The sequence below is a fragment of the Bradysia coprophila genome, unplaced genomic scaffold (genome assembly GCF_014529535.1).
Source record: "Bradysia coprophila strain Holo2 unplaced genomic scaffold, BU_Bcop_v1 contig_87, whole genome shotgun sequence".
NCBI classification, from domain to species: domain Eukaryota; kingdom Metazoa; phylum Arthropoda; class Insecta; order Diptera; family Sciaridae; genus Bradysia; species Bradysia coprophila.
In genome coordinates, this window is record NW_023504014.1 from 828,610 (window position 1) to 946,266 (window position 117,657).

Here is a 117,657-nt window from a genome sequence, read left to right on the forward strand (position 1 = left end):
AACATTTTTGGTAGTGGACTTGCGTCACGCCCGCTAACTAACGTGCGGGCATGATGCGTCTTTCATGCAAAAAATTTTGGAGCCTTTTGGGACCGGCTAACGATGTACTATAGACAGCAACGACAAAGCAAATTAAGCAAAAGATTTTGTATAAAACAGTAGGTGATGGTTCGAACAACAGAAGTAAAAGATTCATTGATTACCATAGCTATACTTGCCGTTCCTATGAGGTTAACTAAAAATGTGTAGTTGCAGGTGAATCGGTAATATCCAAGTAATATTTGACTGTGGTACTAGAATGGTCACATTGACCATCCTTTTTTCATGTTCTCATCATTACTGAAACCCCACACAACCTTTTACGTTTGAAGGACCTGGAGATTGCATTTGCAGGGTGATAGGAATTTTAATAGCTTTCTATTTCATTCCATTTTCTAGAGTTAGACTAATATTTTTAAAACAAACGCTACGAAGAGCATGTCTTTTAAATATTTCCATGAACTTTGAGGCGTTTTCGTCCTATCCACCATTCAATACTCCAAAGGTATAAAACTTTATTTTACACGGAAAACGGACTAATTCCAGTGGTGGCGTTATCTAACATGCAATAATTCGTCAAATGATGTAAAACTGTTAAACAAAGAAGAACAGATTTTCCCACAATGGTCGCGTGAAGCGAATAAGTAGACTATATTTCTGTTTCGACCTCGAGCACTAACGGTGGTCAAAGACTAGAGTCTATCCCTTCATCAGTCATTTCCGTTAGGCTCTTCCCAATACAGCAGTAGATTTTCTTTGTGAACTAGTGTGCAGAAATTTACGTTGACAGGAGTATTGAATGACTATTGATTAATTCTAACGTAGGATTACAAATTGACAATTTTTTTTTATTGCTACCTGTAGCAGTTACCAAATAAATGTCCTGAGTTTGTCTTCAATGTCCGACGAAATTTTAAAATTGGTTCTACCTTATTTCGGGCACAGTAGACATGTACTAAATTGGGAAACGGTACATTTTAGTAATTAGCTGAAGTTGTATATTTGTCGTGAATGTACTCATGCCAATCAAACGTCCTTAATTAGTCCTAGTTTTCAGACAATGCAAACTTAGTATTATGACAGTTTAGTAAGTTTAGTAGTACAAAGTCGAAATACTAATTTTTTGATAAGGACGCTGCAAATACTTATTCAGCCTAATTACATGTCCTCAATTGTCCTATCATAATCCACTTCGATATTAAATGTAACTAGCTTTTATAGAATAACTTATGCAAATCAACTTGAACTGAATACACGATTTCTGAAAGCTTGGAAAATCATGTTTTTTCCTCAATTTGTCCTAACAGGATCTTACACTATTACTGGAGATAAAAGGCGTAGAATGTAAATTTGAACTAAGAGCGCGACATCTGAGTTCTAAAAAAAGGGCTGTGTTAATTTGTTCATAAAAGTTATCTTGAAGAAATGTCCTCAATAAGTCCGTTACTAAAATCAATCAAAGAAAAATCGCGTCTAAAGGTTAGCAACCGACTCATGACCACAGCATAGTTTTATGATAATTTGGGATAATCCAACAATTTGGAACAAGAAACATCGCGTCTAAAGGTTAGCAACCGACTCATGACCACAGCATAGTTTTATGATAAATTGGGATAATCCAACAAGTTGGAACAAGAAACATCGCGTCTAAAGGTTAGCAACCGACTCATGACCACAGCATAGTTTTATGATAAATTGAAATTGTCCAACAATTTGGAACAAGAAACATCGCGTCTAAAGGGTGGCAACCGACTCATGACCACAGCATAGTTTTATGATAAATTGGGATAATCCAACAATTTGGAACAAGAAACATCGCGTCTAAAGGTTAGCAACCGACTCATGACCACAGCAAGGTTTTATGATAAATTGGAAAAATCCAACAATTTGGAACAAGAAACATCGCGTCTAAAGGTTAGCAACCGACTCATGAGCACAGCAAGGTTTTATGATAAATTGGAAAAATCCAACAATTTGAAATAAGAAACATCGCGTCTAAAGGGCGGCAACCGACTCATGACCACAGCATAGTTTTATGATAAATTGGGATAATCCAACAATTTGGAACAAGAAACATCGCGTCTGAAGGGCGGCAACCGACTCATGACCACAGCAAGGTTTTATGATAACTTGGAAAAATCCAACAATTTGGAACAAGAAACATCGCATCTAAAGGTTAGCAACCGACTCATGACCACAGCATAGTTTTATGATAAATTGGGATAATCCAACAATTTGGAACAAGAAACATCGCATCTAAAGGTTAGCAACCGACTCATAACCACAGCATAGTTTTATGATAAATTGGGATAATCCAACAATTTGGAACAAGAAACATCGCGTCTAAAGGTTAGCAACCGACTCATGACCACAGCATAGTTTTATGATAAATTGGAATTATACAACAATTTGGAATAAGAAACATCGCGTCTAAAGGTTAGCAACCGACTCATGACCACAGCATAGATTTATGATAAATTGGGATAATCCAACAATTTGGAACAAGAAACATCGCGTCTAAAGGTTAGCAACCGACTCATGACCACAGCATAGATTTATGATAAATTGGAATTATACAACAATTTGGAATAAGAAACATCGCGTCTAAAGGGCGGCAACCGACTCATGACCACAGCATAGTTTTATGATAAATTGGGATAATCCAACAATTTGGAACAAGAAACATCGCGTCTAAAGGTTAGCAACCGACTCATGACCACAGCATAGTTTTATGATAAATTGGGATAATCCAACAATTTGGAACAAGAAACATCGCGTCTAAAGGGCGGCAACCGACTCATGACCACAGCATAGTTTTATGATAAATTGGGATAATCCAACAATTTGGAACAAGAAACATCGCGTCTAAAGGTTAGCAACCGACTCATGACCACAGCAAGGTTTTATGATAAATTGGAAAAATCCAACAATTTGGAACAAGAAACATCGCGTCTAAAGGTTAGCAACCGACTCATGAGCACAGCAAGGTTTTATGATAAATTGGAAAAATCCAACAATTTGAAATAAGAAACATCGCGTCTAAAGGGCGGCAACCGACTCATGACCACAGCATAGTTTTATGATAAATTGGGATAATCCAACAATTTGGAACAAGAAACATCGCGTCTGAAGGGCGGCAACCGACTCATGACCACAGCAAGGTTTTATGATAACTTGGAAAAATCCAACAATTTGGAACAAGAAACATCGCATCTAAAGGTTAGCAACCGACTCATGACCACAGCATAGTTTTATGATAAATTGGGATAATCCAACAATTTGGAACAAGAAACATCGCATCTAAAGGTTAGCAACCGACTCATAACCACAGCATAGTTTTATGATAAATTGGGATAATCCAACAATTTGGAACAAGAAACATCGCGTCTAAAGGTTAGCAACCGACTCATGACCACAGCATAGTTTTATGATAAATTGGAATTATACAACAATTTGGAATAAGAAACATCGCGTCTAAAGGTTAGCAACCGACTCATGACCACAGCATAGATTTATGATAAATTGGGATAATCCAACAATTTGGAACAAGAAACATCGCGTCTAAAGGTTAGCAACCGACTCATGACCACAGCATAGATTTATGATAAATTGGAATTATACAACAATTTGGAATAAGAAACATCGCGTCTAAAGGGCGGCAACCGACTCATGACCACAGCATAGTTTTATGATAAATTGGGATAATCCAACAATTTGGAACAAGAAACATCGCGTCTAAAGGTTAGCAACCGACTCATGACCACAGCATAGTTTTATGATAAATTGGGATAATCCAACAATTTGGAACAAGAAACATCGCGTCTAAAGGGCGGCAACCGACTCATGACCACAGCATAGTTTTATGATAAATTGGGATAATCCAACAATTTGGAACAAGAAACATCGCGTCTAAAGGTTAGCAACCGACTCATGACCACAGCATAGTTTTATGATAAATTGGGATAATCCAACAATTTGGAATAAGAAACATCGCGTCTAAAGGTTAGCAACCGACTCATGACCACAGCATAGTTTTATGATAAATTGGGATAATCCAACAATTTGGAACAAGAAACATCGCGTCTAAAGGGCGGCAACCGACTCATGACCACAGCATAGTTTTATGATAAATTGGAAAAATCCAACAATTTGGAACAAGAAACATCGCGTCTAAAGGTTAGCAACCGACTCATGACCACAGCATAGATTTATGATAAATTGGAAAAATCCAACAATTTGGAACAAGAAACATCGCGTCTAAAGGGCGGCAACCGACTCATGACCACAGCATAGTTTTATGATAAATTGGAAAAATCCAACAATTTGGAACAAGAAACATCGCGTCTAAAGGTTAGCAACCGACTCATGACCACAGCATAGTTTTATGATAAATTGGGATAATCCAACAATTTGGAATTTCGCGTGCAAAGGGTGACTCATGACCACAGTAGCATAGTTTTATGATAAATAGGAATGGATGGATAATATAATAACAAATTTTTTAATAATAACACGAAAAGCACAGAAAATGAAAGTGTCATCGAAACCAATTTGAAGAGATCAGATGATGACCTAAGTACATTTTCTTCGTTTGGGGGATTTACTAGAGTAAATTTGTCAAATCTGCACGCCTTCCTCCGAATAGGCTGAATTTTTACTTAAAACAAAGTTTTTTTTTATTCCAAAGTAATACGATTTCGGGTGTTAGGTATGTTTGTCTTACTTTTTCAAAAGGTTTTGGTTCAAAGAAATCATCGAAAAACGAATCCTCTTGCGCACAAATGCTTTGCTAAGTGTCCATTCCTGTTAATAATCGTTTATGAATTTGATCGTTAGAACCGTTTTCTAACACCTTTTCATCATTATTATTTAGAGATGAAAATACACTGGAAATTGTAATTGTCCATCGACAATTACAGTCGTGATTTATGAAAAAACGTAGAAGAGTTTTATGTTAACTGAAAGTTACTTAACACCTTCAGTCATCATTTAGATTTTGAGCTAGAGATCACGCAACGAACAAATTCGGTGTTTCATTGGTATAAATAATTAGCATTGTTGGATGGGCCATGCGTTTTCGATAATTTAAGTTTTTAAATTTGTTTCAGTCATTCAAAAAACTGAGCAACAATGGGAAGAGTTATCCGTGCACAACGTAAAGGTGCTGGATCTGTTTTCAAAGCCAGTGTAACACATCGAAAGGGGGCGGCCAAATTTCGTCCATTGGATTTTGCTGAACGGGAAGGTTACATCAAAGGTGTGGTTAAGGTTGTATGAAAAGTCACGTGATCAATTTCAAATGTTATACAAAGGCATCCAATTCCTTTTCAATTAGGATATCGTACACGATCCAGGACGTGGAGCTCCATTAGCATGTGTTCATTTCCGTGACGCGTACAGGTACAAAACGCACAGGCAACTGTTTATCGCCGCAGAGGGTATGTACACCGGCCAATTCGTGTACTGTGGACGCAAAGCCAACTTACAAGTCGGCAATGTTTTGCCATTGTCAGCCATGCCGGAAGGAACGATACTATGTAACTTGGAAGAAAGAACAGGCGATCGTGGCGCTTTGGCACGTACCTCTGGAAATTATGCAACAGTGGTTGCCCACAATCCAGAAACGAAAAGGACCAGAGTAAGGTTACCGTCTGGTGCAAAGAAAAATCTTCCGTCGGTTAATCGTGGAATGGTTGGTATCGTTGCTGGTGGTGGACGTATTGATAAGCCGATTTTGAAAGCGGGTCGAGCGTACCACAAATATAAGGCGAAACGCAATTGCTGGCCAAAAGTACGAGGTGTTGCTATGAACCCCGTCGAACATCCTCACGGTGGTGGCAATCATCAACACATTGGCAAAGCATCGACCGTGTCACGTCATGCACCTGCTGGCCGTAAAGTTAGTCTGAAGAAATGGTGTTATGTGTGATGTGTATTAATGCTAATGTGTTTTGCATTGTCTATTAAGGTTGGTCTAATTGCTGCTCGAAGAACTGGACGAATTCGTGGTGGCAAGGTCGTAACGAAGAAAGAGGTGGCCTAGTAATGCTCGATTGATATGACAGAGAATCATCTTAGCTGTTGTTTGTGTATCAAGCAATACGCCATTTTGTTACGTTAGGCAAATATTATTTCCCTAGAGCGATAATTTTAGTTGTAAATTTGTTATTTACTTCAACAATATTCGGTCACGTGCTGTCCCATCATCAGTTGATGTATTTTTTGTTGTTGTCGCACAGATTTGTTTTTTTATATGCTGGGCTGCGTTTCGTAGGACAAGACTTACGACTAGAGTGAATTTTAATTATGCTGCGACCACACCACGATCATAATAAGACAACAACAAAAAAAACGTAACTTTGCATCAGTCATTTTGTTAGACTCACTATTCTGTTCTTGAAGATCTCAGCGTCGCAACTACGTATTTCATGGCATGGTGCTCTCCTCCTCTGCAACTTCGATACTATTTGTTCAATCGTCCTTCTTCAGAGTTTACATTTTATGACCATTTCGCTTCGGGGGCATCACAATCATTGGTGGCAACATATATACCGAAAAGATGGTATATTATTCCCTTGCCACTTTTTGACGCAAATTTTTTTTGTTATAATTTTCTTCCTAAAATTTTTCGGGTAAAATTTTTGTTGATAAAACTTTCACATGCTTTCCTCATCAGCTGCCATTTGTGACGCATATCTTTTTGCTTGTCGAATCTGTAAGCGTCACCTACACCGATATCAGTTCTTTTGTAAGTGGATAACAGGACTTGCGTCACACCTCCACTGTAAGTGGTTTTGGGCGATATCAGCTCTTTTGTAAGTTTAGATTTTTTAGAATTTGGTCGCAGATAATAGACAATTATATCTACTATGCAGTTTGAACGAAAATATTCTTCTTAGAAAACTGTATAACTTTCTCTTTCATCTCTACCTTCCAGCTTTCATTTGACGAAAATCGAAAATATTACTAAATTCAAAAATTTGACGAAAATCGAAAATTTTGAGAAAAAATGAAAATTTGAGGCACTTAAAACGCTCATAGCTCCCAAATAGACGACTTTTTAGGAAAACCATGAAACACGTGTCGAATGAAATCTGAAACTCTATAAATTTAAATTTCTCTTTTAAACAAACTTTCTATCTGCCATATTTTCCGAGTTATGGATGACATAGATCGCACTTAAAACGCTCAAGGCTCCCAAATAGACGACTTTTTAGTGAAACCATGAAACACGTATCGACTAGAATCTAAAACTCTATAACTTTGTCTTTTACAGGAGGTTTCCATCTGACGTATTTTCCGAGTTATGACTGACATAGCTCGCACTTAAAACGCTCGTAGCTCCCAAATAGACGCCTTTTTATTAAAACCATGAAACACGTGTCGAATAAAATCTGAAACTCTATAAATTTGTCTTTTAAACGAACTTTCTATCTTTTATATTTCCTGAGTTATGGGTCATATAGCTCAATGGCTCAAAACGCTCGTAGCTCCGTAATTATAAAGTTTCTTAAAATTACGTCCTTAACATACCCTAAAAATTTCAGCCAAATTCACCGGTAAATTCAAAAGTTTCGTTGTAACAGAGTGACAAAGTAACAAAGGTTGGTAAAATTCATCAATTTCAAAATGTATGAAAACGAATTTCTTCATACAAATTTCTGCAAATTTCCAAGTTTTGAAATTTAATATCTCGGCCAAATCTTAACCTAATGAGGCGTGTGATAGCTCGCTGAACTCATATGGACGAATAATGGATTACGAATAAAATACTTTGGGGGTAGTAGGAGCAAAGGGGGAAAAGTCAAAAAGTCCGTGTATATATGTTCCTCAGTCCTGCGGAAATTTTTTTTTTGTCAAATTTTTCAGTGTGAACGGACCTGCGTCACGGCCCTTCACTAACGTAGGGCCATGATAAAGTAGGTAGTTTTTTACTCCCTTTACAACCACATCTTACGCCAGCAAAATACCTGTTATCAAATTAGCACACTTTGATTAGAAAGTGTAAGAAATTTTAATAAAAAAGTTAACATTTTGCAGGCAATATAAGATGAATTATCTCAACTAATTTCTGAAGATTTTTATTAAATAAATGGATTTAATTGATTCAAAGAGAATATTGTAAAAAAATTTACGAGTGTGAAGTTTGCGGCTAGAGCGAAGCGAGGGCCGTAATTCACACGAGTCGTGACATTTTATTCACGATTGAAGGTTTTGTGAATGGGAAATCGAGGGATTATTTTTTCTAGGTCTACCAATAAATCTCTCCTTTTACAAATATTTTTAATCCCTTTACCATTATAGAGTCAAAATTGGTACCAATGTACCGAAAATATTGGTAAACTGAGTTATTTTTAACGATGAACCAAAAACTAATAAAGTTCATTTATTACCATGTCACCATGTGAAGGGAACTTCCTTTTTTTACGCAAAAGTGTAAGAGACGAACATCTATCGCACTCTTTTATTTTGTGAAAAAGTCCTCGTTCCACATTCACAAAACAAAAGTCACATCGACTCTGATGTAACAAAAAGGCAATCAAACAGAATAATAGACAGCTCATACGAGCGGGAAGTTTACAGTCAGAGCGAAGCGAGGGCCGTAATCTACACGAGTCATATTTCATTTATGATTTGAGGTTGATTGAAAATCTTGAAAATTGAAAATTTATAAGAAAATTGAGAGCTCAAAAAGTGGTCAAAAATCATTCCACCTTACCCTCGATGGTTTCCAAGAAAAAATTTTTTGTCAAATTTTACTGCGTTGAGTCATTAATATAGTAAATATATTACAGTGAACGACATCTCAAATGTCTCACTGTCATATTTTTCAAAGAATGTCATTGTGAATTTGCAATGACACAATAAAATTCTCGGAAAAATTCGACAGTGAGACATTTGAAATGTTAAAGCCTGTATGAATACGTTAAAAATACATTTACAAAAGTGTCAGTCAAAGGAACCTGACCCGCCCAAAAGGTGGGACCTAGTAAAAGTATATGGTGTCATTTGGACTGCTAGTACCGGAGTTACAAGGAAATGAAGTTAGCCGTTCGGGTTCCTGTTGGTTCGGAAATCGCAATTGTACATGGAACAGCACTCAAGGCTCTCGGTTTTCCAATCGTGCTGCTCAAACCAGCAAAACTTTCCATTAAATTTTATTCGGTGCCGCTGACAACTTCGTCGCAAGAGGATGAAATAAAAGTTCCAAGGAATAGTTAACAACTGCCATTTAATTCCGCGGATCAATGAAAAGACTGACTCAATAGAATTTTAATTTTTAGAAAATAGTAAAAGAAAACGAAACAGAAAAACATGTCGTGGATGGATATTTCAGACCGTAGAATAATATCAAAATCAATCCAATCCACTATCATGAAAGCCTTCAATGGCTGTAAAGACAACAGTTGCCTCATTTCGCATTTAAAGACCAGTGGATGCAAAGAACAACAAGAAAATTAGCAAACATATTGGCAAAACACAAAAGCAGCAGCACATAGTGTCTACCATTAAACATGTATTACAGCTGTGTCTTTCGAATTGTCGCGGCGGTGGTTCATGCAATGTTGGAAAATTCCCGTCTCTTCGGTATTGATACGGCATTCGTTGCGCGTGTGGATAATCCGATATTTCTTCATGATACTGCAAACTTTCCTGTTGAGGATACTGCAACCGTTGCTGCTGAAGATACTGCACATTTTGATGTTGCGGAAAGTGCAGTACTTGCTGGGGATACGGTGTCGGTTGAATATTATTCTGACTGGGCATCGGATAGAAATCGTAGGGTGGTGGAGGCGAATAGCGAAAGTTGGAACACGCTTCATATTCTCGAGAAAGTAGCGCCGTTTGCGCACCACCATTTGTGTGGAATGCGTTCGGTTCGTTGTACGATGGACGGATGATTTGATGTAATTGTCTCTCGTGTGTTAGCACAGCATTATGATTTGGGGATCGTGGAAGCGATGTTGAAACATCGGACTCTAAATCGATCAGCGTTTCGGTGTCACAATGTCCATTATTCGGATTGGTTGCGAGGCACTGACTCACAGCGATTGGTGAGATTGAACTCGGATCTGAAAGGAAGGCGAAATGTTGAATTTGAAGGGTCGGTTAAGCATTTACGCATGCGATTTGAAGGCCCTTGCATTTTTAACAAAACAAACTATCGCTTGACATGATGCAAAAAATATCCGGCAATTACAACTATAATGGCTCCACTTTCACTCGACTTGCCGGGAAGATATTTCGTTAGATCAGCATATCTTCCACCAACAACTGCACACAACAACATTCTTATTCCCCAAAATTATTTCGCTAACCAGTCCCTTCTCATGTACTTACTAAGAACAATCCTATTATCGTGATTATTATTCATAGTACAACGACGCGTGGTGTATCACAACAATATCCGTTACCAACTGAGTAATGTATTCCTTTGCCAACAAAAACAAATGAAATATCTAAGCTCGAAGAACGGTTGTAATGAAGGTGACTGTACACGATACGCCCACATTATTCATATCAGACACAGACATGAACCTCTCTGAAACCTTAAGCGAAGTAAACAAAAATTGAGAGGTTGTAACCTCTTTTGCTGTTTTGCGGCCAGAAAATGCGTCATTACTGTCTCGCTCAAAACCGGTTTTTTTTGCATTTTCTGGCGGCAAGACAACCTAATAGCAAAACGCCTTTTTTGTAAGGATAAATGCATAGAGTTATACTGGAGAGGTGGCATGGTGGCGCTGTCGATCAAAGGAAACCACAAAAATATATGAAAAACCAGACATGTTTAAATAATGACAGCGCCACCTTGGCACCTCTCGAGTGTAACTCTATGGATAAATGACTTGTTTTGGTTGTATGAGTTAAAACAATTTGAGAATACACACAATCCTAAGCGAGAGCTCTTATCACTAAAGCCTCCAAATTTGACACTTGCCGATTCAATATTCATGCTAGGAGCAGTGCTGTGACTCATCTCTAACTTGAATATTCTTTAGTTTGAATTCATGACTTTAATAAGACATTTAGAAATTCTCTTTGCATTTCAGAGCGTCCTTTACACCTAGATTAAAGATCTTAAAAGAAATATCCCTCCTAGACCTCACTATGCCAGTATTATTCTTTATTGAGTCTACGTTTTCCTGGCTCAACTGAATCTTTTCAAGCGGTCATTGCATCCGAATTCGTTTTCATATTTCTTTAGTCAATATCCATTCAAAAATGTTTGAGTTTGTGAATCGAATTCAGAAAATGTTAAGTACACTGACATAAGTAACAAAAGACTATGCGTCTATCGCCCGCTCTATTACATCACTGTGGAAATTTTAAATCGAGGCCGTACGTCAAACGTCAAAAAAACTATCAATTTTGATGCATGTATGCGTTTATTCTACCTCACACGAAGAAAGCATCAAGGCTGTATACTTTGGGGAGGTCACGCAGGTTACGCGGGTTACACACCACAGTTGATGATAAAATGGCCGATTTCATACAAAAATTCACCTACTCTGATGATTCTCGTCGTCTTGATGATGTGGTGAATTTTTTGTATATTTAAAGTCATCAGAAGTGGTGTGTTCCCGCGTATCTAATAAAATGGCCCCAAAGTATACAGCCTTGGAAAGCATGATGCTTGTCTAAGAGAATGAATTGCAAAGCGGCAAACCCATGAACCCATGAACTGTAGCTTTACAGATAGCGCACTCAGATTTCTAAATCAACGATGCAACCAATTGACGAAGATCTAGATCCTAGAGTCTTCTTCCGAAAATTCATTTCCACAGCACTGCTTCTAGCATTAGCATAGAAAAAATTGTGGAGGCTGATGAAATCAAAATAGGCGCAGCATTTATCTCTTGTTACGACAGTAGTCAAGCATTCTTGGTGTGAGTTAAAACCAAGGCAGAGTAAAATAAACCAGGCAAAAGCGGTTTATTTTTGAAACGTCAAATAAGTGACCTAATACACTGTATGAAAATGAACTCAAATGAACACTGACATGGCACACGCATGGCACACATTCATTGTATCAAAAATTCAAATTTTTTTGACGTTTGACTTACGAGTGTTAATGCTAGGAACAGTGCTATGCTGTGAAAAAATTTGGTCGATCAAGTGACATGTAATTCTTTGAGATCGGCAATTTTTATTTAAAACTAAAAACGAATGTTAAGCCGAACGTACCGGGATCTAAAGCATTTTCAATCTGAAGTGAGCACTTCTTGACATTTATATTCGATTGATTACACAACACAACTTGTTGCTGGCTATAAAAACATCAATTTGTCTTATCTAAAGAACAACATCGAAATATATCATTGAGTTGAACCGGAAACCATTGCAAGAAGGAGTAGTTTATCGGTCGAAGAAGTTGATTCACAAAATTGCCACCTTTTTCTTGTGAAAATGTCGCCTGTACCTACAGTGAAACTGAACAATGGATACGAGATTCCGGTCCTCGGTCTGGGCACTTATAAAGTAGAATTGTGATTCAATTTGTGTATCATTTTGAGTGAACTAACATTTTGTTGCTCAGGCACTCGGCGGAGAAGTGGAACAAGCGGTTAAAGACGCAATCGATTGTAATTACCGGCATATAGATACAGCCTATCTGTACGGAAACGAAACGGAAGTGGGGAATGCAGTTCGGGCCAAGATTGCCGAGAATGTGATCAAACGTGAAGACATGTTCATTGTTACGAAGGCAAATTTAACGTTCAAATGAATGAGAATTTGACGAAATTAATTTTTCGTTTGAATTTAGTTGTGGTCCAATTTTCATGAACCGGACAAAGTTGAGTACGCGTGCCGGCTATCGCTGAACAATTTGAATTTGGATTACATTGATTTGTATCTGATTCACTGGCCATTCAGTTTTCCGTACATCAGTGATAAGGATTCGATGCCGTTGGATGAGCATGGTGTCGTTCTAGTGAAGTATGGCCGTGCCGTGCCATCTGCCAAGTTATTTTTCTAGTTAATTTATCCTCCACAGTGACGACCTCGATATATTGGATACGTACAAGGCGATGGAAAAACTCGTCGAGAAGGGATTGGTGCGAAGCATTGGTCTCTCCAATTTCAATAGTGAACAAATTGCTCACATCCTGAATGGATGCACCATCAAACCGGTGATGAATCAAGTCGAATTCTCTCCGGCACTGAACCAGAAAAAGTTGATCGAATTTTGTAAAGACCGTGACATTATCGTCACAGCATTTTCACCGTTGGGCAGACCGAATCCGCAGCTCAAGACTCCGAGTTTCATTTTCGATGAAAAGGTCATTGCCATTGGAACAAAGTACAATAAAACGCCGGCTCAGGTGGTTCTACGGTATTTGGTATGTTTGCAGCCCATTCTTTCTTCGATTATTTGAAAAAGTTTTGATTTTCAATCGTTTACGTGCAGATTCAATACGGAGCGGTTCCGGTGCCAAAGTCACAGACAAAAGGTCGAATTCAGCAGAATATAGACGTTTTCGATTTCGAACTTACGCCGGAGGAGATCAGTATTTTAGACGGATTCAATACTGGCCACCGAATTGCTCTTCTACCGGCGCTGAAGCACTCCAAATATTATCCATTCAGCATCGAGTTTTGATTTAATAAAAAAACAAATCCGGGAAACATTTTCGATCTTTTCTATTCGCTGTACTAGTACCTGTCTCTGAAACTACTTATGTCTATGCTCCAGAAATTAGCCTCCCGAAATAAGGTTCGCTTCCAGCTATCTTGATACAAACTTTGTTCTATTATAGCCGAAAATCGCTTTCCGATTTCTCTCTGCCACTTATGAAGCCTTTGGGTGTAGAGGAAGAACAGCCTGAGTCTCTGGAAAAACGCAGTATGATGGTCTCAAAGGTGGCGGGACATTTCCACACCGTCAATATCGTCAGGAACGATATTATCGTTTTTTTGGACGATACTATCGTCTCAAAGTCGATATTATCATTTTTTAGACGATACTATCGTCCGAAAAACGATATTATCGCCCAAAAAATTTTCATCCAAAATAACGATCCAGCGGATATTTTCATTCAGGACGATTTTATCGTCAAAAAAACGATATTTTCGTTTTTTGAACGATAATATCGTTTTTTAGACGATAGTATCATCCAAAAAACGATAGTATCGTCAAAAAAAACGATATTATCGTTTAAAAACGATATTATCGTTTTTTTAAACGATAATATCGTCCTGAAAATATTTTAAAATTTATAATTTTAGACGATATTATCGTCCTGGATCAAATTTTTTTGGACGACAATATCGTTTTTAGACGATAGTATCGTCTAAAAAACGATAATATCGTTCCTGACGATATTGACCGTGTAGTTATGTCGCCTCATCGTCTCAAAGAAAAGTGAGTGAGAACACAGTAAAAAATGAGGTAGATCGGGAAGTAGGATCCATTCATATTTTATGTTAGCCCCGAGGTTAATTGTCTTATTTATACACATTTACTGGTGAGTCATTATTTTCATATGTTCTTGGCACTATCTCGTGTTTTCACTAAACATTTGCTCTTTTATTATTTACTTGGAGCCTGTGTCATTATTTACCCGAGTGAGTTTCTCAGGCTTGATTTCCACTTACCAAAAAAGTACTCCGTGTGAGAGACAAAATTGAATTTTTCAATTTTTGCTTTGTTTAGAGCTACTTGACAGCTCGCTCTCTCACGGCTCTCTCACGAAGTCCTTTTTTACTTAACCACTGTCCAAATAGTCAGTATGTAGACATGACACTGTGTAAGTAAATTTCTTGTATAGACCTCAAGCGCATCATTCCATACCTCATCTATTGACCCTAGTCTTTTTAACAGTGTGCTACCAAATCTTTTACTTCAATTTGTCAATCCGAAGCACCAAGCACAGTAACAACGCACTGCAAGCAGTACTGTCACTTTCAGTACTCTATTTAGAGTACCACTCGTGCTTGAAGTGCTAGTAAGCATGGTTCAGTGTCCCATTTAACTTCACATTTTTACACTGTTTCAAGGTCATGCGATTAGAGAAAATACTACCTATTGACATAGGCAATGTTCTACTACCACGCTAGGTGCTTTCGTTTAATCCTTGTTTAACAGCGTTGATATTGTCGTTCGTAACAGACTAACATGAGTATCGGTATGTAGCTCAACTATTTCAGCAGTTCTTCTACATGAGATTAGATCAATTTTCTCTCGTTATATATACAAGCGACGATGCCGCTTTAGTGATAAAACATTGACGATAAGATAAGTCACTTCAATTTCATTTTTCGCATGAATATGTAAGGTGTGTACGGACGCGCATACTTTCATTAAAATTTATTGCTCCATATATGTGTCTAATGTAGACCGTGTACAGGTGTAGGTTAGTGAAAAATCTAGTCAATGGCATTCCTATAAATAGATCCAAAGATCCAGCCATGAATTGTTCAAAGTGTTTACTCATTTTCTTGAATGTTTTGTATTTGGTAAAAAGATTTGTTTTTTTTTATTATTTTAACGATTTCCCTTCCAATCTCATAAAATCGATTGTTTCGTTTGATTTATAGTGTTCGTCAGTACTGATTGTAACAGCTGGTATCATTGCTAAAATATTTGTCGGAAATTATGATTTCCTAAGCGAAGGTATTTCGATATTTTCCACACTATGGATTGCGGCGGGGTGTTGCCTGTTGGTGATATCCATATTTGGAATAACCGTTTCGTTTGGTAGCAGTACGATCCTTATCAATGGGGTAAGCAAAGTATTTGGGAGAGTCGGTGATTTGTATGCATTTGTAGTATATACAAGTCGGAAGGGACTTTGTATACCAAGAAATTATGCAACAGAGGAACGATGTTAGCGTAGCACTGTTCGACATAATAGATTAGATGAAGCGATTAGAAATGTGCGGGCTAACGTATTTTCAAGGTCCGATCCAGCCATGCTCAGTCTAATATTTAAGACCGAGCCCGACCTGAGAATCTATCGAACGCGATAGCTGACTTTAAAAGCTCACGCTCGCGAGCTGTGTTGAAGTTGAGGTCTTCCAAACAGAATATTTGTTTTTGAAACCCGAGCCCGAATAATTTTTAAAGTCCGGAATTTAAGTGGCCCGCACATCTCCAGAAGCGATACGTGATTTGATTTGATTGATTTCTCTTCGATAACATTTTTCTTCATAATACCATTGGTCTGTTAAGTATGCCATTCTATTGGCTGCAATTGTGGTTCTACAAATATCAGCAGCCGTAGCAGGCTTTTCGGTCAGTGCATGCAGATCAAAGGAAATTATATCCGATACCATGACATCACTCATTCAATCATACGATCATCAAAATGACACCACCACATCTAGGGAGACAATTGATTGGATTCAGTCGAAGGTAAGAAATTCTTACTAAGAATGACAATCAAAGACCACTCTCGCCAAAACAGTCCATCATTAATGCTGGCTTTGGCTTTTGCCAGTTACTTTGATTGCTGAGACATTTTATCATTCCTTCTGCTCAATCCTACACAGTTTCATTGCTGCGGAAACAAGAGTCCCGATGATTGGACGGCGCTAAAACCAGCTGAAGACGGAAGTAAAAATTATCCATTTTCGTGTTGTGTTCACGAAGTAGATGGCGGTAATGCTCAGTGTACGGATCACTTCAAAAATGGATGTTTGAACGATGTGCATGGAATTGTATCCGACCATGTCGCTATGATTAGTTTAATCGCTTTGGTTGTAGCTGCCGTTCAGGTAGACTTAACGTTAAATAGCCTCGATAAATCGGCCATTGAAAATGGTTTCCTTTTTGAACAATGTTTAGATCATCGGAATCTTTGCAGCATACTTGCGCAACAAAGCAATCCGAAATAGTCGGAAGCTTGATGATACTGACTACACGAAGCTGGACACCAAAGGTCATAGTTTTTACTAGGTTAAATTCGATGGATTGTGACAGGTCCAAGGATTAGTGGCTAAGATGTGTGAGAAATTAGACGAATAAATTCTGAAGTAAAGAGAATCATCGTCGGAGTACACAGAGTAATTGTTGTTGTGTCAGTGCTTTCATTACGTGTCTAAATTTTCAGTCGTCCAGTCCAGCAAAGTCTGTATCCCAACAAAAATCCCTTCGAGAAAAGTGTGACGCAGTCTTTGAAGTACAATTTCTAAAATAAATGATATCGCTAGAGTTGAAAATTAAATTTTACACTCAATTTTAGTTCAAACAAGCTGGCTTAGTTTTTCTCATCATCTGCCAAATAATTTTGACAAAAAAAAAATTTGACTGGAAACGACCAAAATTTTACCAAAAAAATCTGCGTCGCAAAGTGGCAGATGTTCAGGAACAGACCAGCAAGAAAATTTATCTGCCACGCAGATTTTTTTGGTAAAATTTTGGTTGTTTCCAGTCAAAATTTTTTTTGGTAAAAATTATTTGGCAGATGATGAGAAAAACTAAGCCAGCTTGTTTGAACTAATTGGGTGTAAAATTTAATTTTTGAGTAACGAAGCTGAAAGCGTCAACTCTAGCGATATCATTCATTTTAGAAATTGTACTTCAAAGACTGCGTCACACTTTTCTCGAAGAGATTTTTGTTGGGATATCAGTCGTTTTAGAAGTGTAGTCAACACTGCTTTTTATAACAGTTTACAGTTTTAATTCGAAAATTCGAAAATTTGACGAAATTTGAAAATTTGACGAAATTTGAAAATTTGACGAAATTTGAAAATTTGACGAAATTCGAAAATTTGACGAAATTTGACGAAATTCGAAAATTTGACGAAATTTGACGAAATTCGAAAATTTGACGAAAATAATTCTCTATCTGCCACCATACAAGAAATATCTCCAAAACCCCAATTGACCCACCCATTTCCAACTTTCGACATTTTTCACATATGCCCATCTGTTCTACTCGTAAAACTCTGAGACTTTGCCGAAGAAAGTAACTCTCTATCTTTCATAACCCAAAAAAGTATTAGTCCTTTCATCCTACGCTCGAGTAGCTCAAAATTTAGTCACTCTAATCACTCTAGCTCAAACGAATCTGCCTCGATTTTTTAAATTATTTTATTGTTCGAATCGTGTTACAAATACCTTTCATTTGATGGGTCGCACGCCTCTGTAGGTTTCAATACAGCTAAGCTACAGCCGAAAACGCGTTCCCGACCCTCGAAAACCACACTCAGAAACCACTTCGAGGCCAATAAAACAAAATTCTGGTTTTTCCTGGGGTAATGGCGTATCACATTTTCATTTTTATGCCCACCCTGAGGTTCCTGCAAAATTTCAAGGAGATTGGCTGACTAGTTTCCGAGATCGACCGTCGATAGATAGACAGATAGACAGATAGATAGACAGATAGATAGAAACATACAGAGTAAGTTGAAAGATTTTGATTGTTTGGAAAACGTTATTTTGGTGCATTTTCTATCAAAATGACCAACTTCAAAACGATGTATCTCCGGTAATTTTAAAGCTACATAGTCGAGTGATAGCTCGTTTTGCTCGTATTTGAAGCGAGAATAAGATAGGATTTGTGGTGATACAGGCCAAAGAAAAGAAACTTAAATTCTCGCCTATATATAGTTACCGCGTCTCAAAAAAAATTCTTCGTTCTTTTTTTGGAAGTTAGACTGCGTCAAGTCCTCCGCTATCGCTCCGGACATGATATCTTTCCTCTAGCATCATTGATGTAATACATAGTATGGAATGGGGATCATAAACTGTAGAACCTACCTTTCTCCCACCGACAAAATCCGAACGCCTTAATCAAAACTTCACACCGGATTCAATAGTCGGAATGTTATTTTCCAAACACTTTCCAAATAAATAATTTACAAAAAAGAAAACTAACTCGCCACTTTAGACTCCGTACAAAAAACTACGATCTCGATAGGTACGACAACGGAAACCAGCTGACTAATTCATCTCTCAAATCGACCGTTGCCAATTCCAATTCGACACCGCCATAAAACTCATTCTCTTGCAACGAATCGTGCGACCAAATGGTGCACTGAAGTGTTTTGCTCTGAATGAATTCGATTGGCATCCGGTATTCGAGCTGTAAAATAAAGTGGAAATTATTGTTGGGGTTCGTTGACGAAAGCATTCTTTCGATGGAGCTTACCGTTTCCATAAAGCTTGGGAAGCAATTCTTTCGCACAACTTTCGTCTTCCGTTTCGTTGATTTGGTAGGATCTGGCTTGAGATAGACTTTAACATAAGTGTTCGGCTCTTGGCCATTCAAACTTGTCGGTAACGATCGGGCATGGTGAACCTGACAAAATTATTTCATTTTTTAGTGAAAGCAGTTCCAAATCTCAAACTAAGTTCAATCGTCTTACCATGACAGTCAAAGCACCTCTGTGATATTGCAACGATAATTTTATTTCACCACAAACTCTCTCTGTCGAACTGTTTGGTTTCGGTTCTAAAGAAAGACGTGACTTTAGTAGCATCCACGTTGCAGTCAAACTATTAACTGAATGCATACCTTTAACTTTAGCTACATGAATGTCCTGTTCCTGCTGATCTCTGAGCAGCGGATGAAAGAATGTATAGACCAGATCGGAATGTGCAATTTCGTCCGCAGAACGAAACAGTGACGTGAGAAAGGAACGAATTTCCGGCAATCGTCGTTCGGCCACTGTTTTTATATTTGATCGACCAACATACATTCCACTCGGCAAGCTAAAGGAAATTAAAATGTTTTTTGTTAATTCTTAATTCGATGTAGAGATTGACATGCTAAGCTAACGCTAAAAGTTTGCTAAAATTACCCGACACGTATTAAATTGATGCGCCAATGTAAGTTTCTTTTGTAATCTTAATTGCTCAGACATATAACAATCCCAATAAGAATGATAACGCATTTTAGACAGAGGATGATCTTGGCTTCAGGCCAGCAATAGTCGTAAATAGCAATTAAGTTCGTCAGAATGTTATGAATGCTGATATAGCATTCAAGTTATCGCGTGAATTTACAGGTAGATAATCACTCTTCAGATTTGTACGACAGAGGAAGCATTTATTCCATTGATAATTTAGAAACTTGCCGTCGAGACAAACGCCTGTTTTTCAATAGTTCTTCAAACAAATATCTCTGGACATTTTGGCTCAAAAATCGGGGTTGTACAACAGTAGCTATTGGCTAGAAAGCAAGCAAAACTGCGTATTTTCCTTATTTTCTGTTTTTCCGCACCTCCTTGATGAGCAAAAACTTGTGTGGCTCTGAGTTGATTTGTTAAATCTGTGTTTCCTTCTGTGCAGAATAGAATTCTTCAGGTCTACAGGTGGACAAATGGCTGATTATTAGTATCCAAAAACAACAGTCTGCTAATGCCTGTGAACCATATGCTTATTTCCGCTTAATTTCGTTGACTGTATCTCAGGGTTTGCACAAGAAAATAACTCTCGAAAGTGTTTTTTCACCAAATGTTCACTATGATCAACGCACTACAAGCATAAGTGATCGTAGTGACAGCTGTCAAAGAGAGCACCATTTTGTATGAAAAATGTTTTACATTGTCAGAATACACAGTCCAGTTTCAGCGCGTGTGGAAATTTGGTTTTCTTCCCGGTATCTGAGTCAAATTTCCCGGTATCTAAAATCGTAAATTTGATTTTTCGCCACATATTTTTCTCAATTTTTTCGATTTTCCGGTATCTAAAGAATTTTTCTGAAAACTTCCTGGTATCCAGGATACCGCGGATTGCGCGAATTTCACACGCGAGTTTCCGTACTCTATGTCAAGTACTACTCATGCATGGAGTGCGTCGCTATGATTGAATATGCATGAATTTAGGAACCAAAAAGTTAAATGCATGGAAATGTTCCTTTATAACACGAAAAAATTGTAATTAAGAATATTTTGTAAAACAACTGTAAAACGAAATAAATACAATCGAAGGACTAGATTGGGAGATAAGGAAGTGGGAAAACATTCGTAAATAATCTGTATTTTTGGAAGTACAACTTCTACATTGTGCCTACCCAACTGATGCAAATTTATTGACTTATTGTCTTAAGCCACAGCACTGCTCCTAGCATGAACACTGAATTGACAGGTGTCAAATTTGGAGGCTTTAGCGATAAGAGCTACCACTCAAGCACAAACGCGCTGAAATTAGTTGAAAATGACTAGAGAAGAAACAGTACAATCAGGCATAGATTGGGAGATAATGTCGCAGGAAGTGGTTAAACACAGATGAATGAACCGAAAGAACCTCTCGTCAGTTAAGGTACCTGCACTGATATTTCCATTAGTTAGCAATGCTGCAGGAGCCATTTTTGCTAAGAAATTTAACGAATTTCTTTTGAAAACTGAATCGAATTCCGTACCTGCTTTATAGCTTTATGTAGTGGTCAAAGTTCTACTAAGTCGACTGTACTGAGTCAGTTCAGCTATATTGCAAAAGTCTCTCGAAACGCCACCCAAAAAAATCATAAAAACCATTATTTTCAGCGTCGTCGTTCGGAATTGTGATAACGAAATTCCTGGTCGATTGGTTTCTTATCTGAGCAATTGTTTTAGTATTAGATTGATGTTTCAAATTGAAACATTATTAACTTGTTCATAAAACAGTAAGCCCATTAATACGGAGCATTCTAAAAAAAATATAATTTTTTCACTTAACTTGTCGTTTCGAATATAATGGCTGTTATCAGAGATGTCAATTTGGGTTAGAGAGAAAAAAATGTTTTTTTTTTCGAATTAATTGAAAAAATGCGTTGATGATGATGGAAACATTTTAAGATACAACCAGCGACAATGTCATTTTCATTGCAACCATTGGCGGCATTTGCTTAATTGTTGCTGTGCTCGGAATCAAATTAAGATGGTTCAAGCATCGTATGACATTCAACGAACTGCCAACAACATCCGCACCCACAGCCACCAGCAATGGAATGGAACCGCAAATTATTCGAGCAACATTTCGGCCAAGCTCAGACTTTGATAATTACGTGGAAATAACACCGCCAAAGGTATTGCCGCGTAAGTACAAAACATTTGATTTCTTGTTATCGCATCTGTTATCTCTTCAATAAGCGATACATTGTAAAATTTACACATAAAAATGCTTTGCATGATATGCTTTGGATCGATTGGTACCGGACACAGCCGTTCGAATTCATAAATCGGCCAGAAATGCAATATCGTTGCCACCACGAAAGCGACAAGCCCCCGAAATACCAACACTTCGAATATCCGAAACGCATGACACGAATGACTCCCAAGAAATCGAACCACTTCAGGCTCGTTCGTCAGCTGTACAGCTGGCGGACAATTTATTTGTTCAAGAGAGACGAACGTCAACACCACCACCACCATTACCCCATTCGCCTCCACCAAACGATCATCAAGAAAGTGAGGAATGATTTCCATTCATCGAATTTGTTGCAAGTCGTTGACCTTGAATGAATTTTCCCTTTTTTCCTAATTCTTTCAGGATTACTACTCGCATTAGAAGCCGATTATCCTTACACAGAAAGCGAAACAATTAAAATAAAGGAAGTGCACAGCAACGAGACTATTTTACCGTCGCCTCCTCCGTATCAAGAAAGCGATCCTTTAGCCCATATCCACTTTAAGAAGTTTACCAAGAAAAAACATTCATCTACACCAGTTCCGCCAATAGAAACTGCTGCAACTAGTTCTCTGGAACACACTGATTCACCCATACTAAGGAAGAGGTCGGTTGACTTATCACCATCACCACGAGAAATTAAACTGAGCAAGAGACACTCCTTCCTGAATCAAGTGCCAACACCAACGGATATTCCCAAATTAGCATTCGACTTTCCATCCGTATCGACACCGAATTTAAGTGGCGCTTTGGAATCTAATCAACCATCGGTGAAGGACCAACCAAAGTCACCAAAGTTGAATGAGAAGAAGAGCTTATTGGAATACTTTGGTTTCAAAACGGGAAGCAAAGCTGAAAATGACGTTGGAAAAGCGAAAACGGAGAAGAGTGTGGTGCCATCCATGCCGAAAAGTGAGAAGACATTGGAGGCTGTTGCACCGAAAAATGAGAAGAAAGTCGAGGCCGTTGCAATGAAAAACGAGAAGAAAGTCGAGGCCGTTGTACCAAAAAATGATCAAAAGGCTGTGCCAAATGCACCGATCGTCAAGCAGAAAGTGAAAAAAATCCGGGTCTTGAAGAGCGACAAAAAGGAAAATGTGCGAAAAAGTGAAACCGTCAAAAATGAACGACTTGCCACCGGCAACAATGTTATGAAATCAACTGATAATACTCGCTCAGACGATAAAAACGTTCTGGTAGCACAGCATATTGATCCGAATGAGGAAATCTTGGAAAATCGAATGGAAATCGATTATTTCCAGAAAGTAAAGAAGTCGAAGGCGAATCGTGTGCCAATCATTGTAAAAAGTCCGAAACCGGAACCGAAATTCGAAGAGAAACAGCCAAAGAGCGAAGTGTTTCGTCACGAAGAAACATTTTCGGCGGCCAATGGACCGCTCAAAGTGAAAAAGAAGAAAATTAAGTCGATGCCACAAGACACTCCCGTTTCGAATGGAGTCAAACCAGTCGAAATTACCAACAAGGATGTTAATCAAAACACTTCGTCGACTTCCAATCCAGTTGATGCGGCTCCGATTCCAAAACCGCGGGCTATTCTCAAATTGGACGGATTCGATGCCGACAATCGCGATATGGAACTGAAGCCGAAGAAAAAGGTTGTACTTCCGGTTGTATCGTCACCATCTTCCCCGAGCGACACAGAAGACGCGTGGAATATGGTGGCAAAACATCGACTAAACACGCGAGCCATCACGGCGACGGCTATTTCTGTTAGACAGAAATCGGAATCAGACGATGCCAACGGGCATCCTTTGACACTTCAAACGAAACAGTTGGAAATGTTGAACAAACCGAAAACTATGCGAGAAATGAAACGGGAACAGGAACAACGGCAGGATCAAATATTAAATTTCGGTGGGAAGGATGATAAGGAATCTGATACGGAGGCCTAGTATCACTGGTGAGCAATGTGTAGCGCGTACTGTAACCTATTTATTGAACGTAGAACATTCAGGACAGAAGGGCAAGGACACAATTCATTTATGTTAGCCACCTTGCCAGCTATGTATGTACAACGTCAAAGTAAATCGAATAAAGGAAATGAAATCAGAAATCAGAAATTGTTTCAATTTTGTGTTCTGCCATGGCGGACTGGAATCTAATGTCGCAAGAGAACTCTCACTCACCTGTGAAGCTTAGCCAGCGGATAATGTACGCAGAGTTTCTGATGAAATTCTGTAAATTCCTTGTACGACCGGAACAGATATGCTGGATCCGGTTGATTCTGTCGAGTCACAATCAAAATGAACGTGTAATACTTCTCCAAATCGTACCGTTTCTGGAAGCCATGAACAGTAACCGACTTTAAACGTCCGTCCTGCGCCATTCTGTACGAAAATGACCGATTATCAAAATGCCATGCGAACTCTTCTCGTCCGACATTCTACTTACGTATAAGTTCTCGGTACAAAGCTCAGCAACTCTCCGTTACCTTCATCACCAGAGAACCTCAGCTGGGCCAAATTGTGCAGGAAAAAATTGAATTGGGTGAACCAAGACTTCAACGAAATGTGAATCATTTTAGCAAACGATGCGGCCGCTTCGGGATTCGATTGTCCCGGTAAAAGTGCGTTGCGTACATAGTTGACTGCTTCAGCATTAACACCAGTTATACCGCTCGTTGCCATTAGAGCCAGCATGTGTAGTATTAGATCTCCGTGCTTGCGAACAATGTTGAAAGCCTTGCAGCACAAATCGACGAAATGATGGAATTTGGTTGATGGTCGATCTCCACCATTGATTACGTAAGCCTGTGGGGATAGATGTGATTGACTTTCGATTCAATTTACTCCATCACCAATTAACGAACCATGTCCGATGTCAGTACAAACGGTGTTCGGTCTCGTTTGAAATTTCCAAACATTTGAGCGTCTCCCAGGAACTTGCCGAAATCAATGTGAAACAAATGACCCGACGTTTTTAGCATAATGTTGTCGTTGTGTCGATCACAGATGCCCAAAATGTAGGTGACAACGCTGTAGCCAGCACACGAAACTGTAGGTCAAAGAAACGTATTTGGATGGTTGATTCGGATGTTCGACATCGACAAAATTACCTGTAAAGTTATCGACGGCTCGTTGATACTCTAATTGACTAGGATTTTGACGGGCCAACCATTCGGCAATGCTGAAATCAAGAGAATTTTGTGTTACTTCAAACGTTGTTGAAGCAAACTGTTCCACGAACTTACGGTTTATCCTTAAACGAGCCAGTCAATCCCCACTCGACCTGGATCTTGCGCAACGTTTCAGCGTCGGTTATCATCTCGATCATTCCTTTCTTTAAACCCGTCGGGACGCAGTTGAATGTCACCATTTTCAAGTCTAATCCCTCTTGCAACCACAATTTGTCCATTAATCGAACTAATTGGATTGTGAGCATATCCTGCTGAAGATCGTCACCCGCCTTGAATATAGCCGGCAGCAGTATCTTATCCGGTCCGTAAAAGTTTATTTTCAACGGCAGCGTATTGGAATTGAAATACGTGCACGTTCTAGCACTGATGCCAGTCACTTCCAGTCCCGGTCCCAGCGGCAACGTTGTTGGACTATCCGACAAGATTTGATTGACCACTTCCATGCCTTGCACCAGAGTCTTCTGTCGCAAAGATTCTTTCGATTGTTTCACATTCAGTGCCGCTTCGGCCAAACTCCGGCACATCATATTTTGTGCCAAAAATCGAGCCGACAGCTTTTCACCGCAAATTGCCAACAAAGCTCTCAGCAGCATTTGATTGCGACGATTGTAACGGGCCTGATTTATCGACAATTCATCAATGTCCAAATCAATGGAATTTTGTGGCGAATCGCCCGGAAGACTGTGAACCAATAACCAGTACAGGTGGTGTGCAATACGCGGCGATTCCAATGAGCGTCTCAATAAAAATTCGGCCATCGGTGAACCGTCGTAGGTATCGTGTTTTAATGCTTGAAGTAATTGTGGGAGATAATCGACCAGTTGATCGTTTGGCATTGCCGATATCCAACGGACTGCATGGTAACGAATTTGCATGTCCGGATATCGTGGTAACAGTAGCTCCAACGCTTGCAGTGGACTTAAAGCGTCCCATGACGCTATTAAAGCATGTAGTTCAATAAGGCTAGCAAAGTCATGCACCTGAGACGCATGCAGTACTTTAGGTAGGGCGTATGGAATTGATTGTAAATAGTAACGTTTCTCCCAAAGCACCTCTCGCTTGTCCACGGCACTCGAATAACCCTCCTCGGCAGTGTCTATCAATTCCAGCTGGAGATTTCTGTCTAAACTATTAAAGTCCAAGCGATTCGCAGCGTGGTGACTTTGCGGTGATTCGGGAAACATGATCTGGCCGCCGTAGTGTGGAACTTCTATTGACAACACCGGACAATGGCAACCATGCGGATGCGTACCTATTGCTGGTGCTGGTCCCAGAAATTTATCGCTAGTTGGAGGCCACAGTGAGAGGAGATATGTCCCTTGAATCATCTTTCTGCGATAGGAAACGTGTCGTTAGTCCTGAGAATAGGGGTTCGTGTCACCGTCACTCACCTTTCAAAGTCGAAGAACTGAATGGAAGACCAGCCCAATTCGATTTTTGTCACCTTCCGATCACCTACCTGTTCACTCGAATTGTTTTCGTTCTCTGCTGGCTCTGTCGTACATCCATAGAGAACAAAGATTAACCTGGCCTCTCGCGGCAATGTGCAAATCGGAAGATTTTCAAAATGCAACCTGAAAGACGACAACGGGCCTCGTTTGAGTAATCCTTCAGCGATTGAATGTGCGCCTCTGATACATACCATGAGTTGAATTTCAATCTGGGAAATATTCCACTTATCTCATTCGTGCACTGTGACACCACCGCATCGCCAATATATTTAGTTCCGTAGTAGATCTGAGCACCCAGCATGTAGTCATCGTGTTTCCAATTAGGCGGAGGACGATGCAGACACATCAAATGCACCATCACAGGCTCGGATACTTTCGTTATGGATATCAGATTCGGTACATATTCCGGTGTGTTCACACAAAAGTCGACGCGGAATGCGTTGCAGTAGGTTTCCAGTAAATTCTGTACTGAATTCCGTATGTCGTTGCAGCGTCGAGTTATTTGTTCGGCCGTGGTCTTTGGTCTTAAACTAACTTCCGCATAATCGCCAGTTTCCGATAAAATATTCAGCTTAGAGCCACTATAATCACCGTACGTATAGATCGTTTGACCGCTGGCACAAACCGATTTTAAGTCGTCAATGACATCGGTTAGCGACAGTGTGTCCAACGAGCCTAATAAAGCGCATATCATTTTCACAGCCTGTGTTACGCCCGAACACGACAGAATCGTATGAGGACTCGAATCTGACGCAGACAGTTCCAGTTTTACGATTTCATCTTCCAAGGTTTCTGGGAAATTCGGACGAGAAATTTGAATTTCAATCGGAAAATTAACTTGACCGTCGCGCCTGACTTACCCAATAAAATCATCAAATTATCATAGTTGATTGTGTCGACCGGTTCGTGTGGTAGAATGTCTTCAATTTTCAATTCCGCATCTCTGATATCATCTTGTGACGTTCGGCCAATCGAATTGATCTTAGCGTGGGATATCGGACACAATCCCAGTTGAACATCCATCTCCAATTTCAGACTATCGTGCACACATTCCAGTTGACTTAGTTTCGAATTGGGAGACAACCATTCAGACATTCCTATCGGTTTCAAAATGTAGTCGTTTCCGCTTCCAGAAATTGAGCCTTCCAGTCGATAAAATGCCTGTAGTTTGACATGCTCAACGGTTGTGTTAACTGGAAAGTGAGGCGACTGTAAAAGAAAATCTTGGAGAATCATGGCCTTGACTTACTATCACAAGTGAATGGAACTGGCGCACCGTATCCCACATGTTGTCCCTTGCCATTGTTCAACGAACTGGCCTCCGAATTACTTCTACTTAGTCTATTTCCGACATCACCAGTCAGACATTCCAGAGCTGGATGAACCAGAAGCTTAATGCTAGTGCCTTCCTGACATAAATTACTAAATTCTGCTGCGGTCACGTAACCTAAATTTGTTGTGCTATCGTTGTATTTGTATTGTTGACGCAATGCTTTGGCCATATTGTAGAAGGCAACCAATTCGGGATCGTATTTCTTACGAATTATGACATTTTCGTACAGTTTCGTTGACACTTTTCGACGATCCAGCGACTGGAATTGTGACTGATCTGGCTTCTGGAACGAATCCGTTACCGAAGGTGGGATAATTGTTGGCGATGATTGACTGTTGCGAGGTGGTAGAGGTGGCGGTCTTAAAGGCAGATCGCTTGCAGCTGCTAAATGGGTTGGAATGTTCCAGCCAGGTGCTGGAGCTATTCGAACAGATTGTTTTGTTAATAAAGTAAATTTGGGTAACAATTTTGAATGGAATGAAAGGATGAGACTCAAATAGTGTCCGAAATATTATGACAGTGAATTCCCAGATGTTACTCGAAAAAAATGAGCTCGACTACCGTTTGAATCGATCAAATGCTCAATCTGTTGTTCATCGAATGTAAAAATCAGTCAAAAACACTCAAAAGAGTAAAAGTGACGCAAGTCCCTGTGCATACTTCCAAAACAACTGATATCGCTGAAGGTGACGCATTCTGCGCTTGTACGCAAAAACTGTAACAGCAAAAATTTGACCAAAGAAATTCTAGAAACAAAATTTTACCAAAAAAAGTTTGAGTCACAAAGTGGCAGATGATTCGGACGTATTAGGACATATTCTTGCCTATTTTAAAAAATTTCTTAACAGTACTTTCCTCAACATCTGCCACTTGTTTTTGAAAATTTTGAAAAATTTAAAAAATTTAAAAAAATTTAAAAAATTTGAAAAATTTGAAAAAATTTGAAAATTTTTTGAAAATTTTTTGAAAATTTTATAAAATTTAAAAAAATTTAAAAAAATTTGAAAAAATTTGAAAACTTTAAAAAAATTGAAAAATTTGAAAAATTTAAAAAAAATTTGAAAAATTTGAAAAATTAAAAAAAAAATTGAAAAATTTAAAAAAATTTGAAAAATTTAAAAAAATTTGAAAAATTTGAAAAATTTGAAAAATTTGAAAAATTTGAAAAATTTGAAAAATTTGAAAAATTTGAAAAATTTGAAAATTTTTTAAAAATACTAAATTTAGGAAAAAAATTGAGGCGAGCAGAGCTTACCAAATACCAAAAGCGAACAAATTTGTTCTACCATACCCATCCACACACACACACTTAAAGGTGTTCTTATATGGGGCCTATATGGGAACTTCGAGGAGCCCTAGCTCCGAAACGAGGCCGGTTCCCCCAAATTTCTTTTTCTGGAATGTCTTAGAATGACGACTAGAATCCAAAATTTCAACAAAATCTAAAGAAGACTTTAGAAGATAGGAAACACGGACGGACGGACGGACTAACAAAGTAACGTAGGATTTTTTCATTTCGTTTAAAGTACTGAAATTGACCAAAATGTATGGAAATAGGGCTTCTTGGAAGATTTTTTGCGTGGCCAAATTTTAAGCTGCAAGAACGTGTGATAGCTCGTTGAACTCGTACGGACGCCTAGTTTTTTTTAATGGTAATTTGGAGTCATTTGTCTTTGAATTGTAGAACTTCAATATTTGCTGTATATATGGTTCTGCAGTCTACGACAAAAAAATTTTTTTGAAATTTTTTCTAGTAATAGGACTTGCGTCACGGGCGCTATGCTAACGCGCGCCCATGATGAAATAATTCTACTGATGCGTCGAAGCAACGCACCAGCAATTGTACTGCACTTGACAATGACATGAAAAGTGTCTTAGTTGTATGAACTTGCGTAGTTCAGATAATGGTGGTATCCTGGTAACGTTGGTTACTGGGAAATCGAAAGGATCAACGAGAAATGGAAGTTGATTCCTTTCTGTTACCAAGAAGGAAACATTATTTGCCAACGAACGTGCTTTTATATAGAACTCGGAACAGGTCAGCTGTCATGCTGGTGCTTTGGTCGAAGTCATGAAACTAACACCCGGAACATCCCGAAGTGCTGTAACATCATAAATGGAAAACAACTTACCTGGTGATATTGGTGTGCGATCAATTTTATTCACAGCTTCATAGACCGGATCTGAATACTGTGTGCCACCACTGTACAGGTAATCGAATGGATCATACTCGGAGTAATACGATGTGGTGCAATCGGACGCATTTTCTCCTGGAAAACAACAAGATTTAGGAATTTTTTGTTTAGTCTCGCGGCTCTTTACTCTCGGTATACAACTATGAACGAAAATAAATTTCACAAAAAAAATATTCTTAAATGTACTGACTGCGAATGGTTACCATTATTCGATGCGAATTTGCAACGACAACGCTACGATAATAAGTGGATTGATGGTTGTTTAAATTAGCACAGTCGTGTAACATTCGATGAAAGTTGGCAACGAACGATTGTTTACACACACAAAAAAAAGTTATTTGGCTATGGGAACGACAACAAGTGTTTTCGAAAAGAAATTCATCAATTGCACCACCACTGAATCAAATGACATTGGCCATCAAGTGATTAAAACGCCGGGTTTTTTTTTATCAATTTAATTTGAATTTTATTTAACTTTGTTCGTTTAAAAAATTGTCAATAAAACATTTTGAACGCTAGGTTTACATGGTACATATTCTCTTCTGTTTTCAGTTTTAAAGCACATTGAATTACATAATATAAATTTGGTCGGAACTGCTAAACAAATACTTTCTATGTGTTCTAGGCATACAATTGTCGATAACAGACAAATATTATATCAAAGATAAGACGAACTATAAAAGCCGGCTTAACAGATACGATAATTCGTTTTAAACACCCATACACACCGACAACCAATGCCTCCATTTGTGAGTACATTTTCAAAAGTTTTCAGAAAGACGTTTGCCAAGAAAATAATGAAAATGTTGTCACAAAATGGTTAGCCTAGTTAACCTAAGGTGGGTCGAATTTTAGATTTTATTTTAATTTACTAGGCCTCAACCCTGGTAGCATTCAGGATGGCCCAGAGAATCTTATGTGGAAGAAACTTTTCTTAAAATATGTATTTCCAATGCAATCATCCGAGAATTTTTAAAGCCATTTCAAAAGGTTTTCCTGTCCTAGATTCTCTATGAAATTTTCTATTCAGGAATACCCCACACGCCTTCATATCTCATGATTTGTCTGTTTGATACGCAAGTGAAGTCGAAATTTGTTGAGTCGTGGTCGAGACAATTTACTGACTATAATGGCCGAATGGAGACCTCGACCTCCAACGTGCTAGTGCCATTTTAAAGTCATATTATTCAGCTATTAAGAGGAATCTACACATGGCTAAATTATTGCCTACATTTCGGGGCAAAATTATTATTATTTTGATGACAGTTTTAGACTCGCATTCTTTTTGGAAAAAGTACGAAGAAGATTCGTCTTAAGTGCGCTCTACCCTTGGCAAATTTCTAGCCTACATTTCTGCGCAAAAATATTCGTTTTTTGATGATTTCTCTGAACGAAAATATTTTTTTGAAAAAGTAAAACCATCAAAGCATGCAAAAATGTGTTACTTTTAACGGAATAATTGGTTTGTGAGTCATAACTTATCCCACTTGCAGAAACCTGTGCAGATTACATAAATTTACACAATCGTTGCAAAGGTTTCTCCAAGTGGGTAAACTTATGACTCACAAACCAATTTTTCCCTTAAAAGTAACACATTTTTACATGCTTTTAATGGTTTTACTTTTTCAAAAAACAATTTTGTTTCAGAGAAATCATAAAAAACCGAATATTTTTGCGCAGAAATGTAGGCTAGAATATTGCCAAGGGGTGAGCGCTCTTAAGTTCAATCAATAGTAATAATTGTTACAACTCATGAGTATCAGAGAAATCATTTAGCGATTTGTGGGACTCACTAAACTAATCCGAAAATCAAAATGGCTCTTGAAGCATGGGAAAAACATACTTTTAAAAGTTTCTTCCGTTAAAGATTGTCTAAATCATCGCAACCTTTTAAGAGCGCTCACCCCTTGGAAAATTTTTAGCCTACATTTGTGCGCAAAAATATTCGTTTTTTGATGATTTCTCTGAACGAAAATCTTTTTTTTTTGAGAAGCATGCAAAAATGTGTTACTTTTAAAGGAAAAATTGGTTTGTGGTTGATAACTTATCCCACTTGGAGAAATATTTGCAAAATGTGTAAATTGCACATTTGCAATGTTTTCTCGCAGTAGGTAAAGTTTTGACTCACAAACCAAATTTTCCCTTAGAAGTAACGCATTTTTGCATGCTTTAATGGTTTTACTTTTGCAAAAAATGATTTTGATTCAGAGAAATCTTCAAAAAACGAATATTTTTGCGCACAAATGTAGGTTAGAAATTTGCCAAGGGGTGAGCGCTGTTAAGTTCAAATAAAATAAAATGTAAAATTCAACCCACCCTAGTTGACACCCTAAATTATACTAAAAAATGGAATTTCGGACGCACTGTCTATAAGTCACATTCACTAAATATTCTAATTTTCCGTTTCACTTAATTAAAATGAGGCCATAGAAGTGGGGGTCTCGTGGCCAAAGATACAAAGAAAGAATACAGAGGAGGACGTAGAGAGAAGGCACCAGAAGACTAAAATAAGGATTTTTTTTGGCGGTCTAAGTTTTTGTGGGGATATTTATCATACCATTGAACCGTTGTTGACTCTCGCGTAATTTAATACAAATTTCGTACAGGTACGTACGTCAGTAAAATTTAGCCAATTTATCAGCTGGTTTTCAGTTACACAAATGTGTCTGATATTTACTTGTTAGTACGGGGAGAATAGTTACACACAAGCCAGTGCAGAGCCTTTTTTGGACAAAATTTGGTGAAATTGGACTGACTTAGCTTAATGCACATGGAAGATAGTATGAGGAGATGGAGGAGATCCGATAACGATTACTGCGATTGTTTCACTGACCGCAACTCTGGTCCGTGAATAATTTGTTGAGACATTGACTACGTCCCAGATGAATTTTTTTGGTTGTGACCGATTTAGGGAGATTGTTTTTATAACACGGAAAGCATGAATGTCTCTGAGACTTGGCATCCAAAGGAGATGGAGGAGTCATTAGGTCTTCCCATATTTTTGAAACTGTTGCCCATGGAAAAATTTTCCCTCTGAAGCTCCAGTGAATCTAAATTGTTCCTTATTTTAGTCCCTGGACGAAAGTATTTAGAATGTAAGACAGACCCTTAGGTATTGTCGTTGTCCCACCCACTTTTATTCAATGAAACAAATGTTTCAAATCCATTTCGTATGCTCAAAAAAGCTTCGTGCACTAAATTATACCTATCGAATACTGACTTCGGTTGCTACAGTTGCTAGTACGGATCTGACTAATCTAATTCCTTTGGCACATTTATAACTAAGATCGTGCCAATGACTATGGAAATCGCTAGTACGATAACGGGAGGCTTTTCTTTCAATTGTTTTCGCAATTATCAAAGTTGTCCCAATTTTCCTCTCAGAGTAATTAAACGAAGCGGCTTCCTATTCTAAATGGGATCCCATTAACAACAAACAACTAATTAATTTTGATCAAGAAGGGCATGAACGATAATTTTTCACCGGGAACTGACTCTAAGCCTCTTAGAGAGACTTTGAAACATTTTTTTTCTAACGAACTAACGTGTGTACATCGACCGGACATACTGTCTATACATCTAAGGCACGTTGTTTACTATTTCTACAATAAAATTACAATTTACCTTGGTCGTCGTTTTGAGCCAACAACGGATCGAACGCTTCAAGCACGCTGACACGAGAACTGTAAAGAATCGAAACCAAAATGATCAGTTCGATCGAAACGACTTAAAACAGTCAACTAACTCACCTCTCACCACCAATGTCCAAGTCAATCAAATCGTCACCGAGCCTCTTCGGACGATGAGTAACGCTGTTGCTCTTAGGCAATGTGTACGGATTTGTTGAAATTGAATTTTGTTTCGGTTGCAACTGTAACAAACAAACGAAAAATAATTCCAGGAACAAAGGGACAGAACCATTTCACTTGGACAAACCTTTGGTACATGAACTAGTGCAGATTGAGGATTGATCACATTTGGATTGAAATACTGTTGCGATGCATTCGAAGTGGAAGCATAGCCTGTGCTACCCATTGACTGACCATAGCTGACTGTGTTCATCGGTTCGATTGGTTTTTGTTGTGGTTGCTGCTGCTGCTGCTGCTGTAATTGTTGTTGTTGGATGACCGGAGGTCCTGGAGTGAATCCAACCGGTGAACTTATGCCAGGATAGAACATTGATGGTGGCGCCACTGGACGTGGCATATTATACGGATAAACATTCGGATTGGCAATGCCAGCATACGGCTGGACTGCGTAGTTCATTTTATACAAATTATCCAGCTGTTCGGCTGTGAGTGGAATCTTTTGATTGGTTGTCGATTCCGGTTGTGTGTACGGCACTATTTGCAGACCAGCTGCATTATTTGGTGGCAATAAATTTGGTTTGAATCCGTAGCCAAACGGTTGGGCTTGGTACGATGCGTTTAATCTGAGCGGATGAAGAAATTTCAGTTGCGCCACATCAACAACAGCGAACGAAAACAATACTTACTTGTGCATGTCATCAACCAACTTTATGAAACTCGAGTGAGGATCATTGGCTGTTGGTTTGTTCGGCATCGATGCTTGTTCATCCGATGCACTTGCAAAGTTAATCAAATCGGGTTCATCTTTGTTCTTACTTTGATACTGTAACTCTCTTGATTCACTGTGCCGACGTGGTGGCACTGCTGGTGGCCCGGCTAAGGAGCCTGTACTAGCTGAGTTTTGCAGACTTTGATTGGGATTGTAGGAATCAGGACGACGATGAGACTTAGCTGTTAATCAAACGTTGAACTTTAAAACGGCACAAAGTGCGACGATTGAGTTAAAATACGTACATGCGGAACCATACAACGAATTACTGTGCTGTTCCGATATCGAATCACTTCTATACAATTTGTTTCGCCTAAACTGATCAAGTGCCAACGTTTCCATACTCAAAGCAGTCGCTTTCTCTAAGTCCTCACGAAATTGTCGTTCATATTCGGATTCGTTTGGATTAGCCATTTTGTTCTACTGAGTAAACAAACCGAACAATCGTAATCGTTAACATGGAAATATGTTATCGGAACCAACAAAAACAGTAAAACGGAAAAGTGAACTGCCAAAAACGTCCGCAAATAACAAAAAATTATCTTCAATTAAACTGCTTTGTTGACGCCCGACACAAACAATAAAAATTTGCTCGTTCGAATTGAGTCTTGTTTACAAGTCATCAGTCGCAGACAAATGAATAATTTTGATTTACGTACCCTTATCGGTGTGCGGCTGCAAATTACATTAGTGCAACGAATATGAAAAACACTTGGAAATGAAAAACCATTAAAAATAAAACACAAATATCTAACGAAAAAGAACACACTGTGTCAGTAGATGAGTCGTGTATGACAGACCATAATGACAGTTTTGTGTCACTCATTGTCATTGACATTTTGTCAACACTGAAAAATATTTCAAACATTTTAGCGCAATTTTTTGAATTTGGAACATTTCTTCTGTGAATTTCAAATCATGTCATAACATTTCGTAATAAAACGAGAAGTTGAAATTTACTCAGCATCGTCACAGAATTAGCTGCAAAATTGCCGAATTGAACAATCGAGTTTTATGAACCTGTTGAAAATCTAACGAATTTTTGTACGCAGATTTTTTTGGTAAAATTTTGGTTGTTTCCAGTCAAATTTTTTTTAAAAATAATTTTGGCAGATGATGAGAAAAACTAAGTCAGCTTGTTTGAACTAAAATTGGGTGTAAAATTTAATTTTTGCGTAACGAAGCTGAAAGCGTCAACTCTAGCGATATCATTCATTTTGGAAATTGTACTTCAAAGACTGCGTCACACTTTTCTCGAAGAGATTTTTGTTGGGATATCAGTCGTTTTAGAAGTTTTAGAACACTGCTTTTTATACCAGTTTATAACAGAAATTCGGAAATTTGGCAAAATTTGAAAATTTGGCGAAAATCGAAAATTTGACGAAATTCGAAAATTTGACTAAATTCGAAAATTTGACGAAATTCGAAAATTCGACGAAATTCGACGAAATTCGAAAATTCGACGAAATTCGAAAATTTGACGAAAATTGAAAATTTAACGAAAATTTGACGAAATTCAAAATTTTGACGACAATCGAAAATTTGACGAAAATCGAAAATTCGACGAAAATCGAAAATTTGACGAAAATCGAAAATTTGACGAAAATCGAAAATTTGACGAAATTTAACGAAAATCGAAAATTTGACGAAATTCGAAAATTTGACGAAGAAAGTAATTCTCTATCTGCCACCATTCAAGAAATATCTCCAAAACCCCAATTGACCCACCCATTTCCAACTTTCGTCATTTTTCGCAAATGCCCTTCTTTTCTACTCGTAAAACTCTGAGACTTTGCCGAAGAAAGTAATGCTCTATCTTTCATAACCCAAAAAAATATTAGTCCTTTCATCCTACGCTCGAGTAGCTCAAAATTTGGTCATTCTAATCACTCTAGCTCAAACGAATCTGCCCCGATTTTTTTAATTCTTTTTTTGTTCGAATCGTGTTACGAATACCTTTCATTTGATGGGTCGCACGCCTCTGTAGGTTTCAACACAGCTAAGCTACAGCCGAAAACGCGTTCCCGACCCTCGAAAACCACACTCAGAAACCACTTCGAGGCCAATAAAACAAAATTCTGGTTTTTCCTGGGGTAATGGCGTATCACATTTTCATTTTTATGCTCACCCTGAGGTTCCTGCAAAATTTCATGGAGATTGGCTGACTAGTTTCCGAGATCGTCCGTCGATAGATAGATAGACAGATAGACAGATAGAAACATACAGAGTAAGTTGAAAGATTTTGATTGTTTGGAAAACGTTAATTTGGTGCATTTTCTATCAAAATGACCAACTTCAAAACGATGTATCTCCGGTAATTTTAAAGCTACATAGTCGAGTGATAGCTCGTTTTGCTCGTATTTGAAGCGCGCATAAGATGTGTGGTGATACAGGCCAAAGGAAAGAAACTTAAATTCTCGCCTATATATAGTTGCCGCGTCTCAAAAAATTTTCTTCGTTCTTTTTTTGGAAGTTAGACTGCGTCAAGTCCTCCGCTAACGCTCCGGACATGATGTCTGAAAGTAGTAATTCGGAATATGTTGAATCTTTGGCATCATTCTTTGCATTTCATTGAGTCTGCATTTCCGAAATAGCCCATAAATCATCAGAAGTGGTATGTTCCCGCGTATCTATTAAAATGTCGATCTGCGTGACCTTCCCAATGTTCACAGAGCCTTGGTAAAACTGTTATTCGATAGATTTATGTCAACACTGACTATCTAATGACATGTTGTGTTTCAGTAGTACTGATTTAAAATTCGCATTCGGTAGAATATTTTATCACTTTTTTCCGATATGAAAATTGCCGTCGTCGGATAACATTGATAAAAATATCCACGTAAAAGAGAAGCTGCAATTAAAATTCCTTGTAAATAAAATGGATCTTCATAAGCCCGTGCCGAACAAGGTAATCACAGATTTTCAATTGAAATTCAATGCATTCCCTGCTGCAAATTGTATCGCGCCTAGAATTGATTCGATATTTCTCTTATATTCAGACCTACGAAGAGATGACTCGTGAAGAACGACTGAGGTAAGAACGATTCAGTTTGATTTTTAGATTTAAAAAAACCAAAATCAACGAAAATGAATAACAGAACGATCATTCCACGTCATATGTTTGCTCTTCCCAGTTGTTACATGCGCAAGGATTGTCGATTATTGTTATTGTGTCGGGGATTTGGGTCATATTCTATTCGCTCAAGGTCCCCGAACAGCAAAAGGAAAAACTGAAGTCGATGGTTCCGTTGACTAACAAAATGTCATTTTCATCGTAGAATTGAATGGCTCTGATAATAGCGTTATAATCTGATTACGCTGTTTGTGAAGCAATCGATACCGTCGGTTTCTGTACGTATGTTACGTATGTTGCATAGTTGTTGTAACAGGTGTACATTTAAACCTACAACGTCACACACTCAAATTCATACCTTTTCTATTTCCAATCACTGATTACTCATACCTTCGATTGGAAATCGTATTGTCTCATTACATCATGGCAATGTTTGCCCATTATAGCCATACTATGACAGTAACTGACTTCCAACATTACTTGGCCTGTTTGATTGGTACAGACTCATGCTCCTTCTGTCTTCTGCCAGTCTTACTCCTTGTGAAACGCAAGAAACGACAAGCATTCTGTTCTACGCCAGAATGCTGGAAGTATTCAAATAATTTACCTCAAACCATCAGTTCTAGAGTTTTTTGATTGTATGTGTGGATCAGCTGAAAAACAGCTGAAGCGAACTGATGCTGATATTTCACTGTCTCTAATTGTAAAACTAGAAACACATAGAACTGAGATGTAGAATGTAAAGATCTTTTGACGCCAAGGCAAGACTATGCAGTCATTGTTCCAGAAGAACCTGCTTGATTGTTCCGAAAGACGAAACACCGGTCACGTATTCTCTCAATCGATTTTGTAGCAACAGGTCAGACTTCTCCAACCTTGAATATGATTCGATAAATTTTACCGCATGTCCCTCGGCTTCCACACGATTATATTGAGTGTTCGTCAAGGACACCCAATGTTTTTGCTTCCGATGATATTTCATCAATTGATTTTTCTGACAAACTTTTGTTTCAGATTCGACCACCAAAAGATGCACGAGAAACATAAAGGACATGATGCGATGCACTTAGAGATGATATTAATATTGTTAGTGACATTAATCATAGCCCAAATCTTACTAGTCCAATGGAAGCAACGGCACTATCGGTCGTATTCGGTAAGTTGGAATCGAATTACTTATTTCAATGTCAGTTCTACGTCAGCAAAATGCAAATTATGATCAAACAAAGATGGTCTCGATTGTTCTGCTCGGTACACTTTTCAGTTCTCGATTCGAACGAAAATGTTTTATTAGAAATTGATTGGAAGTCATTTACGTCAGACAGGAACGTAAAGCTTACATGAATCTACGAAACAAATAAACCAACGATGCTACGAGTACGTTAACGTTGCTCAAAATTTTCGTCGCGTCACTGGGAAAACCATGGTCGACAAAGATCTGTTTCAGCGACAGTGCCGACTTTTTCGGTATACGTGTTCGCTCCGGATCAGTAAAATTTACCCACGTAACACCAAATCTCTGCGAATATCCCGGAGTCCATTCAAAATTGTCCAACAAGCTCCATGCCGTGTAGCTCTTAACATTGCAACCATCCAATTTGATTGCCTTCAGCACTTCATTTATGTACTCGCGATAAAATCGGATCCGTGTCGTATCATCCGTAGTGCCGTTCTCCGGATCGGCATACCCATTTTCAGTGATGTACAGGTCGGGATTACCATAAGTTTCCTTGATCCAATTTAGTAGTCTTCGCATACCCCACGGAACGATGTGTTTTCCCGATATGCTTCCCTCCCAAGAATCGCTGACTGAAGCGCGTACATCTCTGTCTCCCCACCAATCCGGTCGGTCTTCAAAACCCGGTTCAAGCAAATCGGTTGAATAGTGATTCAGGCCCAAAAAGTCCAACGAGCCTGCGAAAAATCTTTTTTGTCAGCTCAGCTTTCTACAGATCGTCTGCACGGCTGTACCTTTGATTCTATTGATCCAGTAGTTGTCAAAGGTTGGCAGTCTTGATGGCACACCGTCTTCCTCACTTTTTCTGTCCACTTTATCTCTCATCAGTTGCGGATAGTCACCATGATACAATGGACTTCCCATCCATGCATGCTAAATGAGCGCAAACCTCAGTGTTGTAAGCATTCTTGAAGGGGAAATATTTAATTTAATTTACCGAAAACTTAATTTGTATGTCCGCAGCGGCAACATCTTCGGGATTCGATGCATTTTTCGGCTCTGGCCAATTGGTGTCCAATGTTATACCACACTTTCCATTTTGAGTCGGCTTGAATTCATCATTGTAAATGTGATAAGCATTTGCGTGCGCTTTAAGAACATTGTGAATGCAGTCATAATGTGAATGCAATGGTTCAAGCAAACCAGGAGCTAGTTCCGGATTTCCATAGCCTAGAATGCAAAACACCCACGGTTCGTTAAAAGTCAACCAAAGTTTGACCCTGTCGCCGAAGTGATCGAAAGCGACTCTGGCAAAGTCGGCAAAATAGTCGGCCATCGTTTCGTTTCTCCAGCCACCAATGTCTTCCAATGCTTGCGGCAGGTCCCAATGATAGAGCGTTGCCATTGCTTTGATTCCGTTGGCTTCCAATTCATCAATAAGATTGTTATAGTAGTCTATACCGCCATGTTCTATGCGATTTGTCGTTCCGTCCGGTAGAATTCTTGCCCATGATATTGAAAAACGATAGAAATCTGCCTGAAAATGTTGGAAGAAAAACAACTCGTTGATATCGAAAGCAGTTGATTATCGTCGAGAATGTTCAAAGTTTACTCCGTATAGCTTAAGCAGTTGAACGTCTTCTTTGTATTTATGATAGCTGTCGCAAGCGATATCGCCGGTATCTTTATTGTTCACACGACTATCTTCTCTGTGAACGAATGTATCCCAAATACTTAACCCTTTTCCTGTCAACGATAAAATTGAAAAATTATTTTTGCTCCGGACGAACCCTTGGGCACCCTTTTTCACCAACCACTTTCGTTCCATCCGCCTTCGATCTGATAGGAAGACGTTGCAAAGCCCCATAGGAAATCGTCCGGAAATGTGTCGTACAAAAATTCATTTTCCATTTCCCATGTTCGATTGTAGTCGAACGCTTTTGATTCTATGAAAAGTCCTGATGATATTACCGCAAAGACACAAATTGAAAGCAAAAACATTTTTTTTCGTTTTGCTTATTATTAATGAAAAATAACGCGGCCGTTACGCAATGAATGGTTTCGATTGAATGTTGTCTCAATTTCAGATAATTTCAAAATTCAATCGATTATCTTAGTCGATCCTAGTGGTGCTTCTTTGAAGTGTCTCTTATCTCCTTTAACTTTACACTGTTAGGTTTACAGCTTAATTTACAAATCGAATCGAAGTCAATTCGCTCAATTAAACTGCTCTTCCAGGCCCGGACTGGCCTTGTTTTTAGCCCCGTACGAAGTACAAAGGGGCTTATAGGATTACGATGCCGTGTGTAATTGATGGAATTCGAAGCAGACGGTAAGGGCAAAGTGTTTGCCTATGTTCATAGATGACGAATCCGCAATAAAAATTTTGTCTGTCCGTCTGTCCTTCTGTCCGTCTGTCCGTCACGTCGATATCTTGAGTAAATCAAATCCGATTTCAAATTTTTTTTTCCCTGAAAGATAGTCAAAATAGTGAGGCTAAGTTCGAAGATGGGCATATTTGGGTCTGCCCTTCGTGAGTTAGGGCCGCCTAAGTGCTTTAAGGTCTTTTGGGGATATTTACGGCAAAAAAAACGTTGGAAATGTAAATGAAACGGCAAAAGATAGGTAATGTCGATACCGATCTAAGAAAAAAAAGTGTATTAAAATCGGGTGAATGACCCGTGAGTTAGGGCCCTAGAAGTGAAAGGCTACTCGGCCCTAAGTGTATTTTGCATATAACTCGAGTAAATTTCATCCTTTTTTCGTGATTTTTGTTTCATTTGAAAGGTAATCGAAGGCCGAATATAATGTGGCGAAGAACGTTTTAAATTTGGGTCCTTGGACTAAGGCCGCTACTAGGGCCCTATGTGTATTTTACATTGAACTCGAGTAAATTTCATTCGTTTTTCGTAATTTTTGTGTCATTTGGAAGGTAATCGAACACCGAATAGAATGTTGTTGAAAAAAAAATTAAATTTGGGTCCTTGGACTAAGGCCGCTACTCGGCCCTAAGTGTATTTTGCATATATCTCGAGTAAATTTCATCCGTTTTTCCTAATTTTTGTTTCATTTAAAAGGTAATTGAACATCGAATAGAATGTTGTTGAAAAAAAAATTAAAATTTGGGTCCTTGGACTAAGGCCTCTCCACGGCCCTAAGTGTGTTTTGCATATAACTCGAGTAAATTTGATCCGATTTTCCTACATTTTGTTTCATTTGAAAGGTAATCGAACACCAAATAGAATGTTGTTGGGAAAAAAAAAATTTGGGTCCTTGGACTAAGCCCGCTACTCGGCCCTAAGTGTATTTTGCATATATCTCGAGTAAATTTCGTCCGATTTTCCTAATTTTTGTTTCATTTGGAAGGTAATCAAAGGCGGAATATAATGATGTTGAAAAAAAAATATTAAATTTGGGTCGTTGGACTAAGGCCGTAACTAGGCCTTAGGCCTCTCAATAAATTAAAATTTTAGGTCAACTTGAAATTTGTGTTACATTTGAAAGGAACGTCGTACGAAGCTTCGTAATTGCGCCATGCGCAATTTGTGAGATGTACACATTTCATAAAAATTTGACTTCAACTAGGGTGACAGACGCACTAGGGTCACGTGCGCAATAGATGTACGGGTTCGTACGGGGCTCAGTCGCAGCAAACGCTCCGACTGTTCTGACGGCTCGTTTTTTTTGGAAATCTCGAATTATTTTAAGATCCTAAAAAACTTCAGACTTTCTCCGTTGATTTGGCGTTGGCATCACTAGGATCTACGACCTACGTGGCCTCTGCAGTAACAACTTCAAACGGATGCAAATGTCTCCTTTTCTCAGATCTCCTAACCTTTTTACTCTCCTCATTAATGTTTGATCATGGTCCAGATCCAGAATTTCCACTTTTGTACCAAAATGCACAAAGATGCCACTAGTGAACAAGTATTAACAAGTGCAAATGAGGACACTCGAAGAATCTGGTACGATGGACGAATTTGATCCAGGAATTCCATTTTGAAGCAATAACAGCTGGTGACTTACTTTCTCGCAGTTCGCAGTCAGCGTGCCAAAACTAATCCAAAATATAAAATTGCTTTTGAGGCTCAGTGGTTACGTACTAGGCTTCCACTAGATTCGATTCCAGGGTCAGACAATTCAACAAAGAATTTTTCTAGCGATTGTAACGTCCTAAAGTTCACTCGAGCTTCGTCATTTGGGTAGTGTATTCGGAGGCTTCAACTATGTACATACTGAATGACTCGTATAACGTATCCCAAATACGATAAATTCGTGTTCATAATGTCTAGCCTACATTTGGGCGAGATATCAATTGGCACCTAACCTCAGGAGTATTTTGCATACTTCGAGGCGTGGTTCAGAAGGCACATTAAGCCAGTGGTCCAGACTCCAATTGTTATTGGCCGTAAAAGGCTGTTAGTGAGGTCTCTAAATGAAAACAAATCAAAAATTAACTCTGTAGTCTCCGTATGGCGTTTTCGAGCCAATTCGGCCAAACGTTCTGCTGACCAATGTTTGTCTAAAATTGAATTTTTAGCCCCGTACGAAGTACAAAGGGGCTTATAGGATTACGATGCCGTGTGTAATTGATGGAATTCGAAGCAGACGGTAAGGGCAAAGTGTTTGCCTATGTTCATAGATAACGAATCCGCAATAAAAATTTTGTCTGTCCGTCTGTCCGTCTGTCTGTCCGTCACGTCGATATCTTGAGTAAATCAAATCCGATTTAAAAATATTTTTTTTCCCTGAAAGATAGTCAAAATAGTGAGGCTAAGTTCGAAGATGGGCATATTTGGGTCGGCCCTTCGTGAGTTAGGGCCGCCTAAGTGCTTTAAGGTCTTTTGGGGATATTTACGGTAAAGAAAACGTTGGAAATGTAAATGAAACGGCAAAAGATAGGTAATGTCGATACCGATCCAGGAAAAAAAAGTGTATTAAAATCGGGTGAATGACCCGTGAGTTAGGGCCCTAGAAGTGAAAGGCTACTCGGCCCTAAGTGTATTTTGCATATAACTCGAGTAAATTTCATCCTTTTTTCGTGATTTTTGTTTCATTTGAAAGGTAATCGAAGGCCGAATATAATGTGGCGAAGAGCGTTTTAAATTTTTGTCCTTGGACTAAGGCCGCTACTAGGGCCCTATGTGTATTTTACATATAACTCGAGTAAATATCATCCAATTTGGTAGTTTTTGTCTTATATGAAAGGTAATTTAACACCGAATAGAATAGAATGTGAGAAAAATGTTTGAAATTTGGGTCTTGGACTGAGGCCGCTCCTCGGCCCTAAGTGTATTTTGCATATAACTCGAGTAAATTTGATCCGATTTTCCTAATTTTTGTTTCATTTGAAAGGTAATCGAACACCGAATAGAATGTTGTTGAAAAAAAAATTAAATTTGGGTCCTTGGATTAAGGCCGCTACTCGGCCCTAAGTGTGTTTTGCATATAACTCGAGTAAATTTGATCCGATTTTCCTAATTTATTTTTCATTTGAAAGGTAATCAAAGGCCGAATAGAATGTTGTTGAAAAAAATCAAAATTTGGGTCGTTGGACTAAGCCCGCTACTCGGCCCTAAGTGTATTTTGCATATAACTCGAGTAAATTTGATCCGATTTTCCTAATTTTTGTTTCATTTGGAAGGTAATCGAAGGCCGAATAGAATACTGTTGGAAAAAAAATAAATTTGGGTCGTTGGACTAAGGCCGTAACTTGGCCTTAGGCCTCTCAATAAATTAAAATTTTAGGTCAACTTGAAATTTGTGTAACATTTGAAAGGAACGTCGTACGGGGCTTCGTAATTGCGCTATGCGCAATTTCTAAGATGTACACATTTCATAATAATTTGACTTCAACTACGTTTACGGGTGCAATAGGTCTACGGTCAAAGTAGGGTGACAGACGCACTAGGGTCACGTACGCAATAGATATACGGGTTCGTACGGGGCTCAGTCGCAGCAAACGCTCCGACTGTTCTGATGGCTCGTTTAATTTTGGAAACGATGGATTTTCGGGCTGCCGGTGTTCTAATGCTACATGTTGTGTGTACCATAGAACAATATCATGAGAACGTTGACCACTTTGAATTTTGTATTGTGCCAGTCGAATGAAGTCTTTTTTTAATCTTTTAAATCATCGACGACAGATTGGCTCATCTGAAAGATTCGAAGAAAAATTTTCCAAAACATATTTCTCTTGTTATTCCAGCTGACGACACTCATAGCACTGTGGCTTATTCCGATTGTGGTTTGTCTGAAAAATTTCTGGTGGCGATTTACGATATCATGGGTTGTGTTCACTCTTATTAGCTTGATAGTGATGCGAAAGGCTAACACCAAACCAGTATCGGGTAGCACACCCAGGTAATAAACAATTCATTTCAAAATTTCATGCAAGCCTTACCAAAAAATTGTGAAGAACATCCAAATGTTCCACAAGCACGCACATATGTTCTGCTTCATTAAATGAACAGAACATTCCTATTCGACATCCAAAGAATTCATAAAATTGATTTTCAGATTAGTGTACAAGTGGTTCAATTTCATCTACAAATTAAGCTATGGGCTCGGCATCATCGGATATTCGTGAGTATCAGCAATATACAAGACGAATCATCGTCGATTCTAAGTTAATAAAATTTCGTCCGATAATTAGGATCATGTTGATGGCATTTTTCGGTATAAATTTGATATTTGGCCAGCCACCACAATCGTGGATGGATGTGGGTTTGATGTTCGCGTATTATGGACTGTATTTCGGTGTGCTTGGACGCGATTTATCGGAAATTTGTACAGATAAATTAGCCTGTAACATTGGGGTATGTTTGAATCATTCGGGGGCAGACGTTTCCTTTCTAATTTCTCATCTATCACTTCCAGTATTACCACCCAAAGGGTCTGCCCACCCGACAATTGGAAGAAAATATTTGTGCCGTTTGTGGACATGAGTTGGTTGTTAAGGCTGAGGAAGAGGGTTTACTGGAAAACAGTTACAAATTGCCTTGCAATCATGTTTTCCACGAATTCTGTATACGAGGCTGGTGTATTATTGGAAAGAAGCAGACGTGTCCTTATTGTAAAGAAAAAGTTGACTTAGCGAGACTCTTCAAAAATCCGTATCCTTTTCAGAGAACAAAAAATAAGAAAATTTTGATTTTGTTACGTCCTTAGGTACCATGCATATGATTGTTTTATAGCTGAGAGAAAGTTAAGAGGCATCGGTGCTTAGCTAAAATTGTATACTATATTTTGAAAAAGGATCTTGATGGAACACGGTTGGTTTGAAACGAGATTAAATAGGGAACGCCAACCACCAATAATTTTTTTTCATATTATTAATCAGTGATGGACAAGAACATCACACAGGAAAAAATCAAACCGATCGGCTGGGCCGTTTCTGAGAACCAGCAGCTGTGTCGTCCACGGCCTGTAGAGTAGCGGTTAGTTCTGACTTATATTGGGATCGGTAGCAGAAAAATCAGTCATGTTTGACTTCTTCGACACTCACCTGTTGTCTATTACCACGAAAAAATCATTCAAGAACAAAGGACACGAAGTAGCTGTGTTACAATTTCGAAATTTAAGATTCGTTCGTAAATTTCGTCGTAGAGCGACCTCGCTACAAAAAATTTAACAAAAACGGTACGCGTCGCGACCGATGAGTATCATGCTTGGTATTGTTACAAAGCTTAAGCTTAGGGCTAACCAACTGTACATATTTTGATTAAAAAAAGTACGTTGGAAGCGTTCCAGCAGTGTTCAAAGTTCGCCGATGGTAGCAAAAAAAGATGGTCGAAAATGGGCCATTATAGACAACATCTAAAAAATCAGTTACTAGTGGTGGATAGGGCTTGTAACCCTCTATCCATATCAACAATCCGAAACTTCCACGGTTGCTTCCTTTCGAAGATATCGCCCATTGAAAATCGTGATTTTTCGACTACTTGGGGCTACAGCTGCCCAACCAGATGTTCCAATGTGATTTTTTTTATGAAAAGTATTAGAATTAGTCCTGCTACCGATCCCAATATAAGTCACAACTAACCGCTACTCTACAGGCCGTGGACGACACAGCCGCTGGTTCTCAGAAACGGCCCAGCCGATCGGTTCGATTTTTTCCTGTGTGATGTTCTTGTCCATCACTGATTAATAATATGAAAAAAATTTATTGGTGGTTGGCGTTCCCTATTTAATCTCGTTTCAAACCAACCGTGGGAAAGATATCATCAAAACTGAACTAAAACTTAGTATTTAAACAATGCACACATGCCTCTTAAAAGCAATGGACTATTTGCCAATTTGTAGCCTACATTTAGGCGGAAAAACATTTGTTTTTGATGAAAATTAAACCAAAAGCAAGCAAAAATGTGTAACTTTTAAAAAAAGGCAAAATTGATTTGTGTATGACAACTTATCCCACTTGGAGAAACCTTTGCAGATTGTGTAAATTTGTCTAATCTGCACATATTTCTGCAAGTGAGTTATGACTGATTTTAGTTCAGGGAAATCATCAAAAAACGAATATTTTTCCGCCTAAATGTAGGCTACAAATTTGCAAAGGGTACATTTCTCTTAAGATTATTGAAAGGTTTAAACACCTTTCTTATCATTCCTACGACCAACTTTATATAGGTCCCTTCAACCATAAATCATTCACTAGGGGTAAACCATTATGGTTCGTAAAGTTCGTAAATAAGTCAATTTCGTAAACTTTTGACATTTAATGTATGGAAGAAATGTAGAAGAAGAAGTTTACGAAATTGACTTACTTACGAAATTTACGGACCATTATGGTCTACCCCTATTGTGTGTTTAATACCAATATGTACATTTATGCCACTCAGCATCATAATATGCAAAATTTGCAAACTTTAGATACCTCTGTGGCATAAAACGTTGTATGAATAATCACTGTGCAAAGCAGGCATGAGCGCCGCCGAAAATAAGCCGCCGATCAAGCCGCCGCCAAAAACACGGCTCAAGCCGGCTTGAAACGGCTGGAAAATGAAATAAAGATTTCGAAAGATGAATGGGTGAAATAATTTTGAAAACCGAGATTCCTGTTGATCCTAAGCAAATCAAGTACTTTTTGAATTTTTTTTTTCAAAATTAAGAAAATTTTGAAAATTTTCTTGAATTTTCATGAATTTTCCAGAATGGTATATTACGTCCTCGCTTCTAAGTTTGTTGTTTTGGCAAGTATGACCTTTGCGGAACGAGCCGAAGGCGCACAATCAGTTAATTCACAAATTTGAGAAAACTTTATCGATCTTTGCGAATTTTCTCGATTTTTTTTTCTTTTCAATTTTTACTTGATTTTCGTGAGCTTTCGATTTCTTATCGAAAACCATTTTCTTAGTGAGTCAAATGAGTGTACCGGAGCATGATTTTCCATTTATTTCAAGTTTTGAGGCAATAAAACTTGACGTGTTAGTGAACCTTAGACTTAGAGACTTGCTTGTAACAAGAAAAGTTCCACTTGCACTTTGAACAACCTAATCTACCTACATTTTCGCTTTCCGTACAATTTCATTTTCATGCCTACTAGTTCATTTTCCATGAATTTATCGAAACGTTTTTATTTTGAAAAAAAGTTAAAAGGAACCTCCAGCCGAGCCGTTTTAAGCCGGCTTAAGCCGACTTTTTCGCCGCCGCCGAGAAATTTTTTTCGGCTAGCCGCCGCCGAGGTTTCTCCGTCGGCGCTCATGCCTGGTGCAAAGTACGTTATTAGGCTCACGATGTGTATTGTGACTCGAGACCGCAGGTATAAAGTACTTTGCACTGGATGTCATAAATAACTATTTCACTTCCAGGGCTGCAATGATTCACAAAAACGTTTGTTTTGTGAATCAAACTGTTGGACTTTCTTCAACGATCAATTAATTGCATTATTCCAAACATTTCCTTAACCAAAACATTCTAAAACAGTTGGGAACGACCGCATCTACTCTACGGACAACTACTAGATTGGGTGCGCTATTTGGTTGCATGGCAGCCACTCATTTTGGGCTTGGTGCAGGGCATTAATTATGTCCTCGGTTTAGAGTAGGTTTTTCTGTTTTTTGTATTTTTGTAAATTTGATTATTCGATTTGTACAAAGCCAGCATAATGTTCAAGTGAGAGATAATGAAAAATCTTTATAAAAAAAAGCAAGAACAATCGAAACACCGAATTGAAAAATTGAATAAAAAAAATCATTTCTTTTTGTAGAACCATCGTTACTCAGAACCTTCATGAAGTGACAGAAATTGATGTTCAATTTGATTGAACGTAGAGAAAAGAATATGAAAACACGGTTGATCCATAAGCGAATGGATTTGACGATTTTGTTGCAGTGATTGTGTCGACATTCAAATTAAATTTATTTTTTGGCGGAATTTTTTTTAACTTTTTGAGTTTAAAGTAAAAACAAAAAAAAATATTTTTTTTTCAAAAAATTTGACTTCTTTTTGGCTTTAACATTTGTTTTTGTGTTTTATCGTAACTAATTTTTTTGTTCTACTCGATAAGCTGCCACACAATCATCAATCAATAACCGTTCAATTAACAAACACTTTTTTTTTGTTTTGGTAACAATCGATCATTTTGTGTATTTTCAGGTCTTTGTTTGAATGAGACTGATACTTTTTTATGTAGTAAATTCCGGTCATTTATTACCATTGATCTGCATCCAATGTTCCAGGAAAAGATAATTTTGAAATTTTTATTTATTAAAAATGTTAGACGAGGAAATGAAAAGAGCATTTTCGGGTGTGTTTAATTCATGACTGTAATTGATTTTTGTGTATATGAAACCTATTGTTGAGCGACAAAGAGAAACGGAATCGTGTTAAAATGTAATTTGTATAAATGTTTCAGTATTTGGTCACTAATACATGGAATGCAAAAGAGTTGTGTTCACAAAGAACTACCCCCAAAAATTGGTTTCAGTTTACACTTCCAATGAATCCATTAAAAGAAATATTTTTCATGTTGAGACAATATCTTACCACTGACTGAATCCTACATACTGACACTTCTGTGATTTCGTCACCCGCCAGTGTTTTATACCGTCGGTTTTATACCGAATCTATTACTTCACTACTTTTAACATAACATTTTGCAAGGGCAAGGGGACACTAGCCGGAACTGATCGCCTATTTTTGCCCTAATCGTTGTTAATAAGAGTCTAGTGATGTCTGAAAAGTAATTGTCTGCTGAAGCTCTGAAAGAATCTTCCTGTATATTTCCTGGCGTAAGTTAACAGTGATTTGTTGGAGTAATTTTAAAGGTCGAGAAGTGTGACTGCTAAAAAGGATCGCGAAGACATTTACAAACGAGCCGTCAGAACAGTCGGAGCGTTTGCTGCGACTGAGCCCCGTACGAACCCGTACATCTATTGCGCACGTGTTCCTAGTGCGTCTGTCACCCTAGTTGAAGTCAAATTATTATGAAATGTGTACATCTTACAAATTGCGCATAACGCAATTACGAAGCCCCGTACGACGTTCCTTTCAAATGTAACAAAAATTTCAAGTTGACCTAAAATTTTAATTTATTGAGAGGCCTAAGGCCTAGTTACGGCCTTAGTCCAACGACCCAAATTTAATTTTTTTTTCAACATCATTATATTCGGCCTTCGATTACCTTCCAAATGAAACAAAAATTAGGAAAATCGGACGAAATTTACTCGAGATATATGCAAAATACACTTAGGGCCGTGTAGCGGGGTTAGTCCAAGGACCCACAATTTTTTTCCAACAACATTCTATTTGGTGTTCGATTACCTTTCAAATGAAACAAAAATTAGGAAAAACGGATGAAATTTACTCGAGTTATATGCAAAATACACTTAGGGCCGAGTAGCGGCCTTAGTCCAAGGACCCAAATTTTTTTTTTTCAACAACATTCTATTCCTCGTTCGATTACTTTTCAAATGAAACAAAAATTAGGAAAAACGGATGAAATTTACTCGAGTTATATGCAAAATACACTTGGGGCCGAGGAGCGGCCTCAGTCCAAGGACCCAAATTTAAAACATTTTTCTCACCACATTCTATTCGGTATTCAATTACCTTTCATATAAGACAAAAACTAGCAAAATTGGATGAGATTTACTCGATTTATATGCAAAATACACTTATAGGACCGAGGAGCGGCCTCAGTCCAAGGACCCAAATTTCAAACATTTTTCTCACCACATTCTATTCGGTATTCAATTACCTTTCATATAAGACAAAAACTAGCAAAATTGGATGATATTTACTCGATCTATACGCAAAATACACTTAGGGCCGAGGAGCGGCCTCAGTCCAAGGACCCAAATTTAAAACGTTTTTCGCCACATTATATTCGGGCTTCGATTACCTTTCAAATGAAACAAAAATTACGAAAAAAGGATGAAATTTACTCGAGTTATATGCAAAATACACTTAGGGCCGAGTAGCCTTTCACTTCTAGGGCCCTAACTCACGGGCCATTCACCCGATTTTAATAAACTTTTTTTTCCTGGATCGGTATCAACATTACCTATCTTTTGCCGTTTCATTTGCATTTCCAACGTTTTTTTTGCTGTAAATATCCCCAAAAGACCTTAAAGCACTTAGGTGGCCCTAACTCACGAAGGGAAAAAAAAAATTTTGAAATAGGATTTGATTTACTCAAGATATCGACGTGACGGACAGACAGACAGACGGACAGACGGACAGACGGACAGAAGGACAGACGGACAGACAAAATTTTTATTGCGGATTCGTCATCTATGAACATAGGCAAACACTTTGTCCTTACCGTCTGCTTCGAATTCCATCAATTACACACGGCATCGTAATCCTATAAGCCCCTTTGTACTTCGTACGGGGCTAATGAAGTATTGGAAAAGGGTATAAAGAGAAGGACGGTGTGATCCAAGCAATATTGGATGCAACGAGCCATTTATACGCACCCTGTAACTAACGAATATAGCTCCGAATCAACGCACCAAAATTTGATAGTGACAGGGCAAAGTAAAGTGTAATTTGAAACCAAGGAAGGTGAATTTAAGAATTGGGCATACGATTCCAAAACAAATAATTTTTGGCAATGTAGAAAGAGAACTCGTATCCTACTCCTCCTTCGGAAATTTCGTATAAGGACAAATTAAGTACAGCACATTTATCTCCCCAACACCTTCAGTACTTCGGTCTAGCGCTCTACTCCAGGGCCTATTATTTGGGAATATTTGGGAATATTTGTGAATTTTGGGAATATTTGGGAATATTTGTGAATTTTGGGAATATTTGTGAATTTTGGGAATATTTGGGAATATTTGAGAATTTTTGTGAATATTTGGGGATTAATTCCCAAATAATTACTTCTTTTGAATATATTATCCCAAAATGTTTGGTTTCTATTTTGTACTGTTATCAATAAAGCTTTATAAATCGTGTTTAAATACCATTGACATTTAATCTCATCCATCAGAAGTTTATTTTCGATGTTCACAAATGACTTAGAAATAACCAGTGGCATTACAGCAGGTATTTTCTATAGTTAAAACTTTTACACATCGTCTACTTCCCAAATATTCACAAATGTTCCCAAATATTCACAAATATTCCCAAATATTCACAAATATTCCCAAAATTCCCAAATATTCCCAAATATTCCCAAAATTCACAAATATTCCCAAAATTCACCAATATTCACAAATATCCCCAAATATTCACAAATATTAACAATATTGATTCCCAAACCATGAGGCTGATGAAATCACAGTAGGCACTGCGTTTCTGTTATACAGATAGATGACTTGTTTTTGTTGTATGAGTTAAAACATAATCCTAAGCGGTAGCTCGTATCACTAAAGCCTCCAAATTTGACACTTGTCAATTCAGTGTTCATGCTAGTAGCAGGGCTGTGCCGTAACACATACATTTTTTGGGGTACCTCCAACGCCGCTGGCTTAAAACACTTTATTATGTATCACAAATTTTATAAGCATGATATCCACTGAATCGTTCAAATTTTATTTAAGTCTATGTCTACCTGGTCTTAAATTTTTGTGAATATTTGGGAATATGTGGTACCCCTCATGCCGAATGGCTGAAAATACGTTCCGCAAGTTGCTAGATCAGCGACATTCCGCGACGCTGAAATATTCGGAATCGTATGTCGTGGGAAATGTATGAAACGTCCACGAAATCGGAATCGAGGTTGGACGGATGTGAAGTGCAATTGCACTCGCATCAATTTGCTGATAACGCAAAATAGAAAAATTGTGGAATATCAATCGTACCGAACGGTCGATTGCAATGAACATAGAAAGTCAGAAGTATTTTGTCCATCGGCTGGAAAGGTTGAATAGTTGAGAGAGATATTCTGAACAAGTATATATATTGGACAAACAGGTGTTTGAAAAGTGATTTCGGGTCGTGCATAGAAGTGTTTACTGAATTTTACTAAATAAAATAAATATTTTGTGTCAACCACAAAGCATCGCATTCTTATTCCACCTATCAGGATTCGAATAATTGGATAGAGGAAAAGAAGGATACGACAATGGCGCCCAACGTGAAAACCCCACGGTTAAATAATTTTGACATTCGCACATAACGCATATGTGATAAAGCCTATAAATATGCAGAATTCAATGAAGATATGTACAAATACCGGACAATTCTTATTTCGGTGACAGGTTATCGTTGAAAGATGGAAATTGTGTATATGTGCAATAATGTGCAATTCTTGATGTGCATATAAAAACAAAATATGAGAACGTTACGTGTATTACGTGTAATGTTACGTGTAAAGTAACCAGAAAGACAGTACACATAAACATGAATTCGCGCTTGAATTTGTTACCGTATGCATATTTCTATATGACATTAATCATGAATAAAGCTTGCATATGACGGGCAGTGTGTTGTTTATTTAAATGTGAAGGTCGGAAAACTAAAGCGGTGAAGAAATCTTAATAATAAAAAGGAAAATTTAACTCGGAGACTCAGTGAACTTTGACAGAAACGTTTGTGAATTTTATGGGGACTCGTCTCACAAGAATTTTAAATTGAAACTAGAATGAAAATGAGAACGGTGATGAATATACGTGTGTGAACCAACGATTATAAGAAGTCAATTGATGAAATTTTGAAATTCTTGACAAGTTTTGCGTTATATAGATACGATAGACATAAGTGGGAAAAAACTTAGAAGATGGTTAAATTGTAACGTGTTGAACTTTGAGGAGGTGGCTAGAAGATGAATGCAGCATGCACAAACGACGTGTAAGTTGTGAGACGAAACAATAAGATGTATCTGATAAACATGTGAAATTCAGAAGTGTTCGGGTCGATGAAACGAATTAGGGTATAAGCATAAATGCCTAAAACAATATTGTAAGAATGAGAAGTATTGTTGAGTTGATTGGAATAACTGACAAAATCATACCAACGTTCCCTGGTGAAAAATATACAGAGGCGGACTTACACAAGTTTTTAAAAGGATGTGAAATTGCGTTGGAGATAGGAAGACCCGAAGAGCAAGGAAACATCCTGGAATGTATTAAAAGGAAACTGACTGGAGAAGCTTATCTAGAAGTGAAGTATGAGAAGTGTGTGACGTATGGACAAATAAAAAAGCTGCTGATTTCGAAATACAAAAAACCATACTCATTCAAAGACTGTCAAAAAGATCTATGGAATTGCAAACAGGCACAGAATGAGAGCTTGGAATGCTTTTTACTGAAAGTGCAAACTCTTTATAGATTGGGTTGTGAAGCAGTCGAATCAGAATACCAAAATCAGCTTGAAATTGAATTCTACGACAAAATGTTGGAGAAAGAAGCCGTTTATGCAATGAAAATGGGTTTGTTGAGGACAGATATTACCGAGCACATGGTTTTACACTGTAGACCAGCACCTGACAACATCAAAGATACGATGAAACTTGCCCTGGAATATGAAAAAGATTTTGCGGAAATAATACCAAATGGGGTCAACGAAAAAGAACGGGCAGAAGCGGCGCCAAATACAGTCAACTGGAAGAACATGGGTCACACACAGGACTACTTGGAAGAATTATCGCGTTTGCGTCACGATTTGAAGTCAATGCTAGCTGAAATATACTCGTTGCGCAATGGGAACAAATTGAATGTTGTTAAGGAAGGATCATGCGAAAGCGAGACTACACGTGAAACTATGAAAATCGCGAAAGAATGCTATATTTGCAACGAAAAGGGGCATGTTGCTAGAACATGTCCGAGGAGACTTCTATGTCGTCGCTGTGGGGGAGAGAAACACAACTTCAGAGGGTGCAAACGTAAAATAACTGACGATCAAAAATTGTGAGTGACGGGCCTGAGCTTATATAAATTGACTCGGATGAAAATGAAGGGTGAGTGTGAAAAAGACGGTGAGTTAGTATGTTGTCGTTCAAAATTTGTTTTCTCACTCATTCGTTGAAACGGTTTTGGTTTTGGTTGCTAGTAAAATAGAAATGAAACATCAGAGACAATAGCGCTCTGGGTACAAATTGATATTGTTCGAAGGATCGGTTAACGTACCTACGATAGCAAGGTGAAAACGTACTTGTTGCCGTAGGGTAATGATCCATAATGAAAATTGTTGGTGGAAGGATCGGTTAACGTACCTACGATAGCAAGGTGAAAACGTACTTGTTGCCGTAGGGTAATGATCCATAATGAAAATTGTTGGTGGAAGGATCGGTTAACGTACCTACGATAGCAAGGTGAAAACGTACTTGTTGCCGTAGGGTAATGATCCATAATGAAAATTGTTGGTGGAAGGATCGGTTAACGTACCTACGATAGCAAGATGAAAACGTACTTGTTGCCGTAGGGTAATGATCCATAATGAAAATTGTTGGTGGAAGGATCGGTTAACGTACCTACGATAGCAAAGTAAAAAGGTACTCGCTGCCGCAGGATAATGATCCATGATAAAAATTGTTGAAACGGTCGATGAACGTACTTACGATAGCAAGTTAAAAACGTACTTGCTAAGTAAGGTAATGATCGATGATGAAAATTGTTGAAAGGGTCGATGAACGTACTTACGTATGGACGTATGGCAAATATGAACTGTAAACGTTGGACACGAATGAGCATTGGAAAACAAATGTTGGTAAAACGACGAAAAAGTAGAAGTGGAAGAAATGGAGTTTGAATTTAATTGGGTTAACCCGCTGAGCTGAACTGGCAAAGGTATGAAAATGATGAAACTGTTGTCAGAACACATGAGACTGGGCTGAGAATAGTGGCGCGAAGAAACATGACATGATAGCCGTTACTAAATATGAGAATATGACAAATTCAAGGATGTTCCGTTGATACGAACAGCTTGTGGAAAAGGCCGTTGGGAAAATAATGTTGATACATCGGGTTCATTGTGGTCGAAATTCATGTTTAGTTGTATTTTTCAAGTTGTTGATTTTATATGTTTGAATTTGATTTAGTTAGATTCGAGTTTTGATTTTACTTTTTGTTCCCTCAGTAATTGCAAGATGAAATTGCTTTTTGTTATTTTGGATTGAAAAAGTTTATGTTTGGCAGAATTTTATCTTGCCATGTTTTGGCGTTGAGGTTGTTGATCCGACTTTCATTTTTGCAGATTTCGATTTGAAGTTCTGTTTTGTCTCGTATCGGGTTGAAATTTGTTGAGCTCGATATTATTTGTTGTAAATGATGAATGGATGGACGATTGAATCATATATGAAATCTTTGATTTGGGCATAGGAAAATGCATTTGTTTGGGAAAATGAATATTTGCGTTTAGATAAATTTTATGAATGAATGAATTACGCGGGTTGAATGATGATTGAAGTTGATGATATGAAGGCATTTTTTTATGAAAGGTGAGACCTATAGCATACTGTGAATGAATGTGGCCAGGCCACGAGTGAGAAAAAGACGAATGCTTAAAACCTCAATGATGATGACGTGATTTTAGAGATAGTTACTTTATCTTTACGCTTGGGTGAAAATGCATTGGGTATCCGATTAATTACAATGGGGAAATGATAATGTAAATGATATATTTCGTAGTTACAGCAAAACGGCCACTCGCTGTCGCAGTGTCACTATAATTTTTTTTTGAAAATTCTTGCTTTATATATTTTTGATTTTATTTTAGAAACATTGACAATCTTTGAACAACATGGTCAATCACTGACTTACACAGTCACAAACATCGACAGTTTTAACCATGGACAGTCACCAACACCGACAGTCAATGGACAGTCACTAACATCGACGGTCGTAACCATGGACAGTCACTGTTTCGGCAGGCCTTGTATAAACTGGATGAGCGGGTAGACGAAACTGTTGCTCCTGAGACGGATTGAAACGCACGAGAAATGAGTCGAGACAACGAACACTATGAATATTGCACCAAGACAGCCCTAGCGGAATGAGCAATGGCTGTTGGACGGACCTGGGTCGAACCGATAAATTGACAAGTTGAGGATCGAAGACGACTGGAAGAGAGAGCAAGTAGTGAGACAAAACAAGATACAGTTCAACAAAATCGAGAGTCATGGTTGGTCAATTTGGTCGTTGATGGCCATCGTTTCAGTCATTTTCATTATGGGGGCGGGTATCGTATGGTACATACGATGCCGAAGCACAATATTCCGGAGTGCCACGGAGGGAATACAGCGGATGCACAAATTGGCACGATCCAGGGACAACGTCGAAATGAATGAAGTAAATGTATGAATGAGTAAAATATCTGGGAGTCTTTCGATGGTTGAGGATTTTAGAGTAGGGTTGGGGGTGAAAATTTCTGATTTTTATAGTCATTTAAAATGTTTTTGATTTTTATAGTCACTTAGACTGTTACAATTATATTTGGGGTTTCATTTGGGGTCGTAGTTAGGGCCTGTTTGGTCATTTCAAGTTTCTTTTTGATTGTTTAGGTTAAGAATTAATGTGAAAACGCGAAATCACTTTTCCAAAGGCTTGGTCGTATGAGCAAATGGCTCAGAACGGTGTGACAAAGGTTAAAAAGTTTGAAGAGAGGGTTTGCGAGAGAAAGCTTTTTTCCGACTTGAACGATGATCTTATTTTTCTTTTTCTGAGGAGGGAGTATTGTGGTACCCCTCATGCCGAATGGCTGAAAATACGTTCCGCAAGTTGCTAGATCAGCGACATTCCGCGACGCTGAAATATTCGGAATCGTATGTCGTGGGAAATGTATGAAACGTCCACGAAATCGGAATCGAGGTTGGACGGATGTGAAGTGCAATTGCACTCGCATCAATTTGCTGATAACGCAAAATAGAAAAATTGTGGAATATCAATCGTACCGAACGGTCGATTGCAATGAACATAGAAAGTCAGAAGTATTTTGTCCATCGGCTGGAAAGGTTGAATAGTTGAGAGAGATATTCTGAACAAGTATATATATTGGACAAACAGGTGTTTGAAAAGTGATTTCGGGTCGTGCATAGAAGTGTTTACTGAATTTTACTAAATAAAATAAATATTTTGTGTCAACCACAAAGCATCGCATTCTTATTCCACCTATCAGGATTCGAATAATTGGATAGAGGAAAAGAAGGATACGACAATGGCGCCCAACGTGAAAACCCCACGGTTAAATAATTTTGACATTCGCACATAACGCATATGTGATAAAGCCTATAAATATGCAGAATTCAATGAAGATATGTACAAATACCGGACAATTCTTATTTCGGTGACAGGTTATCGTTGAAAGATGGAAATTGTGTATATGTGCAATAATGTGCAATTCTTGATGTGCATATAAAAACAAAATATGAGAACGTTACGTGTATTACGTGTAATGTTACGTGTAAAGTAACCAGAAAGACAGTACACATAAACATGAATTCGCGCTTGAATTTGTTACCGTATGCATATTTCTATATGACATTAATCATGAATAAAGCTTGCATATGACGGGCAGTGTGTTGTTTATTTAAATGTGAAGGTCGGAAAACTAAAGCGGTGAAGAAATCTTAATAATAAAAAGGAAAATTTAACTCGGAGACTCAGTGAACTTTGACAGAAACGTTTGTGAATTTTATGGGGACTCGTCTCACAAGAATTTTAAATTGAAACTAGAATGAAAATGAGAACGGTGATGAATATACGTGTGTGAACCAACGATTATAAGAAGTCAATTGATGAAATTTTGAAATTCTTGACAAGTTTTGCGTTATATAGATACGATAGACATAAGTGGGAAAAAACTTAGAAGATGGTTAAATTGTAACGTGTTGAACTTTGAGGAGGTGGCTAGAAGATGAATGCAGCATGCACAAACGACGTGTAAGTTGTGAGACGAAACAATAAGATGTATCTGATAAACATGTGAAATTCAGAAGTGTTCGGGTCGATGAAACGAATTAGGGTATAAGCATAAATGCCTAAAACAATATTGTAAGAATGAGAAGTATTGTTGAGTTGATTGGAATAACTGACAAAATCATACCAACGTTCCCTGGTGAAAAATATACAGAGGCGGACTTACACAAGTTTTTAAAAGGATGTGAAATTGCGTTGGAGATAGGAAGACCCGAAGAGCAAGGAAACATCCTGGAATGTATTAAAAGGAAACTGACTGGAGAAGCTTATCTAGAAGTGAAGTATGAGAAGTGTGTGACGTATGGACAAATAAAAAAGCTGCTGATTTCGAAATACAAAAAACCATACTCATTCAAAGACTGTCAAAAAGATCTATGGAATTGCAAACAGGCACAGAATGAGAGCTTGGAATGCTTTTTACTGAAAGTGCAAACTCTTTATAGATTGGGTTGTGAAGCAGTCGAATCAGAATACCAAAATCAGCTTGAAATTGAATTCTACGACAAAATGTTGGAGAAAGAAGCCGTTTATGCAATGAAAATGGGTTTGTTGAGGACAGATATTACCGAGCACATGGTTTTACACTGTAGACCAGCACCTGACAACATCAAAGATACGATGAAACTTGCCCTGGAATATGAAAAAGATTTTGCGGAAATAATACCAAATGGGGTCAACGAAAAAGAACGGGCAGAAGCGGCGCCAAATACAGTCAACTGGAAGAACATGGGTCACACACAGGACTACTTGGAAGAATTATCGCGTTTGCGTCACGATTTGAAGTCAATGCTAGCTGAAATATACTCGTTGCGCAATGGGAACAAATTGAATGTTGTTAAGGAAGGATCATGCGAAAGCGAGACTACACGTGAAACTATGAAAATCGCGAAAGAATGCTATATTTGCAACGAAAAGGGGCATGTTGCTAGAACATGTCCGAGGAGACTTCTATGTCGTCGCTGTGGGGGAGAGAAACACAACTTCAGAGGGTGCAAACGTAAAATAACTGACGATCAAAAATTGTGAGTGACGGGCCTGAGCTTATATAAATTGACTCGGATGAAAATGAAGGGTGAGTGTGAAAAAGACGGTGAGTTAGTATGTTGTCGTTCAAAATTTGTTTTCTCACTCATTCGTTGAAACGGTTTTGGTTTTGGTTGCTAGTAAAATAGAAATGAAACATCAGAGACAATAGCGCTCTGGGTACAAATTGATATTGTTCGAAGGATCGGTTAACGTACCTACGATAGCAAGGTGAAAACGTACTTGTTGCCGTAGGGTAATGATCCATAATGAAAATTGTTGGTGGAAGGATCGGTTAACGTACCTACGATAGCAAGGTGAAAACGTACTTGTTGCCGTAGGGTAATGATCCATAATGAAAATTGTTGGTGGAAGGATCGGTTAACGTACCTACGATAGCAAGGTGAAAACGTACTTGTTGCCGTAGGGTAATGATCCATAATGAAAATTGTTGGTGGAAGGATCGGTTAACGTACCTACGATAGCAAGATGAAAACGTACTTGTTGCCGTAGGGTAATGATCCATAATGAAAATTGTTGGTGGAAGGATCGGTTAACGTACCTACGATAGCAAAGTAAAAAGGTACTCGCTGCCGCAGGATAATGATCCATGATAAAAATTGTTGAAACGGTCGATGAACGTACTTACGATAGCAAGTTAAAAACGTACTTGCTAAGTAAGGTAATGATCGATGATGAAAATTGTTGAAAGGGTCGATGAACGTACTTACGTATGGACGTATGGCAAATATGAACTGTAAACGTTGGACACGAATGAGCATTGGAAAACAAATGTTGGTAAAACGACGAAAAAGTAGAAGTGGAAGAAATGGAGTTTGAATTTAATTGGGTTAACCCGCTGAGCTGAACTGGCAAAGGTATGAAAATGATGAAACTGTTGTCAGAACACATGAGACTGGGCTGAGAATAGTGGCGCGAAGAAACATGACATGATAGCCGTTACTAAATATGAGAATATGACAAATTCAAGGATGTTCCGTTGATACGAACAGCTTGTGGAAAAGGCCGTTGGGAAAATAATGTTGATACATCGGGTTCATTGTGGTCGAAATTCATGTTTAGTTGTATTTTTCAAGTTGTTGATTTTATATGTTTGAATTTGATTTAGTTAGATTCGAGTTTTGATTTTACTTTTTGTTCCCTCAGTAATTGCAAGATGAAATTGCTTTTTGTTATTTTGGATTGAAAAAGTTTATGTTTGGCAGAATTTTATCTTGCCATGTTTTGGCGTTGAGGTTGTTGATCCGACTTTCATTTTTGCAGATTTCGATTTGAAGTTCTGTTTTGTCTCGTATCGGGTTGAAATTTGTTGAGCTCGATATTATTTGTTGTAAATGATGAATGGATGGACGATTGAATCATATATGAAATCTTTGATTTGGGCATAGGAAAATGCATTTGTTTGGGAAAATGAATATTTGCGTTTAGATAAATTTTATGAATGAATGAATTACGCGGGTTGAATGATGATTGAAGTTGATGATATGAAGGCATTTTTTTATGAAAGGTGAGACCTATAGCATACTGTGAATGAATGTGGCCAGGCCACGAGTGAGAAAAAGACGAATGCTTAAAACCTCAATGATGATGACGTGATTTTAGAGATAGTTACTTTATCTTTACGCTTGGGTGAAAATGCATTGGGTATCCGATTAATTACAATGGGGAAATGATAATGTAAATGATATATTTCGTAGTTACAGCAAAACGGCCACTCGCTGTCGCAGTGTCACTATAATTTTTTTTTGAAAATTCTTGCTTTATATATTTTTGATTTTATTTTAGAAACATTGACAATCTTTGAACAACATGGTCAATCACTGACTTACACAGTCACAAACATCGACAGTTTTAACCATGGACAGTCACCAACACCGACAGTCAATGGACAGTCACTAACATCGACGGTCGTAACCATGGACAGTCACTGTTTCGGCAGGCCTTGTATAAACTGGATGAGCGGGTAGACGAAACTGTTGCTCCTGAGACGGATTGAAACGCACGAGAAATGAGTCGAGACAACGAACACTATGAATATTGCACCAAGACAGCCCTAGCGGAATGAGCAATGGCTGTTGGACGGACCTGGGTCGAACCGATAAATTGACAAGTTGAGGATCGAAGACGACTGGAAGAGAGAGCAAGTAGTGAGACAAAACAAGATACAGTTCAACAAAATCGAGAGTCATGGTTGGTCAATTTGGTCGTTGATGGCCATCGTTTCAGTCATTTTCATTATGGGGGCGGGTATCGTATGGTACATACGATGCCGAAGCACAATATTCCGGAGTGCCACGGAGGGAATACAGCGGATGCACAAATTGGCACGATCCAGGGACAACGTCGAAATGAATGAAGTAAATGTATGAATGAGTAAAATATCTGGGAGTCTTTCGATGGTTGAGGATTTTAGAGTAGGGTTGGGGGTGAAAATTTCTGATTTTTATAGTCATTTAAAATGTTTTTGATTTTTATAGTCACTTAGACTGTTACAATTATATTTGGGGTTTCATTTGGGGTCGTAGTTAGGGCCTGTTTGGTCATTTCAAGTTTCTTTTTGATTGTTTAGGTTAAGAATTAATGTGAAAACGCGAAATCACTTTTCCAAAGGCTTGGTCGTATGAGCAAATGGCTCAGAACGGTGTGACAAAGGTTAAAAAGTTTGAAGAGAGGGTTTGCGAGAGAAAGCTTTTTTCCGACTTGAACGATGATCTTATTTTTCTTTTTCTGAGGAGGGAGTATTGTGGTACCCCTCATGCCGAATGGCTGAAAATACGTTCCGCAAGTTGCTAGATCAGCGACATTCCGCGACGCTGAAATATTCGGAATCGTATGTCGTGGGAAATGTATGAAACGTCCACGAAATCGGAATCGAGGTTGGACGGATGTGAAGTGCAATTGCACTCGCATCAATTTGCTGATAACGCAAAATAGAAAAATTGTGGAATATCAATCGTACCGAACGGTCGATTGCAATGAACATAGAAAGTCAGAAGTATTTTGTCCATCGGCTGGAAAGGTTGAATAGTTGAGAGAGATATTCTGAACAAGTATATATATTGGACAAACAGGTGTTTGAAAAGTGATTTCGGGTCGTGCATAGAAGTGTTTACTGAATTTTACTAAATAAAATAAATATTTTGTGTCAACCACAAAGCATCGCATTCTTATTCCACCTATCAGGATTCGAATAATTGGATAGAGGAAAAGAAGGATACGACAAATATTTGGGAATATTTGGGAATTTTGGGAATTAATTCCCAAATAATAGGCCCTGCTACTCTTAACTCTAAAAGTTTCCAATGTCTTGAATCACCAAAACAGCTCCAATATCCTCGCCAAGCAAACTACCTGATACTGATGTAGATCTTAGGGATCAAGTGGGAGGCCTTCTCAATTCTCCTATTGGTGAAACAAACACTCAAAACCTGCACCTCAGCAGACCAATTTTTTCATCAATGAACATAATTTCGACGATTGAATGTTTACTGCAATGTCTTTAATGGAAAATCTTTAAGGTAAGATCGTCCGATAGTGTAACGATGCATGCCTGATAAATTTGGGAGACGAATACCGTTACTGCACCTGCCACGTTTTTATTGGATATACATTAAAGTCCGTGCTTTCAATTTGTTTTTATGAGTGGAAAGGTTCCAGTCTAACCTGAGGACGTGCCAGGGCATTTATTAGAAATTTTACTTACTGAAATAACTGAAAATTGCCGAAATTTACCAAAAATCTACTAAATTTACCAAAATTTACCGAAAATATTTGTCGGTAAATTTTCGGTTAACTAGGAAAATTTCATCAATTTTTAGTAATTTTTTAAATATTTAAATAAAATTCGCTAAAATGAGCCCAACGATGTGTGACAGGCATATATTCCTCGCCTTCGGCTCGATATACAAAGTTTCCACACGCCTCAACAAAAAGTGTACCAGAAGAGGACAGTTTTATTATGTGATTAAGCAATGTAAGTGCAATATATAATGCGCAACGAGACATTTACATATCTGTCGCTGGTACATATTTAACACGTAGATGCAATTTAGCGCAAAAGAATTGAAATCAGCGAATCTGTTGCACTCCAACAAAACGCAGTTCATATGTACCACAAACTTCTAAATCTTATCGGGACATAAAATTGCGCAAAAGAAAACTCTTCTTCAGCTACGCACGAAAAGTAAAAAATTTACCTCAACATCGATATCGACCGTATCATTTTCAGTCTATTTTTCGTCTTTTAAATCGGTAAAAATTGCTGTCCCCACAAAATGATTGCATTGTTTCGCACGAAGAGTGTGCCGGTAACAAAACAATGCGTGCGGTACGCATTGCCAATAGGTAAATTGAATGAAACATTGACCGGAGGTTATGTTTATTGTTGTGATGTTACCGAGTCGGATTGGAAAATTGAGGAATTTGAATTACGTTTCAGCATCTCAAACAAGGAGCTTGTCAGTGAGGTTGGTCAACATCACAGGAGCTACGGTAAATATTAGAGAAATTATGCAAGTTATTGCTGGTGCTTATCTCCTGTTCGCGTGTGGATTTCATGACCCCAAGAAAAATTTCGTTATCGTGACAGTTCGATTAGACAACCAACCGGTGTATAGCCGGTGCTCAAACGAATTTATTTTTTGTCGCGATCTTCGTGTTTTTATAGGTTGATCGCCTTAATCTGTCACAGACGGCAAGCATATTAACAGTTTTACTGGTAGTCTACCTCTGTGGTTTTACTGATCTATTACTTCATTTGATCAAAGATTTTCAAAGATTGTTTTCACAAATCTTTTACTTCATTTGTTGTGACCACGCTTTTTGCTATATAAGACCTCATTTGTCGATACTTGTCGTTTATTATTGCTGTCGTAGTCGATAGCAGCTGAAAGCCGTCTGTAACAGGTTAAACTTGTCGTCCCGATAAAAATGTCCTTCTACCATTAGCTGACAACTGGCATGTCTTTGCCTTTACATCATGATCTAGACTCTAGACTCTCCTATCTCCTCTAGCAATCATCAATCATTCCCACCGGAAACGTTTTGCAACGCTGCAGCACCACAGCTTTCACACATGATTGGTCTCACCGAAATGTAATACAAAACTCCAGATTTTCATCGAATGCCACTGCTCAGAAGCAGAAACAATCCCCTACACCACCGTCGAGTAATAATTATTTGTGGATTGCGCTTGCAGCTGCTATCGGTGGAATTGGGCTGGTAAGACAGACTCTTTTTGAATCCGATGAATGCGATGCTAAAATTCGTCCAATTCCATTTCCAGGCATACATTGTGTATGGTTCCGGCGACGAAGACAGTACAAAAAGTAAACCGTCGAAGAAAGTTGTCGGTGAGTGGGAACAATCGATTCGCGTTGATCGATCGCCCGTTTTTATTGTGATTGTTTTGCAGTGAACGTTCCGCCGACTTCGAAAGAAATTCCCAGCAAAGTGCCGTATCTACTGATAGGCGGTGGTACGGCCAGTTTTGCAGCATTTAGAGCAATCAAATCTCACGATCCCAAGGCAAAGGTAATGCGGACCGAAATGATGATCGAACTTAGTTGACATTACAAAGTTGTTCCTCCTTACGAACCGTAGGTCATGGTCATCACCAGAGAAAATCAAATGCCTTACATGCGTCCGCCACTGTCTAAAGAAATTTGGAGAAATTCGGGATCCGATTTGAAGTTCAAACAGTGGAATGGTGCCGAACGGAGTTTATTCTTCGAGCCGGAGGATTTTTACATCGATCCGACTCAGCTCTTAGAGTCGCCGAACGGTGGTGTGGCTATTGTACGTGGTTATACGGTCAAATCCATCGACGTAGCGGCGAAAAAGGCAATTCTATCCGATGGCACCGAGATCGAATACGACGAATGTCTACTAGCCACTGGTTCGGAACCGGAAAATTTACCGATTTTCAGATTGGCTCCGCCTGCGATCCAGAAAAAGGTGAGCGTCTTCAAGACCATCGACGACTTTGTGCAGATGAAGGAAGTTCTGGATAAATCTGATTCGGTGGCAATTATCGGTGGTGGTTTTCTGGGCAGTGAATTGGCGTGTGCGTTGGCCAAGTATCGCGATTCGAAAAAGTTGACCGTTCACCAAGTGTTCAACGAGAATGGAAATATGGGAAAAATCCTGCCGCAGTATCTCAGTGAATGGTCCACCGAACGCGTTAAAGAGGAGGGCGTCAATGTAATACCGAATACGCAAGTCAAGAATGTGGAACTGGTCAACGCTAAAGTTAAGCTGGATCTTCTGAACAATAAATCGTTGCTGGTTGATCATGTTATTGTGGCGGTTGGCTCGAGGCCGGACGTTCAATTAGCGGAAGATTCTGGATTGGAGGTGGATGGTAAACACGGTGGATATCTGGTCAATGCTGAATTGGAAGCAAGGAGACATTTATTTGTGGTAAGTGTTCTAACGACCGGTAGTGATGCCGTTCTCTTTTAACATTTCTCTCCCAAAATTTTCGATTCCAGGCTGGTGACGCTGCGTGCTTTTTTGACATAAAATTAGGTCGACGAAGAGTTGAACATCATGATCATGCCGTTGTTTCAGGACGATTAGCTGGTGAAAATATGGTCGGCAAAAGTAAGCAAAATTTTCCGTTCATTTCTGCTGTTCGCTTAACCCATCTTCTCATCTTCAGAAAAACCATTCACCCATCAGAGCATGTTTTGGTCGGACTTGGGTCCAAATGTTGGCTACGAAGCGATCGGCTTAGTCGATGCCACACTGCCAACAATCGGAGTCTTTGCTAAGCATCCGGAAAACGACACAAACGCAGTGCCGGTAGAAAATGTGAAAACATCCGAAGGTGCGGACGCTACACCCAATGCTGACCAAGTTCCTTCGACGGCAACGATAGTCGTTCCACCGAAGACAGCATCCGACATGGATAACTACAGCAAAGGCGTTGTTTTTTACATGAAAGATGAGAAAGTGGTCGGAATCGTTTTGTGGAACATTTTCAACCGAATCAATGTCGCCAGATCGATCATTGCCGAAGGTCGGAAGTATGATGATTTGAACGAGGTGGCAAAACTGTTTGAAATTCATGCGTAGCAAATGTGATTAAAATATTCTAAAACAAAGTAAATAACCGAAATAACTCTGTCCTAAGTGTTGCCGCACCCTTCGGTAAAATGTGAGAAAGGTCAACAAGGATGTAAAGGATGACACGGGGTTTGTTAGTGATGAGTGCATGTAGTTGGGAGTTATTATGTGTAAATAAACCTTGTCAACACTCTGTAAAAGTGATTTTTTTCCGAGTTTTCTTTCAAGGCAAGAAGCAACGATCATTTGTTTAGAGTATCGAAATAATACAAAGTCCATTCCAAGGAAGTTGTACAGTATGTATAAATGGTTCTGAACCAAAAATAAACGTCACAAAGTGTCAAAATATCATTTGAATCAACTTCTGTGTGTCAAACAACCTACTACCACCTCAATAATCCCAAAATTCCACCTAGGAACCAACCAAAAATTGGGAAGTGGCCATTCTTCCTTATTCGACCTCTTTCCTTTGGCCCTTTTCCTCATTGAACTCTTAACCGCTCGTGCCCAACCAAGGCCAATTTCAGCCTTTGCTTCCAGACATATTTCTTTGTTTCTATCGGTGACATACTTCTCTCATTCAGCCTGAGTGGAGTGTTTAGAAAACTGAGATGATAGGCTCGGATATACTTGCCCGAACATTTAAAATCGTTGAACATTCAGAGGTGTCAAAAGGATGTTGAAATTTTGTTTCTTCTTTTGCATAGACCCATGAATAGAGTTCGCAGAAAGGAATCATATAGGTCGGTTGGAATTTTATTACGCCCGAGTACCGCTACTGTCGTTCACTTCAAATTCTCTAACCGCATAAGAAATTCGTAAAAAGATCCTCAACTTTAAAGCCGCAGAGAAAGATCATGTCCGGAGCGATAGCGGAGGACTTGACGCAGTCTACCTTCCAAAAAAAGAACGAAGAATTTTTTTTGAGACGCGGCATCATGTCCGGAGCGATAGCGGAGGACTTGACGCAGTCTACCTTCCAAAAAAAGAACGAAGAAATTTTTTTGAGACGCGGCAACTATATATAGGCGAGAATTTAAGATTCTTTCCTTTGGCCTGTATCACCACAAATCCTATTCTATCTTATTCGCGCTTCAAATACGAGCAAAACGAGCTATCACTCGACTATGTAACTTTAAAATTGCCGGAGATACATCGTTTTGAAGTTGGTCATTTTGATAGAAAATGCACCAAATTAACGTTTTCCAAACAATCAAAATCTTTCAACTTACTCTGTATGTTTCTATCTGTCTATCTGTCTATCTATCGACGGTCGATCTCGGAAACTAGTCAGCCAATCTCCATGAAATTTTGCAGGAACCTCAGGGTGGGCATAAAAATGAAAATGTGATACGCCATTACCCCAGGAAAAACCAGAATTTTGTTTTATTGGCCTCGAAGTGGTTTCTGAGTGTGGTTCTCGAGGGTCGGGAACGCGTTTTCGGCTGTAGCTTAGCTGTATTGAAACCTACAGAGGCGTGCGACCCATCAAATGAAAGGTATTCGTAACACGATTCGAACAAAAAAATAATTTAAAAAATCGGGCCAGATTCGTTTGAGCTAGAGTGATTAGAGTGACCAAATTTTGAGCTACTCGAGCGTAGGATGAAAGGACTAATATTTTTTTGGGTTATGAGAGATAGAGAATTACTTTCTTCGGCAAAGTCTCAGAGTTTTACGATTCTTGAATGGTGGCAGATTGAGAATTACTTTCGTCAAATTTTCGAATTTCGTCAAATTTTCAAATTTCGTCAAATTTTCGAATTTCGTCAAATTTTCAAATTTCGTCAAATTTTCGAATTTTGTCAAATTTTGTCAAATTTCGTCAAATTTTCGAATTTCGTCAAATTTCGTCAAATTTTTGAATTTCGTCAAATTTCGTCAAATTTTCGAATTTCGTCAAATTTCGTCAAATTTTCGAATTTCGTCAAATTTTCGATTTTCTTAAAATTTTTGAATTTCGTCAAATTTCGTCAAATTTTCGAATTTCGTTAAATTTTCGAATTTCGTCAAATTTCGTCAAATTTCGTCAAATTTTCGAATTTCGTCAAATTTCGTCAAATTTTCGAATTTCGTCAAATTTCGTCAAATTTCCGAGTTTCGTCAAATTTTCGAATTTCGTAAAAACTGGAAACTGTTATAAAAAGCAGTGTTGACTACACTTCTAAAACGACTGATATCCCAACAAAAATCTCTTCGAGAAAAGTGTGACGCAGTCTTTGAAATACAATTTCTAAAATGAATGATATCGCTAGAGTTGACGCTTTCAGCTTCGTTACGCAAAAATTAAATTTTACACCCAATTTAAGTTCAAACAAGCTGGCTTAGTTTTTCTCATCATCTGCCAAATAATTTTTACCAAAAAAAATTTGACTGGAAACAACCAAAATTTTACCAAAAAAATCTGCGTCGCATGTGGCAGATAAATTTTCTTGCTGATCTGTTCCTGAACATTTGCCACTTTGCGACGCAGATTTTTTTGGTAAAATTTTGGTTGTTTCCAGTCAAATTTTTTTTGGGTAAAATTATTTGGCAGATGATGAGGAAAACTAAGCCAGCTTGTTTGAACTAAAATTTGGTGTAAAATTTAATTTTTGAGTAACGAAGCTGAAAGCGTCAACTCTAGCGATATCATTCATTTTAGAAATTGTACTTCAAAGACTGCGTCACACTTTTCTCGAAGAGATTTTTGTTGGGATTGTTAATTAGAACAGTTTTCCTTACCTCTGAACTTGAACCGACAATTTTTAAAGTGCCTTAACCGTTATGGACGGCAAGCATATGACCATATCGGCTCTTTTACTTCCATCGATCAAAGATATTTTAATCTGTTGATTTCAAATCTTGTACTTCAATGTTTTTAACATGAATTTTACTGTATAAAGGACCATATTAACCAAAGCTTGTCATTTTTTTTCCTCGTTATCGATAACAGATGAACAGATGAAATCACAACATTGTAAGTTAAACGACTAACTCGTCGTCTTTTACATGAACTCTGAATTCGTCTGGATACATGTTTGACAAAAGGCCGGACACCGGGAAAAATGGAGATTCAAAGAATCGTTTCAGGTTCACGCAGTTCAATAATATCCAGACGTCACAGCTGAAATATGAAGGAAAATCTTCTGTTGGCATTTCATCGCTTTTAAATCAATCAAAAAACGCTCGGTTACCTATCGCCACACAAATTCTTTTTCGTTCCGTCATCAGGATTCTATGAAATCTGAGCATACCTTCGAAAGCCTTTGCTCCGGTCTGTAAGTGGTACGCTTCGGTCCATACATTGCAGCACACCTATCTTGTGGCCGTAGCTGTTGGACCACTAGTTCATCGATTACTGCGAAAATCCCGGCTTTTGTTTCACTCAGTTCTTAGAAGCTTTATGACCAACTTCATATATGTTGTCACACCAAGGCCATCATCAGTTATCTGGATGCAATACAGTCATTCGTTGAAACGTTATTGTGAAACATGTTTGAATAACGGCACTGACCACGCCCATTCGGCGCGTTCGGCTTTTGTGAGGAAATTCCGCGTCGGGACGTTTCGGCGAAAATAAATCCAAACGTCGATAATCCGGCACAGACTAAATGGAGTACTGGAGTAAATGTTTGATGAAAGGATTACAAATCAAAATGACTGATTGATATAATCACTCTACGTATTAGGATCTCTTTACTAACGCTGCTAGTCGTCGTTTTAAACCCTCCATCATATGATAGTTATGAATTTTCACTTAGGAGCCGCATCGCCAGTAGTTCACCAGCAAATGACCGAAGTTCATACACTGCAAGAAACACAATGTGCAAATAAAGCAAATTGGACAAACAACATCGACCGTCCACATTCGAATACTTTCGCGGAATATGGCTGATCAATACTCTTTAGAATTGCTGCCAAATTTGACGATACATTTGACGCTTTTCAATTAGTGTAAATGCTAGTAGCAGTGTATGGACGAAATTCCATCAGTGATTAAGCGGTCAGTGATTTCTCATATTTTTCTACGCTCACCAGCAGACTCCTCCCGCACTCCTCCTGCACGTGAAATCATTTTTGACGTTGGAAAAATGAGTGTTCGTGTTAGAAGCAGTGCCATAGGTTTCTCCCAAGGCCGTTCAAAATGTCAATCGTCATCAACAGAGAAGCCAACACAACCTCACTTTGAAGTTTTAACGAACAAATTTGTTTAAGTTGCGGTTATGTTTGCTTCTGTGGTGAAAATTCGTTTTAACCGTACGATGGAAGAAACCAATTTGTTAATCGAAGTCTAAGGTGGCGCAAGGTTCTGAAAGAACAGGTTAAGACCCTTACGAAGGCGGGTGAAACACAAATCTTGACAATTCAGACATGTATATTGTTTGAAAAGTCAACTTGAAAACAATTTTTTTTTTGTTAAGTTGAAATCGTCATATAAAATTTTCCAAACCAAGTTGGCGCTACAGGAAAATTTTGATCACACCATCTTCGTGATCAACTCGAAAGTGTCTTAACCTGTTCTTTCAGAACCTTGGGGTTCTTGGGGCGCACCAAGCACTTTTTGAAACAATAATTATTTATGTGACTGAATTGAATACGAACGAAAGGAAGTAATCCCTTACGAATTGTATCGAATAGGCGTTCACTAATAGGGAATTTACATAATTGCAATTACCCTGAACACACGGCCCTACTTGTTTCTACGAACCATCCACTGCTTGAGAGCAATATCCTCATGAACGGAATACTGAGTTATTCTGATTCCCTTTAATAAACAACGGAAATGTCAGAAAATGTCAGACAGTAGATCATCATGTTCTGGCCACACAGAATACAATTATTAGGAGCATCGCCACCCAAAATGCTGGTTTCCTCTTGGAACTAACATTTTCATAGAAAAGCGATATTCTGCCAAACTCTCGAGTATAACTCTATGGATAGTCAGTCTATATGGTTGCTAGGAATCTCGCGCCGCGTCATTCACAATAATTTACATTTTGACACATTTTGTATAAGGAAGATGTCACTTTGTAAGTTATTGTGAATGACGCGGGGCGAGATTCCCTAACACCGTCTATATAAGGTCGTTATTTCCATTGTGGGCACTTGACGACAAGCATGCCAAATGTTGACTTGTATGACAGACGGTAGTTTAAATGCATTTTTTAAACAAAGTTTTTAGAGCCAAAGACAAGGTAGGACTTTCCAATGAATGCTTAAAATCGTCGAGAGCACGTACCTTTATTCAAACCACGATGTTGTACATACCTTTCAGCTAGCAGCGACACAAATTGCGAACTAAAAATTGACAGTGTAATAGAAACGTCACATTCGATAATTTGACAGCTGATGATGGTAGAGAAGCATATCTTTCAGTTGATGTAAATAATAGCAAACAGTGAAACTAAAAACGGTTAGCGGAAACCATTAATTCGTATTGACAATGCCCCCAATGGGCGATCCACTCCAAGTGAACAATATGCTGAAATTAGCCACAATTTGTCTGAACAGTGAATCGAAATATGTTTACGTTTGTTATCACTGCGACAGTTCATTTACAGAAATCACAGACACTTTGTGTCATGTCGAAATGCATTACGATACCAAAGTGAATATACCCAAACAATTCGTGATGGATGAAACGGTTGGCATTGGTGTTTTCGGTACGAGCGAAAAAATGCCGGCCGATCGGTCTATGGACGATGGACAAGCGCTGAGTGATGGAATCAAACTGGAACCGATTGAAGTTGATTTTATTGCTCAAACAATTAAGTCTGAGGATGAAGCAAACGAATACGAGATGGAGCCAGTGTTTCCTGAGGTTGTTTACGGCGAACCATCAACCCAGTGTCGATTATGTGACCAGCAGTTTCCCCATCCATCGACCCTAATCGTTCATTTGATGGAAAGTCATGCAAAGGCAACGAAATTCAAATGTCCCGCATGCTCGCAGAGTTATTCCAATGAGTCAACGTTCCTGAATCATCTGTTCATTGGGCATATCCAGTGCAATGAGACAACTTACGATGCTGTGATCGACCATATAATCTCTACGTGTGACACCGCCGCCGGGAATCGTCCATTCACCAAATATCAGATGCGATTCCTGAAAACCTGCGACATATGCTCCGAACAATTCTCGAACACCAAACATATTCGCAGACATATGAGAGAAGTGCACGTCAAGACGCGCATTATCGATCACCATACTCGAAAGGATCTTACTACGGGGCGTGTCCTCGATTGCAACAAGTGTAATCTTCAATTCTTCAAGAGATTCAACTTTTACGCCCATCTATACGGTCATTTGACGTACGACGACCGAGTCAGTGACATGGACGACAGAGTTTTAAGACGACAGCTGCGACAATTCCTGGACGACAATATCTTTCAAGACGAGTCATCGCCGGATAAACCAATGTTTCAGTGTAAACTGTGCAGGAAAGAACCGACACAAGGGCGAAAGAGTGCAGAATACCATATTCTACAGCGACACATCCACTACATGAGACCAAAAACACTGCCCAAAGAATTCACTTGCGATCAATGCAACAAAAAATTCGTCAACGCATCGAATCTGGAAAGTCACAAGAAAATATTGCATGCACCGTTAACGTCAACCGTTCAGTGTACGGTGTGCAATAAATCTTTTCCGCACAAATCGTACTTGAAATCTCACATGTTCGTGCATTCCGAAACGCGACGCCACCAATGCCCAGAATGCGGTAAAACGTTCAAAATATTGCATCAAATGAGAAAACACAGTCGCACCCATTCGGAGGAAACGGTGCAGTGCCCGATTTGCAACAAAGAACTGAAAACATACCGTTTGCAGGATCACATTAAAGACGTTCACGAGAGTGAACATCGACCCTACAGTTGTCCGGTGTGTTCGCTGGCATTCAAAACGAAAAAAACGCTGACCAATCACTCCTACCGACACACTGGCGAGCGGAAATTTGCCTGTCGTTTCAATTCCGGACTCGATTGCAAGGAAAGGTTCATTTCAACAGCTGCACGGCGAGCACATGAGCGTTCGAAACATGAAAGTCGGTAAGTTTCGCTGCATTAATTCACTGAATTACGAATTTAATTTTGAAAATAAATGAAATTTTTGTGAATCAATAAGAAACCAAAGCTTTTTCTTTCAATTCAAAGCAAAACGCATCCTTGAGAAATGAAACCTCTAAAATGTCAAATTCCATCAGAAAATGTGAAACAGAATTTTATTCACGCCAAGCTGCAGTGTTGCGTCTAGGGTACTCAGCGCCTTGGACCTTTCTTAAATAAGCGCTTTTTGTTTGTTTTGTTTTTTTTTTAAGATAAGCGAAAAAAAGACTGCTCAAATTGCACAGCCAGTCCAAACCAAAATTTTACCAAAAAAATCTGTGTCGCATGGGGCAGATAAATTTTCTTGCTGGTCTGTTCCTGAACATCTGCCACTTTGCGACGCAGATTTTTTTGGTAAAATTTTGGTTGTTTCCAGTCTAATTTTTTTTTTGTCAAAATTATTTGGCAGATGATGAGAAAACCTAAGCCAGCTTGTTTGAACTAATTGGGTGTAAAATTTAATTTTTGCGTAACGAAGCTGAAAGCGTCAACTCTAGCGATATCATTCATTTTAGAAATTGTATTTCAAAGACTGCGTCACACTTTTCTCGAAGAGATTTTTGTTAGGATATCAGTCGTTTTAGAAGTGTATTCAACACTGCTTTTTATAACAGTTTCCAGTTTTTACGAAATTCGAAAATTTGACGAAATTCGGAAATTTGACGAAATTTGACGAAATTCGAAAATTTGACGAAATTTGACGAAATTTGACGAAATTCGAAAATTTGACGAAATTCGAAATTCGAAATTTCACGAAATTCGAAAATTTCACGAAATTCGAAAATTTAACGAAATTCGAAAATTTGACGAAATTTGACGAAATTCGAAAATTTGACGAAAATCGAAAATTTGACGAAATTCCAAAATTTGACGAAATTCAGAAAATTTTACGAAATTTGACGAAATTCGAAAATTTGACGAAAATCGAAAATCGAAAATTTGACGAAATTCGAAATTTGACGAAGAAAGTAATTCTCTATCTGCCACCATTCAAGAAATATCTCCAAAACCCCAATTGACCCACCCATTTCCAACTTTCGACATTTTTCACAAATTCCCTTCTTTTCTACTCGTAAAACTCTGAGACTTTGCCGAAGAAAGTAACTCTCTATCTGCCACCATTCAAGAAATACCTCTAAAAACATAATTGACCCACCCATTTCCAACTTTCGACATTTTTCACATATGCCCCTCTGTTCTACTCGTAAAACTCTGAGACTTTGCCGAAGAAAGTAATTCTCTATCTTTCATAACCCAAAAAAATATTAGTCCTTTCATCCTACGCTCGAGTAGCTCAAAATTTGGTCACTCTAATCACTCTAGCTCAAAAGTTCGAATCGTGTTACAAATACCTTTCATTTGATGGGTCGCACGCCTCTGTAGGTTTCAATACAGCTAAGCTACAGCCGAAAACGCGTTCCCGACCCTCGAAAACCACACTCAGAAACCACTTCGAGGTCAATAAAACAAAATTCTGGTTTTTCCTGGGGTAATGGCGTATCACAATTTCATTTTTATGCCCACCCTGAGGTTCCTGCAAAATTTCATGGAGATTGGCTGACTAGTTTCCGAGATCGACCGTCGATAGATAGACAGATAGACAGATAGAAACATACAGAGTAAGTTGAAAGATTTTGATTGTTTGGAAAACGTTAATTTGGTGCATTTTCTATCAAAATGACCAACTTCAAAACGATGTATCTCCGGCAATTTTAAAGTTACATAGTCGAGTGATAGCTCGTTTTGCTCGTATTTAAAGCGCGAATAAGATAAAATAGGATTTGTGGTGATACAGGCCAAAGGAAAGAAACTTAAATTCTCGCCTATATATAGTTGCCGCGTCTCAAAAAAATTTCTTCTTTCTTTTTTTGGAAGTTAGACTGCGTCAAGTCCTCCGCTAACGCTCCGGACATGATCCTAAACGCAGACCAAAACGCAATTCTCGCAGCATTGTTATCTAATAACAAACCTAGCTGACTCGACGGGACAACTTGCAGCCACTTTGAAGATTCTTTAGTAGATGACGCAAGCAGTCTCGCACGATCAACAGATTCACCAGATTCAAACATCCCACTAAACTTGCTATTGACCAACGGATTGTCCCAATTCCTCTGTACCTTCCTCTCATCATCACTACCTGGAACAAATTCACTAGGAATCGAACTTACTAATCCCAAAGTACTATCATCGACCACCTTAATATTAAACCTACTCAAAATCTCATCAGACAGACTGGACGTCGAATATACAGACGACAGATACGCAGGAAGCGCCAATTCCTCAACTTTCCGAATACCTAATCTACCGTGAGCTAACGGCAGGGTAGCCTGATCCCAAGAAAAATCTAACAGCCTAACATTAGCAATCGCCTCAAGCGTCGAACGAAAAACTTCATCTACATTCTTCAAACAAGCACTCAGAGAAAATGCCTTAGAAGTACGCAACAAATAGTTAAACCTACAGCTTCCTAAAGACTTCCTAAAAACGCACAAAGCCGGATGGACATCCATCAACTTCAAACGTTCGCACATCACCTTTATTTCTTCAATCTTGGAAGAAAACATCCTCTCTAACCCTGACTCAAAAATCGGCGAACCTAAAATCTCAAGGGAAGACTCATCAACTTCCTTTATCCCTGGCAACAAAGCTGATATCTCAGCATACATATTAGCCTTATCCCCTTCAGAAGCGTTTGTAATTTGTTTAAGAAAGTGTTTTGACGGATTCTTTTGAAAAAACCGACTGAATTTCCAATTAATATGTACCCAGAAAGGTATTCAACCCAAGAAGCCAAGGGGACATTCAAAAAAATTCGTCGAAGTTTGGCTAGTGTGAGGTGTTCAAAAATCGAAAACCTGCACTGTTCTTACAGAAGATTCTTCAGTTACACAAGCCGGACAGGGTCGTGTGAGGTGTCATTAGAAAGGTAATTGCATGTACTTCCGGGCAAAGAGTGTCTTGTTGGTTTAAAAATTCATCCACACTGGGATATGTGCAGTTGAAGTTTTCAACCGAAAAAGGACTGAAAACTTAAATTTTTCTTACAGAAATTTCTCGAGGTACACGAAACGTACATGGTCGTGTGAAGTGTCGTTAGAAAGGTAATTCCATGTGTTGTTTGGGGTTTGGGGTTTGGAAACATCTACGATGAAATGCAAAAAGTTTAAATGTTTAAGTGCTTATGTATCGTCGACGATGCTACCAAACTTCCGTAAGACTCTACCTTGGCACATACCATTCGCAGTCATCTGTAAATAGTCAATATTAACGTTATTCGCAGTCAACTGTGAATAGTCAATATTAATGATATTCTTCGCAGGGAACAATAGAACAAACTGACAAATTAAAATGAAAAATCATAATATTTAAATGTGTGTTTGGGCAGTCCATCCTACACAGAGGTCTTCAGTCTGCTAACTTTCCTTCGAAACTAGAACCACCACTTCTTAGATAAAGTGGAAAAGGGGCAGACGGAGTTACTATAATCCCATGGTAAGTCGGAGTAACAGGAAAATGCTAGTATGGGACGCAACGATCCGTAATACACTGGCTCCTTCATATGTTCATTCTTCTTCGTTAAGAACTGGCAGTTTAGCAGGCCGTGCAGAGTCCGAAAAAACAAAAGATTATGAGAAGATAATAGCTGATAACTACATCTTTCTGCCCTTCGCTTGCGAGACGTTGGGACCATGTTGTGAGGAAGCTGTCAAATTCATCGATAAATTAGGAAAACCGAAGCACCTAGCAGGGTAATAGGAAAATATAAAGTAGAACTTTAATCGAAGCCTGCGAATGTTTCCATACCTTTTTTTTCTTAATGTCATTGCAAAATTACCATTAAGGCTGCTTATGGCATTATTGGTATCAAAGAACTACTCTATTTGACGTGGTAAAACATCTATTACTCTGCTGGGTGCTTTGGGAAAACTCATTCAAAGGTCAAAACACTAGTGCGCAAAAGTGACGTTTGGAAAAATGAAGATCCCACTGCTGTACATAAAATTTTGTTGCTAACTTGTGTCTAAACTGGAATTTTACGATGTGTAAAACGATGTATTTACACTGATAAAAAAGATTTTGACGGTTTACTTTGGATATGGATGATAAACTCCAGATAAGTATGATATACTTCTGTTATGCATAGTATGCGTCGGGTATGTATGGGAAACATGTCGTATGTAAAGTTTACGTACAATATGTGCACCATACATCTCACACATGCAGTAGACGTAGGACATGTGTAAAATTGTGGTATGCAAATTTCATCGCAAAGTCACCTCATACGCCCAACACGTTTGAGAAAAGAATACGTGTAGGATGTTTGTATACGCATGGTAAGTATGATGTCAAGAGATCACGCTTGTCGTGCGTTAACATACGTACACTGTGTATTTTATATGATTGACAACTATGCCAAGTCCCTTACATGAGATGAACGTATTAGGATTTTAGGATTCACTAAAAACAGAAATATTAAATGATTTTCAGTCGTTTAAATTTCAAAACATTTTATTCCCTGAGTTCAATTAATCTCATATTATTAAAATATCGAAATATTACGCAAAAAATAAGAAGGAATTACAATTACGATGTTCGATATTAGGTCATTGTCATACCATAATTCTAATTAGAATAAAATAGCACATTTCACACCTAGGACTACAAGTATCTTCTTTAGCGTGCGAGAGGTTTCCAGAGTTTCAAAGTTTCATAATGTATGTCATTTAAGCAAACGTACAGCATGTATAAGCACTTTGTGTGCAAACGTGCTCCAAATTTACCTTCTTCTACCATCACTCCACAATACAACTATCAATGCAGTATGTCTTAATAGCAACATTGGTTGAAGTGCCGCTCCGAGATCAAGAGGTCCCCAGTTCAAACCCAGCAACAAACATGAAGAAAATTTTTATCTAAGAAAAGGTTACCATATAAATGAATAAAAACCGAAAAATTAAAAAAAAAAAATTAAAAAGAACGAAACCTGACCAAATAATGTACATCAAAATTTCATTTTATTTCGGATACCAGAGTAAACGTACGTGACGTTTACTGACGGAGTGCACGTGTACTAAACGTACCCGAAGTACGACCGAAAATAGCTGTCTGCCAGCCAATTTACACGTCCACTACGTACAGTATACGTCCAGCGCGCTAACTTTTCTATCAGTGTACGAGGCTTCGCCTCGGGTTGACAATTTTCACATCTATTGCGCAAAATTTCCATTTAGGCACATGTTAGCAAATAACTATTTTTGAACTTGCAAGTATAAATTTAATGAGAGCCTCTAAAGTGGCAAAATTTTTTAATAGATATTTATATATATTCGCACAAATAATTCTCAAATATAGATCAAGTCCGAGTAACTGTGAATCCGAACACTGACAGCTGCACCGTCATCCATAGAGAACCCTAACCTCAACTCGATGAAAAAAATTGAAATTATTGAGATGCCGTTTAATTTTACGTTTTGTACGGATCTACAAGAACACGGCAGAGTAAAAGTAACCCAGGCAGGAGCGCTTATTATCATAGTAGCCTTATTTATTTTGCGAATTAAATTTAATAGATTTCCAATTTATAAAAGGTGAAATTATGATTTTTTCTTTAAAGGCGTAAGTGTTTAAGCCCAATATTTTACAAGAAAACCATGAAAACCATTCAAACATTTGTTTCTATTTTCAAACATGAGCAAAGTGACTGCTCATTTTCACTGTACATACGTTGAGGTTAGGTTCTCTGTGGATGATTTTTGACATTTCGAATAACCCTGGACTTGATCTATATCCACAGAGAAGAACGTAACCTAAACGTCAACAAATTTATTTGTGGATGAAATTTGACATTTCAAAATGACCTTGGAGCAAACCAACGCACTTCAAGCAAAAGTGGTACTCTAAATAGGGTACTGAAACTTGACAGTGCTCCATACAAAATTTTACACTGTAAAAAGAGTGGGGATAAAATTTCATACAAAATAGTACTCTACTTGGCAGCTGTCATTAATAACACTTTTGCTTGAAGTGCGTTGAGCAAACCTATTGTCTCTACAAATTATGCAATAATTGAGTGCATAGATTCAGAGCTACAGATGACGTTGTTACACGCACACAAAAAAGTCAATCAGTTCCTTGAAACAACAGAATTTCTGTGGTAAAAACAACAGAATTTCTGTGGTAAAAACAACAGAATTTCTGTGGTAAAAACAACAGAATTTCTGTGGTAAAAACAACAGAATTTCTGTGGTAAAAACAACAGAATTTCTGTGGTAAAAACAACAGAATTTCTGTAGTAAAAACAACGGAATTTCTGTAGTAAAAACAACGGAATTTCTGTAGTAAAAACAACAGAATTTCTGTGGTAAAAACAACAGAATTTCTGTAGTCAAGACAACAGAATTTGTGTAGTCAAAATAACAGAATTTCTGTAATAAAAACAACGGAATTTCTACAGTAAAATCAACAGAATTTCTGTTTACTTTTTTATATATAAAGAAGTTTCTGTATCAAAATTAACGCGAAAAAGAACCAGATACATAATTACATATAAAGTATTAATAAAAACAAACAGCCCGAAGTGAGTTTTGCGCGTATTTTATACCTGAACTGTTTCTACTCGGCTCCATCTATACGCATGGGATCAAAACATTTTGACAAAAGTCATGAGGATGACAAAAATATTTACACTGCTTGGAACCTACTCAATAGAAATGAACAGGCAAAACGTTTTCAGTGAAAGTTGTTTTATTTAAAATTATTTATTCAAGATCAAATGAATTGATTACTGTTGTTAATGGCGGAGAAGTTGGCTTACTTTGTGTACCATAAAAAACCGCCTCGATAAATTCCCAAAATTTTTGTGATTCTTTCGCAAACTCGATGTTGAATACTTTATAACATTTGAACGAGGCATCCAAAGCAGCAATGAAAGAATCGAATTCGTAGAGTACATCTCCTAATGCCACATAGAACAATTCAATTTCATCGAGTTGCTCACCTATACCGTAAACAACAGGATGCTCGGCAATGTCTCTCATCATGCGTTCAGCAGTTCTTTCACGAACCGCTTTCGGTATTGAATCCTTAGAGTAGACTCTTTTGAATACAGATAGCTTTGAACGCTTGATTGAGGGCCTCCATCTTTTGGAGCCAAATCCACGTGATACAGGAATGTTAACGGGTATGTAGTGCAAGGCCATACAAAAAATCATATTTTTTTCTTGTAAACCTGTACAAGAATCAACGTTGAGGTTCCAAAGAAATTGTTCGATTGTCAAAAAGTTGCAACTTCAGTCGCTTATAACTTTTTCATAATCCGTTTCTTAGCAGGCTAAGGTGGGAGTCTCTTTCCTTATATGATAAAGATAAAGGGCTCTCACGTTAGCTTGCAAGGAAATGGGTTATAAGCAAGTTATAAGCGATTGAAGTTGTAACTTTTTGACGTTGCTATCTAGACCAGTAGTTTAATTTTTAAGCACAATGAAAAATATGTGGCTGTACTTTCATCGTTTACCTTGGTCAATATTCAGCGTTAGCAACGAATTTCTCGCAAATGGATCATCAATCATTTCAGCGATTGCCTTAAGATTTGTTTCAACAAAATCGAACCATTTATCAAAAAGTGTGTTTTCTACAGAGAACAATTTTCGGAAATCATTTTCAATCTGAGAAAAATTGTTGTTAGACTCTCGAAGCTTTAATAATTCATCAAATGAGAGATATGCATGAACCGAAAATTTTTTATATGGGAAATGTCTTTTTGTGACGGTTAGTGCATAACTCTCCTTATTGTGGCTGAAGACCGACACTTACAAAAGAGAACCCATTTCTTCGAGTATAGCATGGCCATTCTTCACATATTTCACTAAAATTTTTGTAATGAGGCATTTTTGCCATTCGAAATTGAAAACATTTGTCCCACTCCACCAATTCATTTTCCTTGTTCAACACATTTTTCTGCATATTGAGTATGCTGGCCTGCATGTCATCTACGAGTAATAAGATAAACGAGACCTATAGTAACGTTCTCTTTGAAGGTAATTAACCGCTTAGCTACCACAGAAATGTATACATGCATAGATAAGTATTAGGACTTTACAAATTGGGATTTTTAAAACTTTATACTTGAAACTCTCAAGGAAGTATGGGGGAGTTTCAGGGCGTTCAACACGATCATTGATAACAATTTCATTTGAAAAATATGAAAATTGGTCGTCAAATGGTCGCAAAACAGTCCCGTCACAACCTTGATATTATTTTGAAGATTTACCGTTAAATAAGTCTGTAAAGCTGCGAGACTTATCGAATGAATCATTACGAGCATTCTTCGACTTTGCATTTTTTTCTTTCGGAACTTTAGTCCGCCGGTGGTTGTACGCCGCTTCAAAAATACCGACATACTTATGCCCACGATTCTTTATTTCCTTACGCATGTAATCAGACTAAAAGCGGAGAGATTAGAAAGGTGTTTGATGTCCTTAATTATTTAATTTACAATTTGTTCCTTGTGAAATAGGAGACCAATTTGCTTCACTATTTCTTCTCTCTCTGCGATTGTAAGTTTTGTTTTCATCGAAAAGACCTTGTTTAAAATCAGCCTATTTAACAATCTCCGGTGTCGTGGTAAGATTGAGCCATTCCGCTCGTAGTATGTTAAAATAGCTTTTCCTTTACTTGTGTCGTTCAAAACTTCTGACAAATTAAACCACTGACTACCTTGCAGTGGTATTTCACCTGCCGGCTCATTTTTCTGTGTAGGCATATTTTCAACGGCTATAGCTTCCTGCATTAAATCAAAATAAAATTAATCCTCGAAGCCATTCAAATAGTGCGCAAGCTAAAGAAGACGATTTTTAGACCCTCTTAGTATGAAGTGCACGCTTTAACATAGCTTAACCCCCGAGACAGCGTGAGCACTATTTGAATGACCAATAACAAGTCATTTTAAATCATTTGTACGCAAAAAAAACTCTACAAGAATTCTAGCCACATTATAATCAATCGCACGTTATTATACACACAGAAGATTGAAAAAACTGTGACAAAATCCAACCACATTTTTCTTTAAATTCAACAAACATTTGCGTGTGCCTGGCTGTAAAGAGGCCAAGCACACAAAAAAATATCAAAATATAAAAAAACAATAAAATTTTTGGTTTTTTTATACTCCTATTGGAGACTGAATATGTGACACATAAAAATGCACTTAATGGTCGTTATACACATGTAAATGTATAGTGAATCAAGTGTTTAATGTATAAGGCGAGGACCGTAGATTGTGTGTTGTTTGTAAGGAAGGTATTTAGGCGAATTGTTATAATTGTTATCAATGCTATGCAGAGCCTATTTAAAGGAAATTAAAGTCTTAAAAATTCCTAAATTTATCTAAAAAGCCAAGATAAATTTAAGAAATTAAATTCCCTAAAACGGGTCCTGATGTTACGGTATGTTTGACGTTTTGTGAGAAGAAACTTTGATCTTTCAATTCATTTGATATGCAATAATTCCTTCAAAAATAACTTACTTCTTCTAAGCATTCTGGTGAACTCTCGGATTGTACAATAGGGATTTCGATCGCAGTTTCTCTCTCGGAACGGTTCTTCATTATGAAAATAAAATAGTTGAGCTCGTTTCAACAGATAAATGTCCATACAAATTCAGTGTTTGTATTGCCAACATTTCGGTTATGTTTTTAGTGGCATATTGAAAAAGAAACTGTGAAGGTTCACGATATTTCAAGATGAGTTTCGCTTTTCATAAGACGCTTTGAAGTGCAGAAATTGACTATACATTCAAATTACATTTTGTTCAAACAACTTTGCTCATTACATATCACATGTGTTATTTGTTGATTGATCAAACTGTGATTTGAATGTTTAGTCATCGAACTATTATGTTACCGGTTTAAGTTACTTAAAGAATCTAGTTCGAAACACAGCTTGAAACAATGCACGAACCTGAATGGCTTCTGCTTCAACAAGCCACCGCCAACCAACATATGCATTGTCAATAGTATAATCAGTATGCAGTATGATTTAGAGTCGCGAAACTAACGGCGAAAACTTACTGTTTGACTTATCAATTTCAACGTTGGTGCATCAACCAATTCACTGCATAAAACGTCTACAGATTTTATACTGTGACTCCGTGTTATTTTGATTCGCTGATGGATATTGACACATGAAGCACATATGAAAGCAGCACATTCAAGACACCATGAAGTTATTAAACTGCCATCGGAGCAATTCGTGCATTCGTTTTTGGCTAGTTCTCCCTTCAACCAAATTTTATGGTTTCTCATGGTTTTTATTTTTCGATGGGCATCAACACATCCAGCACATATCAATTGTGAACACGCTACACACCATGCTGCAGCTGAATCGGTTGAGCATTCGCTGCATTCGATATACACATTGTTTGATGACTAGTAGTTAAACATTTTCAAGAAATTATAAATTTGGCAGAAAAATGTTAAAATAGGAAAAATATCAATTTCAAGAAATGTCGATCAAAAGACAACAGGTAATTAATTCAACTTTAGTAAAGGAAATACTTTACTTTTGCCGTTTCCATTATTTCCGTCGGTTTCAAAATAATTGTCTTGATTTCTTGAAGATGACTAGAAAAACTTTTTCACTACTGACTGTAAATTATTAATGAAACAAAGCTCACTCAGCACACTTAAATTTGCTTTGAAAACGAGTAACGTTGATGATACGAGCACGGATATCTTTAAGTTAATTCAAGCAAATATGCAAAGCAAGGTATGGTCATATTTCCAGTACTCAACAACTCTGATTGTTATCTAATACTTGTTGTGTAGTGTGTAGTCAATTAGTCAATACACTTCCGTAAACTTACGAATTAAACCATGAAAATGTGGGAACTAGGAAAATGTGTTGCAAATGTTCGTCACAGTGGTACATATTTGTAGAGTTGTTTTCTGATTTAATAAGTGTTCTGGTATGTAAATAATTCAGCACACAGTTTGTCTAGCAACTAAAATCTTGATTTTTTTATTATCTATCAAAAATTCTGAAAAATCTATATTTTGATTCTGGAATCATTTAAGAACCACAACAACTCCCAACTTAAAAAAAAAAACTTGTCTAATTTCACTTTTATCTCGCTGTCCATTTAAAACAATGGATCAACTCATAGTGCCTGAGTAATCACAAGTCATACGGGTACATTTCTTAAGTTTAGCTAGGTTCACTTTTTGTTCGTTTATCTGCTAAAATCGTCGTGCACCTGGCCTATTAGACTCAAGTTAATGCATGACGAAAAATTTGTTAACCAAAGGTTCCTGTCTGTTAAATTACCGTGATAATGTTAAAAGTGTGATATCGGGCTACTGTAAGTACGTACCTAGTTAGTACGGCTGCTAGGACTTTCGCGCCGCGTCATTCACAATAATTGACAAAATGACACATTTTGTATAAGGAAGATGTCACTTTGTGGGCTATTATGAATGACACGGCGCGAAATTCCTCAACACCATATCGATACATATCGAAGCAGATCGATACATATCGAAGCAGATCGATACATATCGAAGCAGATCGATACATATCGAAGCAGATCGATACATATCGAAGCAGATCGATACATATCGAAGCAGATCGATACATATCGAAGCAGATCGATACATATCGAAGCAGATCGATACATATCGAACCAGATCGATACATACATCGAACCAGTACATTTCAATACGTACCAGTACGTGTGTACAATGAAGTGTTAAATTTATTTTGTTCATCGACTCGCTCACTTGAAATTCAAATTTTAGGTACATTTATGGCGTGAATTATTTTTAATGAGCCCATTCAAGTTTGAATCCAAACAGTGCTTAATTTGATTCAAATTTGAATCAAACAATGGCCTAATTCTGCGAGGAATCGCAGCCTATTCTGAGTGGAACCGCAGTTGGAATCATTTTTGACTACAATTTCAATCTGATTATGCCCTGCTTTGAATCATTTTTGACTATAATTTCAATCTGATTATGCCCTGCTTTGAATCATTTTTGCTATAATTTACATCTGATTAGGCCCTGCTTTGAATCATTTTTGCCTACAATTTAAATCTGATTAAGCCCTGTTTTGAATTATTTTTGCCTACAATTTAAATATAATTAGGCCCTGCTTTGAATCATTTTTGACTAGAATTTAAATATGATTAAGCCCTGTTTTGAATTATTTTTGCCTACAATTTAAAGCTGATTAAGCCCTGTTTTGGATCATTTTTGACTATAATTTAAATATGATTAGGCCCTGCTTTGAATCATTTTTGACTACAATTTAAATATGATTAAGCCCTGCTTTGAATCATTTTTGACTACAATTTAAATCTGATTAAGTCCTGTTTTGAATTATTTTTGCCTACAAATTAAATCTGATTAGGCCCTCCTTTGAATCATTTTTGCCTACAATTTACATCTGATTAGGCCCTGCTTTGAATCATTTTTGCCTACAATTTAAATCTGACTAGGCCCTGTTTTGGATCATTTTTACCTACAATTTAAATCTGATTAGGCCCTGCTTTGAATCATTTTTGACTACAATTCAAATCTGATTAGGCCCTGCTTTGAATCATTTTTGGCTACAATTTAAATCTGATTAGGCCCTGCTTTGAATCATTTTTGCCTACAAATTAAATCTGATTAAGCCCTGTTTTGGATCATTTTTGACTACAATTTAAATCTGATTAGGCACTGTTTTGAATTATTTTTGCCTACAATTTACATCTGATTAGGCCTTGCTTTGAATCACTTTTGACTACAATTTAAATCTGATTAGGCCCTGCTTTGAATCATTTTTGACTACAATTTAAATCTGATTAGGCCCTGCTTTGAATCATTTTTGACTACAATTTAAATCTGATTAGGCCCTGCTTTGAATCATTTTTGCCTACAAATTAAATCTGATTAAGCCCTGCTTTGAATCATTTTTGCCTACAATTTAAATCTGACTAAGCCCTGTTTTGGATCATTTTTACCTACAATTTAAATCTGATTAGGCCCTCCTTTGAATCATTTTTGACTACAATTCAAATCTGATTAGGCCCTGCTTTGAATCATTTTTGACTACAATTTAAATCTGATTAGGCCCTGCTTTGAATCATTTTTGACTACAATTTAAATCTGATTAGGCCCTGCTTTGAATCATTTTTGCCTACAATTTACATCTGATTAGGCCCTGCTTTGAATCATTTTTGACTACAATTTAAATCTCATTAGGCCCTGCTTTGAATCATTTTTGACTACAATTTAAATCTGATTAAGCCCTGTTTTGAATTATTTTTGCCTACAAATTAAATGTGATTAGGCCCTCCTTTGAATCATTTTTGCCTACAATTTACATCTGATTAGGCCCTGCTTTGAATCATTTTTGCCTACAATTTAAATCTGACTAAGCCCTGTTTTGGATCATTTTTGCTTACAATTTAAATCTGATTAGGCACTGTTTTGAATTATTTTTGCCTACAATTTACATCTGATTAGGCCCTGCTTTGAATCATTTTTGCCTACAATTTAAATATGATTAAGCCCTGTTTTGGATCATTTTTGACTATAATTTAAATATGATTAGGCCCTGCTTTGAATCATTTTTGACTACAATTTAAATCTGATTAGGCACTGTTTTGAATTATTTTTGCCCTCAAATTAAATTTGATTAGGCCCTCCTTTGAATTATTTTTGCCTACAATTTACATCTGATTAAGCACTGTTTTGGATCATTTTTGACTACAATTTAAATCTGATTAGGCACTGTTTTGAATTATTTTTGCCTACAATTTACATCTGATTAGGCCCTGCTTTGAATCATTTTTGACTACAATTTAAATATGATTAAGCCCTGTTTTGGATCATTTTTGACTATAATTTAAATATGATTAGGCCCTGCTTTGAATCATTTTTGACTACAATTTAAATCTGATTAGGCACTGTTTTGAATTATTTTTGCCCTCAAATTAAATTTGATTAGGCCCTCCTTTGAATTATTTTTGCCTACAATTTACATCTGATTAAGCACTGTTTTGGATCATTTTTGACTACAATTTAAATCTGATTAGGCACTGTTTTGAATTATTTTTGCCTACAATTTACATCTGATTAGGCCCTGCTTTGAATCATTTTTGACTACAATTTAAATCTGATTAAGCCCTGTTTTGAATTATTTTTCCCTACAAATTAAATTTGATTAGGCCCTCCTTTGAATCATTTTTGCCTACAATTTAAATCTGATTAAGCCCTGTTTTGGATCATTTTTGACTACAATTTAAATCTGATTAGGCACTGTTTTGGATCATTTTTGACTACAATTTAAATCTGATTAGGCACTGTTTTGAATTATTTTTGCCTACAATTTACATCTACTTAGGCCCTGCTTTGAATCATTTTTGACTACAATTTAAATCTGATTAAGCCCTGTTTTGAATTATTTTTCCCTACAAATTAAATTTGATTAGGCCCTCCTTTGAATCATTTTTGCCTACAATTTAAATCTGATTAAGCCCTGTTTTGGATCATTTTTGACTACAATTTAAATCTGATTAGGCACTGTTTTGGATCATTTTTGACTACAATTTAAATCTGATTAGGCACTGTTTTGAATTATTTTTGCCTACAATTTACATCTACTTAGGCCCTGCTTTGAATCATTTTTGACTACAATTTAAATCTGATTAAGCCCTGTTTTGGATCATTTTTGACTACAATTTAAATCTGATTAGGCACTGTTTTGAATTATTTTTGCCTACAATTTACATCTGATTAGGCCCTGCTTTGAATCATTTTTGCCTACAATTTAAGTCTGACGAAGCCCTGTTTTGGATCATTTTTACCTACAATTTAAATATGATTAAGCCCTGTTTTGGATCATTTTTACCTACAATTTAAATCTGATTAGACATTGTTTTGAATTATTTTTGCCTACAATTTACATCTGATTAGGCCCTGCTTTGAATTATTTTTGACTACAATTTAAATATGACTAAGCCCTGTTTTGGATCATTTTTACCTACAATTTAAATCTGATTAGGCCCTCCTTTGAATCATTTTTGACTACAATTCAAATCTGATTAGGCCCTGCTTTGAATCATTTTTGACTACAATTTAAATCTGATTAGGCCCTGCTTTGAATCATTTTTGACTACAATTCAAATCTGATTAGGCCCTGCTTTGAATCATTTTTGACTACAATTCAAATCTGATTAGGCCCTGCTTTGAATCATTTTTGACTACAATTTAAATCTGATTAGGCCCTGCTTTGAATCATTTTTGCCTACAATTTACATCTGATTAGGCCCTGCTTTGAATCATTTTTGCCTACAATTTACATCTGATTAGGCCCTGCTTTGAATTATTTTTGACTACAATTTAAATATGACTAAGCCCTGTTTTGGATCATTTTTACCTACAATTTAAATCTGATTAGGCCCTCCTTTGAATCATTTTTGACTACAATTCAAATCTGATTAGGCCCTGCTTTGAATCATTTTTGACTACAATTTAAATCTGATTAGGCCCTGCTTTGAATCATTTTTGACTACAATTTAAATCTGATTAGGCCCTGCTTTGAATCATTTTTGCCTACAATTTACATCTGATTAGGCCCTGCTTTGAATCATTTTTGACTACAATTTAAATCTCATTAGGCCCTGCTTTGAATCATTTTTGACTACAATTTAAATCTGATTAAGCCCTGTTTTGAATTATTTTTGCCTACAAATTAAATGTGATTAGGCCCTCCTTTGAATCATTTTTGCCTACAATTTACATCTGATTAGGCCCTGCTTTGAATCATTTTTGCCTACAATTTAAATCTGACTAAGCCCTGTTTTGGATCATTTTTGCTTACAATTTAAATCTGATTAGACATTGTTTTGAATTATTTTTGCCTACAATTTACATCTGATTAGGCCCTGCTTTGAATCATTTTTGACTACAATTTAAATATGATTAAGCCCTGTTTTGGATCATTTTTGACTATAATTTAAATATGATTAGGCCCTGCTTTGAATCATTTTTGACTACAATTTAAATCTGATTAGGCACTGTTTTGAATTATTTTTGCCTACAATTTACATCTGATTAGGCCCTGCTTTGAATCATTTTTGACTACAATTTAAATCTGATTAAGCCCTGTTTTGAATTATTTTTCCCTACAAATTAAATTTGATTAGGCCCTCCTTTGAATCATTTTTGCCTACAATTTAAATCTGATTAAGCCCTGTTTTGGATCATTTTTGACTACAATTTAAATCTGATTAGGCACTGTTTTGGATCATTTTTGACTACAATTTAAATCTGATTAGGCACTGTTTTGAATTATTTTTGCCTACAATTTACATCTGATTAAGCCCTGTTTTGGATCATTTTTGCTTACAATTTAAATCTGATTAGACATTGTTTTGAATTATTTTTGCCTACAATTTACATCTGATTAGGCCCTGCTTTGAATTATTTTTGACTACAATTTAAATATGATTAAGCCCTGTTTTGGATCATTTTTGACTACAATTTAAATCTGATTAGGCACTGTTTTGAATTATTTTTGCCTACAATTTACATCTGATTAAGCCCTGTTTTGGATCATTTTTGACTACAATTTAAATATGATTAAGCCCTGTTTTGGATCATTTTTGCTTACAATTTAAATCTGATTAGACATTGTTTTGAATTATTTTTGCCTACAATTTACATCTGATTAGGCCCTGCTTTGAATTATTTTTGACTACAATTTAAATATGATTAAGCCCTGTTTTGGATCATTTTTGACTACAATTTAAATCTGATTAGGCACTGTTTTGAATTATTTTTGCCTACAATTTACATCTGATTAAGCCCTGTTTTGGATCATTTTTGACTACAATTTAAATATGATTAAGCCCTGTTTTGGATCATTTTTGCTTACAATTTAAATCTGATTAGACATTGTTTTGAATTATTTTTGCCTACAATTTACATCTGATTAGGCCCTGCTTTGAATCATTTTTGACTACAATTTAAATATGATTAAGCCCTGTTTTGGATCATTTTTGACTATAATTTAAATATGATTAGGCCCTGCTTTGAATCATTTTTGACTACAATTTAAATCTGATTAAGCCCTGTTTTGAATTATTTTTCCCTACAAATTAAATTTGATTAGGCCCTCCTTTGAATCATTTTTGCCTACAATTTAAATCTGATTAAGCCCTGTTTTGGATCATTTTTGACTACAATTTAAATCTGATTAGGCACTGTTTTGGATCATTTTTGACTACAATTTAAATCTGATTAGGCACTGTTTTGAATTATTTTTGCCTACAATTTACATCTACTTAGGCCCTGCTTTGAATCATTTTTGACTACAATTTAAATCTGATTAAGCCCTGTTTTGGATCATTTTTGACTACAATTTAAATCTGATTAGGCACTGTTTTGAATTATTTTTGCCTACAATTTACATCTGATTAGGCCCTGCTTTGAATCATTTTTGCCTACAATTTAAGTCTGACGAAGCCCTGTTTTGGATCATTTTTACCTACAATTTAAATATGATTAAGCCCTGTTTTGGATCATTTTTACCTACAATTTAAATCTGATTAGACATTGTTTTGAATTATTTTTGCCTACAATTTACATCTGATTAGGCCCTGCTTTGAATTATTTTTGACTACAATTTAAATATGACTAAGCCCTGTTTTGGATCATTTTTACCTACAATTTAAATCTGATTAGGCCCTCCTTTGAATCATTTTTGACTACAATTCAAATCTGATTAGGCCCTGCTTTGAATCATTTTTGACTACAATTTAAATCTGATTAGGCCCTGCTTTGAATCATTTTTGACTACAATTCAAATCTGATTAGGCCCTGCTTTGAATCATTTTTGACTACAATTCAAATCTGATTAGGCCCTGCTTTGAATCATTTTTGACTACAATTTAAATCTGATTAGGCCCTGCTTTGAATCATTTTTGCCTACAATTTACATCTGATTAGGCCCTGCTTTGAATCATTTTTGCCTACAATTTACATCTGATTAGGCCCTGCTTTGAATTATTTTTGACTACAATTTAAATATGACTAAGCCCTGTTTTGGATCATTTTTACCTACAATTTAAATCTGATTAGGCCCTCCTTTGAATCATTTTTGACTACAATTCAAATCTGATTAGGCCCTGCTTTGAATCATTTTTGACTACAATTCAAATCTGATTAGGCCCTGCTTTGAATCATTTTTGACTACAATTTAAATCTGATTAGGCCCTGCTTTGAATCATTTTTGCCTACAATTTACATCTGATTAGGCCCTGCTTTGAATCATTTTTGACTACAATTTAAATCTCATTAGGCCCTGCTTTGAATCATTTTTGACTACAATTTAAATCTGATTAAGCCCTGTTTTGAATTATTTTTGCCTACAAATTAAATGTGATTAGGCCCTCCTTTGAATCATTTTTGCCTACAATTTACATCTGATTAGGCCCTGCTTTGAATCATTTTTGACTACAATTTAAATCTGACTAAGCCCTGTTTTGGATCATTTTTGCTTACAATTTAAATCTGATTAGACATTGTTTTGAATTATTTTTGCCTACAATTTACATCTGATTAGGCCCTGCTTTGAATTATTTTTGACTACAATTTAAATATGACTAAGCCCTGTTTTGGATCATTTTTACCTACAATTTAAATCTGATTAGGCCCTCCTTTGAATCATTTTTGACTACAATTCAAATCTGATTAGGCCCTGCTTTGAATCATTTTTGACTACAATTCAAATCTGATTAGGCCCTGCTTTGAATCATTTTTGACTACAATTTAAATCTGATTAGGCCCTGCTTTGAATCATTTTTGCCTACAATTTACATCTGATTAGGCCCTGCTTTGAATCATTTTTGACTACAATTTAAATCTCATTAGGCCCTGCTTTGAATCATTTTTGACTACAATTTAAATCTGATTAAGCCCTGTTTTGAATTATTTTTGCCTACAAATTAAATGTGATTAGGCCCTCCTTTGAATCATTTTTGCCTACAATTTACATCTGATTAGGCCCTGCTTTGAATCATTTTTGCCTACAATTTAAATCTGACTAAGCCCTGTTTTGGATCATTTTTGCTTACAATTTAAATCTGATTAGACATTGTTTTGAATTATTTTTGCCTACAATTTACATCTGATTAGGCCCTGCTTTGAATCATTTTTGACTACAATTTAAATATGATTAAGCCCTGTTTTGGATCATTTTTGACTATAATTTAAATATGATTAGGCCCTGCTTTGAATCATTTTTGACTACAATTTAAATCTGATTAGGCACTGTTTTGAATTATTTTTGCCTACAATTTACATCTGATTAGGCCCTGCTTTGAATCATTTTTGACTACAATTTAAATCTGATTAAGCCCTGTTTTGAATTATTTTTCCCTACAAATTAAATTTGATTAGGCCCTCCTTTGAATCATTTTTGCCTACAATTTAAATCTGATTAAGCCCTGTTTTGGATCATTTTTGACTACAATTTAAATCTGATTAGGCACTGTTTTGGATCATTTTTGACTACAATTTAAATCTGATTAGGCACTGTTTTGAATTATTTTTGCCTACAATTTACATCTGATTAAGCCCTGTTTTGGATCATTTTTGCTTACAATTTAAATCTGATTAGACATTGTTTTGAATTATTTTTGCCTACAATTTACATCTGATTAGGCCCTGCTTTGAATTATTTTTGACTACAATTTAAATATGATTAAGCCCTGTTTTGGATCATTTTTGACTACAATTTAAATCTGATTAGGCACTGTTTTGAATTATTTTTGCCTACAATTTACATCTGATTAAGCCCTGTTTTGGATCATTTTTGACTACAATTTAAATATGATTAAGCCCTGTTTTGGATCATTTTTGCTTACAATTTAAATCTGATTAGACATTGTTTTGAATTATTTTTGCCTACAATTTACATCTGATTAGGCCCTGCTTTGAATCATTTTTGACTACAATTTAAATATGATTAAGCCCTGTTTTGGATCATTTTTGACTATAATTTAAATATGATTAGGCCCTGCTTTGAATCATTTTTGACTACAATTTAAATCTGATTAGGCACTGTTTTGAATTATTTTTGCCTACAAATTAAATTTGATTAGGCCCTCCTTTGAATCATTTTTGCCTACAATTTACATCTGATTAGGCCCTGCTTTGAATCATTTTTGACTACAATTTAAATCTGATTAAGCCCTGTTTTGGATCATTTTTGACTACAATTTAAATCTGGTTAGGCCCTTCTTTGAATCATTTTTGTCTAACTATATATAGGTCCATATAGCTATATACTAACGAAATATAGCTATATCCTACATATATATACGTCAATTGAAGAAATTGGATTTAAATTGTTCACTATCAAGAAAAAATCGAGATTACATTAGGTACTATCACACATAATTTTAATATTTGTCAATATAGTTATTTACTACACATATATGTCAATACATAGTGACCAAATTTTTCCAGCTACCCAACATACACTTGAACATACACCGAAAATGACCAAATTTTTCCAGCCGCCCCCCGAAAGTAGCCAAATTTTTCTAATTTCCCACCATGTAAACCGTATATTCAAAAACTTTAAATTTTGCTGCCAAATTACAACTAATTTCACAGCAATAATCACAGCACATCATCACAACATTTCCATCACAAAATGGCTGTACATTTTTATATGAGAGAAATTGTTCTGAAAATTAATAAATTAATTACACAAATTCTGATTTTTCCTGGGATAATGATGAATGAAACTTAAGTTCTAATGGCCTGACTAAGGTTCCTGCAAAGTTTCATAGAGATTGGCTGACTACTTTCCGAGGTAGCCCGTCGATAGATAGGTAGAAACATACAGAGTAAGTAGTAAGATTTTGATTGTTTGGAAAAAGTTTAATTTGGTGTATTTACTATGAAAAGTGACCAATTTCAAATCGATGTATCTCCGGTAATTTTAAACCTACATAGTCGAGTGATAGCTCAATTTGTTCGTATTTAAAGCGAGAATATTATGAAATAGGTTTTGTGATGATATAGACCAACGGGTAGAAACTAAAATGTTCCGCTATACATAGTTGACGCGTCTCAAAAAATTTTCTTCGTTCTTTTTTTGGAAGTTAGACTGCGTCAAGTTCTCCGCTATCGCTCTGGACATGTTAGATAGATAGATAGATAGAGAGAGATATATCTCCGGTAATTTTAAACCTACATAGTCGAGTGATAGCTCGTTTTGCTCGTATTTGAAGCGAGAATGTGTCTTGTGGTGATATATACTATAGGGTAGAAACTCAAATCTTCGGCTATACATAGTTGCCGCCTCTCAAAACATTTTCTTCGTTTTTTTTGGGGGGTTAGACTGCGTCAAGTCCTCTGCTATCGCTCCGGACATGATTTTCAAACGGTGATAATAATTATTACGTATCTGCGGGAAAATTCGTTCATCTTGGAGGAAGAAGCTTGTATCCCGCGCCGAAGGCAAGGGATATAATCCTCCTCCAGGATAAATGAATTTTCCTGCAGAAACGTACTAGTTTTTATGCACCGAAGCAAAAAATAAACAAAACAAAATTTCACACAACACAATAATGTATATTGCCCTAGACGCACACTGAAGTGTATAATAGTACATTAAGGTACCGGTGAATATACCGAGAATTAAATCGTTACACTCGTGTTTGTGTAATATACAGAAGAGTATTAGTTCGTGGTATATTCACTGGTACCTTATAATGTTTTATTGTATTGCGGAAACGACCAACTTATCGACATATTAATGTAGGCTTATGAACTCTAGGTAATTAATATTGACGTCATATCAATGGAATAATTGATAGAAATAATGTTTGGTATAATACTCCGAAAAACAGTGTTTAATGTCGATATATTTACCGCAATGCTATAAAAACACTTTAACATATATCTATACGATTTTGCACTGTAAATCAAATATTCATTGAATTCTGTACGATTCTTTTTCGCTTTCATTAAGTTCATTTCAATTTATTTTTACTTTGCCGTTTATTTTTGAAAATTTTCTTACCAAAATGGAACAAAGAAATAAAAGGATAAGGCTTGATGTTCCTTGCGTGGCTTGTGATGAAAATGTGATTAAAGCGAATATAATTACAAACTTAGAGGAGCTTGATACTCCAACGCCTTGTCAATTTTGTGATGAGCCCGACACCATGGAAATGGTCCAGTGCGATTGGTGTGATCGTTGGGCCCATTTTCACTGCGCTGGAGTAGACGAGAGCATAAAGGACGTGGAATGGATATGTGAACGTTGTGAAAGTGAGTCTATTGCTTTATAATCAAGTTTTCTTTGATAAAAAAAAACAACTAATCTTACACAGTCGAAATGGCTACGTCACGACATGATATCTGCAAGAAGGTAGAACCAGTAATAAAAAAAAACTATTTGAGAACATCCAAAACTATCGAAAAAGATTCTAAAAAGCAAATGGAAGAGCTTTCTAAAGGCTTGGAAAATCTGAAAATTGAAATTCGCTCTAAGAACGATTTGATTGAACAGCAGAATGCTACAATAGAAGCGCAGCGTATGGAAATTGCACAGATTTCCGAAGCCATGTCGGATATAAAAACAGAAATGGGGACTAAGAATATTGAGATCGGAAGACAAACTGCCGAACTAGAAATCCACCGAGGCGAAATTCAAAATATTTCTAGGTTTCTGGCCGATCTGAAAGCCGAAATTGCTGTTAAGAACGACGTAATTGTACATCAGGATGCTACATTGGAAGCACAGCGAATGGAAATTCAACAGGTATCAAAAAAAGTTTCGAATTTAGAATTCGAAATCGAGACCAAGAATGGTGAGATTGCTAAACAAGATATGGAACTGAAAATTCACCATGACGAAATTCAACGCCTTTCGAACTGCTTGGCCAATTTAAAGACCGAAATTGGTGTTAATTCGGGCTCAGAAAATTTGTCGAAGAACTTGGTCGATGAAAATGCAAAGGTGATTTAATTGTCTCGCTCCCAAAGCCTTTTTTTCCTTCTTACACTTCTGAAAAATTGTCATTGTATTTTAGGCTGATAAGGATGATAGTTCTTCATTAGAACTGTATCTTAACTTAATGTGCTTTGATGAACCTAAGATGGATCAACTAGAGGAACGGCTTGCGAAGGTGAAAATATTTATTGGATTGGTAATATAATGAGAATGAATCAAATGCGTGAAGTTATAGTCACTTTCTTTCCCAGAAAACGAACTTCTGTGATTTCGGCAGCGATTGTGACTTGAAGACATTTATCGTCGGAATGATTGATCGTATAATGTCAAAAGATCTGCAAAAGAAGTTTTCATGGAGTGGTAAGCGTACTGGCAAGCAAGGAGTTTTTACCAAATATACCCGCATAAATGATCTCGTTCACTTCTGTTGCAAAGCCAATTTTGGTAAATACAAGGTAGCAGAAGGAGAACAGATACTTCAAAAACTATTTCAGACCGCTTAATTATCATCGATTTGAGTGTTATTTTTTCAGTGCAATGAAAATAAAGAAAATTTGTTTGTATATTTTGTATTTCAATTCAAAATTCATCACTTTTTTGCTCGAGTTGCTAGCGTACTTCATACTTCAGCCTTTCTTCTTTAAAGTCACCGGAAAGCTTAAAGTTGTACATAGCTCACTGGAAAATTTTGTCTTTTGCTAAAGTTTGCTTTGGCTCTTTGCTAACCTTATTTCCAGATCCATTTTTAATTTGTGTTTGTAAATGGAATCTACGTGTTCAAATTCTTATTTACCAGACACCCCACAGAATGGGTTCAGCAAAATTTGTGATCCGTTAAGCATATGCATTACCTTCAGTATGTTGATATACTTTCATCATGAGCCATGATAAAATACTTTGTACCGAGATTCATACAAATCGTTTGCAATTTTTGAACATTGTGATGCTGAATTGCATAATAGCAATTTGTGCAATCGAGTGCGCCTGAAAAGTAAAGTCGGCAGATGATTTGTTTCATCTCCATGATTTATTCATCTTGTTTATATCAAAATTCATTCGATTCACTCTATCTCATACTCAATTTAGAATTTTTACGATCGATTGTTATTTTCTGTTATCATTTCTGTTTGGAAAATAAAACTGAAAACGGGCCGTGAGACTTCAGAATGAGCTCTGACGCGAATTCACAGGCTGTAGTAATATCGTTCAGATCACGTTAAAAGTTACGGCATTTTTATCGATTCAAGTGTCCCATTTTATGTACTTCAACTGGGTATTTTGGTGTTCACAAAAATGTCATCAACTCACTGACACCAATTCATTGAAATGAATTCTTCGGAATAAGCCAACAATAGTTATTTGTTACCGAAGGGAAGAAAAGTAGCAAACTTCATTTCAAGATGATGATGTTCCAGTGATAACAAAGCTCAACGAAATCGCAAATATCAATTGTTAAAACGGTTAGCTGACAAATAACCGCTCGAATAGCCCCGACCTTTGCATTCATATTTTGTATAAATGTTTTCAAGTGATAAAAATGAAAATCCCTTAATGTGGGATCTTAAATATATTTTAATGTTGAATTTTCGAAATTTTGATTCCCTTGTTTGTCCCAAAAGATGTTTGAATAGCTAAACTTAATTTTTTGTCCCAATATTTTGCTTGTAAACACTATATCGTGAGTAATAATTAAAATCTTGCCGAAAATTTACAAGAAAATCGAGAACACAAAAAGTATTTTCTCACAACGCAGAGGAGAAAATAGTTATGTGGTAGGAAGCGCGCGATTCTGAGGAGAACTTGATGAACTTGTATTTCGATCGGCTTACAGTATACAGTACAGATTTGGACAGGGGGTGGTGGTTGGTATTCGGGAATTCGAATTTCCATTTCCTCGTGCCATGAGAGAAACGCTTTTCACTCTTATGACACTCCTACAATTAACGTACATACTATAGCAGTTAGAGAACCTAGTACGCGTAATATCCTAAAGAAAATAAGTCAATTTAATAAAATAAATTATAAATCAGTCAGCTTCCATTGTAAAACCAAAATGCGATGCTTTAAGTGCCTAAAAGAAATCGGGATTCCGGACGATTTATTCATACATATTAAAAATGTTCATGGGATATGTGGAAATTCAGATTTCAAATGTAGTCTATGTCTGGCGGATTTCGAAAGATTTCAAACATTCAAAGTTCATACCAGGAATTGTTATTTGAAAACAAAAGATGTACAAGAACATGAACAAATTAATGAAGCATTCGACATTTACCATGATTTGAATATGGAATATTCTGACGAGATTAAGGATTTTAAGACACTAACTGAGGAGCTGGCACTCGACTTAGTATTGAAAATGTGTTCCAATATGAACGTCCCACGGGATTCAGTGTTTAAAAATTTGGGGGAGTTTCAAGCATTCATCACGAAGACCATTATTCTAGGTACTTTTGAATTTAGAAAATATTCAATTTTTTTGCATATCAATTAATATGCAACTTTTTCATTAACTTCTGAAATGCAGGTATGAAAACACTGGTAATACCGCGTGTGAAACGGGAAGAGTTGAGTGCTGTGAAACGTTTTATAAAATCAATTCAATCACCATTTGTCAATTTCAACACTGAAAGCAAATTGGATTCTGTATTACTTAATAGAGGCCTAATGCAGCCGATAATACAAGGTTTGGTCCTAGAAGATCCAATTGAAGATACACTTGACGATCCAGATGACGATTCGCAAATGGAAGTAGACTTAGAACCAGAAATCGTAGAAGGATCAATGGTGCTGATGCCAATTAGCTTTACATTGAAAAAGTTTCTTGAACTACCGCATGTGTTCGAAAAAATTGAAGCACACACAAATTCTATACGAGAAGAGGGCAAGCTAAATCACTTTATAAATGGTGAACTTTGGAAAAAGAAGCTCGAAAGTTTTGGTGAAACTGACACGGTGATCCCTTACTTCCTGTACGTTGATGGTGCTCAAGTCAACAATCCATTAGGTTCACATTGTCGCGATGGATTGCTGGATTTCAATTATATAATGCTACCTTCCATCCCCACCGAATTTCAATCCCTTCTGCAGAATATTGTTGTCGCGTCAATTAGTCCAGGTATTTTTTCGACTGCACATTGTAAAATGTTATTCTGAACCAGTTTTTTTAACTTGCCTTTGGGGACGTGTTTTCGCTACTTAACAGTACGTTTAATGGGTGTTAATTTATATCGGCGACAGTTAAGAACTTTAATTGACAAACTATCTCACGAGTCCTTCAAACTATTGTTACTGAAAAGAAAACCTTCACATTTTTTTATAAACGACTTTTTTTATTGTTTTTGTACCCTTAATGCATAACACCGTCATTATGATACAGATCATTTATTATACAGATAATTCACACTTTGGAGTACAATGCCAATTTCACTATGTTGTTGAAAAACTTACGGAGCTGGCTACTGAAGGGATTGTGCTTACTATTAACAACGAAACAAAAAAAGTATTTTTTGTATGCGGCTGCTTCACTGGTAAATTCAAATTTTGTTTCACTTTCACAACTGAAAGTCTCGAACAACGCACTTCAAGCATGAGTGGTATTATAAAGAGAGTACTGAAACTGGACATTGATCATACAAACATATGATCACTCATGCTTGAGGTGCGTTGGCTCGACTGAGGTTTCATTATCAGTCCCATTATTATAATGAAGATAAATATGTTGTTAATTTGTTTCTCTTCCTAACACTTCCTAGGAGACAATAAGGAATCAAATACATATTTAGGATTCGCGAAGGGATTTTCGGCTAACTTTTATTGTCGCTTTTGTCGGTTACACAGAAGCCAAATGCAGCAAGAAGTAGTTGAAGTTGTCGAAAAACGAAGAAACAGGAAAAATTACTACGACGATGTATTAACAAACGATGTAACACAAACCGGAATCGCAGAGTATTCCATACTCAATTATATTCCGTTGTTTCATGTCATAGACAGCTCCGCACCGGACAATACTCATATAATCGACGAAGGCATATGCCATTACAATTTGCTTCATTCAATACGTTATTTCATCAAAATACGGAAATATTTCACTCTGGATCAATTGAATGATCGAATAAGACAGTTCGATTATAATGAAGATGAGAAGCACAACATTCCCATGCCTATTTTGAGCAATACTTTAAATAATAAGAAAAAAAAGAAGTTCAGAATGACGGCTTCAGAAATGTTCAATTTTGTGCATAATTTAATTTTCATGATTGGAGACCTGATTCCCGAACAAGATGTTGTCTGGCAATTCGTTTTAACAACAATCAAATTCGTCGACCTGTCGTACATACCATGCTATATTGAAGACGATATTACAGAGTTAGCAAGAACAATTGCTACAATGAATTCCTCATATTTGCAACTTTTTCAAGATAAACTCAAGCCCGTCCACCATTTTGCAACTCATTATCCCAGCCATACTCGGAAATTCGGACCCTTGAGATATTTAAGAACAATTAGGTACGTTTTTGGGATACAAATTTTTTTTTAATCCAAAACAGTTTGTTATAAGCGCTGTATGTGTCTTATATACTATGGTAGCAAATAAATAAAAAAAAAATCGAGATCAAAGTCCGTAGCTTCTATGATGGTACATACCAGGTATGGCTGATCTTCAAAATCGGTCGAAATACCGAAATAATATAAAAATGAGATCATTTGGATCCGTTTTTACAATGGTTATGTCCTCCGCGGTGGCATTCGACCATCCTTCACACAAATTATTGTTTTCATCTAAACCACTAAACGTTTTTGCAAAAATCATCGTAAGAGCTTGACGAGGTAAAATTTAGAAACCGCATTTTATCGTCACTCTGAGGTTGATGTGACGTTGCTAAGCAGTGTCATTTTGCAATACCTTACTTTTTACTATCAAAAATGGATCGTCGTTCGTCCATGGGATTTTGCATACAAAAGATTTTATGGCAGGAACTTCGATACCAATGTAACGCGCTTCGTTAATACTTAATTAATAGAACAAGATTTAGTTTAAAATCTAAGTAAAAACTATCAACACCTGCCACGCTGTTGATGTTCAAAGTCAAAATGTTGCCAACGAACCATGATCCGATACCTTAGCTATCGTAGCTACACAAAAAAAATTTTGTCAATTTTTTATTTGTTACCGCCTTTGATCTATAAACTTTTTATTTTGCAGTATCACATACGCAAGACAACCTTTGACATAGTTAAAGTCAGATGATCAAAATATAGATTTTCAATCGCGAAGTAAATTAAACTTTACATTAAATGTGTGAAAATTCGAAAGAGTACACGCACATGAAGTGTGCATCGACCTCCGTACCCATTGTACTTTTTTTCAAAACTGTTTCATTCTCAGAAATCGTACACTTTTATATGACCGACCCAGTACTATCACCGTTAAAACAAAATCTTACTCCTTATAGTGAAGAAGAACAATATTTTAATTGGTCAACACATTTCAAACAATTTTATTTTATATCATACTATTGTAATCTTCTAAATCTCGTCAATTTTTAGATGTGAAGGAAAACATAAGCCAATGAAAAATTATGCCAAGAATACGACGAACCGAATAGACATTTGCTACTCAATTGGTAAAAAAACTCAATATTCCTTCGCACAGCGTCTCTTTGAATCGAAAGGATTAGAGGATATCATAACGGCAAACATACTCGACACCGGTTCATTAGCTGCAAAAGTAAAGTAACCATTTTACAGTTTATTTATTTTTATTAAAAGTAGTTTGATCTGCTTGCTAGAACGCGCACGGAGGCCTCCGTTTGGGCTTATTGTACTATGTAGCCAGTTTTTACAATTTCCACTGTATCGTTTTCGTATGGGTTTTTTGTTTGAGCTTCACACATAAATGTATCAACTTAGTAATTCTTTCACTTTTCTCTTCTACCTGTGAAAGCATTGACCCAAAGAATCGAAAGAAAGATTAAAAATGTTAATTAGGATAAAAGTCCACTCGGTTTTCAGCGCAGCCAGAACTCCTCGATCTCAAAATTTCCCATCGTATGCTACTTTATTCAACAAAGCAAAACAAATTGTTGTCGCATTTCCTTCCATTAAAAAATTGATAAATTATTTCTAGGTATATTATGGAAAGCTGGAGCCTTCGCTTTATAAAGATAGCCTTTTGCAAGTAAACTGTTCATTTATGAATAAAGTTACCGTAAACGGCAGCATCTTCAAATGTGGGTTATGGTTACCAGTTAGTCCCGACAGTGGCAATTGTGAAATATCTCAAGTCATGCAGATTTGTGATATTGTGATAAGTGATAACAATAACTTATTCGCAGTGTGCAAAACCTACATTACCGCAAAACAGGCCGATATGAATTTATATAAGATTGACATGTCATCAGTGCGAAATACGTTTTCAATAATCAACATTCGCCAATATCTTTTAAATCACCATTATCCAGTCGGAGCACACGCGTTACGCGGCGACATTTTGTTTCGATGTAAACGTTTTTGAACAATTTTGATTATCTAATTAATAAAAATATCAGAATCTATAACGATTTGGTTTTGCTCAAAAATATAGATACCAGTGCTAGACGAATATTAAAACTAACCGAGGGTCCTTTTTTCGGAGATTTCAGGTTTCCTTTCTCCCATGTCCGCGTTTTCTATGCCTTATAACATTAACATACCTGAAAACCTTTTTTGAATGACGCCTTAAAACTCAATGAGATCATCTGAACACTTAAAGAAACCGATATTTTTTAGCTTTACTTGAAAGTAGAGGTACTAACGGTGTTGAGGAATTTCGCGCCGTGTCATTCACAATAGCCCACAAAGTGACATCTTCCTTATACAAAATGTGTCATTTTGTCAATTATTGTGAATGACGCGGCGCGAAAGTCCTCAACACCGTTAGTACCTCTACTTTCAAGTAAAGCTAAAAAATATCGAAGCCATCGATATACTTCGATATGTATCGATCTGCTTCGATATGTATCGATCTGCTTCGATATGTATCGATCTGCTTCGATCTGCGTCGATATGTATCGATCTGCTTCGATATGTATCGATCTGCTTCGATATGTATCGATATGCTTCGATATGTATCGATATGCTTCGATATGTATCGATCTGCTTCGATATGTATCGATCTGCTTCGATATGTATCGATCTGCTTCGATATGTATCGATCTCCTTCGATCTGCGTCGATATGTATCGATCTGCTTCGATATGTATCGATCTGCTTCGATATGTATCGATATGCTTCGATATGTATCGATATGCTTCGATATGTATCGATCTGCTTCGATAGTCTGTATAAAACAGTTGAAATCAAAAATTTTAAATTTTTAGTTCACTTTAAGATGTAGACAAGTAGGTCATTTCAAACAGATTTATAGAAATTCGCACAAATATTGGTCAAATATTTTTCTTTAATAAAAATTTCTCAATAAACAATTAGATGAAACATTTAATTATTGAAACAAATGTACTATCAACAACCAGAGCATGTGCGTCGAAAATATAGTACACCGGCAACAATGGTCTTTTATAATGACAACAGAGGGTTGTATATGCAGGCCCTTCTTGGAAAATTTGTTGTACGGCTTTTTTTACTTACTTGTTGTTTTTACTACTGAAATTCCGTTGTTTTGACGACAGAAATTCTGTTGTTTTTACCACAGAAATTCTTTTGTTTTTACTACAGAAATTCCGTTGTTTTTACCACAGAAATTCTGTTGTTTTTACCACAGAAATTCTGTTGTTTTTACTACAGAAATTCCGTTGTTTTTACCACAGAAATTCTGTTGTTTTTACCACAGAAATTATGTTGTTTTTACCACAGAAATTCTGTTGTTTTTACCACAGAAATTCTGTTGTTTTTACTACAGAAATTCCGTTGTTTTTACCACAGAAATTCTGTTGTTTTTACTACAGAAATTCCGTTGTTTTTACCACAGAAATTCTGTTGTTTTTACCACAGAAATTCTGTTGTTTCAAGGAACTGATTGACTTTTTTGTGTGCGTGTAGATTCTGTAAAATGCAAATGATCAATAAGAATCTTGAATTAAAAAAAAAAAACTTTTGAAGCGAGCTGTTGAACCATTTGTATAATCTTGAAAAGTACGTCTGAAAGGTCATTAATGTTAAAGGTGAGATGTGAGTTTCTTTATATGAAATCGCTATTTCCTCCGCTCCATTGAAATTTTGACATTAGACCATACCTATACAGTGTACTTTCATTGGTTGGAACCACGATGAAATGAATACAAAATTTAATGAATTACATCCAAGTTTTGCAATCGATTTTATTGTAAAGTTAGAGGCACTGATATTTCAGCGCAAACTTGCTTCAGATCTCTTTTCCAGTTGGTCTATACATACAAACAAAACAAAACTGTTTATACTTGTTTCTACCGTTGAAGCAGCTACACGTACGTGCATGGTATTGGTAAAACCGTATGAAGACATATAGCTTGTTTTCTTTGTATGTGCAGCTGAAAAACAGCTGAAGCGAATTCACGCTGAAATATCACTGTCAATGGATCTTATACATGCCATATAATCCCGTAAAATCCAATATAATCCCATAAATTCTCGTAAAAAAGGTGATTTACCCCTCGGAAAATTGTTGAAACTCAATTCTTCAGATAAATAACAAAATCAACATGACGATTTGACATCCGACACGCTGGATGATTCGCGTCGTCCAATGCCAAGCCGAAATCCAAAGCTTCCAGATAAAAATCTTCAATAAATGCATTCTGGTCTTCAGCTGACATTCGATGAGTGAATGGATTGACGGATTTGTAAAATTCTGGAAAGAAAATAGTTCCATAATATGCGACACTCGGTAAAAGGATTATGAATTTCTTACGTTTGAAGAGAACTTTGTTGTCGAACGTGTAAGTTTCATTGGTCGCATCGATTCGACAATGCGAGAAACCGATTCGTCGAAACATATTTTTGAATTCGATAATTTGTTGATCCACATCGTCCGCGGCTGGGACATTACTATCCAAATCGAACATGTACTTTTTCCACTGATCTTTCTGCGATAATCGCTTGTAGATTCTGAACGACACCGCTTGTGCAATGTGCAAAATGAGTATATCGCCGCCCGTTTTCAACAATTTGTGCATATTTTCGAATGCAACGCTCAAGTTTTTCACATAATGCAAACAATAGAAAGACGTTATATGATCGAATGGAGCGATTCCGTTGAATGCTTGATCGTCAATTTTCTTGCCGATGTCCAGTTGGTGGAATGAAACTCTTGCACATGAATACTTTCGACGAGCATGCTTAACCATTTCATTCGATATGTCAACACCGACCAGTCGCTCAAAATTGTGTGGTAGTAACGGCAACAACGTATCAACTGTGATATCGCCTGGACCGAAACCAATATCCAATAAAGAATCTGTACCGTTTGCCCGCCAGTGGAATCGGTGTTCGTTAAGTATTTTTTTGATTTTCGCGCGCATTTGATTATTCAAATTTTCGTAAATGTTTGGATTATCCATTATCGGCAAATTTTCGAAGGATTCAAATCTTAAATTTTTCTGGTGAAATGTATTTCTCTGAATTTGATTGGTTTTTGACTTTCGTCTCAGCATACAACATAAATTTTAAACAGTAACAAAATCAAAACTACACAATCCGACAAATGTTGAACAAAATTTACAATACCATAAAATGTAATTTGTGGCGTGGATCTATTGATCTGTGTACAGCCAATGTCTTTTTAATCTATTCTATATCGATCAGGCATTTATCATTGTTTTTCTAAGATGGCGTCGCCGCCATTTTGTTACGAAGTCACAACAAAGAAAATTGACTAATGTCCACTACATATGCTCTTTTGGGCAATACTGTTCTTCTATCAACGGCAAAAAAAACTCAAATTTGAGCTGGCTCCAGTCTTCAGACTGGCTCAAACGAACACACTTGCCTTCTTCACGAAACCTGGGAACCCAAAGTATTTACCAGAGGCCGAACGTCCTTCCTTGTTGAAAGCTGAAACCGAACAACAGAGTTCTTTACCACAGATTGAAATTATTCGATGGACGTACATACACTCAACAATAATTTAACAAAAATATAATAAATTGCTTAAAATTATCCTTTGGTTAGTGTGCTTGTTGCGGTAACATCGTTATGAACTGATCCATCATGACATCATGTCATCCTAATCGTTAACCAACCACTCGACGTGTAGCAATCAGCATGTGTTCTCTATAATGTTGTTGTATGTGGTTGATAAGAATTTAAACTCTCGTTGTTTTTTGATAGTATTTGTTGGCGTTTTGATGGCAATCATTTTTAATACGTCTCGGTGCCTTTGCTTGGATTCTTTTTACACAAGATTGAAACATTCTACCAATCTACCTGGTGACCCGTTTCAATTAAATGTTCACATAATGCACTATGGTGACCTTTTTATTATTTTACAGTTGCATTTATGGTCATCTAGGCGTTTTTGGAGTCGCTGGATTATTTGGGCCACGTTCACCTTATCGCATGAACTTTGTATATTAGGCCCGATTGTAGATTTTTTTGTTGTTAATTTTTAGGTCTTTTTTCTTTTAGAAAAAAAACCCTATTGTGGACACTTCATCTGTCCGTCTGTCTGTCTGTCTGTCCGTCTGTCTGTCTGTCTGTCTGTCTGTCCGTCTGTCTGTCTGTCTGTCCGTCCATGTGTCTGTGTCACAAATAAAAAATGAGACGATAACAGCCTTGATTCAAAATTGCAAAGCTACTATGAGCAAATCAACACCAGGCAAATAATAATTATTTGTTATCTGATAACCAATCGCTCATAGTTGGCATTGTAATTCGAAAATTTGGTAGTTGACTACCACGGTGATAGTTGACAACCGAATTAATTACCGGCGAGATGTTTACTTTTAGAGGGCTTTGCACCGACTGATGCAATTATTCTGACTGCTTGTCTATTTCCACACGAGAATTTGGTAGTTGGCTACCACGATGATAAATTGCAATGCTACTATGAGCAAATCAACACCAGGCAAATAATAATTATTTGTTATCTGATAACCGATAGCTCACAGTTAAAATTGCAATTCTAAAATTTGGTACTTGGTAGTTGGACTACCAAGGCTATAATTGACTACCAAACGTAATTTTTGGGGAAGAGATGTTTACTATTCGAGAACTACGCACCGACTGACGAAATTATTCTACATGCTCGCCTATTTATAAATCGAAAATTTGGTAGTTGGTAGCTTTGGTAGTTGGTAGTTGCGAGCTGGATTGACATTCAAAACTGCAAAGCCACCACGAGCATATCAACACCAGGCAAATAATAATTATTTGTTATCTGATCACCGATAGCTCACAGTTAACATTGCAATTCGAAAATTTGGTAGTTGGTAGTTGGACTACAAAGGCTATAATTGACTACCAAACGTAATTTTCGGCAGAGATGTTTACTATTCGAGAGCTGCGCACCGACTGACAAAATTATTCTGCCTGCTTACTTATTTAAAGCTTGAATTTTTGGTAGTTGACTACCAAACTGGTAGTTGACTACCCTACTGATAGAGAGGTGGTAGAGATGTTAACTGTTTGATAGCTGCACACCAACTGATGAGATTATTTAGGCTGCTTGCCTATTTATAATTCGATAATTTGGTAGTTGACTACCAAACTGGTAGTTGAATACCAAAATGGTTGTTGAATAGTTGAGTTTGGTAGTTGAATACAAAATTGGTAGTTGACTACGAAACTGATAGAACGATGGTGGCGATGTTTACTGTTCAACAGCTGGATATCGACTGAAGAAACTATTCTTCCTGCTTGCCTATTTGTAACTCACGTATTTGGTAGTTGGTATCTCGAGAAGTGAGAAAATTGAGAGAAAGAAAAAAGACCTCACTAGGCTTATAGCCGGTCTATTCTTGTTATTTAAATGCGCAAAAAAAAAACTGTTCACGATAATGACAAAGCCTGTAAAAAAGCGATCTTGTCTCAAAAGAGATAAAATTTACAATAAATAATCATCCATACTATTTTTCCCTAATATGCCCAAAATGCAGGCAGCGTTTTCACGTTGAAATTCATTGTAAAAAATAGTCCTTTGATGTATCCTCACCAGTTGCCTTTTTCATTAATGATCCCAATTTTCGTTTCAGGAGAACCTAAAATCTCGAAAGCAAGCGAAGTGAATAAATAATTTTGCTTTAATTTCAGATAATGATTATGATTATATGCCTCTCCGCTTTGTCAGCAATTCACGCCGTAAGTGTGCCTAAAATTTGAATTTTAAGTGAACGATTTGATGAAAAAGTGAACCGAAAAGTGCATTTCAACGCTTCATTGTATGAAAATGACGCTACGTTAGAAAGACCTCCGCACTTTCCATTTTGAATTTCGACCGCACTTACGGCGTGAATTGAGCGTGCTTTCTGTGATGAGTCGTTAATATACGATGCAGCACAGCACTGCTCCTAGCATGAACACTGAATTGACAAGTGTCAAATTTGGAGGCTTTAGTGATAAGAGCTACCGCTTACGATTGTTTGTATTGTATGTTCTAACTCATACATCGAAGTCATCTATCTATATATACAAAAGAAACGCAGTGCATACTGTGATTTCATCAGCCTCCAAAACTTTTTTATGTTCATGCTAGTAGCAGGGCTGTGGATGCAGCCATTGTATCTCTAACAGTTACAACAATGACCTACCATGACTAATGGTATTCAGGTCACTCCATCAGGTCTTTTGCCATCATCTCTTAAGATACCAGGTGGTTGTATTATGCTGGGAATACCTGCACTAGAAAAACCATGAGAGAAAATCACATTCATACTGTCATTAGCGAATTTTCCTTCTGCACATTTAGCATATGATAGACCATGTAAACCATTATGGGCATTCGGACAGCTAGGTATAATTAAATACTGCTTACAGTGTATGAACATTTACTTTTATATACTGGTTCCTTCCAAGTACATAGAAGTAAAGTTACTGTGAACAGTATTTACTCGTACCCTTATGTATACTCTTGCATACTAAAAGTCAGTCTTTCATGAATTCTCGTCGAGGCAACATCTTTGTGAGGTGACATGTAAAACCAATGTTCAAAAATAAGAAAATCAATGAAATATTTTCTTATCAGTTCACATTATACTGTCAATTCCGTTGTCGTTTTTGTTGTTAGGCGTATCTGTAGAGGGCTTTCTCTTGTTAGGAATATGTTTAGGGTTTCGTTAGGTATTAGGGACTGTCTGGCGACAACGGATATTAACAGAAAAATGTGCAATTTGTCTTTAATGGCAATAAAGATTGTGAGTAAACGAAGATAGATAATCAAAACCGAAAAAGTCATATTTTATTGAAAGCACTTTTTGCGAAAAATTTCAACTTTCTCACAAATGTCACCAGAGCGTCATGCTGCGGTCGAAACGGTTCCAACAGAAAATTCTCAAAAATCATCGTCAATTTCAATCTTTAATTAAATATGCTTTTTACTGGGAAACGAAAGATAAAAATTTTAACCCACGGGCCGAAAGTGTCAGATATGTAAGCCCACGCGGCGAAACGCCAAAAAGAGATTTTGGATGTACAGTACATTAAAATATCCCAATTTTAACGAGTAACTCGTTGATAATACGTTTTAAATGTACAATTTTCGGATGAGTAAACCATTGGTCTTATCGTGTTTTTGGGAGTTTTATCCGTACATCGATGTACACTTGATCCGTACACTGCTGTACGATCAATCCGTACTTATCAGGTGACAATTGTGATTTCCATATTTGACACGTGAGACGCCTACGACACTGTATATCTTCAAACAAGTTAATTTTGATGTGGTTAGCCACGGCAGAGTAAAATAAACCAGGCAGGAGCGGTTCATTTTCGAAACGTCAAATAAGGGAGCTAATACACTGGATGAAAATGAACTTAAATGAACACTGACATAAATTGAAAAAATCTATTCGCAAAAAATATAGGGCTACTAGATTATTCAGGCCCCTAGTCAAATCAGCGCTCCTGCCTGGTTAACTTTACTCAGTCGTGGGTTAGCCAATGCTTAGATTTGTTAAGTAAAAAATGTTTGCTGGCGGAAGACTGCTAAAACGATTCATAGTGTCGTGTCAGTTATCAATATAAACGTTCCTTTTGATAGATTTGGCCGACCTCGATCGGTAATTATATGTTTGATTAGTTGGGAAACATTCAATTGCAGAATAAAACTTTATTAAAATTTAAAAAAATCGACAAACATTTTGAAAATTAAAAACTGAAACTGAAAAAACACAACCATGTTACTGGCCCAATCAACGGTTCACTTTGCTTTTCAACCGTACATTATAAGCTGTTCGAAATTACATTCACTCTTCTCAGCAGCCCGTTAGTTCAGCTAGTACGACTGAGCCTGGCAAGTAAGAGGTGCCGGGTTCAAATCCAGTGCAAACTTTTTTTTTGCTTGTTTTCTCGTCAAAACCATAAAAGCAGATGATGTGACATGAGTACGAATCATCAGTTAAGTTGCACTTATTCTTAAATAAACATTTAAACATCATTGTCTGTCTAACATTTACTGTACGTTTTAAATGTACACAGTGTACGGATAAGTAAACCATTGGTCTTATCGTGTTTTTGAGCGATTGAAACGTAGAACTTTTTTTGGGTGTAGGCAGCATATAAAACTTAATACGTAACACTTTTGGCCTCCTCAACGGTTGCTAGGAATCTCGCGCCGCGTCATTCACAATAATTCACATTTTGACACATTTTGTATAAGGAAGATGTCACTTTGTGAGTTATTGTGAATGAAGCGGCGCGAGATTCCCTAACACCTCCTCAACCGATACGTAAATAACTATTCCACGCTTCCATGAATGGAAATGACGCTACGTTAGAAAGACCTTCGCACTTTCTATTTTGAATTTCGACCGCACTAGTTACACTGCTAGGCATGGACGATAATGATAATGATTATCGATATCGAAAATTATCAAAAAAAATATCGATAATCGATAATTATTGATATTTTGATAATTATCAAGATATCGAAAATTCGATATATCGGTCCGAAAATCCGATATTTATCGATATATTCCGATATATCGGTATATTATCATGAATTTTCAGATAAATATTATAATATCGACACAGTCTTCGACATTTCAAATGTCTCACTGTCAGATTTTTCTGAGAATTTCATTGTGTCATTGCGAATTCACAATGACATTCTTTGAAAAAAAATGACAGTGAGACATTTGAAATGTCGCAGACTGTATCTTGATAATTGTCGAATTTCGATATTTTGATAATTATTAAATTATCGATAACGATATGATTAATCGATTATCGATAATTTCTTTCGATTGATATTATCGATAATTTTGAACGTCTCCCACGTCTCCCATCTCTATACACTGCAATCATGAATTCATGAATATTTTCTATCGATTAATAAATGATTGCAGTGTAACCACCTTATCGTGTCCTGGCTGCATGTCTCTGCTTCTTAATCATGGTGATTGGTGAAAACTAAAGTGCATTCTTTAACAACTTCTATTTATTAGTGATTGTAAGAAAACTCGAGCTTTAACGTGTCGGAATATATTTGTATTGAAACGCTCAGTCAAAGTCCCTGCTTCCTGCTCCATTTTTATTACTTCGTGTTCTTTAAAATGTTGAACAAGCTGTAAGACGAATTCATAATCTGCAATAAACATGCAATATTGACTAAACCGACAGAGCAAGGAAGGTTTGCCTACCCTAGTAAATGTTACCAATGTTAACGGATACAATTTATCGGTTAGCATCGCGTGTGATTGCTTCAAGTATTCACCAAAAATGATCACGCATTTCTGGGTCGACTGTGGTTGCCCGATCCATTCGCTCTCAAACAAACTGTATGAAAGAGCACTACTCGACAACATAATCTCATTCCCTAAATACGTTATCATGAACAATTCAGCAGTGTTGTTTAAAAATAAATAGACGTGAACTAAGCGCTCCACCATGTTGGAACATGGGACAACTATACATCCCCATGCAGCAAACATAGTACCATACACGCACATTCGCAAAAATTTGATAAGTCTGTCCACTTTGTCGTTGAAAAATGCGAACCCTTCTTCATTTCGAATTGTGAACACACAAATCCGATCCAACAACACCACAATTTCCATCTGCTTCCAGAGGAACATCCAATTTTTAATATTCAGAACTGCGCATTGAATTGCGGTTTCCGCTAAGAAAATGCTTTCATCAACAGTGTCTGCTGAATATGATCCAATCGCTAATGAAAGCATAAAAAGCAGGTAGTGGATGCAATAGAATGACTTCAGTACGAGTTGCCTAGCTGTAGGCCTGTCGTCTCCATGCCATAGACCGATACGACGAAAGAAAGAAATCATTTGAACGATAAACTTGTGAATTCTAGCAGAATACATCGTTGAATTTCTGAACGTCGTGTGTAGGCAGTAGTAAACGGTTCGGTTGATGGAATATTGAAAACGCTCATTCGTAAAACCTCTTTAACACCAATAACACCCTTTGCTATTGGTAAATTTTAATAAATTATACTCTTGAAGGGGAGGCATTCATTCTGTTTTGTCAACGCACTGCTCCTAGCATGAACGCTACTTTGACAAACGTCGAGTTTGGAGGCTTTTGTGATGAGAGCTACCGCTTAAGATTGATTGTATTGTGTGTTTGAACTCACACAACTAAAACAAGTCACCTATCTTCACGAAAGAAACGCAGTGCCTACTGTGACTTCATCAGCCTCCAAATATTTCTTATGTTCATGCTAGGAGCAGTGCGTTGGTTTTGTTGATTCTGACCCAATCGAACCTGCTCACAACTCTAACCAACGATTTTATAGCAATGATTAGCGGTGAAATCAGCACGGAAATAAGTAATGAATATTTCACTGTAAAACGGTATTGATCTTTTCGTAGATGTATTTTTATCAACGATGATTTCTTCTAACTTACCTACACGCCTGCCTATGTCCCGTCGCGTCAATACACGACAGAGTAAAGTTAACCAGGCAGGAGTGCTGATTTGACTAGGTACCTGATAAATCTAGTAGCCCTTTATTGCTTGCGAATAAAATCTTTCAATTTATGTAAGTGTTCATTTGAGTTCATTTTCATACAGTGTATTGGATCCCTCATTTGACGTTTCGAAAATGAACCGCTCCTGCCTGGTTTATTTTACTCTGTCGTCGTCAATATCTATTGAATTATTAGGAACAACAATTTAGGGATACATTCGAAGCGATTTAAATTTAATTTGATTTACCAATTATGCTTCGGACATTCAGCTATTAATGTTATCAAAATTGGTTCGGAATTAAGAAATTGTTGAAATTATAGGTCTTTATTAAATTAAACGACAAAAATTTACATCAGTGCCGGGATGTTTCAGGTTAAATATGTTACAAAAAACTAAATCGAACAAGATAAACACAGCCACGAACAAACTTATTCGATTGTAAAATTCAAACCAACAATTTAGTTTTTCTCGACTGATGCATTTTTCTTCTTTTCTGAGGATTTGTCTTTGCGAAGTTTTCTACATGAACAGTTTTAAGAGTGATATCGCGAAATCTTCGAACAACTTTGGGACAACGGGTCACGGATATTATTGAGCTCATTGGATTCGTTGAACTGTTGCGAGTAAAACGTGGTACTACGTTTGGTGTCATATATTTTACACTCGCTGAACCATGAAAACACTGAATATCACGCGTCAAAAGTTATCGGAAACCACACTTTTTTAGTTCTCTCTCAGCAGTCCTTGCAAACAGGTCTAGGGATTCAGACGATGTTTTGCTTAATGGTGGAGTTTGTTTATATTATTCGTCAAAGAGAGAAATTTGATACGAAGGCGGAGCTTACTCACCGTATCAACGAGTAGTGTGATGCACATCGAACGATCAACTCGTTCGGCTTTATATCGCGTATTTTCGGTTTCGTCTTTATTCTTATTGTTCTTCTATACATTTAAGTTTAACCTTGAACGATGTGTAACAATGTGATAAAAATGCTTTGTATTTGGTTTTGTTGTTTGTGTATTTCATGGTGTGATGAGTGTAAAATTTTATGCATCACAGGATTGAAACCACTCAATCGTATGTGTGTGAATTCGTATCGACGACACATACATACTCATGCAAAAATTATTCTCTCGGTATACGAATTCACACGTATACTGTAAATTCGTGGTTTCAATCCAAGTGATGCAAATAACTATTGTTGTCGACGCTCGATGTCATGAAGTTAGGGTCTGCCGAAAGGGGCCCAAAATCGTTTTCTCGCGATTAGTCGAGTAAAACCATTTTGGGAAAACAACTTTTTTAGCTAGCCTTGTAGGCCTTGAAGAGACGCACATTTTGAGTATACACACCACCAAGTCCATGTTGACCTGTTGGTGATATCAATCATTTTAGGTGAAAAAATAGGTGATTTTCCCAAGTCCCTGAACGGCTGCAGTGACATAGACATGGTATATATGGTGACAGAGCCTAGCCTCTGTAGTACCATAACATGTAAAAACATCCTTGGATAAGTTTCACTGCAAAGGGTTGGAGCGACTTTAGCGTAAGTCCACCCCAAGTCGACGAAATTTTATCCCTTTATTTCGTTTGTTTTTCGCTTTTTTGAGGTTTTTTGTGCGGCTATTCATTATTTATTGCTGACAAGAGTGAGATCAACTAAAATAAAGAATTTTCCGATGTATTCACGTGGTTCTTATACTATTGGAACCCAAATTTCGATCTATTTGGACTAATTTCTATATAAAAGTGGGATATGAAGCATTTTTGGACTTTTTTTTGTGGCTATTCAATATTTATTTTCAAGGCTAGCTAAAAAAGTTTTTTCCCAAAATGGTTTTACTCGATATCACTCTTAAGTGAATCAGAGAAGATAGGATAAACGTCATAGTTATTTACGTCCCAAGGACCGTTCACTTTCGCGTGACGTATCAAGTTTTTCACAAGACTGTATAAGTGTATCCCGGCAAAAACTCTTTCAGAGCAAAGTTGGACGCAGTCTACAGTCTATATGTGTGATAACTTCTAAAACAAGTGATATACAACAGAATTTTGACTGAAAAATTTAACCTAAATTCTATATAACTTAACGTGTAGAAACGCTTTCATATATATAACATATAGAACATATACATTTTTAGCCAAACGTGGCCAACGTTTTGTCGTTAAGTTTGTATCATTGAGAAGGTGTCATTGATTCCGAATTGTAATGTAAGCTGTGTAGTGACCGCTATGTTGACTATTCCCTGAAAATTTGACGAAATTCGAAAATTTGACGAAATTCAAAAATTTGACGAAATTCGAAAATTTGACGAAATTCGAAAATTTGACGAAATTTGACGAAATTCGAAAATTTGACGAAATTCGAAAAGACGAAATTCGAAAATTTGACGAAATTCGAAAATTTGACTAAATTCGAAAATTTGACGAAATTCGAAAATTTGACGAAATTCGAAAGTTTGACGAAATTCGAAAGTTTGACGAAATTCGAAAATTTGACGAAATTTGAAAATTTGACGAAATTTGAAAATTTGACGAAATTCGAAAATTTGACGAAAATCGAAAATTTGACGAAAATTAAAAAATTTGACGAAATTCGAAAATTTGACGAAATTTAACGAAAATCGAAAATTTGACGAAATTCGAAAATTTGACGAAGAAAGTAATTCTCTATCTGCCACCATTCAAGAAATATCTCCAAAACCCATTTCCAACTTTCGACATTTTTCACATATGCCCCTCTGTTCTACTCGTAAAACTCTGAGACTTTGCCGAAGAAAGTAAATCTCTATCTCTCATAAGCCAAAAAATATTAGTCCTTTCATCCTACGCTCGAGTAGCTCAAAATTTGGTCACTCTGACCACTCTAGCTCAACCAAATCTGCACCAATTTTTCTAATTATTTTTTTGTTCGATTCGTGTGGCGAATACCTTTCATTTGATGGGTCACACGCCCCTGCAGGTTTCAATACAGCTGAGCTACAGCTGAAAACGCGTTCCCGACCCTC

At 37.1% G+C, this 117,657-nt stretch overlaps 12 protein-coding genes across 20 annotated transcripts; 8 read left to right on the forward strand and 4 right to left on the reverse strand.

Moving 5' to 3' along the window:
* Positions 1–5,027: 5,027 nt before the first annotated feature.
* On the forward strand, positions 5,028–6,455 carry LOC119084593 (60S ribosomal protein L8-like). Its single transcript, XM_037194642.1, has 4 exons — positions 5,028–5,078; positions 5,148–5,307; positions 5,375–5,938; positions 6,008–6,455. Exons 2-4 carry the CDS (start codon positions 5,170–5,172, stop codon positions 6,080–6,082), a joined length of 777 nt encoding a protein of 258 aa, XP_037050537.1. The 5' UTR covers positions 5,028–5,078; positions 5,148–5,169; the 3' UTR covers positions 6,083–6,455.
* Positions 6,456–9,240: 2,785 nt separating this feature from the next.
* On the reverse strand, positions 9,241–10,537 carry LOC119084594. Its single transcript, XM_037194643.1, has 2 exons — positions 10,381–10,537; positions 9,241–10,112 (listed from the first exon to the last, which is right to left on the reverse strand). Exons 1-2 carry the CDS (start codon positions 10,412–10,414, stop codon positions 9,463–9,465), a joined length of 684 nt encoding a protein of 227 aa, XP_037050538.1. The 5' UTR covers positions 10,415–10,537; the 3' UTR covers positions 9,241–9,462.
* A 1,711-nt stretch (positions 10,538–12,248) lies between these two features.
* LOC119084595 (aldo-keto reductase family 1 member B1-like) lies at positions 12,249–13,670 on the forward strand. The gene is made up of 5 exons (XM_037194644.1): positions 12,249–12,519; positions 12,578–12,745; positions 12,806–12,978; positions 13,037–13,382; positions 13,451–13,670. The coding sequence occupies exons 1-5, from the start codon at positions 12,448–12,450 to the stop codon at positions 13,640–13,642; spliced, it is 951 nt and encodes a 316-aa protein (XP_037050539.1). The 5' UTR covers positions 12,249–12,447; the 3' UTR covers positions 13,643–13,670.
* Positions 13,671–15,285: 1,615 nt separating this feature from the next.
* Positions 15,286–17,040, forward strand: LOC119084596 (CD151 antigen-like). The gene is made up of 5 exons (XM_037194645.1): positions 15,286–15,498; positions 15,580–15,765; positions 16,214–16,396; positions 16,534–16,758; positions 16,829–17,040. Exons 1-5 carry the CDS (start codon positions 15,451–15,453, stop codon positions 16,937–16,939), a joined length of 753 nt encoding a protein of 250 aa, XP_037050540.1. The 5' UTR covers positions 15,286–15,450; the 3' UTR covers positions 16,940–17,040.
* A 1,753-nt stretch (positions 17,041–18,793) lies between these two features.
* LOC119084597 (phosphatidylinositol 4-phosphate 3-kinase C2 domain-containing subunit alpha) lies at positions 18,794–35,607 on the reverse strand. 3 transcript variants are annotated; one of them, XM_037194646.1, is made up of 20 exons: positions 35,470–35,607; positions 35,056–35,233; positions 34,728–34,992; positions 34,169–34,664; positions 33,982–34,103; positions 33,857–33,915; positions 30,170–30,307; positions 27,954–28,457; positions 27,565–27,897; positions 26,896–27,496; positions 26,645–26,827; positions 25,308–26,585; positions 25,173–25,243; positions 24,927–25,111; positions 24,509–24,867; positions 24,244–24,444; positions 19,503–19,699; positions 19,354–19,439; positions 19,137–19,286; positions 18,794–19,070 (listed from the first exon to the last, which is right to left on the reverse strand). In XM_037194646.1, exons 2-20 carry the CDS (start codon positions 35,222–35,224, stop codon positions 18,891–18,893), a joined length of 5,577 nt encoding a protein of 1,858 aa, XP_037050541.1. In that variant the 5' UTR covers positions 35,225–35,233; positions 35,470–35,607; the 3' UTR covers positions 18,794–18,890. The 3 variants fall into 3 exon arrangements, with proteins under 3 accessions (XP_037050541.1, XP_037050542.1, XP_037050544.1); XM_037194647.1 differs by having other exon boundaries at positions 35,056–35,230; positions 35,470–35,600; XM_037194649.1 differs by lacking the exons at positions 33,857–33,915; positions 33,982–34,103; positions 34,169–34,664; ... (1 more) ...; positions 35,056–35,233; positions 35,470–35,607 and adding an exon at positions 30,423–30,453.
* On the forward strand, positions 21,390–24,166 carry LOC119084598 (titin-like). Of its 2 annotated transcripts, XM_037194651.1 has the most exons (5): positions 21,392–21,691; positions 21,766–22,005; positions 22,132–22,377; positions 22,460–23,058; positions 23,092–24,166. In XM_037194651.1, the coding sequence occupies exons 1-5, from the start codon at positions 21,664–21,666 to the stop codon at positions 24,007–24,009; spliced, it is 2,031 nt and encodes a 676-aa protein (XP_037050546.1). In that variant the 5' UTR covers positions 21,392–21,663; the 3' UTR covers positions 24,010–24,166. The 2 variants fall into 2 exon arrangements, with proteins under 2 accessions (XP_037050545.1, XP_037050546.1); XM_037194650.1 differs by having other exon boundaries at positions 21,390–21,691; positions 22,460–24,166.
* Positions 35,608–37,523: 1,916 nt separating the features above from the next.
* Positions 37,524–49,974, forward strand: LOC119084600 (RING finger protein 121). 3 transcript variants are annotated; one of them, XM_037194653.1, is made up of 9 exons: positions 37,524–37,718; positions 37,810–37,844; positions 38,898–39,039; positions 45,269–45,423; positions 45,580–45,645; positions 45,716–45,878; positions 45,940–46,175; positions 48,988–49,104; positions 49,271–49,974. In XM_037194653.1, the coding sequence occupies exons 1-9, from the start codon at positions 37,689–37,691 to the stop codon at positions 49,326–49,328; spliced, it is 1,002 nt and encodes a 333-aa protein (XP_037050548.1). In that variant the 5' UTR covers positions 37,524–37,688; the 3' UTR covers positions 49,329–49,974. The 3 variants fall into 3 exon arrangements, with proteins under 3 accessions (XP_037050548.1, XP_037050549.1, XP_037050550.1); XM_037194654.1 differs by having other exon boundaries at positions 37,525–37,718; positions 49,660–49,974; XM_037194655.1 differs by having other exon boundaries at positions 37,525–37,718; positions 48,988–49,974.
* Positions 39,158–41,221, reverse strand: LOC119084599 (myrosinase 1-like). The gene is made up of 5 exons (XM_037194652.1): positions 40,875–41,221; positions 40,673–40,806; positions 40,058–40,597; positions 39,855–39,993; positions 39,158–39,797 (listed from the first exon to the last, which is right to left on the reverse strand). The coding sequence occupies exons 1-5, from the start codon at positions 41,059–41,061 to the stop codon at positions 39,220–39,222; spliced, it is 1,578 nt and encodes a 525-aa protein (XP_037050547.1). The 5' UTR covers positions 41,062–41,221; the 3' UTR covers positions 39,158–39,219.
* Positions 49,975–64,450: 14,476 nt separating the features above from the next.
* LOC119084601 (putative apoptosis-inducing factor 1, mitochondrial) lies at positions 64,451–67,680 on the forward strand. 3 transcript variants are annotated; one of them, XM_037194659.1, is made up of 8 exons: positions 64,451–64,754; positions 64,849–64,901; positions 65,424–65,630; positions 65,695–65,761; positions 65,824–65,942; positions 66,012–66,830; positions 66,902–67,017; positions 67,072–67,680. In XM_037194659.1, exons 1-8 carry the CDS (start codon positions 64,685–64,687, stop codon positions 67,181–67,183), a joined length of 1,563 nt encoding a protein of 520 aa, XP_037050554.1. In that variant the 5' UTR covers positions 64,451–64,684; the 3' UTR covers positions 67,184–67,680. The 3 variants fall into 3 exon arrangements, with proteins under 3 accessions (XP_037050554.1, XP_037050551.1, XP_037050553.1); XM_037194656.1 differs by having other exon boundaries at positions 66,902–67,013; XM_037194658.1 differs by having other exon boundaries at positions 64,535–64,754; positions 65,695–65,738; positions 65,822–65,942; positions 66,902–67,013.
* Positions 67,681–72,785: 5,105 nt separating this feature from the next.
* Positions 72,786–102,150, forward strand: LOC119084602 (PR domain zinc finger protein 5-like). 2 transcript variants are annotated; one of them, XM_037194661.1, is made up of 4 exons: positions 72,786–73,209; positions 73,240–74,541; positions 95,296–95,305; positions 102,139–102,150. In XM_037194661.1, the coding sequence occupies exons 1-2, from the start codon at positions 72,904–72,906 to the stop codon at positions 74,515–74,517; spliced, it is 1,584 nt and encodes a 527-aa protein (XP_037050556.1). In that variant the 5' UTR covers positions 72,786–72,903; the 3' UTR covers positions 74,518–74,541; positions 95,296–95,305; positions 102,139–102,150. The 2 variants fall into 2 exon arrangements, with proteins under 2 accessions (XP_037050556.1, XP_037050555.1); XM_037194660.1 differs by having other exon boundaries at positions 72,805–74,539; positions 95,294–95,305.
* On the forward strand, positions 96,972–98,115 carry LOC119084603. Its single transcript, XM_037194662.1, has 3 exons — positions 96,972–97,594; positions 97,668–97,784; positions 97,840–98,115. Exons 1-3 carry the CDS (start codon positions 97,073–97,075, stop codon positions 98,089–98,091), a joined length of 891 nt encoding a protein of 296 aa, XP_037050557.1. The 5' UTR covers positions 96,972–97,072; the 3' UTR covers positions 98,092–98,115.
* Positions 102,151–106,235: 4,085 nt separating the features above from the next.
* On the reverse strand, positions 106,236–107,123 carry LOC119084670 (juvenile hormone acid O-methyltransferase-like). Its single transcript, XM_037194747.1, has one exon. It carries the CDS (start codon positions 107,121–107,123, stop codon positions 106,236–106,238), a length of 888 nt encoding a protein of 295 aa, XP_037050642.1.
* Positions 107,124–117,657: the final 10,534 nt, after the last annotated feature.

Excerpts from the sequence above, each read along its gene's own strand:
- LOC119084670 (XM_037194747.1), bottom strand. The coding sequence starts at position 107,123 with ATGGATAATCCAAACATTTACGAAAATTTGAATAATCAAATGCGCGCG.
- LOC119084603 (XM_037194662.1), top strand. The coding sequence starts at position 97,073 with ATGGAAGAGCTTTCTAAAGGCTTGGAAAATCTGAAAATTGAAATTCGC. Across the intron at positions 97,595-97,667 it reads TGGTCGATGAAAATGCAAAG|GCTGATAAGGATGATAGTTC; the intron begins GTGATTTAATTG and ends ATTGTATTTTAG. Across the intron at positions 97,785-97,839 it reads TGAAAATATTTATTGGATTG|AAAACGAACTTCTGTGATTT; the intron begins GTAATATAATGA and ends TTTCTTTCCCAG.
- LOC119084595 (XM_037194644.1), top strand. The coding sequence starts at position 12,448 with ATGTCGCCTGTACCTACAGTGAAACTGAACAATGGATACGAGATTCCG. Across the intron at positions 12,746-12,805 it reads ACATGTTCATTGTTACGAAG|TTGTGGTCCAATTTTCATGA; the intron begins GCAAATTTAACG and ends GTTTGAATTTAG. Across the intron at positions 12,979-13,036 it reads CATGGTGTCGTTCTAGTGAA|TGACGACCTCGATATATTGG; the intron begins GTATGGCCGTGC and ends TATCCTCCACAG.
- LOC119084600 (XM_037194653.1), top strand. The coding sequence starts at position 37,689 with ATGGATCTTCATAAGCCCGTGCCGAACAAG. Across the intron at positions 45,424-45,579 it reads GTATCGGGTAGCACACCCAG|ATTAGTGTACAAGTGGTTCA; the intron begins GTAATAAACAAT and ends ATTGATTTTCAG. Across the intron at positions 45,646-45,715 it reads CTCGGCATCATCGGATATTC|GATCATGTTGATGGCATTTT; the intron begins GTGAGTATCAGC and ends TCCGATAATTAG.
- LOC119084597 (XM_037194646.1), bottom strand. The coding sequence starts at position 35,224 with ATGGCTAATCCAAACGAATCCGAATATGAACGACAATTTCGTGAGGAC. Across the intron at positions 24,868-24,926 it reads TTGTACTGACATCGGACATG|GCTTACGTAATCAATGGTGG; the intron begins GTTCGTTAATTG and ends CTATCCCCACAG. Across the intron at positions 19,440-19,502 it reads TCATGTAGCTAAAGTTAAAG|AACCGAAACCAAACAGTTCG; the intron begins GTATGCATTCAG and ends GTCTTTCTTTAG.
- LOC119084601 (XM_037194656.1), top strand. The coding sequence starts at position 64,685 with ATGATTGCATTGTTTCGCACGAAGAGTGTGCCGGTAACAAAACAATGC. Across the intron at positions 65,943-66,011 it reads CTCACGATCCCAAGGCAAAG|GTCATGGTCATCACCAGAGA; the intron begins GTAATGCGGACC and ends TACGAACCGTAG. Across the intron at positions 66,831-66,901 it reads CAAGGAGACATTTATTTGTG|GCTGGTGACGCTGCGTGCTT; the intron begins GTAAGTGTTCTA and ends TTTCGATTCCAG.
- LOC119084602 (XM_037194660.1), top strand. The coding sequence starts at position 72,904 with ATGCCCCCAATGGGCGATCCACTCCAAGTGAACAATATGCTGAAATTA.
- LOC119084596 (XM_037194645.1), top strand. The coding sequence starts at position 15,451 with ATGAATTGTTCAAAGTGTTTACTCATTTTCTTGAATGTTTTGTATTTG. Across the intron at positions 15,499-15,579 it reads TCTTGAATGTTTTGTATTTG|TGTTCGTCAGTACTGATTGT; the intron begins GTAAAAAGATTT and ends TTTGATTTATAG. Across the intron at positions 16,759-16,828 it reads TGGTTGTAGCTGCCGTTCAG|ATCATCGGAATCTTTGCAGC; the intron begins GTAGACTTAACG and ends AACAATGTTTAG.
- LOC119084594 (XM_037194643.1), bottom strand. The coding sequence starts at position 10,414 with ATGAATAATAATCACGATAATAGGATTGTTCTTA. Across the intron at positions 10,113-10,380 it reads CGATAATAGGATTGTTCTTA|ATCCGAGTTCAATCTCACCA; the intron begins GTAAGTACATGA and ends CCTTCCTTTCAG.
- LOC119084593 (XM_037194642.1), top strand. The coding sequence starts at position 5,170 with ATGGGAAGAGTTATCCGTGCACAACGTAAAGGTGCTGGATCTGTTTTC. Across the intron at positions 5,308-5,374 it reads ACATCAAAGGTGTGGTTAAG|GATATCGTACACGATCCAGG; the intron begins GTTGTATGAAAA and ends CTTTTCAATTAG. Across the intron at positions 5,939-6,007 it reads ATGCACCTGCTGGCCGTAAA|GTTGGTCTAATTGCTGCTCG; the intron begins GTTAGTCTGAAG and ends TTGTCTATTAAG.
- LOC119084598 (XM_037194650.1), top strand. The coding sequence starts at position 21,664 with ATGGCTGTTATCAGAGATGTCAATTTGG. Across the intron at positions 21,692-21,765 it reads TATCAGAGATGTCAATTTGG|ATACAACCAGCGACAATGTC; the intron begins GTTAGAGAGAAA and ends AAACATTTTAAG. Across the intron at positions 22,378-22,459 it reads ACCAAACGATCATCAAGAAA|GATTACTACTCGCATTAGAA; the intron begins GTGAGGAATGAT and ends TAATTCTTTCAG.
- LOC119084599 (XM_037194652.1), bottom strand. The coding sequence starts at position 41,061 with ATGTTTTTGCTTTCAATTTGTGTCTTTGCGGTAATATCATCAGGACTT. Across the intron at positions 39,994-40,057 it reads ACATACAAATTAAGTTTTCG|CATGCATGGATGGGAAGTCC; the intron begins GTAAATTAAATT and ends GCGCTCATTTAG. Across the intron at positions 39,798-39,854 it reads CTGGATCAATAGAATCAAAG|GCTCGTTGGACTTTTTGGGC; the intron begins GTACAGCCGTGC and ends GATTTTTCGCAG.